At 39.0% G+C, this 144,179-nt stretch overlaps 1 protein-coding gene across 4 annotated transcripts; it reads right to left on the reverse strand.

Moving 5' to 3' along the window:
• Positions 1–26,484: 26,484 nt before the first annotated feature.
• Positions 26,485–116,410, reverse strand: pcdh19 (protocadherin 19). Of its 4 annotated transcripts, none has more exons than XM_066649877.1 (5): positions 112,939–116,410; positions 108,926–109,040; positions 63,624–63,682; positions 58,197–58,369; positions 26,485–27,993 (listed from the first exon to the last, which is right to left on the reverse strand). In XM_066649877.1, the coding sequence occupies exons 1-5, from the start codon at positions 115,068–115,070 to the stop codon at positions 27,425–27,427; spliced, it is 3,048 nt and encodes a 1,015-aa protein (XP_066505974.1). In that variant the 5' UTR covers positions 115,071–116,410; the 3' UTR covers positions 26,485–27,424. The 4 variants fall into 4 exon arrangements, with proteins under 4 accessions (XP_066505974.1, XP_066505972.1, XP_066505973.1 ...); XM_066649875.1 differs by having other exon boundaries at positions 108,713–109,040; XM_066649876.1 differs by having other exon boundaries at positions 108,926–109,058.
• Positions 116,411–144,179: the final 27,769 nt, after the last annotated feature.

Below are 144,179 nucleotides of genomic sequence, written 5' to 3' on the forward strand. Positions count from 1 at the left end.
TTTGTGCTTATGCACCGAACAGCAGTTCAGAGTACCAAGCCTTCTTGGGGACCCTAGATGGGGTGCTGGCGAGTATTCATTCAGGGGACTCCATTGTTCTGCTGGGGGACTTCAATGCTCATGTGGGCAATGACAGCGAGACCTGGAGGGGCGTGATTGGGAGGAATGACCCCGCTGATCTGAACCCAAGTGGTGTTCAGTTATTGGATTTCTGTGCCCATCACAGTTTATCCATTACGAACACCATGTTTGAGCATAAGGGTGTCCACAAGTACACCTGGCATCCGGATACCCTAGGCCACACTTCGATGATCGACTTTATAGTGGTTCTGGATACACGGGTGAAGAGAGGTGCTGAGCTGTCAACTGATCACCATCTAGTGGTGAGTTGAATCAGATGGCGGGGGAGGATGGCGACAGACCTGGCCTAAACGTATGTTGAGGGTTTGCTGGGAACGTTTAGCAGAGGAACCTGTCAGAAAGATACTGAAGTCCCACATCTGGCAGAGCTTTGACTGCATCCCAGGGGAGACCGGTGACATTGAGTCCGAATAGGCCATGTTCTGGACCTCCATTGTTGAGGCAGCTGAACGGAGCTGTGGCTACAAGATTGTCGGTGCTTGTCATGGTGGCAGTCCATGCACTTGGTGAATTTACTGTGCATCAGGCAACTCAGGAGGGGAAATCAGTTTTCCACCAACACTGTATATGGTGGGGGTGGGGAGTTGTTGACCTCGACAGGGAATGTCAATAGGCGGTGGAAGGAATACTTTGAGGATCTTCTCAATCCCACCAGCATGTCTTCCACAGAGGAAGTAGAGTTTGGGGAAGTAGAGGTGGCAGAGGTAGTAGGAAATCTCCTTGGCGGTAGGGCCCCGGGGGTGGATGAGGTCCTAGAAGGTGCGTGGGAGTTTGCTCAACAAGTCTACATTTGTTATGTGGATCTGAAGAAGGCATTCGAGCGTTTCCCTCTGGATATTCTGTACGGGGTGCTCTGGGAGTATGGGGTACTGGGCTCTTTGCTACGAGCTATCCCTGCATAAACAGAGCAGGAGTGTGGTTCGACTGGTTTCCAGTCAGAGTTGCACTCCATTAGGGCTGCTCATTGTTACTGGTTCTGTTCATAATTTTTATGGACAGAATTTGTCTTTGTAGTCTTGTGGCGGAAGGTGTATGGTTTGATGGTTTCAGGAGTCCAGGTCTGCTTTTTGTGGATGATGTGTTCTTGTTGGCTTCGTCGAGCCTGGACCTCCAACCCTTCTGGACACAGCCAAGTGTGAAGCAGCATGGATGAGGATCAGGACCTCCAAGTCCAAGTCCATGGTACTCAGTTGGAAAAGGGTGGAGTGCTCTCTCCAGGTTGGAAGTGAGATCCCGCCTCAAGTGAGTTTAATTACCTCGGGGTCTTGTTCACATGTGAGGGAAAGATTGTGTGTGAGAAACAGAGTGGGAGATTGACAGGCAGATCAGTGCAGCGTCAGCAGTAATGTGGGCTCTGTACTGGTCCGTTGTGTTGAAGAGAGAGCTGAGCACAAAAGCAAAGCTCTTGATTTACCGTTCAATCTATGTCCCAGCCCTCACCTATGGTCACAAGCTTTGGGCAGTGACCAAAAGAATGGGATCGCGGCTGAAATGAGTTTTCTACACAGGGTGTCTGGACTCTCTGTTAGGAACTAGGACACCCGAGAGAGACTCAGAGTGGAGATGCTGCTCCTCCACGTCGAGAGAAGCCAGTTGAGGTGTTTCGGGCATCTGGTCCTGATGCCTCCTGGACACCTTCCTGGTGAGGTGTTCCGGGCATATCCAACAAGGAGGAGGCCCCGGGGAAGATCAAGAACAGGCTGGAGAGACTACATGCCTTGACTGGCCTGGGAACGCCTCGGAATACCCCTGGATGAGCTGGAATCAGTGGCTGGGGCGAGGGAGGTCTGGGTTTCTTTCCTCTGACTGCTTCCCCTGCGAACCGGACTCAGATAAGCGGTGGAAAATGGATGGATGGATGGATGGATGGTATTCTATTAAGAGCAATGAAGTTTGTGATTGCATAAAGAGGTAAGCAATTGAAAAGGTAAGCCAAGACAATGTTTCATCTTTGTCTAATTAAATAAGTCTGTTTTACTGCCATGTAGATAGTGAATATAAACCAAAGAGAGCTTTTTGTCTTTTTGGTTGGAATTATTGGCATGATTTTTATCCTTCTCTTTGGCAGTGCATTATTTCATTTAGCAACATCAGTAATGTCCTTTGTACCATCAAAGACCTACACAACACAACTTTAACTGAGCATCAAAGCCACCATTTCTGTTTGGAAGCCAGCTGTTTCTTTGTAGCCAAAGCGAACCAGGATTCAACACAACAGAAGAAAAAAGAAAAGGAAAAAGAATCTAGACATAGCACAAATGCTGTGTGACCAAGGCTAAAATATCATCTTTCAGCAGCTTAAACAGTGATTTTTCTTTTTTGCTGGCATACTTCTTCATACTAGGTTTTCTCTCTTTTGCTCTATTCTACTAGGTGTAATTCTACACCCTTCTTACACATCAAAAAAGATATCTCATATCAAGTGAAATCATCTTAAATTGAATATGTAAAATTCTTTGAGAATACTTTGAGAACATCATATATGTGAACATCATATATACAGGTGCATGTCATAAATTAGAATACAAAAAGTTAAACTTTTATATTACAATCATTCATCACACACAGCCTGATATATTTCAAGTGTTTATTTCTTTTAATTTGATGATTATAACTGACAACTAATGAAAAACCCAAACTCAGTGTCTCAGAAAATTAGAATATTGTGAAAAGGTTCAATATTGAAGAAACCTGGTGCCACACTCTAATCAGCAAATTAAATCTCAACACCTGGAAATGCCTTTAAATGATCTCTCAGTCTAGTTCTGTAGGCTCCACAATCATGGGGAAGACTGTCCCATGGACTGACAGTTGTCAAAAGAGGACTATTGACAAGCTCATTAATAGTGAAAAGAAGGGAAGGAAGAGATGTGGTAGTAAAAAGTGTACAAACAATAGGGATAACCCTGGAGAGGATTGTGAAACAAAACCCATTCAAAAATGTGGGGGAGTTTCACAAAGACCGGACTGCAGCTGGAGTCAGTGCTTCAAGAACCACCACCACACAGACGTATGCAAGACATGGGTTTCAGCATCGCATTCCTTGTGTGGAGCCACTCTTGAACAAGAGACAGTGTCAGAAGCGTCTCGCCCCTGAGCTAAAGACAAAAAGCACTGGATTGCTGCTGAGTGGTCCACAGTTACGTCTCTGATGAAAGTAAATTTTACATTTCCTTTGGAAATCAAGGTCCCAGAGTCTGAAGGAAGAGAGGAGAGGCACAGAATCCATGCTGCTTGAGGTCCAGTGTAAAGTTTTAACAGTCAGTGATGGTTTGGGGTGCCATGTCATCTTCTGGTGTTGGTCCACTGTGTTTTCTAAGGTTCAAAGTCAACACAGCCGTCTACCAGGAAGTTTTAGAGCACTTCATGCTTTCTGTTGCTGTCCAACTTCATGGAGATGCAGATTTCATCTACAGGTACATGCTCTTACTCTTCATGTTCATACTTTTCAGTTGGCCAGCGTTTCTAAAATCCTTTTTTTATTGGTCTTAAGTAATATTCTAATTTTCTGAGATACTGAATAAGAGGTTTTCATTAGTTGTCAGTTATAATCATCAAATTGAAAGAAATAAATACTTGAAATATATCAGTCTGTGTGTAATGAATGAGTATAATATACAGTTTCACTTTTTGAATGGAATTACTGAAATAAATCAACTTTTTCTTGATATTCTAGTTTATTAATTTTTATACCTGTGTATACATTCATTTATCATTCATTGTCTGAAATTCTACCCGGAATCACTGGGAAGGAACACACCCTGGAGGGGGCGACAGTCCTCGCAGGGTGACAGACACTCACACATTCACTCACACATTCACACCTATGGACACGTTTGAGTCTCAAATCCACCTACCAACATGTGTTTTTGGACCATGTGGACATAGAGAGAACACACCAAACTCCTCACAGACAGTCACCCGGAGGAAACCCACACAGCCACACGGAGAACACACCACACTACTCACAGACAGTCACCTGGAGGAAACCCACACAGACACAGGCAGAACACACCACACTCCTCACAGACAGTCACCCGGAGCAGGGCTTGAACCCACAACCTCCAGGTTCCTGGGCTGTGTGACTGTGACACTACCTGCTATGCCCCCGTGCTGCCATATTTGTATGTGTGTGTTTGTGTGTGTGTGTGTTTTTTATTTTTTCTCATTGAGGGGTATTAGGGATAACAGATTTTTGCTGTTTTAATATACAAGTGCATTGAAAATACCATTTTACACTCTATAATCCATTCTCTTTTTCAGCAGGTGATCACACACTACATGGTGGTAAAATCTTCATTTTTTGGAACATTTCTCTGAGGCCTGGATGGCATTAAGCCACATAAACTCCATCACTTCAGAGAACAAACAGTCGAGGGCTTTTACCCCTCTTGCCAACATTTTGTATTAGGCATGGTGAACTTAGGCTCATGTGCAGCTTGATCAGTGAGTCATACTTTAATATGGTTCGAGTTAATGTAATAATTAAAAATGCAGGAGTTCTGAGTCATCTAATGTTCATTTCCAAATATATTTGTAAACATATTCCAAATGCAGATATTTTATGTTTGTCTCTGAACTTTTTCTGAACTCTGTAGGACTACATTGCTCATACCATGTTTTTTTTTTTTCCTTATTGCATCTGCTTCACCAGAACCTTGTATTTTCCCATCCAGTCCTGCACATGATGTAAACCCCCAGTCCTGAATTAATCCTGACCTCGGACAGCACTCTGGTAACGAGCATTATAATTAATGGGGACAGAGCAGCTCACTGTGAGTTGTGTCTGTACACGGATGTGTAATAAAGCTCATCTGAAACCAGACCTCTCACTCGAACCCAGAGACAAGACTATTAATACCAGCCCTTGCTCAATAACGACTCATTAAGAGTGAAAAACAGGCAGAGGAAAAAGAGATCAGACAAACTCAATCATCACCAAACTACAGCCCAACAATTAACTTGCAAATTGCTATGTGACCACCTCTTTGTTTCTTCACCCACTGTCCATTCTATCAGTTCCACTGACCTTACAGGAGCACTTTGTAGTTCTACACTTACAAATTGTAGTCCTTCTGTTGCTCTGCATACTTGTTTTTCTTCTGTTGTTCAATGGTAATTTCCCCCAGAGAATGATTTTAGTAGTTGATCGCTCTCAGCACTGCAATAACAAAGACCTGGTAATATTGTGTGAGTGTGTTGCACTTGTACAGTGCTGCTTAAGTTTGTAAACCCCTCAGTGCTGCTGCTGGACTGAGAATAGTCCTCCAACCAAAAATATTCAGTCAACATCCTGTGGGCTACGTCCACCAGATGAGCACCAGATGAGCTACTGTCTTTAACTTTACAGCTGGACCAATATGTTAAGTGTTTTTAAAAGTCTAGCAGCACTGTATCTGGTGTTAATGGGTTTTCTTTTAGTGCGGATGTCAACATAAAATTAAATATAATTGTATAAATATAAACAAAGTAGGGCGGCACGGTGGCGCAGCAGGTAGTGTCGCAGTCACACAGCTCCAGGGGCCTGATTCCCGCTCTGGGTGACTCTCTGTGAGAAGTGTGGTGTGTTCTCCCCGTGTCCGTGTGGGTTTCCTCCGGGTGACTGTCTGTGAGGAGTGTGGTGTGTTCTCTCTGTGTCTGTGTGGGTTTCCTCCGGGTGACTGTCTGTGAGGAGTGTGGTGTGTTCTCCCTGTGTCTGCATGGGTTTCCTCCAGGTGACTGTCTGTGAGGAGTGTGGTGTGTTCTCTCTGTGTCTGCGTGGGTTTCCTCCGGGTGACTGTCTGTGAGGAGTGTGGTGTGTTCTCCCTGTGTCTGCGTGGGTTTCCTCCGGGTGCTCCGGTTTCCTCCCACAGTCCAAAAACACACGTTGGTAGGTGGATTGGTGACTCAAAAGTGTCCGTAGGGGTGAGTGAATGTGTGAGTGTGTGTGTTGTCCTGTGAAGGACTGGCGCCCCCTCCAGGATGTATTCCCGCCTCGCGCCCAATGATTCCAGGTAGGCTCTGGACACACCCCGACCCTGAACTGGATACGCGGTTACAGATAATGAATGAATGAATGAATGAATAAACAAAGTACAAATTAAACATAGACAAATTAAATATAAAACAGACAGTACATGGACAAACTAGCAATTACAGAATTTGAAAATGAGGATAAGTACGCAACAACCAATTATAAACATAGATGTAAACTTTTTTATAAATCAGAGATTGTTCTTTTTTCTTCATATATGTTTTCCCCTACTTCTGTTTGTGTAGGTGTGTGTATGTTTGTGTATAAATAAAGTGTACACCATCAACAAGTATCAGTTTGAAGCAGCTGGATGTGACAAGGGTCCTTGTTTGGTAGGATGTGAGAAGGGTCAGTTTTTTGAAGGGTGATGACCTGGGGAAAAAGCTGTGGAGGTGACTGTTAGTCCAAAATTTAAGAGCTCTCAGTCTTGGTCTCCACCGAGATGGGAGCAGCTGCAACAAAGAGTTACTGGAGTGCGAGGTGTCAGCCATGATCTCCCCTGCCATTCTTCATCATCCTAGACAAGTAAAGATCTTCAAGGGAGGGGAGGCAACAGCTGATGATTTTCTCTGCACCATCGCACCATTTTGCTGCAGCTTACACTTGGTGTATTGTATGCTCAGCCAAACCGGACAGAAATAGAGGGTGTGATGGTGGCCAAATTTCTTGGGTTGCCACAGGAAGTACTTCTGGGCTTTCTTCAGAACTGCAGTGCTGTGCCTGTCCCAACCAAGGTCCTACTGAACGGAGGTGCCCAAGACTGTGTAGTACTGAGGACTCTGCTCTACTAATTGTGGAGCCATGTATCATCTCAGTGATCATGAGACTGATCAGTGTTATGTCATCTGTAAATATAATGGGTTTAACCAAGTTACTGTCAGAAGTTCAAATACTGTAAGAAATAGTAGCATCAACAGTTAAGTTTTTTTTTTTTTTTTTTTTCCTGACAACAAATATCATTTTGCATATGTCACGGCAGATAGTGAAGGTCCTGGACACACTGGTGCTTATAGAGACAGCACCCAGCATGCACTGAAGCTCCCCCTGGATATTTCCAAATACATATCTCTGCAGGCTGGAGACCAGCATGTGGGAGAGATGTATGCAGCAAGTAGGCGAATAACAGCAAGTAGGAGGTTAAGGTTAGGGTTAGGGATGGGTTTAGTGTTAAGTTGTACCTCCCACTTGGAGCTGCCTCCAGTTTGCAGGGATACCTCTATATACTCTCTATTGTGTTGGCTTATTTGGGGATGTTCGGGGCATGTTTCATGTATTTGTGTGCACTTGGGGATAGATGTGTATGTTTTGGGAGACATATGTGTGTAAGTGGGTGGCTAGTGTGTAGTGAGTGGTGTTTGTGAGCCTGCTTACCCTTTTCAAGGGGTGTGAGGTACTAGTTAAAGCTCACCTTGTTCTTGCTGCACACCAGCGCATATATCTCCTCACTTCTTTTGTTCACTATGCCCTTTTAAAGGGGATGTCTATGCTTGTAGGGAAATGCTGTTCTTCCTGGTGTGTTTATGTTCAGAAGCTCTGCATCTTTTAAAGAGGAACGATATATTTGAGGAAAACTGTTGTTTGTACAAGCTGAAGTTTAACATGTCAGATTTTTTATTTATTGTTGGAATTACCACAGAAACTCATTTGTGATTTGGGTTATTTAGTATTTAGTTGGTAATGCAGTTTGCTGTCTTCAGAATTTGGAGACATTTCCACCTTAAATCATTTGAAAAGTCTGAAGTAATGAAGTAATATCCTCATCTGGGTTCATGCTGTTCTCTCCATTTTCCAAAGAACCCATATGCCATTTCTCTGCCATGCACAGAAAAAGAGATAAAGCCTAGCATTTTTTTACTCGTTTACAGACACTGGAACTTCATAAACACATTAGACCAATTTCAAGAAAAAAAAATATACTGGAGAGCTAGCAAATACTGATGAAACATCTTCATAATTTTATAAAAAAGTGTTTTTTGATTAAAATTCTGAACATTGCCTTACAGGGCATAATAAAGAAGTAATTTGAGCAGAATTATTGTGTCTCCTGACCTCCTTTCTGACACCGCAATATACAGTCCCACATTAAATGACACTTGATTTTAGCTGGAAAGTTCTTGGAAACATGGTTATCCATCTCATGAATGATTATAATTATTTTACTCTTCTAATCGCTTTTTGGATTTCATAGAAAAAGCCTGAGCCTGGAGGAAAAAAAACTGAATAGCTTAGATTCATGAAAATGAAAAGCTTAGATTGAGAGAGAGAGAGAGAGAGAGAGAGAGAGAGAGAGAGAGAGATTACTGATAGGTATCTTACACGATCATTCAATCTCTGTCCATGATAAAGCCGAAGTTCTCCTTTCCTTTCCTCTTTCTGTCTCTCTCTCTTGTTCTCTCTCTAATTTAGTCTTTGTGCTCATTGCAGCTTATTGGATGCCGGAACACTGCAGAATCTCAAGGAGGAGTAAATTATTGGTGGTGCTGAAAGTTTGGGTCAACTAATCAACCCTGGGATAATGCATGTCCACTGGGCAATCAAGAGAGATTCATCGGCTGATCGGAGCGAGGGATAATGGAGGCTGTGAAAGGCCATGGTCTTTAATTTCTGGCCCTCAGTATCAGCTCCTTTATTCCCAGAGGAGTGGGTCAACTGCAGTTGTTTTCCAGAAGCTTCTGGTCTGAGTGGGGTGACTAGGGTCAGGATCTTATTGCTCAAAGAGTCACGTAGTTTCTCCTCAAAACATTCCCCTCCAACAAAGAGGCCTCTGAGACATTGTGAGATGGACAAGTGAGAGAACCTGACCTCGTTATGAGATAATCTGTCTGCATTCAGCCCAAGTACAGTATTTCACTGTCGCTCACCATGAGACAGATCCACCACACATGAAAACACCACACTTTTAATAGTCCCCATTTGAATGGGATGATTAGGACTGGATATTTCGACAAAATCTCCACAAATTAGAATTTGCCATAAAAGTTTTCTTTCATCAAAAGTCACAATTATTATACATTCACTAAGCACACACCCGTCCACTAGTGGCACTGTTTCATTAAATCCTCTCAAAATCTCTGAGCTGCAGCCATGGTAGAGTGACGAAATTGGAACAGTAATCAGGGTGCCACAAAGAGCCTCTCAACTCCTGTCCCAATACTCGCACTTTAATACTTTACATACTTATCATTTAAGCATTTACATGTGCAAGGCTGTAGTGTCCTAGATCTTTAACTTTACCCCAAAACAGTGCTTATTAGTGAGCACTATGCACAAATGATTCACCCCTCTCATAAGTCTATATCATATAACTTCTGTGAAGGGAATTACCAATGTTCCACTAAGAGCCTTTGATTTTCCACACATAAACAAAGGTGCCTCAAGACAGGGAAATATCTCAGAGGAAAATAAAATAAATAAATAAATAAATAAAATTCTTAGAAGAAAAAGAATGAGACAAAAAGGAGAAAAGTGAGACATGAGAAAGATAAACGAGATACGAAGAGATAAAGGAGCAGGTAGGTTTAGTTCATCTGCCATATCTGAGCACATTTTGTGACTTTCTGAGATCTCCACTACAACTCAAGAGAAGATACATGAGATAACAGGTCTTTATCTCAGGAGCCACATTTGAGCAGAAGGAGATTTATGGTCTTTTTTTTCTTTCCATCTGATCTCATTGTCTAGGAAAAACTACAGAGATATTATGGAGATCTCATTTTTTATTTTCTTTTTTCTGACAGTGTGGCCAATGAATAGTGGCCCAGGTTTAATTGAGTACAATGTTTTTAAAAAGCTGAAGTTAGGAAAACAGCGTTGCTTAACTTGTTGTATTTATTTAAACATATAAACCTCAGACAATTACTGACAGTATATTCATCGAAAACCTGTTATCATCTGTTCATATCAAACCAAATAACTGAATCACTGTGATGAAGTGACATTCAAACCACAAATTTTATTCACAGGAGAAAAATTGTGTGATCATGACAAAAATTGACAAGATTACATTTTAACGATAATGTTTTTAACTATACTAAACACATTTACACTTTGTCAACCAGATATATTATGTATTTGATAAAGGAATATGGCATTGCTAGTAATCATTAATTTATTACATTACACTATAGAAATATTTACATTTCTATATATACGTGCAACAATTGATTAAATTGTGTGCTGTATACTATACAGGTGCCGTCACGTATATGTTTGATATATTCTCACTTGAGGCTGGTCTTCCTCTGCTGGCCATCAGACCCCTTTAGCTGATCCAGAATGCAGCTGCACAGCCTGTCTTCCATCTTCCGAAGTTCACCCACGTCACTCCACTGCTGTGCTCTCTTCACTGGCTTCCTGTAGATGTCCGCATCATGTTTAATACTCTCATGCTTGCCTATAAAGTCAAGAACAGACCAGCCCCTCCCTATTGGACTTGACCTGCCATCCTTAAAGACTCTTCTCAGTCCTGGTGCCCAGATGGTGAAATGAATTTCCACTGGCTTCCAAGAGTGGAGTCTCTCATGGTCTTCAAACGCAGACTAAATACCCATCTCTTTGTGACCCACTTAAGTGAGTACTAATCTAGTGCTCACTGTATAAGACTTTTTTCACTTATACTGCGCTTAACTCCTTTCTTCTAGGTATGAGCACTGACTGGTTTTCTTTCTAGGATTGAACATTGACTAGATGCTGTGCATTGCATTGTTCTGGCAGCATCTGAGGTCAGAGGAATTTGGACTCTAACCTATTTTTAAGTACTAGCTTGGATACACTTTCTGTCTGTCTGTATAAGAGTGTCTGCTTAATGCTGTAAACGTAAATGTAAATATATATTTAATAAGTGCAGAGATTCTGCCTATATTGGTGTCATGTTAAAGTTAAAAAGAAAAGCGATGTAGGTGTACTTGTCAGAATAACATTAAATAGCAGATTTATCCAGTGCACTTGTGTGGTGTTATAAAAGATAAAGCAGAAAATGAATAGCTTGTGTATTGTATATATGATATTGTATCTTAAGTGTGCTATATTGCACATTTTAAATATTAATTTAGCATTACACAACTAATCTCACTGTAACAATATGGAGAGCAAATGTTTCCTGACCAGAGAAGGAAGGCAAACACCATCTGTGGCTGCTGTTCTCTGCTCTTTGTTTTCATAGCTAGGTCCCAACATACAAGACAGACATGTGTTTTCAAATGAAAGTGCCTGTCCAAATATTCCTCCACCAACGAAACACATTATTTAGCTAAAAAGGCTTCTGATTAGGAATTATAAGCACTTCATTGTGCTTGTCTGTGTTTAGTGGTTGTTCTCTCAGAGCACCATGCTAAAAATTTATACAGGGAAGGGAGTGCTGTACCAAACAGGTGAAAGCGACCATCCAAATATTCCTCTGCGGAAAAAAACCCAAATAAATTAACAAATAAAAACTTTCTTCAGCTAAAAACACCTCTGAAAAAGAATTATAACTGCTCCTTTGCAAATTGAATGATGTATGTCATGTGCCTCCCTATTTTTCTCTCAACTCAGAATCCCGGTAGGCACAGATTTTGGTAGGATAAAGCTGTTACAGAGAATGATTGAATAGATTACGTTTTTATTTAAATAGGTGATCATTTGTGCAGTGTGTTGATGTGTATGTGAGTGTGTGTATGTATGTGTTTGTGTCTGTGACAGGTATATATTTGGAGGTGTGTAATACAGAGGTTAATTGCCCTTGTGACTGATGATAACAATGGACCTCACTGTGACAATGTGTTAAATGATGTGTTTGGACAGCTGGGAACCCTTTTCTGATTTATTTATATTACCTTGATATCTGTAAAAAGAATGTCTATATTTCTTAAATCTTGATCACTTTATTCAGAAATAGCCTGTACTCCTCTGGGAAGGCTTTGCAGTGGATGTTGGAACATTGCAACAACATTGGCATCCAGCCACATAAACTTTTGTGGGGTCACGTATTGTTGTTGGATGAAATAGGATTATTGAATGATATTGGATGGAACACACTCCATTTCTTTACAGTTTGATGCTGTGAAACTTTATAACCCTCTAGCCCACACTTGGCATTGTGCATGGTGACTTCAGGCTGATTTCCTTCTGTATATTTCAGTGAAGATAATACAACCAAGATAATACAGTCTTATATATATATGTCAGATCTAAATAAATACAAAACAAAACAAAACCTAGAAAGTTCCGGCAAGCAAAACTTCAATTTGTCACATGCTGAGCACTACTCTGAATGCACAAAATTTAAGTGATATTTAGTCATACCTACTGTATGTTTATATTTATAAAGTTGCTTTAAAAGGCCTAAGTTCACAAGCAGATAATCACCTACTTAATTAATGTCCTGCAAGTTCTCTGTTGTGTTACATGTAAAATAACCAAGGATCCTGTCAGATTTATCCATGGAACAATAGGAGAATTGAGATTCATTAAAGAAAATAACCCACTTAACCTTTTATTTTAGAGATTTTAGAGAGTCTAGGAAATGCCGGATTTTTTAAATTCTTTGTGAATAATTTCAATTTCCCTTTGCTATATGTACTGATACCAATAACAATTTTTAATTACTCATATGTTTAGGAGATATAATAATGACTCTTCATAAGTTATTTAGAGGAAATAGCAACAGACAGAAATGAAAGACCATACAATTATGACTATTATACAACTATAAACTAAAAAAAGTGATGAGCTTTTGAAAAAAAAACTTTATTACTTAAAAACTGAGAAGGCCCTTAACCATTGGAATGTAGTCCAAAACAAGTAACACTGTCTGTAAAAGGAACCCTGAGCTTTGAAATCCACAAAAAAAATTAAATAAATCAACGCAACAATATAGTTAACCATTGTTATGATTGTTGTCATTTTTTGGGACTGAATACAGTCCAGCTGCACATCAATTCAGACAAATCAGTAGGGCTTTCCATTCTTGGTGAACCATTCAACTCTCGATGGAATTTATCATTGCCCATCACTCTAAGGCAGATTTGTTCCTCTTTAAAAAATACTGTTGTGAGTTGGGTAAAAAGAAATGTGATCGCTAGATGGAGATTTCACAAGTGAAGTCTCTCTGGCCAATCCGTGCTCTGCAATGTTCACATGAACTAGCAGGTACTAAAAAAGTACATGGTTCTAAATGCCAAAACCAAATTGCCATAATGGTAAAAGCAAAAGGGCAGAGTCAAAGTTGAGTTGAGAAGGTACCATGCGGTCAGAAACCGCCATATGTTTCTCCTAGACAGCTATGAGATTAGACAGGGTAAAAGTGTAATGTTTTTATTTCGGCACATCTAAGCATTCTGAGACTTTCCTAAGGCCTCAACTAAAACTCCAGAGGACACACATAAACCTCTTTTAATTTTTTTCTCAGGAGAAATGTCTCAGCAGAAAAAGCCTTTTGTCTTCCCATCTGATCTCACTGTTGTCTAGAACCTTTCAGACCAAGTATCACCCATTATCAAACCAAAACCTCCAAGTAACACCTGTGTTCCAGGGGCATGAGGCTAAATCTTGCCTGAATTTTTGCATGATTTTGTTGCATTTTATTTACTTGAAATTAGCCTGCTTAACACAAAATTGGGGCAGTTGCTCACAGCGGCTCTCTGCGCTTGTAGCAGTAGATGAAGGAGGGGCGGCGCTGTGTTAAACCTTGTTTTATTTCAGCCGAGTGTTAACTTCTATTTTGTCTTGATGTGTACAGAATTCTCAGTTTTTCTCTATTTTTGCCTCTGGATTTAGTTCTTCTGGGCTTCGGCGTATCTATCGAGCTTGGTCTCTGCTTGTTTTCCTCTGTTTTGCTTTGCCTTTTTTTATAATAAAATCCAAATTGCTCACGTCTGTCTCTAGCCTTTGCTTACTGGAGGATGCTGTGTCTCCCCACTCGCCGTTCCCTTACAGACATGATCGACTACAGTTTATGCGTAGCACATGTTATTTTTCTACAACACAAATTATTTTTATTGGGGCATAATTATGAAAACTGCAAAACATTACGTAATTTATATATAAAAAGTTTAGATTTTCAGTTATGAATAAATTCCTTAATTAAGTAGTACATTTTTCGAGGTCATTTGGTGTACCGGTTTGAGAACCACTGTTCTAGAATAACTGCAGAGTAATTGTAAGGAGAAACTACATTCATAGTAAGAAGGTATATGAAAGAACTTTTTTTTCTTTTTTTTATACTGTAAGTAGTTGTGGAACTTTCCAAGGCCAAGGCCAGTACCTGCCTCAGTGAATGAGACAATAGATCTCAAAAGATATCACCTCTGTCTCAGAAGGCTTTTGATTTGGATTCTCATTCACATCACATGCAGGCACCGCGGAACTTGGCTAATATCGAAATTCCTAGTTTTCTCCACTCTCAAATGAGTCTGACCTTCCGTTAAAGCATTTCTCTCTTTCTCTTTCTCTCTCTCTCTCCTACTGTTCTCTCCAGGCCTCTCTCACCCCCATGTAGATAGACTGGCTCTGTGCTGGCTCTAGGTCGATCCGATTACTCTCCCACAGTGACGATAATGGCCTCACCTAAAAGTGTGGATCTGTAGGAGATGCCATTATCTGCCTCAGATTCCATCCCTGTTCCTCAGAGCTCAGAAATGCACAGCCTAAGCTCTCAGAACCCTAACACTATGTGGTCATATAAAACCAGTTCAGGAGAAATAAATAATCATATACAGGTATAGACTAAAGTATGATGATCATGAATATCGGTGGTTTTGTCTAAGTTCATCCTCTACTTCCATTTATAGTGAATCAGTGCACAGCAAATACTGTTTGAGCACATGCTCACTAATTCTAATAAGACTTGATTATGTGCAAAAGATAATCTTTCTAAATAAATCCTTAGTGAAGAAAACAGATCTCTTTAATATCTATCCCTTAGAGAGATCAGATTTTCAGACAAAGCAGACATCTTCTGTATTGATAATTCTTCAGAGAAACAGAGGATTCTTAAGATTTACTGGAGATCTCAGTAAAGTCTCACAGTGTGTTTAGGTTTGTGAGATATTAACACTCTAAAGACAGGAACTCAACCGTTTCTCATCAATACTAAGAACATTCTCAATTTTGATGCTGTAATCATAAAACCTGTCTTTGTTTTTTTTGGAACTGAGGATAATTAGTAAGTTTCCTCTGCCAACAATGAGCAAATTTTGGGAATGACAGCTTCTCTCTGAACAAAATAGATTCAGATTTGTAATTAGGTCATCACAATCCATCAAATTATCATGTAATATTTATACTGCAAGCACAGAATGAGTAATATAAGATATAATGACTGGACAGACCTAAAATAATCTCCTAAAGAAATTAGAGCACTCTTTCTTTATTTTTTCTTTGACCACATCTTACTCAATAGTGATACTATATGTGCTAACTCTGTGAGATGTTGTTGCAAAGCAGACTCAATAACAGATGTCATTCAGAATTTTTTCCAAAATGTGGAAGAGCATAGCAAAAATACCCAGGAAACTGTGTGTTTACCTCCACTTTGGACCACAGCACTAATGAAGGAGTCCTCTCTGCATCCAGCTTGTAAACACTACAGTATTGTACCAGAATTTTACACCAAAACATGGACATCTGAAGGCCACTGTGTAATGGAGTCCATCAAGTGGAAAAATGAAGGAATGAAAGGAAGGGCAGAGAAAGACGTGCTGAAAAAAATTCTGAAATGATACTCAACACATCGATAGTGTCTGATGGAAGAGAATAAGACTGCTGCAATCGACTGGTAATAAAATGCAATGTAAAATGTCAGAGGAAGGCATATTTTTTAATATGTTTTGTTGTGCTATGCAGACTTTTGTAAATAAATAAATAAATAAATAAATACCTGTGTCCATGAAGCATTTTTTAAAATGTTTTTCATTCATTATTGTTCTAAAGTTCTGTATTAGTTTATTAAATGCCACAGGAAATTATGTAACTCCTCTTTGTATTCAACAGTTAAAACATCAACAGCAACAACAACGTCCTTAATCTAACTTTTTTTTTCATATTTTTCACCTTCAAATATAAGCTTTGTAACCTTTATACTATATTTATATATTATAATTACAAATAATTTTGATATATAGATATATAAATCTGATTTTTAAAATCAATTTAAATTTAAACTTAAAAAGACTGCACCTAATACAATGTAGTTTTTAACAGCGTACATGGCAAAAAGATAGATTAGCCTTTTAATAGTGTCCAACAGGCAGCATCAGTTTTCACAAACACTGGGACACCACCCAGTCACCCTGCCATTTCATGGTGATCTTTTCTGGAAGCAGACTGCAAATCTTAGGACTAATGTTCTCTTCTCTTTTACACCCCTCATTCTGTCACTAATTGCCAAACACATCATGACATAGACATGCAAATGAGGGGAGGGACTAAAGCTCAGTGGGAGTTTTTGTACAGCTCCTTTTTAATTCCTCAGCCTGATCTCAGCTGGGGACAGAGGAGCAAACTGGAGTCCAGCAGAGAAACAAGCTAAGGGCTGTGAGCAGAAAAAGAGAAAAGGCCATTCCTTTCATCTGTTTCCTGGCAACTCTGACCCCTCAGGAACACAGCCACCATATCTATAGGACACATCACAGAGCCACAGTTTATAGAAATTTTATTTATCAAGAGTTTTGTATATTTCTGTTGGCTAAATTAATCATTAGAAAGTATCAGAGAAGAAATTGTGTTAGCAAGTGCAAAATCACCTTAAATTAAATCAATATATCTAATGTTTCATATTATGTGATTCATTTAAAAATACTGCAAGACAATTGAAAACTTTCTAGATGTTTTTTTTTTTTTTTTTTTTTTTTTTTTATGCTCGTTGGTTTGTTTTAAATCTAGTTGAATTTTAGTATTGTCACAGCCACAGCCATTATCAGCCACATTTATCATACAGGTGCTGGTCATAAAATCAGAATATTATCAAAAAGTTGATTTATTTCAGTAATTCCATTCAAAAACAGAAACTTGTATATTATACTTATTCATTACACACAGACTGATATATTTTAAGTGTTTATTTCTTTTAATTTGATGATTATAACTGACAACTACTGAAAACCCCAAATTCAGTATCTGGTTACAATGAGAATTCTCCAGGGCCTTCAGGAAATATGAGCTGTCTGAGCTGTCCCTGATAGTAGGTAGAAAGGACATGTGCGTTTGTAAATCTTACTGTTTGTGTAGCGATAGTTGGAAATTTATTCCAGTCAAATCCAGGTTTCAGTAAGGCATATCAAATTGAAATCATTATGTAACCACTTCATCCCATTCAAGGTCACAGTGGGTCTAGAGCCTACCCAGAATCACAGAGCATGATTCATGAGACAGGAACATATCCTGGGCATGGTATCAGTCCATCACAGTCCATCACACTATGTGAAAATCATGACCATCAATAAGTTCATTTACAAAACAAATATTTTTTTTTTTACATAAATGACTTTATGTTAAAAAGCCCTAATGTTGGGACAAAAATTATTGCTACAAGCTAGCAAAACATTCTGAATTATCTTGTGGAAAAGACACTGTTTCAGTAGGTTAGATTCAGCAAGCCCATAAGGTGTAGTGCAGGACAATGCAAACAGCACCCTCACATATGGGGTGATGATAGCCATTCTTTAAAAGCCCAGACCTGACCTCAAAAGTAGGCCAGATGTCTATAAATGTTATTTTAGTTTCAGAATACAATAGCTTAGCAACTCTAACCTGCTTTGTATTTTGGCAGCTTTGTAAAATTGGATGTGGCTAGAGAATATATGTAGTTTTACATCAATTTTGCCTGTTTACACATTTTTAATATCCCTTCATGGTAATTCCCTAAACGAATAACTAAACATAGAAACCTGAAGTTGGTAGGCCCAAGGACACATGAACAGAAAGTTGGGGTAGACTTAGCATTAGCAGACTATGCCTCTGAGTTACGTAATCCAATTAGGCTCATTTATATTGTGAGCTCATGAAATGATGTTCACATATAGTTTTGTTTTGTGTGCATGTTTCAAAAATTGCATTCATCTATCTGAATGTGTGAACTTGGATTCAAGCTTGTGAATGTGTAATACAAGTTTGCATTTGTAGAAATATTTTGTGCATGTATGAAAATAATAACAATTGTTCACACAGACATAATTGCATTTAATATTATGTGGCTTTCATGAGTTTCATGTGCATACAAAATGTCACACCCTGGCCCTGTCCTGTGTCTGTGTCCTGTGTCACCATGTACTCATGTAGCACATGGCTCTTTGTTGTTGTTGTTGTCTCCGCCCTAGTCCCACCTTCGCTCCACCCTCCCGTCAGTGTCTCCATCTGTGTCCCCTTTGTAATCCTGCCCCCTTGTTATTTGTTTCAGGTGTTCTTGTGTGTATTTAATTAAGTTCCTTTGTGTCTGTTCTTCTTTGTTGGACATTTTCCCTTTTCTCGCCTTTGCTTTGCCCTGTTTGGTTGGTCTGTTTCTCTCTCGTCTGTTTCTCCTTACTTTCGTGTGCTTTTTTTGGTCTGTCTGGTTATTATTATTATTATTATTATACACCTTGTGCTTCATGTGTTCATTTGGTTTGTTTTTGTCTCTCTTTGTTTAGTCTATTAGTGTCTCTTCTTAGTCTGTTAGTTCCTTTGTCTTCGATTGTCAGTCCTAAGTCTGTTGTGTACATGTCTCTCAGTCTAGGTCTGTTATGTACATGTCTCTCAGTCTAGGTCTGTTATGTATCTCATTATCCTTATCTAGTTCTCTCTTTGTTTCAGGATCTCATATCTCTTAAATGTCTCAGTTCATTGTCTTTGTCTAAATAAAGTGCTGTGTTATAGCGTTTGTCAATGTGCCTGGTCCTTACTAATTACTAATGTGTGTCATGTTATAGTGTGTGTACATTTTTTTTTCTTTTCGAAGCTTACTTGATACATACAGTCTATGAAAATAAATGGCAGGGTGACTGAGTAGTGTCCCAATATCTGTGGAACCTGATGGTGTTGGTTGGACTTCATTAAAAGGCTAATGAGTCTGTTTTGCCATGTACAACAGTTGGTTTGGAAAGAGCATGCAAAAGAACAGCCAAAAACTGGATTTTTTTTTTAATTCTAGTTTTTAACATCAAGTAATTAGGCATCTTTGTCCCACACTGTAGTCAAGCTTTATCTGATCAAAAAACACTATTTTTGGCTTTGCAAATAAAATAGTCTTAGGTCTTTTATGAAGGAGTATATATATTTTAGCATAACTCAATATTTAACTAATTGTAGGCATTTTTCCAGTAAACACATACACTATGGCCAGAAGTTGTAGCTCACACTTGTTTTTTTCCTTGAAATATGAACCATAAATTAAGGTCATTCAGCTTTACTGCACTACTACACTAGATTTGATGGCACTGAGCTAGATAATTAGTTAGAATGTTGGATGATTTGATCATTAACAAAAACTCCCAAAGTTATTGGCAGATCCTCTGACTAGTTTCAGTCATTTCTTAAAATTGATATAATTTTATGTATTGTTTTGCATATATGGAAATACTACTTGCCCAAAGAAAAAGAAATGTCATGGGATAAACCATATTTAAAAAGAAAAAGAAAATGTGCACAATAATCTCTTAATGAGGAAGGTTTAAATACATTTAAGAATTTAGGATTTGACTTTAAACCATATTATTTGCAGTGCTCCTACTTCTGTGACTCTTTGCTGTTGGTTTGTTAGAAAAATCATTTTAATTGTTCTCTGATATTTTACACTTTTTTCACACAAATAACTGGCCCAGCAACAATAGAATTATAAATAAACAAAGGTTGAAACATAACACTTTATAAAGTAAAAGCATATGGCTTCATTTTGTCATGTTTCATAAAATATTATCTTTCCATAAGAACACTGAAAACAATGTGCTACAGGAAGTTTCTTTCTGAGGTACAATCATTGTTCTTATGAACACGTTGTATTTTGTTACATATTATGGAACTTAGTGAAATGCACTCTTGGTTTAAGTCCTTTGTATGTAAATATGTCAGGCATCATCGCGTACTGTAATGTGTGCCACATAACATTTTACTAATGCCTTTATAAAGTCTCATAAAAGTAGATTATATTCGAAGTGAGCCAAATTTTCATAAAATAATTAAAATTCCCAAACAAAATTTACAAGTCAAAACAATTTCTTATTAAGTAAAAAATCTAGTTAGTACTGTATATGTAATATTTCCCATAATGTGATAATTAGAAAGAAAATTCCAAGATTATTTAACCCATTTCCTGACTGTATTGCTTGTTTTAAATGAATTTATATGGAATTTTATTCATTTACAAATTTATCAATTCCCTGGAATTTCCTGCCTTGGGCCACTGTCTGTGAAGAGTTTGGGGTGTTGTTCCTGTATCTGAGTAGGTTTCCTCCAGGTGCTCTGGTTGGTAGGTGAACTGGTTAAGTGTCCATAGAGCCATGTTTAAAGACAATTAAACAGCTTCAGCTGATTCAAAATGCAGCTGCCAGAGTCTCACTCAGAGCAAAAGAAGAAATTAACCCCCCCCCCCCCCCATCCTCAGATCCTTAGACTGGATACCAGTCTGTTACAGAGTACATTTTAAGGTGTTATTACTGGTCTATAAATGTCTAAATGGTGTAGCACCAGTGTATTTATCAGATCTGCTACATAGATATGAGCCGAGCAGAGCTCTCGGATCTTTAGGAACTAGAGTTAGTCCTGACTCAGGTCAAAACTAAACATGGAGAGGCAGCTTTTAGCTCCGGCACCGCTCACAAATGGAAGCAGCTGACTGAGAACATTAGAAGAGCTCTGACTTTAGACACTTTTAAATCAAGACTTAAAACATTTCTGTTTGAGCAGCTACAGCTCGGTTTAAAACACTCTGCACTTTTTATTCTGTAACGGCACTTTAGTTCTTTTCATTTTAAATTGTTTTAATCATTTTTATGGGCGGCACAGTGGCGCACCAGGTTAGTGTCGCAGTCACACAGCTCCAGGAGCCTGGAGGTTGTGGGTTCGGTTCCCGGGTGACTGTCTGTGAGGAGTGTGGTGTGTTCTCCCTGTGTCTGCGTGGGTTTCCTCCGGGTGACTGTCTGTGAGGAGTGTGGTGTGTTCTCCCTGTGTCTGCGTGGGTATCCTCCGGGTGACTGTCTGTGAGGAGTGTAGTGTGTTCTCCCTGTGTCTGCGTGGGTTTCCTCCGGGTGACTGTCTGTGAGGATTGTGGTGTGTTCTCCCTGTGTCTGCGTGGGTTTCCTCCCACAGTCCAAAAACACACGTTGGTAGGTGGATTGGCGACTCAAAAGTGTCCGTGTGTGTGAGTGAATGTGTGTGTCTGTGTTGCCCTGTGAAGGACTGGCGCCCCCTCCAGGGTGTATTCCCGCCTTGCGCCCAGTGATTCCAGGTAGGCTCTGGACCCACCGCGACCCTGAACTGGATAAGGGTTACAGACAATGAATGAATGAATGAATTAATCATTTTTATGATGTTTCCTTTTACTCTTTTTATGTATTTCCTTTTATTGCAATATTTTAAATGTTTTAATGGAATTGTATTATTTTTACTCTTGATTTTAATTTAACTGTTTTTTTTTCTGTAAAGCACTTTGAATTGCTTCTGTATGAAAGGTGGTCTATAAATAAACTTGCATTACTTGCTTTGCCATAGGGTCGAGTGTGTGAGAGGCTTTGTGTGTTGTTCCCTGTGATGGATGGGCAACAAGTGAGTGTTCCTGCTTTTTACTCACAGTTATTCTGTGTAGGCTCTAAGATGCATCATGACAGAAAAAAAAGTGTTTACAGGAAATGAAAGAATGAGTGAATTATTTTATTTTATTAAATAAACATTTTCTTAAGATTCAATTGCATGAAACAAGCAAAAATGTCTAGATATAGGCAAATATTTGTTATATTATTCTTATTAAATCACATTGAGAAATATTATTATATATTGACTAGATGATTTCACACAATATGTTTTTCTGTAGTGTGTTCCAAAATGGTTGGAAATAGGGCTTATTGAATAAATTCAACACAGAGCAGTTAGTTCATTACTACATCTTCCTGCTAAGGAAGCCTCATTAAAAAAATAACAATATTTGGTTGAGAACTTTGATCAATATAGTAACCTAACAGTTTAAGGGTTGCAGCTAAGTCTACACAGATTTCAGAATAGATTTCTAAGGTTTTCACTGACCAACTTGATGGTATTATTATAAACTTTGTTGTGGAATTAGGGACATTATGTCTTTAAAAATATATTATACATAATTTTTGAAAGTGACATTTAGCAGTCAGAAGAACTGAATGAGAAACTTTTATGCTACTTTGCCACTTGGGCTCAGGAGTATTTTGGAGAAAGCATTGTCACTTAACATATTCCAATTCTATAAATACAAAAATAAATAAATAAATAAATAAATAAATAAATAAATAAAGCCATTGCCAGGATGATCATCTAGATTGTTATCAGTGAAATGTGTAAAATCAAGCATTTCTCAGTGTATGGAGGTTAGGGGTGTGGGGTGGTGCTCAAGTCCATAATGTGAGTGACTTGCATATGTCTGATTTTACCAATGATCTGAAGTATTTTAGAATAAAAAGAAAAAAAAACAAAACATGTTGCCATCAAAGTAATGTCTTCTCTCAGGATGTGTATATCATTTCAGCAAACCAATGCCAGACCATCTTTCTGCACAAGCTACAACATGTCTGACTAGCTTGCCTGCAGTCCAGATAGTGCCTCATGAAGAAGAGAATCAGACAACAGTGACCACAGAATGATAAACAGCTGTTATCAAACAAAAATAGGCCAGCATTCAGCATGCATAGCTTCAAAAATTTTTTATTTGTTCCCCAATGATTAAAAAGTATAATTAAAAGGAAAGCTGATGTAACACAGTAGTAAAGATGCCTCTTTTTTAGTGTGTTGCAGACATCAAATTCTGAATTTGTTTATATTTTACAACATACAATCAAGATGGCCATGTATCACAGTTTAATATTTTCATGGCCTAAAAAATCACAAAATTCGGCCGTGTCCTGTGCGCATCACAATGTTCCTTATTTTCCAGTGAAATTATTGCTAAAACGTTTGCATTATTAATTTTGGTCGCCCTCATTAAGAGCAGCTCTCATGTTTGCAGAACTATGGGCCAAACACAAAGGGAAATTAATCAGATGAATGTAAGAGTCCCTCAGCTTCAGCTCAAGGCTAACTGTGTGACAGCTGCTTATCTTTCCTGCTGAGAGTTCTCTCTTTTACTCTTTTTCTTCACAGCATGGCATCTTTCCAGCTGCATTTTCTTACTTGTGCAATGTCTTCCACTTACAGAGAACAGGTTGGAATTGTCTGTTCAAAGAATTCACAAAGGAGTGCTTGATTTTTTTGCCCTTTTTGCCGAATTGATGTTCATTTAATAAGAAGTAAAAATAACTATTGGCCTATAATAAGGCAGTTCAGTTTCTTTAAGGTTCAGCCTGGGTTCCGTCAGGCCGCCAGCACTGAGGTACGTGTGGAGTAGTTTTCTATGAGTTTCAGAGATATCTGTGATCTAGTACTAATCAGTTATCATCAGCACCTGACCTCACTAACGCTTATGTGGCTGAACGTTAACAAATAATCAACGATTTTTCTAAAATCAAGTGTAAATCCTTCCAGAAAAGTAGAGATGTTTACTACAGCAAACAGACACAACTCCTAATTAACGTCATTTGTTTCAGAAGTCTTTTGGTTGAGGGTTTAAATACCATTGACCATAAAAATGTCTTTTTTAATAGTCTCAATCTTACAGTATTGTTGCATCGGTTTCTAACTCTAGGTTTAAGATCATTTCATTTCTGAAAGCACTTTTTTAAAGATATTGCAAAATGTATTATGTTTAGTTAAAAGCTTGACTACAGTCTGGAACAAAGATATTAAAACACACACACACACACACACACACACACACACACACACACACACACACACAAATTTGGCTGTTCTCTTGCAGACTCTTTCCAAACCAAATGTTGTACATGGCAAAACAGATGCATTAGCCTTTAATAGCATTGGCAGAGTACATATTTTTTGTCAAATAGCATATAAACTCTATTGCTATAATTCTTCAGATATTGATTATTCATAGCCCATTTTAATAACATCTTTGGGTGCCTTGTGGCTCACATATATTTAGAGATCTGCAGCATCACATTTCATTGGGTGAAGATCCAAGGAATAATGGCTTTGACAAAAAATTGAACGATATCATCACCCACTTTTGCTAATTAAAAAACACCCAGCCATCTGAAATAGACACTCCTCAACTGGACGCTTCCCAAATGACAGCTTTCTTTTGGCAGCATTTTAGTGGCATTTATTTATTTACCACCCAACAGTTCAGCTTTTAATTGCTAAAATTTGACAATCAGGAGATCTAAGAATGATGAAATCTCTCTCTCTCTCTCTCTCTCACTCACACACGTACACACACGTACACACACACACACACACATACAGAGAGAGAGAGAGAGAGAGAGAGAGAGTCAGGCGTCTGCACAGGATCTTTAATGACAGGCTCCAGTCGAGATGTTCTTTTCTCATTTGATCCTGATAGCCATAATAGTCTCACATTATCATATCACTCTCGAGAAAAGTTTTCCCACAGATATTCAGATCACATTATAGCTTTTAATGAATTATGGCAAGACAAAAGATCATTTAAGAAAAGGATAATTGCAATATGCCATGCTCATTACTTTTCCACAAAGTGCTTTCTCTCTCTCTCTCTTTCTCTCTCTCTCTCTCTCTCTCTCTCTCTTCCCCTCTCAGTCAAAGTGGATCTGTTCCATTATGATTCCATTTGATGGCAAATTAAAAAAGAGAATTAAAGAAGAGTGTGACGAAAGCATGAGATGCTGATACAATCAATGAGACAAAGGAGACGAGATGGAGAACATTTAATAGTTTAATAATAAGCTGCAGTATACATTCAGTGATAATTCCGTTTTTCATGTTTGCCAGAAGCTGTTGGTGAGACCAGCAAAAAACATTCAGCTACAAGGTCTATATTTGTTCATTTTGCATTTGAGCCTGTTTTTTTTTTTTAACCCATTCATACTTTCCACATTTTAAAACATGTATTTTAAAGCAGTTGGAATGTCCCAGGATGCGGAACTGAGTTTGCAAAATGTTTCTCTAAACCTTCTGTACCTTTGTTTCTATGAATCCCAACTAATTTGTGAAAGTTCTAAAATTCAAAACTAAGAGCTTTATATGAAGGTTTTAAACCTTTATCACATCAAGAGCCTTCACAAAAAATTGGAGCCACCTTAAAATCCACGTATAATCCAGTGTAACCCTTAATCACTCTTAAATATTAAGATTAGTTGACAATCTCTGAATGTTTAATGTCTTTTTTTCTTTCCTTTTCTATGGTTTTTTTGCTATCTCACTCTAAGCTCTTTGTACTGACACACTACTGTTGGTGCTGATTTATTTTTTAATTTTTTTGTCTTTTTTAAGTCTTTTTTTTTTTTTTTTTTTTTTGTTTGTTTGTTTTTTGCCCACACAAAAACTTGATGGCACAAGAACTGACCAATAAGAAACTCTTTTACAACAAGGTAGACTGCAATCAACAGTTGCCAGGGGTAACACAGTGAACGAAAAAAAATAAAATAAAATAAAAACAAGAAAAATTTCAAGATCAGTTAAAAAAAAAAAAGCAACCATAGTCGATAAAAAAGTGAAAAAAAAAAAAACAAAACAAAACAAAACAGGAAACAAATGTCAGTTATTTTCAAGTATAACTTACTGATAAAATAACTACACAGCATTAAATATTCTCATTGTACATTTTTAAATTATTTATAAAATATATTTTGGCATATTGTTTTTTTTTTCTTTTTGTGTTTGTGTAACAAACGCTACTGTAGCTTTAGTTGAACACCAATGTTTATTTATTTATTTATTTTTTTATATTTTTTTATTTTTTTTATTTTACTGTTGCAACAAAACATTAAAGGGATTGTCACATAACAACAGGTTATTAAAAATGATAATAGTAAACCCTATACAGAGTTTCACATAGCAAGACGTAAGTGACGACCCCTTCTATCCTAGCCCCATAATCAAAATCCAAGTACAAGACCAGAGCACAAAGTTCTATTAAACTGTGCTCCACTGGCTACAATCAAGAATGGGCACAGCAGAGTTCAAAAGCAATGAATTTGTGTTTTCCTGTTTTTTTTTCTTTTTCTTGTTCCCCCTCTCCATTATATATATATATATATATATATATATATATATATATATATATATATATATATATATATATATATATATATATATATATGGGTTGAAGTATCTGTTTGTCAGAGAAGAGAATATTTCATTGACAGTTCCTTTCAGCATCATCAGTGAGAGCAATAGCAAATTAGGACTGACTTCAGTTCTTAGTTTTTTTGATGTATGTTTTTCAGATGTTGGAATGTCTTAAGAGAAACAGAGGAGTGTTCTCTCTCTCTCGTATCAAACAAGTGAGTGAATGTATGAGTCAGTGAGTGAGTGAGACGTGAAGAGGTGCAGAAATGCAATGAGATCCTTTTTTTGCTTCCATTTCCTATTTTCCCATTGGGAAAGTTCTCCAGTGTGAGGAAAGAAAACAGGAGTCAACGTTCCCGGCATCCGGTGTGGGACGTGATGTGAAGAAGGCATAATAAGAGTCCTGTTTTTGAGTCTTAAAGGCAATGTACTGTACTTACACAACATAGATTTCTCCTAGAGGTCACACGGGTCTTTTTAGTCCTCTTAACATTTAAAAAAATGGTAAAACAAGGAAAAATTTTGAGAGTTTTGGCATCTCCTAGGTGTGTCCAACAGTAACCAGCTTTTTCACTTGTTGCCATAGTGTGAGGTGGAAAAAAGAAAAGAAGAAAGGAGAAAACAATGGCAAAAACGGACTAGAAAAGCTGTGGTGGAGACAGCGTATTTTGCAGTCTTGTCTTGTTGTAGTTGTGTATCCCAGACTTTGTGACACCTTAAAACCTTAAAAGCAACACACACACACACGCGCGCGCACACACACACACACACACACACACAGACCCACATACCCCTAGGAATGTGTGTTCTAAATGCAAGGATGAACTTTTTAAAGCAAAATATCCTTCAGTTTCTCTCTCTCTCTCTCTCACTCCCTCTCTCTCTCTCTCTCTCTCTCTCTCTCTCATACACACACACACACACACACACACACACACATACTGTGAATGAAGTGTGTATTCTAAATGGATAAGCTTGTTAAAGCACAATATCCTTCAGCCGCTTGCTTCCAGGGGACTCTTTCTCTCGAGCGTCCTGCAAGAGAGTGTTGATCTCCCTCATGGCTGGCTCACTGTCTTTCCCCTCAGGTTGCCTCAGCAGGCTGTGGTTGGCGATCCTCTCTGCATCCCGACATTTCATGGTGCCATAGTTTCCAGCTGGAGGTTTGGACTGTGGACTCTTGAGGTGGACGGGCGAGGTGATGGGGCTCACAGCCTCGCGGCCATTTCCTGCTTCCCTCACGGCACCGTTGGCCTTTGGGCTGCACACTGCTGGATCGCCAGTCCTCTTGGCTTTGGCCTCACTTGCCCGCTCCCTCTCCTCCTCCGGCCCGTCCTTGCCAAAGGTGGCAAACGTCCGTTTGGCGGTGCCACAGTCCTCGTAGTGGGGCAGGTCCACGTTGGTGGCCTCGATAGAAAGAGCAATAACATCCCGACCATGCTCTGGAGACTTGGCACGCGCTGGCATAGGCACCCGGGGCATCCAACAGCGATCCGAGTGTCCCAGGATACGACACTCATCCTGGCAGTGGAAACCCTCAGATGGGTCTGGAGGAGAGGGAGAAAGAGGGAAGAAAGTGTTAAACAAGTCATTTGGAGCACTTCCGCTGGTCCATTCTTCATGGAAATGTCGCACAGTGTGAAGGAGATCTGCTGTGTTCAAACGATTCAAATTAAAAATAGACAAAAAAAGTATGTTTTTCGCAATTCATTTGTCTGTTGTTTTGTTGAAGAAATAAATGAGAATGCTCAAAATTAATGTGTGGGTCTGTGTCCACGATGCTTTGTTACAAATAAAATGAAAGGAAATGTTGCCAATATTAGACCTACGCTCACTGTATGTATATATATTAATTTACTCCTTCTTTTCTCATTCATTTTCTCCCTCTTCACACATGCCACAGCAGTAAAAATGAAAAAAGGCAAAGAATGTGTCAAGCTGAGCAGCTCCACTCCAGAGCGCCATTGTGTGTAATTTCCTTTTCATGTACACTGCCTCAGCACTGGAACTTTCTTCCTCCCTTTCTGCCTCTCTGTGACTTCACCAGCACTAAGCTGGGAGTCTGATGGTCCTCTGATGTACCAATTAAAGGGTGCATTGTTAAATCAAAAGTCCATTTCCAACGAGTGAGTAATTGTTCCTCTCTGTATCCGGGGCTTGATGAAAAGACAGTTTAAACAGTGCAATCAGATATTTCAGTGTGAGGGACAGTGCAGAAAAGTAGAGCCATTGTTACTACAGGGAGCACTGTGCTGTGTCTCTGTCATCTAACTGGCAGTTATAAATATGTAATGATGTTTTAAAGCTGTTGTGGTGGTGTAGAAAAAAAAAGAGATTTGTCGGAGCCCGTTTTACTACAGTCGTGCTTTGTTGTGTTGCAGGGAAGAGCTTTCAAGCTGATTTTTGTATCATTACAGCAACAAAAAAGGCCTGGCATCCTCGCTCAAGTTGAGAAGCTGTCACACGTTTTTTTTTAGCTTTTTATTTAAAAGAGAGAGAGAGAGAGAGAGAGAGAGAGAGAGAGAAAGGGAAGTGTGGCTAATATTCAAGGCGGCACTCTTTTGCATTAACAGGCGGCTAAAAACAGCTTTTTCATGCACTCCATACATATTTTATTATTGGCCATCTGGACAGATCACCCAATAAGGCCAATCTATGCTTTAATGTTTACTGATACGGACAAATGGTGTTTGCATAACTAAAGCATATGCTTTTCCTCACAGGGCATCCTCTGAGAGGGGAGTGTATTAATGCTCAAGTGAATAAAAACTCATTGAAAAGGTGAAAAGCCCTCTAATGCTTCCTAACAGCACATACTGAGAAGAAAAAGAAGGGAATATGACACTTTATAAATGTACTATTTACTGCAGCAAGCATACACACCGTGAGCCAGAAAAAACCAAACACAGTGCCACACAGATATCAATGGCCGGATTTCTTAGGACTTTCTATTGGAGAATCTGACAAAAAAGGTCAGAGCCTTGCCCAAGGTGACAGACACGGACTTGTGGGAAGGATTTTCATCGACCCTGGCTCTGCGTTTATATTTGGATCTCCCAGCTTGACAGATCACCCAATTAAAATCACTAATTATCTGTTTTTCCTGCTCTTTCTGGACGCAGAGGGGCTCCTCGCTGCTTTGGGCCTCAGATCAATACAAAAACGCGAGGAACTGCCTGCAAAAGCTGTTCCCTCTTTCTTTTTTTTTTTTTTTTTTTTTTTAAGTATGATCTGATGAGATTGACTGATGGATTGATAGATGCATGATTGATGTTTGAAGGCCATCTGAACTCTCCAGAGGTTAGTCAGAAGAGAGTGAGACACAGAGAGGGAGACAGAGAGCCTGTGTGTGTGAGAGAGTGAGAGAGAGATGGAGAGAGAGGCAGAATGATAGAAATTAAAATGGAATGGAAAGTAAAGTTCCAGATCGACCAAGGTTGGCTCAAGTGGCTCAAATTTAGCTCATAATTACTCACACACACACGCTCTCTCTCTCTCTCTCTCACACACACACACACACACAAAGTCCGCAGCTTGAAAGGGCTTTTCATCACCAAAAGTCAATGTTATCACCATAGCAACAAGGGTTAGCCTCAGCATTATCTATACATACAGTGGCAGAGAGTGGCTAGCACACCTGCCACAGCTCTGTTACTTGCCAACATGTTTCTGTCAAATGAAAGCTCTCCATTCTGAGCTAAAACGTGGATTTATCAGCATCCGGTGCATGGAACTTTGAAAAAGATTCACATCGCTTTTTACCTCTTGAATAATGAAGGCTTTTTCCCATTTCTTTTCCTTCACCCTTTCCAATCGGAGAAGGACAAGCTCTGCTCGTACTGAAGTCATTTTTTTGTTGTGTATTTCCTTTCTGTCTTTTATTTTCAGAGCTCTCCCGGGGAGACGATTCGTTTGGAAATGAGCGGAACTTCATTAACAGGCCTCTCACATCCTGCCCCTTCTTCATCCTAACATGTCACAGATGTTTCTCTCAAAGGTTCTGAACCAAAACCTCATAACAAACACCAATGAAACACAACAAGCCGCCGACCCCTGACTCTAAAACCCAAGCTCTCCTTTTCTCGGTCTAGAAATATAAAGCCAACAAATTAAGCAATTTAATGTTCAATGTGGCTGATCTCCCAGCCTCGTCAGGGAAAAGAGAGGTCTCCTTCCTGCTGAGAAAGGCTACTGAAAGTCATCAAGAAAATAAATGAGCTCACCAATCAGTTCCAGGCAAAGATTTAAAAACACAGTCCAGAGCCGTTTTCTAACTAGAATTTAAATTCGTATCATTTACCACCTGGGCTAATTCTGGAACGAGAGGCAGAAATCCATGAGCTTTTTCACTCCCAAAAAGCTCAAATGTTTCTCTTTAAGGGGCTCCTGAGACAAAAACTAAAAAACAAAATTTTCTTTTAATTTTTACAGTGATTGATTGATTGAGCTGTCATCCCTGAACGAAGGAGATGGTACGGTTTAGAATAAACGCTCTCACACCTCCAGGCCACTAGGTGGCAGTATTATGGCTGTGTTATAATGTGAAGAAGAATCATTACAGGAAATGTTTTTAATAATTATTCCCCCAAAATGCAGGACAAAATACCATAAGACAATGAGAAAATATGGGAGAGATGAGGCTTTAGTTCATTGCAGCAAAACTGAGCACACAATGAGACATTACTGAGATTTCTATTAAAACTCAAGGGGAGACACATGAGATTTGAGGCTCCTTGTCTCAGTTGAAAAATCAGAACAGAAGAAGTCTTTGTCTTTCCATCTGATCCCATTGCTGTCTACTAAAGACTATAGAGATATTAAGAAGACCTTTCTTTCCTTTGGGATGTTCCAGATTTGAAACTGAAGTGAAATAGAATTTGACTTGCAAAAACAGAAGAGAATGAAACAAAAAAAGAAAAAAAAAAAAGAGTCCCACAGCTCTGTGCTGACAAATGGGAAATGTTGCGGTTTAATTCCGAGCCGGGAGGATGAAAGGATGCCCTGGCTGTTTTGGGAACGCTTTAAATATGTATACGAAGATACGCATATCTGCCGAGGCTGAGGAATAATAAATATTTGCCACTTCAAATGCTAAATAAATAAATAAATAAATAAAAAAAACTGAGCTGGATCCTGAGCCATGTTTTGGGCTTGTAGTTACCTGGAATAACATCAGTTTTCTTCGGCAGGGGAGAGTATCCCACCTGTTCCCCATCACATCAGCCCCCTCTCCTGGATTCATGGAGAGCCCAAAATAAACCTTGGGCAATGGATTCAGCCTCGAAAACTCCATCAAACTGAAGTGTGAGGACCTCGGGCCACAGCAGAGAGAAGCGAGAGAAGGAGAACTGCCCTCCTTTCTCTCTTTGGCCATTTTTATCTGTCCTTTCTCAGGTTTACATTGCAAAACATGATACCTTATCAAATTAAAACCTCTTTTATTCTAATTGATATATCTCCAGAGTTAATATATTTAGACTAGAAACTATTTCCAGACATTTTATATCTTGTTTTCAGTAATTTTGTTCAGAGAAAAGGTCTTGAGACAAGGATGAATAAGCCATATTTTTCGTAAATGGCATCCCTTAAAGTAAATGAAACTGTCTAGACCAGAGGTCACGAACAGTCCCGCCCTTTAGCAATAAAAGCCAATCAGATCGCTGGTTATGGAAAAACAGTAAAGTCAACGGCAACTACAAAAGTCATCAGGGACTTTATCTAAAGTATGCATGTTTTTTTATGTTTTATTTGTAAATTTTACTAGAAACAAGAAAAGGACATTTTAATTAGATTATTTTTTATTTATAATTATTTATATACCTTGTTGAAAAGTGTTGAAATGTAATACAAAGTGTCATTTGATAAAATGTAGCTATAATTATAAGGTCATTTTAATGTACAAGATATAGCATTTAATCATAATTCAAGTTACTCATTATGTTCCAGACCTTGACTTGGAAAAATTTTCTCTAACTGGATCTTAATGAATTTTAATTAATTACCCCTGGTCTAGACATAGGTTGAATAATCTTAGAATATTCTTGCAGCGATCTCAGAATGAGAAATATTAGCTTTGTTAACTAAATATGAGATGAATTCTCTAAATAAGAGACCCTTACTTTGCAGTGTAGTGCCTCTGAGAGATATTTGTTTCACCACTGACATTGTTATTTGTTGCTATAAATGTGGTTAAATGCAATAAATCATGAGGAGGCTGGATGTAGTATCCCTGAACATGAACGCAATGGGTTTCCATTTGATGAAGAAAAAAAAACAAACAAACTAAAAAAAAAAATAAACCTCTAAAAAAAATCAGTCCACCATCCAACCCTCTTTGAGACGCTGCCAGACTTTTCATCTTGTTTGGCAGCTAATGCGTTCCTGCTTGGAGAACATGTTTTGTTTCTCCTCCAAAAATATGAGGTGAGAGCTGGAGGTCGCGGCGCTGATGTAATCCCGAAAGAGAAACGAGGAGATTCTGGTGAAATTTTGGACTGGGCCACTGAGGATGAAGGGACCAGACACATGTTACTGTAGCTGGGGAGGTAATTACAACCAGAAATACACTCCCTATCCTTGCTCACAAACTATATCTTTACGAACATGGGATAAAGCTACATTTTTCAGGGGTGAGCCAAGAGAAAATGGCACACAGGGTCTAAATAAAAACAAACAGAAAACATACACTGCTGCTTCCAACACTAAATACATAAACTGTAATATCATATTGAATACAAAATACTCTCCGTATTTAATATATCCAGCAGTTTTACTGCATGGACTGCTAGTTAATGCACTATGTACTGCTAAATGTTTAATAGAACTGAATTTACCTGAGGATTGTCTACACAACTACTTTAGTGAGTTAACAACTTTTCCCTTTTTATTCTTTATTCTATATTTATTCTCAGTCTCTTCTATAGGTCATTATTCATGAGGCAGCAGGACACACAACGTAGACTTCATCATAAAACTGTGAAAAACATAAATATGACATAAAACCACATAAACCTCTATAAAAGCTTATTTCAACAAGTGTCAGACGTTAAAGTTTACTATGGTGATACAGACTAAAGCCAATTTTATGACTCTTTTAAAGTATTTATGTCAGCTGTCATAAGTTTTCATATCTAATAGCAATTACAGCAGAAGGCTGAAACAGTATATATGAAAATGTAAACTATATTTTAGCTGTTGAAGCTGCCTTGCAATGAACTGAATATCTGTTTAATGCTTTTATAATAAGTTAATAACTTTTAATTTAATAGTAAGTTTTGACGGATGTGGTCTCAGACTTTTGCACAGTACTGTATATAGATTGTTGCAATGATTCCAAATGTGCTGCAACATGATCTATGTTCCAAGTATTTATTGGTTGATTGTTCCTAATCTGACGCCTAATGTACGTTTGACTGTCCACTGAGCATTACGAGGGACACAGGTATCAACGTTTTGAGATTATACGGCGATAAATGCTCTTGTATCTGTTTTCCCGGCCATGTCTCTGCCCTTTAGCTGCTCTCCTCGATCTCAGGGGTAGCTTGATGAAACAATACATCTGCAGCCGGCCCCTGTGAGAAATAATCAGCTGCGGGAGCTGAGCAGCAGACATCAGGAATGGCATTTGGCTTTATTTCTTTTCTCCAAGCAGCAGGACTCCAGCTGACAAGTGAGAAACTGACGGAGCATTAATCCCCGTGACCTCTTTTAAGGACAGTAGCCTCAAAAATGGATTACTGAAAAAGAAAATAAAACATTTAATATTAAAACTCCATATAAAGTGAAAAATTCTCAAACGTAGTCAATATAATATGACGTTTGTGTGAGGTTTTTATGGTAATTCACCCATTTTGAGTTGTTTCCTGTTGTTCTATGCAGTGAAAATGTCTTGTTTTATTGGCAGAACTATTTTAATAATCCAGAACCCTTTCCAAGAATTTTGAGACATTATGAGAAATGCAATAAAACTTTGTGATTTATGTATTCTCCTCAAACCTTATTTAACTGACAAAGGTAAAAGTAAAGATGTTCAATTTGTAATTTAGACACTAATGCTCAATGTGCATGACCTTCAAACTTTCAGACAGAACTGCATGAGAAAATATTAGTGAATAATATAACCACATGGGCTCAGGAGTACTTTGGAAAAACGGTTGTCCGCCAGCCGCTGCATGATAAAATACAACCCAAAACTCTGTTATGTGAAGTGAAGCTAATAACCAGTTCTGTGCTGAAACACTGCTGAGTTCTCTGAACCCAAGCTCATCTCAGATGTTAATGTGGAATAAATGTGGAAATATGTGCTGTGTTCAGATGTGTCCACATTTCAGCTTTTTTTGGGGCGAAAAAGAGATGCTGAGTTCTCTGTGAGAAAGACTAAAGGGATTGTCCAGAATCTTATCAGCAAATGAAGCAAAAGCCTCCATTTATCAAAGTATGGGGATGCGTCTATGTGGAGGTAGCACTGATATGAAGATGCATGCTGGGATTTTAAGAGAGGAGATTCCAGAGTCTTTTCCTGGAATGTCCATATAATTTCAGAAGGAAAACACCATGTCTCATTCTGCATGTGCTAAACAGCATGACCTTAGATACAGATAGAGTATGTGTATGTGTGTGTATGGCCTTTCTGAGGTTCTGATCTGTCTCCTGTGGTGTGTCATGAAGAGAAGAATCAGATAACACTGACCATCTACTGTTGAGAAGCTGAAGTCTTTTATCAAGTAAGAAAAGGAAAAATGTCCTCTGGCAAAACTGCAATCATTTTTATTCACGTCCTCAAATGGTTAAATAATCTGACGTAACACAATGCCTCTTACCCACATTTTCTGCAGGCATCAAAATATAAATGTGCTTAAATTTACAAAATAAAGTTGTTAATGTTGAAAAGAATTATATAATGACAATGGGTTTGTAGAGACACTAAGACACTTTATATGAAATCACTAAAAATAAGTATGGATTTGTTATTAATATTAATCTTAAAATATTCAGCCATCCTAAAATGACACCTATTACATATAATCTAGATTATATATATATATAAAATATAAAATAACCTTATATATATATAGATTTTTGCTGTCTGTTTCTCTGAAACCTGGAGTTTTGAGATTTTTGTGATGCCCTGTGATGGACTGCCTCTTTGTCCAATATATGTACCTGCCTTCAATGAATCAGTGAATGAATGAATATATGAATGAACGAGTGATCATAATGTGAATGATCTAGATTACATCAGAACAACTCAAGAGCCATCAATTTAATGGCACTTCTGTAATTAACGGCAAGCAGAAAGGTAGTAGGGAAAGAATGATTAGACAACAAAATGAATAATTATACATTCATTAATTCATTGTCTGTAACCGCTTATTCAGTTCAAGGTAGAGGTGGGCCTACACTGGGCACAAGGTGGGAACACACCCTGGAGTGGGTGCCCGTCCTTGTGCAACACACATTCACTCACACATTGACACACACTATATCACACACTCACACCTACGGACACTTTTGGGTCACCAGTCCACCTACCAACCTGTGTTTTTGGACTGCGGGAGGAAATCGAGGCTCCCGGAGGAAACCCACGCAGCCACAGGGAGAACACACCACACTCCTCACAGACAGTCACCTGGAGGAAACCCACGCAGACACAGAGAGAACACACCACACTCCTCACAGACAGTCACCCGGAGGAAACCCACGCAGACACAGAGAGAACACACCACACTCCTCACAGACAGTCACCCGGAGGAAACCCACACAGACACAGGGAGAACACACCACACTCCTCACAGACAGTCACCTGGAGGAAACCCACGCAGACACAGGGAGAACACACCACACTCCTCACAGACAGTCACCCGGTGCAGAGTTTTGCAGTAAACTCCAAAAAGTGGTGGTGACAACATAAGCATTACTCTTTTGGCAATAAAATGCAAAATGTAATCAATGATGAACCTTTATTTAACCAGTGTTTGTTAGAACCCATCATCTGCTTGTTTCTGCCTCTGTAACTGAGTAAAGAAAGAAAGCAGTCATCAGGTTAACAGACTGCGGAAGTGAGTTAGCTGTAGCTCTAGTGAGAAGCTGCTGAGTGTCTGAGTTCATGATCGTGACTCGGGGGTGAGACCAAGGGCCAAAGGCTCTGTCTCCACTCTTACATTAACACTATTGCGAGCTGCCAAGCAGGGTCTGAGAAGGCTGGGCGAGGGGGGCAATGAATGTGGGGGCAAGCAGGGGGGTTTCCCTCGAGGGAGAGGCGAAGTGCCGTTGTCGTCTTCGACTCGCAGCTCAGTCGCAGCGCAATAAATCAGCCGCAAGCCCTCAGCCCAGCGGGAGCACAAGATGGAGTGTGATGGTCTTGTTTTTACAAACAGTGGGGGGGGGTATGCTTGTGTATGGGGGTAGGGGTGGGGGGCGTCACCGAGCAACAGAACCCTGTTCTCCCCGTCCAGTCCTCTTTCCCTCCAACACTCCACCTGCCCCTCTCTCTCTCTACCCTCTCTCTGCTACTCAATGCTCCACTGTTCCTTTCAATGTCCCAATGCATCTGTCTGTTGCTCTCTCTCTCTCTCTCTCTCTCTCTGTTTACCACTTCTTTCTTCCTCTTTTCTCTTTTTTTTCATATTACCCCTTTCTTTCTCCCTCTGTCCAATATATACCAAGATGTATATATATATGTGTGTGTGTGTGTGTGTGTGTGTGTGTGTGTGTGTGTGTGTGTGTGTATGATTCACAGCCCTGATTTTCCCTTCATTCTGCAGTTTGTATTACAATAGCAGTTGGGACAGCATGTTGGGTTTGTAATTATTGAGGTTATTATGCTCCCCCCTTCATTCTGTTAGGACATGACTCCATGTCTGTGCATTACCACTAGTCAATTTATCAGGCAGTGAATCAGTGTCTAGTTCAGCGAGAGCTGGAGAGTGTTTCTGACAGTTGTCTCCTCTACGAAGCAAATACAGCAGCTTTTTAAAACTTAATACACACTGACAGTTTAACTTAGAACTGTGCTCCTTAATTATTTATTTATATAATATTCCCATCCATCCAATATTACTTTCATAAATTCATTTAAAAGCTACAGTACATGGCAAAAAAATCAGCAGAGTCGAAGCTTATTAATTGGGGGTTTGTTCTCCCCTTACAGCCTTTACTATTAGCAAGATGTTGGATGACTAGCATCATAGGTAATGGAATGGAGCTTCATCACTCCAAACAAAATACAATTCAAGCCACTGCTGGGAGGCTTAATAGCCCTCCAGTGGACTCTTGGCATTGAGCAAGGTAAGATTATACAAAGAGACAGTGTATGCAATTGAATGCTTTTGTCAGCTTTGTAAAAGAGCTGAATTCACGTGTCATCATAATGTGTACCAGCAAATCACGCCATTGAGAGCACCTCCTGGTTCCTGGCTGGATGAATCCTTAAAGTGCTGTTGAAACACAATACAGCTGCTTTTAAACTGGTGCAAATAGCATCTGCTTAACAGCATGGTAACTTTACAGACTTTTATAACTTTTATATATATATATATATATATATATATATAAACTGCATTTTCATTCTCAAAGCTATTTTATAAATAATTTGGTTGATGCTGTGGTTATGAATGTGGCTAGTTGTAATGGCAGCTATGTGGGTGGGTGAAACTAATTTTGTTTCACAGCAAGGCACATTTCCACTCCACAGCTTGATGACCTCTCCTCTATACACTACAAGTTCAGCCTCCAGCAAGATTTTACAGACTACAGTTTGTACACATGCCAGTATTTAAGACATTTTGAATACAAACGAACAAAAATCTTCTAGTAGGCACACAAGAATTTGATAAATAAATCTTGTCTTCCACTTTTTTATGTTTATAGAATCCAGTTCCTTTCACACTTTAACAATAAATATATATACACCAAGTCATTATTCTGAGTCTTCAAATCTGTATTTTTTTTTACAATAACAGGCCCATATGTAAATATTCCTGGCCAATCAGGGGCATTAGAATTTGATGCTATAATGTCAAACCAGCCAGCCATTTTAAAATCCTGCCCTGGAACCTGGATCCAAGTTCCGAATTTGACAAACTCTCCACTAAACCATTATTTTGAGAAACTCTCAATAGTTTAAGATAGTGTCTAGTATTTTATTGTAGAGAGAAGGAACAGCAACAGACAAAGAGGAAATGGATACACTCATCAAGTACCACATCAGACGCTGATTCACAACTCAAGAAATTGTAGTGCTTTTAGAAGAAACACACAGTATCAAAATAAGCCTCTTGCCTACAGTGAAGAAACTACTAAAGTATCATCTTTAGCAAAGACACAAAAAGAAAGATGTAGTTGAAATAGTATCTTGGACCGATCAGCTACAATCATTACATGGTTAAAGATGGATGCATCAGAACTGTTGGATGGATGAGATAATTACAGACAATGAAACTGACTTAGTATCTCATACTATCTCAAATAATAAGATTGCAATTTAATTAACAGTTAATAAAATAATAGCTGCTGATTTATTCACATATTTATTTTAATATAGTCGAAATGAGCTTCTATAATTACCTGTCCAAAGACAGGCACCCCGTCACATAATCCCCAATGTCACCCTGTCCAAAAGTCCACCAGAGTTATAACTGCATCGTAAATTTGGTTCGGTATACATGTTGCATAAAATAAATACAATGACTTTCTTGCCATTGAACAGCAGCACAATAAAATTATGTAAAATGTGTAATGTGTAAATAAATCTTGTTTCATTTAAAACATCCCTTTGAAGGACTCACCATCACCAAAGCCAAGAGTCCACCAAAATGGTATAAAAGATTGTGATAAGCACAACAACAAAAACAATAATAATTAGTTACATTTACATAGCGCCTTTCACAAACCCAAGGACACTTTACAATCATAAGTGGGGACACAAATAAATAAATAAAATAAAATAAAAAAATAAAATAAACAAATAAAAAAATACATTAATAAAATAAAATAAAAATTTTTCTCTGAAGAAGTCAGAGGAGCTTCATGCTTCAGCGGCACTGTGAGCATTTGAGGTGAGCCATGAGGAGATTTCCCCTGAGAAGAGCTACTGTGAGACATCACCGAGAGGTCAGCAAGCCTTCAGAATACCCCACAACATGGACGGAGGAATGGCAAGCACGTTAACACAAGGTCAAGCCAAGCTCTTGGAGACAGAGAAAAGGACGACAAAAAAAGGACACTGACACAAAACAGGATTTATCTGGCTGCTCCCTTCTTGAGTCGTGGAAATTGCAGTCTCCTCCATTAGGCCAGGACAAGCACAGAAGGAGCCATTGTGGAGCCATTGTGGCAGTACTCGAGACCCAAGTCCTCTCGCTGATGGAAGCCCTCAAATTAACCTGACTCACACAAAGCCAGCAGCCTCTACATCACATCACACAGTGAGACAGGCAGTCTGTTTAGATGATGCCCTCTCTCGCTCTCTTTCTCTCTCTCTCTCTCTCTCTCTCTCTCTCGCTCTCTTTCTCTCTCTCTATCTCTCTATATTTGGGGAGGGGAAATTTTCATACACACACCAAACACAGTTCAACCACCACCTTCTTATTTTATTATCTTATTATCAGACTGTAATCCATTTGTTGTTCTGCATACTTTCCCACTAATGCCCTCATTCACCCTTTGTTTTCAAGGGTCAGGAACCCCACAGGACCCCGATAGAGTGGATAAAATTCAGGTTGTTTATCACACCTAATTTGTTAGTCCACCTGTAAATGTAGATGTCCTCTAGGCCTTCACCATAATCCTTTATTGGTGGTCAATGAACACTCCTCCCGGGACATTATTGAATTGATATTTATGGTTGATGGGCAATTCTCAGTTTCAGTGACATTGAGGGGTTTAAAATCTTCAGCAGCTCTGCTGTGTCTGATCCACTCACCCTGAGGAACAGAGTGAAATGGGGCAAAAAAGAAAAAAATCTGCAGAGAAATATATGGGCTACTGTCTGCAATTTTAGAAATTTGAATTGCTCCTTTATTTTCAGGATGTACGTAAGTTGCAAAGTTATTTACAGCATGGAAACTGAGAAAGTTATCAGTGTTCATGAGAAATGGAAGAGTTCCTGAGCACAGTGTGAGATGTTACTGAGATCTCCACTAAAACTCAAGAGGAAACACACAAGAATCCAGGGCTTTCTTTCTCTTCTTCCCTGGACAGGTATCTGAGCAGAAAGCACCTAGTTTCTTACTGTTGTGGAAAAATTAAAGAGATATTAAGGATTTATTCTTCTTGATATTTATTTACACTGGTCTCTACTCAGAGGATTTATTTATTGCTGTAAATCTCCTGCCTCAGGTGATTTCTTCTAAAATTCCTCAAATTAAACAACATCAAATAAGAAGAAGAGCTCTTAGTCTTTAGATGAGAATTAGTCGAGTTTTTGTCTTTAATCTAAAGAGATCTCTTCTAAGGTTTTTTGTGATTGTGGGTCTCTCTTTCTCTTGGTTTCTCTCTCTCTCTCTCTCTCGATCTCAATCTCCCTCTCTCATGTTATTATATTCAGATGGATTGGTTGTGGAGGACATCTTTAAATACAGTGTAACAAATGATGCCTTCTGTGTTTAAGCCTGACTGAGCGATCTTACTTAATTTGTTCAGAAACCCTTGAGTCTAAGAGGAGCGAGAGGGACAAAAGCAGTCAGTAAATTACATCTGCGAGGGGACGAGCTGGGCTTTGGGGGTTGGATGGGGAGAGGAAGGGTCGGGGGAGGGGGACGGTTGGGGGTGGACTGGATGACACTGACTCATTGGCTGGAGAGGATGAAATGATCTGTAAAAGAAGCACATTGCAGGACTCACTGAATCTCTGGAAAATCTTGGAAATCTCCCGGGTGGTGGTCTCAGCTAAAGCATGCCTTTGTCAAATATTTCACTATGAGATATTTATCACTTATTATATTATATTTACTATTTTTTACTACTATTCCTAGTACTATTTAAGTAAAGAAAATAAAAGTATGATAAGTATAGTAAATCTTTGTGCTAGTGTGTATTTGGTTCTATCCTTACATAAACATATATTATACTTAATATAATTTACTTATTGTAGTAAAAGATAATTTACTTTATTAAAAAACGTGATGTCGATACTTTAGCTTTTTTTCCTGTAATGACTGAAATGAGCAAAATAATCTACCAATGCAACAAGACACTTCCCTGGATTAAATTACTATAGATATTATTAAATATTAAACATAAATTGAACATAGTGGTGGGTGATATGAGCGCAAATCAATATCATAATAAATAGTACAATTTACCACGATTTTGATTAATGAATGATCATGTTGTTTTTTTTTGGACCCTCATACTTCAGTGATGAGGCTTGTGTTGTAAATATGCTCCTGTATTAAAGTTGGTATATTTTTTCTAATGTTGCTGGGAGCATTGTTTATATTTGGTGTGTGATTGTGTTTTTTCTCAGCGTTTACATTTGACTTCGTTTTGTTCAGTGTCGTCTTAATTAAAGTCAAAACACAGCACGTCCAAACCACAGATGCTGTGTTTATCTTTGGTACGAGCTCGAGTCGCTCGGTCTGTCTCTGCGTTTAGGTTCTCCTCCATGTGGCAGATAGGGGGCAGAATCACGTGACTACAGCTTGGTAGCGTGGTTTTAAAGGGACAGTACATGAACACACAGTGGGGACCTAACAGATAAATAATAATAATCAATATAATCGATATAGACAAGATTATGTTGATTAAAAGTTCTGAATGTTGATTTCGATTCATTTTCGATTAACTGCCCTGCCCTAACTGAACAAATTATCTTAACGCCCTGTGATGGACTGGTGCCCCCCAGGGTGTGCTCCAGTCTTGTACCCAGTGATTCAGTGTAGCGCCAGACCCACCGCGACCCAGAACTTCAGAGGTTACAGGCAATGAATGAACGTATATTATCTTATTATTACTTTTTTTAAATAATAACCTAACAATGACTATTATCTGTAATATTGATTAGATGTTGATCATTGGACTTGGTAAGATCTCTTTTGTTGCAGTGCGTTTTCTCTTTTTTTTTTTTCTCCACATAATATTTTTTGTGTTCTATTTTCAATCCTGTTATTGTTTGGGTCTTTATTATATCGGCTTAAAAATGCACTGTACATCAATCACGCTGGTGATGACAGGTTTAATCGAGTGAGAAGAATGGCCTTAACTGTCTCCACATCCTTTCACATGGCTCTCTGTCACTTCCTCTCCTCTCTCCCCATTGTGTGCTTTCTATTTTTTGTCTTCTTTCTTTTAATGCCTTGTTTTATTTGGTGGGAATCAAGTCGATGGCTTACACAGATCATGTTTATTTTAAGAAATGATGCTTGAAACAAGGCAAATGATCAGCCAATAGAATAAGACAAATTCACTGGATAAAAAGTAAAATTCCTCTTTTATCCTATTCTGAATATTATCTATAAATGCATCTGTATTTCCCTACTCAATAAATACATTTTATTATTGTTCATTCATTCATTTATCCATTCATTTATCCATTCACTTCTTCTCATATTCATTCATCTTCTGTAATTAATTTCCCTGATCATGGTCAAGGTGGGTCCTTCTCCTACCTGGAATAATTGGGAGCAGGGCCACATCCTGGATAGAGCACTCTCCATTACAGGGCCACACATATTCTCATTCAATCAGTCATGCACTCACACCAGTAGGGAATTTCAGCCAGTCAACCTACAAACATGTTTTTGAATTGAGGGAATATATCCGAGCACCCGAAGGAACCCAAGCGGACATGGATCGAACACACCGAACGCCTCTAAGACAGGGCCCAGATGCAAGGATCGAACCCAGAAAACCAAGACCCTGAAGCTATGTGGCAGCAAAACACTACCCACAGTGCGAACGCCAAGTCTTATCATTATTATTATAATTAATTGTTATTATTTTTGTTGTTGTTGCTATAACAATGGCTTGGTGTGAATAAAATCAGTGGTTGAGCTCCTGTTGAGTTGAGACATATATAATCTACTTGGACACGCTGTAACCTCCTCATCTAAAATCAATGCACCTCTCTCTCTCTAATATTCTCTCTCCCTTTCTCTCCAACCACCAAGCCTCAAATGCTTTAGTGGAATGCTAACGTCTCCAGACTGCCGCTCCCAGCGAGAAGCAGCGAGAAAGAGCCCTTCCTGAGAAGACTGTCTTACATAATTAATGCGATGTACCTTCTCATTCAGCTATGTTCTCTCTCTCTCTCACACACACACACACACACACACACACACACACACACACACTCAGCCACATCTTTTATATTCTGTTTTATCTGCTTACTCCAGCTAGCCTATTATGTCTCTCTCTTACCACTCTTTCTGTCTTTTCTCTTTTCTTTCTCGTTTCCGATACTGCTTCCCTCATGTTCTCTACTTATTTATTTATTTACTTACATACTTAAGCCTTCAAACTTCCTTCAACAAACCAAGCAATGTAGGGAAACAGGACAATGCCCACTGTATTTTTTTTTTATTGTTTTCTTCACAACAACATCTGAAGGCGGACATGGCCACCAGTCTCCTCACCCCCCACCCTCCACATCTCCCTGAATGTCACTGAATATATGAAATAGTTTTAATATCTGAATAGTTTCTCCTGGATAATCTTGTGATTTTTCCTTTCTGGTATTTCATATAAAAAGCAAAAAAAGAGCCCAGGAATCTCACATAGCTTTTTTTGGGTTTAATAAAAATCTCAGTAGTGTCTCACACTGTGCTCAGATTTGCTGAGACAATAACAGTTTGAACTAAAGACAAGCATTTCTCATAAATGCAATGAACCATCTGAGATTTGATGTTGTAATTAAATTATTCTGTTTTTAAATAGGTTCTCTTTATTTTCTGATGCTATTTCTCTTAAGAAACATCAGGACACGATTAAGACTCTTTTCTTATGAACAAACAACAAGAAGAAAAAAAAAATTAATTAGAGCCACACACTTGTTAAAAGGTCACTTTTTCTGAAGGGGGCTTCAGGTATTATTCACTAGTGAAAAGCCACCCTACAACCCCACTAATACCTCCCCCACAACCAAACCTTCACCATCGATGTCAAAAACGTTTCTCCCCACAACAAAACTGTTGCTCAAAGCTGCTTGTTTATGGATCATCTGATTTAATGGTGATCCTTCAAAAACTGAAATAGCATCAGAGATAGGGCTGATAGGCAATTAATCAAAAATCGACATTCAGAACTTCAACATAATCTTGTCTATATCGATTATATCGATTATTTTTATTCTCTTATGTCCCCATCTAAACGCCAAGGTCGACCGAGCAACTTGAGCAGCTCGTACCAAAGAAAAACACAGCGTCTGTGGTTTGGACGTGCTGTGTTTTGACTATAAATAAGACGACAATGAACCAAAAGAAGCACAATCACACACCAAATATAAGCAGTGCTCAAAAATCAGGAGAGGAACAAGCTCCCGGCGACATAAGAAAAACTATCCCATATTTAATACTGGAGCATATTTACAACACAAGCCTCGTCACTGAACTGTGAGGGTCATAAACACACACCAAATAATCGCTCATTAATCGTAATCGTGATAAATGTACAATTTATCGTGATATTGATTTGCGCTCATATCGCCCAGCACTAATCAGAGACATGAGAAATATATTTCCAGAGAAAGTTATTAATTTATTTTCAGCCTCAAACCTGAGAAAATTCTTAGTGATGGTGAGAAATGGGTGAGATCATGTCTTTAGTTCAGAATGTTTTCTTAGCAAATCTGAGCAGTGTGAGCATTTACTAAGACCTCAAATAAACTCAAGAGGAGACATAAACGATTCATATTCAGAACAACTGTAATAGTATTATTCTCTTCTACAATTGTTGATGTCTGATAACAAGGAGATATCTGTGATTATTCTTTGCTATGAGTTTAAATCACAGACACTCGGTTTGCTGAAGAAAAGCTACTCTAAAACCAACCTCCCAAACTCCACAACCCCCCCTCCCCCCTTCAACCAAACCTCCCAAAAACCTTCCCACCCACATGAGAGACAGCAAAGCTTCTGTGTCTCTCAGGACATAAAGGACTGTTCTTGCGTGAGTCTGGCTCTAATTTGATGGCTTCAGGAAAGCAGCAGCGGCTGGTATCAGCTGCCACAGACACGAGTTGAGACTAATGAAGTTAGAGAGTGAGCCGGCTAGCTGTATTTGGCGTGGAGACAAACGTGAGACTGCCAGAGCACTAGGTGGGCTTACACGCCACACAATATGGGTCGGTCTAGGAGTAATTGGATTTCCCTGAAGCTTGTGCCTACTCCTGACCACACGCTGGGCCATGACATTAAAAGCCCTTATCTGTGGCAGAAGAGTAAGACAGAAGCATGGAGAAAAAGTCACTGGACAATTTGGAGTCATGTTTACCAGCCAATGTCCTACTGTCACCACCAAAACACCTTTTTATTTTACAAAAAAACAAAGGAAGAATAGTCATTGGGTCACAAAAATATTAACAAACACCTGCTTGCAAAGGTCCTGCTGCTTGATTGATGACAATTACACAAAAAAAATACTCAATAACTACTCTTTCTGCTTTGAGTTTTAGTGGAGACACCTGGAATGCTGATGTACTTGCATGGCGAGAGTAAGGAATGTGTGTGTGTGTGTGTGTGTATGTGTGCTAGCATTTGTGAGAGGAGTCCTAAAGTAGAAGAACTAGAGCAATCATTAAGGACACTCATGTCAGAAGAGCTAATAATCTCATATGGGCAGGAAATTAAATTAGACGTCCATTGTCGATGTTAAATTGTATCAGTGTCAGCAGAGATTGAGATGGGGACTTATTAGGATTTGCTGCTTTAGATCTTTTCTGATGTTAATGTGAGTGGAATAACGACCGAGCACGGCTGAATTTTCATTATTGTGATTCGTGTTCTTTGGCTTGAGGAGACCAACGTCCGAAGGTCTCCTGCTGAGATGTTTTTGATGTTCAGTTTGGTAAATTGTGTTGATCCCTCAGACCATCTTTCCTCCTCTGCTTTCCCCTCAGACTGATGCAGTCCATTGCAATCTCTTCTTTAATAGATAGAGAGCATTAAAATTGAGGTATCTCTCCTCACCAGGACACATAACAACCTGTCTCCCCCATCCATCAACAACAAAAACAACAACAACAACAACAACAAACCTCAGCAAACAACATATTAAATCAAGTTAAGATCAATTAATATGACTCTGTTGTCAGAATACTGTATAACTATTCTACATATATCTAGGTAGTTTAAGTGCTTATATCTAGAGAAAGTGTTCTATGCCATTGGCAGAAAGCTTTGCTGCTTTCAAGAATATTACCTTCAAAGCATACAACAATCTACATTATTTAATCCATCTTTTTTTCAAGGACAGTGGTATATTTCACTGATTAAACTCAAATTCAAATCTAACAATTTAATGCATAACCTTATACTATTTTTACAACAATCCTAGAATGAGGAGTATTACTCTTTGCTGAAAGACTCTTTTTCCCCTTTAGATCTCTCTTCATAAAAGGCTTGGGGCTAAGGGCCTGAAACCATCAACCCCCAAGGAAACAACTTGAATTCAATCTTTGTACAGAGACTAAAATCAGAAAAAAGAGAGCTATTGTGAAATAGCTAAACGATCTTACACTTTCTCATGATCTCAGAATAAGAAACACAGCCAGCACAGTTGAGATGATCTCATATGTTAAGACATCATTTTATGCAGTGTTTTGATGGAGAAAAGAGGGACTTCTGCGGTCAGATACCGGCTTCTCTCCTTTTCTTTAATCTTTCATCAACAGCTTTTAATCTGCTCTGACTCAGACCTAGTTTATATCTGTTTCTGTGGAGGGAGAATGTCCGGTTGAAAAACTGCTTTTAACCTGCTGAGCCAATCCAAAACCTGGTGAGAGATGGAGTAAAGGAAAAGAGGAAATCAGCTGGAACATGTCTGTACAAGGTACCACTTCACTGCATCTTTTAAAGGTGATGCACTGATGCTTTGGAAATGTTACTGTATTCAGTGATAACTCTATTCAGTACGGGTCCAGCTGCTAGACTTCTTCTAATGAGCATTCGGCTGTACACACACAGTACATACAACGATCACAGAAAAGCCTAGCATTATATTGAAAGCTCTGGGGCAGCTGCAGAACACACATTACCCCCTGGCACCCATCCAATATGTTTGGGATGCGTTGGATTGGTGTTTATGATGCAGAACTTAGAACTCAACATCAGGGCCTACCCTCACCAACGTTTCTGTGTCAGAATGTCATCAAATCCTCATAGCAATGTTCAAGCTTAAATTCCTTTGCAGATGAGGACAGACTTGTAGACCATATTAGAAATGGTGGATGAGAGAATATATATATGTATATATATATGAAAGACAGAATTCCATATTTAGCACACGACTGGCTTCTTTGTTATTGTTTATCTATATTCAGGCTTTGTTTAGCACCAGCTTGGCCACTTTAAACTTCAGAACTGCATAAAGGTAATACATAAATAAACAACCCTATATCCTTTTTTCCACAATTGTGGCTGACCTACAATAGAGCGCCGACTCACTCTCTAATCTAACATTTTGTAAGGTTTCCGTATGTAACTGTTTCAGGAAGGAAACATTTGCAGTTCAGTGTTTTTTTTTTTTTTTTTTTATGTGACTCAACACTTTAAATCATGAAACATGAATATTAATGAACTCAGCAGGACACTGGAAAGACCAGAAGCTCAAGGCTGTAAACTTTAGTTTATGGCTGTAATTATCTTGGACATGAAGAAGCAAATATTTTATATATTTTACAGGAAGGGGTTCAGGTGAATCAGGAAATGAATGGAAAGGAGACTTCAGAAAGGGTGAGGAATGGAAGGGATTTGATAAATTATGACAAAAGATGCATTTTCTCTCTTTTTTCTGAGAAGAGAGCCATATAATGAGCTGGAAAGGGGTTAAAAAGAGAACCACACACATTGCCGCAGTGATAGAGCAGCCTCTCTCTCTCTCTCTCTCTCTCTCCCTCCCCATTCTCTCCTCTCTACCCACCTCTTCCCCCCTCCTCATTCCAGTCTCTCTCTCTCTTTCTCCCTCTTTCTTCCCCAGCTGCAATGATAAATGTCTCTTTGTATTCCAGACAGAAAACTGCAGTCTACAATGTACTTGTCAGGAGATGGCTGATTTTATTTTATTTTTTCTCCTGTGTTCCTTTTAAACAGTGCAGAGCATATGTAAAATCATCTTCTGCCTTGAAAGAGTAAGCTTGGATGGTTAAAAAAACAAAAAAAAAACAAAAACAAAAAAAAAAACAATGCTATAAACAGACATCTTTCACCCAAGAACATAAAGTGCGCAGCGGCTCAGAGTGTCTTGGCGAAGGCGTAGGTGTTTGTTTGAAGGTTTTTCATGTTTTTAATGCACACACTTTGCTGTGGTCTCTTTTTTGTCTAGTTTTTTTTTGGTTGTTTTTTTGGCCCATGAGCTGGGGATGAGAAGCTGGAGGTTTAGAGCAGGGAGTTGAATCGTTCTGATGGGAGTTAATGGACTCGAGTGAAGCTTGCTGTTGGTGCTGTGGGCCATCTGCCAGCAGGGATCTCATCCCCCCGTCTATTACACTGCTTTCCCACTGATAGAGGCTCAGTCCAATCCAATTGCTGTCAAATGGCGAGAACAGGCGAGCGAGGGTCTGTTCAAGGCTCTGATTGGATACTTCATCTCTCAAAAATACCCAATATGTAAAACTTCTTCCAAGTAATTAGAGATTTCAGGCACTTTAACGCGCACAGGTTTTCTACTGCTCACACAGAGCTTGTTAAAACTTCATAGAAAAAAAAAAAAAAAAACCTCTGGAGCAGTCAAGAGTCAGGAGACTCTTGCAATACCCAATTTCACCTGTAGGCTAGAGGGTTATAAATGGCCCTGGAGTGATGTAGCTCCTTGTAATACCTTTGGGATGAGTTAAAATGCTCGAACTAATCATCTAGCATCAGTACCTTATCGCACTGGTGCTTAAGGCGTTGACTGTCATCAAACCCTCACAGCAGCGTTCCACATCTAGTCTAAATAAGTCCCAGAACAGTAGAGTCTTTCACTGGAGTGAAAAATGATGTGTCACAAGTGAAATCAATTGGCATGTGTAATAACACACTTCCACTGGATTGAATCAAGTAAAACTAGCCAAACAAAGTTTAGAAATAACTTGAATCATCTTAAAATTATTCACGAAACAACTAATAAGACGCGCTTTGCTGTTTTCTAGAACTCTCTCGATCAGATGAAAGAAAAAACTAAATCTAGAATGTAAAACAGCAGGTTGCTCTTAAGAATGCTTAATCTAAGGTATGTTCTGAAGAGTAGGGGGAGGTCTGGTTACAAAGAGCCCATTACACACATGGATAGCGTCCAAGAGTTCTCCACTGGGACACACTTTGGTTCACCTTTCTATTAGTTATGTTCTGGTTAAAGTCCAGCTGTGGCCTTATTCTACTGCCCCACAGAACCCCCAGTGAGAGTTAGTTATCTGCCCCTGGGCCTCATTACCTGTGGGTTTCTGACTGTAAAATTGTATCTTATTACGTTTGGTCAGTATATCTTGCATTTCTCGTTATGAGATTGAGATAACGTGCAAAGAGAGAGAAGAATGTGAAAATGTTACTGAACCTATTTTTTCCCCTCATTTTAAAGTAGAAATACATGGTTTTTGCCAAGAAAAAGCAGTAAACCACTTCTGAAAATGATGATTTATATTAAGTATCAAATTACTAAGGAGTCCTAGAACAGTTCATGCTCCATAGAGTAGACATATAAATGTTGCTGCCGTATTTACAACAGATTTGGTACAGAATTTCTGATGCATGAAAACAACTGGTTGTCAGTACTGCTGATTTCTAAAGTGAAACAGTAACACAGGACAAAATGACTGACCGATGCTTTAAGTACTTTTCTCTGGCTAAAGTGTCCATTCCATGGGAGAATAATTTGTCGTCGATACGTGATGCTCGAAACGCGCTAAAGCCGGTGGAATAAAAGGAATTAGACACTTTCACTGGATCATAAACTGAGCTCAAACTGAGAAACCCATTCTCTTTCTCCTTCTGCTGAAGACAATCAACAGAGCAACATTACTCTCTCTGTGTAATCTCATCAAAATGAGCCTGAGACCAAATCTGTGTCAAATTGCACTCAGTTTACAAGGTTTGGTTTCTGGGTGCAACCACATCTTATGTCAGTGGTTTTAAAACTGAGAATTATATTCATCCTGATGTTGATGACATTTGTAAAATCATGTATTATTACTCAATACATATCCAAATAAGTAATAACATTTTACCGTGACAACACACTACCTGTACAAGCCTGTTAAACTGACACCTCATTATGAACACATACCATTCCAGAAGCCTGCACCATCAATAAGAAATAGGTTCCACAGCCTTTTCTCTTCCTAATTTATATTTGCTCTTAGTCTCTCTTTTTCACTGACCCTCTCTCTGTCTCTTGCCTTCCCTCCCCTTTTCACTCTATTTTCATGTCTTTATTCCCCCTGCTTTTCTTCTTTTGCTTTCCCTCACTCCACAAACTTCCTCCCTCTCCCACCACCATCACCACGACCTCCCACTTATCTCTGTCTCTCGCTCTTTGTCTCTCTGTCTCTCTGAAAAGAAGCTGAGGATTGTGTGGAAAATGAGGTGTCAGTTGAGAATTTGCCATGAGATACATCGGTCTTATTGTTGACCCTGGGAAATAATGAACTGCTCCTATTTTGTATTTTTCTTTCTCTATTTCCACCACTTCTTCCATCCCTCCCTCTGTCAGACATGTTCAATACACTCTCCATAACAAGTGTGGACAAGATAAGAAGCCCAGTCCTGAGCTGATTAGACCTGTTGTAATAATACAATTCTGATAACACAAGATACGATGAGAGAGAGGGAGAGAGAGAGAGAGAGAGAGAGAGAAAGAGAGAGAGAGAGAGAGAGAGAGAGAGAGAGAATTAGAGCATGGTAATTTGAGGTCAAGCATGAGAGGACTCAGTCTATAAAGAAAAAGTTGATTCCAAGAATATCTGCTTGAATCACTTACATTTTTTTATTTTATTTATTTATTATTATTTTTAAATGTAACCAGCGCATATCTAAGTCTCTGCTCCTTTAAGTGTCATCCACCAGAGCCTGGTGAAATATGTGGGTTTGCATTTAAAATGACTAGTAACCCTAATTCTGGAAAATATGGGCATGCAGCCGGTTGTAGCATGTGTAGAATGAAGCCTGGCACTGACTTGCTGAAATAACCATGGACTTCCAAGAAAAAAAGAGGTCACATTGATGGCAGGCCATGCTTCTAAAATAAATCGCAGTATACACCTCCACATCAATAGGACCTACTTATACATGCAAGTCACCCACACCACAAAACACACCATATCGGGACACGCCATGGCCACTGCACCTTTCGCTGATAACAGACTGGAGCGTCACTATCATCTTGGGACAGAGAACTTGATGTCAATAATACGCAAAAACAAGCTGAAACGTGGACTCATCTGACCACAGCACTTGTTTCCACTGTCTTCCCGACCATCTGAGATGTGTTTAGACCCAGAGAACTTGGCAGGGATTCTGCATAGATTTGATGTAAAGCTTTCTCCTTGCATAACAGGTTTTATTTCTTGATGCAGAAGCAGACTGTGTTGACAAAGGTTTTCAGAATGGCTCCCAACCCATGTGACTACATTTATCATAGCAGCATGACAGTTTCTCATGCAATGTCTTCCGAGGGCTTGAAGGTCACTCACATTCAGCGTTATTTTATAGCCTTGTCTTAACCATCCCTGAATGTTTTCTCAATAATATATACAGCAGATGGTGAAAAGCCTAAATTCTTTGCGATTTTGCATTAAGAAATGTTCTTTTTGAACTGATGGACAATCCTCCAGCAAAGTTTGACCTAAAGAGGTGAGCCATGGCCCTTCTTTGCTAGCTGAGCTATTGGTGGACATGGTTATAGCAGTGCAAATGAGTATTCTATAACATTTCTCTTTTTAATGCTAAAAAATTGTGAACATCATTGTGAGTAGTTCATAGAGATGTTATTCCCATTTTCACAAATGAAAAATTTTCTGTGCTTTTAATGAAACACAGCAAACTTCACAAAACCTTCCCCAAACAGCCCTGTTCCGAATTGGTTTCAGTGACTGTTCTTCTGAATGGAAGTAAGCCAAAATGTGAGAGCTCAGGAGTAAGGAGTGAGGAGCAGAAGTTCTGGGGTTTTACTCATTTCCACTCAGTTCTCAGTTCTCTGTGTGCTCTACGTAAATAGCAGCACGAATTTGGGATGACTGGTTTTATTCCATGTTTACTGATGGTGTTGTTTTATTGCATAGTTTGTGGATCGGTAGACACTCCAGATCACCGAGTTTTACATTGTGAAAATGCAGTAAAATAGTTTTTTTTCATAATATATCACCTTTCATTAGAAAAGATTTCAATATATCAGAGATGCTCTCTCTCTTGCTCACATACATTTTCTCTCTCTCATTCACTTAACTCTCTCTCACTCACACACACATACATTCTCTCTCTCTCTCTCTCTCATTCACACACATTCTATCTCTCTCTCTCTCTCTCTCTCTCTCTCTCACACACACACACATACATTCTCTCTCTCTCTCACTCACTCTCTCTTGCTGTCTCACTCTCACTCATACATTCTCTCTCTCCCTCTCACATATACATTCTCTCTCTCTCTCTCTCTCTCTCTCTCCTGAGGTGTTAAATCAGCTCAATTTGCAGCTGCCAGGTTCTAGCATGTTCCATGTCCCTTTGTCCCTAGAGTCTTTTACTCCTTTATTCATCTGCACCCCCCTCATTCTCTCTCCCTTCTTTTCCCCATCTTTCTCTCTCTTTCCTACTGTAGATATTCTCCACTCCAGGACCCAACACCAACATCAGCAGGGTTTCTGGACTTATAATTGATTTGAAGACTCTCTCTCTCTCTCTCTCTCTCTCCCTCATTTGGTTAATGAGGTGTATGTTGGTGGTGCAGTAATTAGAATCATGTAAAATTAACATATGTGCACATATGTTTAAAAGACTTTAAGTCATTTTGGCATTTCTAGATGCCTTCTTAATTATTGTTGATTTAAAAAAAAATCTCTTTGTAAGAATTGTAATATTGTGCATATTTTTAAAACGTGACTCTGTCGAAGGTAAAACGAGGAATCATACAACGCACTCATAATTAGAAATATTAGATAAATCAACTAGATTTAAGATCACTTCTCTCACCAAGAATTCTTTTACAGTGTGCATCAGTCTTGTATTACAGCAGCATCCCTCAAGGGAGTGTCTTATGGTTGGGGTGATGTATAATTCAACACAAAACCAACTTTAAACACACAGCGTCCAGATCAAATCTTCTCCTTTATCCTTGCTGTCAACCATTCATCACATTTTATCTCCTCACCCTCCAAATGGGCAGCACTGAAAACCATCAGCTCAGTTTCATCACCTCTGGAGCTCTGACAGAGCCTTGGATGAGCATTCAATGAAAAATACAACAATGGGTCCCTTCTGAGAAATACAGGAGGCATTCTACAAAAAAAAAATACATCTTACTAAACGAGAACATTTTGAGTGTATATATATATATATAATTCTACTGACAGATAATTATTCGCTGCATAAAGTCACTTAAAAATGCTAGGACTGGTGTGTGTATGCCACTGGAGCAGAAATAGAAAGATATCAAACAGAAAGGAATAGACAGAGATGGTAGTAATAGAATCAAAGTGAATAACGGAAGCTTTTGAAAGGAAGTGTGTGTTGTGTGTGGAGATTACAGCCCGGAGAGGGCTTTTTCCCTCGTTCCCACACTCTTCTCTGAGAATGCATGAAGCGAAAGAGAAGAGAAGAGAGGAGAAGGAGGAGGAGAGAGAGAATGTGTCTTAACTCTGAGTCCCAAATGCCAACGGTACCTTTCTCAGAGAGTTGTGAGAACAGTAAACATTTACACTGCACAGAAAACCCCAGGATGCGAGAGGAGTTTACAACCCTCTGTTTCCTGCCTCTGTTTCCCCGAAAGAATGGAGATAAAACCACACACACACACACACACACTCACAAAATAAAAGGGAGGTTCTGCATCTTTGTATCCACTCCCTCTCTCTTTCGCACTGTGTTTGTGTCCTTTGGCAATTGCTGTTTAAAGCTTGTATTAAATAAAATAAAAAATAAAATAAAACAAATAAAACAAAATAAAATAAAATAAAATAAAATAAAATAAAATAAAATACAAGAAAAGTAAATACAGATCAGAGTCCCCTCAGAGCTCTGGTTCTGTTTGTATTCCTGACTAGGAATGCTGCCTGTTGTTTGTTTCCTTTGAATCCATTAGACTTGATTGTCTAAATTTATTACAGCAATAGTGTCAAACCCTTGGCTCGCCAACTCTCGACTTTACACACTTCTATTCTAATGTGGTGAAACGGCCGATAAGTACAAGAGGAACACTGCTCCTAAGCAAATCGTTCCGCCGAGACCTGGGCAGGGACTTTATCCTCATCCCTCATTTCTCTTAGATTTAATTGTTGTCCAAAACCTCAGCGATGTAATAAGTCTACTGCGATTGTAATGGAGTGATAATTGCATTTCCAGTGTTATTACATTTCTGCATATATAAAAAGGCATTGGTCAATTCATTTCATAATTATTACACTACATTCTTACAGACGATACAAAATTCTGGCTGGAATAAAGGCATTTCACAGATATTCATTAGGACAAATTGGCCGTTCTTCTGCTATTAAAGAAGAGAGTGATAGAACATAAGGGTCAGAATTCCATTAGGATGCATTTTTCTTCAGAGTATTAATGCTAAGGTCTAAAACTGGATGAGAATTGCTTGGAAATGGTCTTTATTTTTCATTTTATACTCATCCAAATATTGAAACCGAGGTGATGTCAAAAGCTGCCAGTACAATCCTCTTAAATATAGTCAGTATTTCTAACAGTTCTTCTCAAATGAATATTGTAAAACATATAAAATGTATTTCTAAGTAACAAATCACATTCTACTGGCAGAGGTTTTTTACTTATTTTAAGGAGTAATTACTTACTTGTTACTTATTTTTAGCCCAAGAACATTTGTATTTGTACATTTGTTAACACAGCTATAATAACCACTTCTACAAATAAACAAAAGCCCCTCCCCTTTATCCTTTCCTTGAAAATTATAAAATCGTACTAAATTTAAGTTGATTTCAGTGGCCACGACACTATCATTTATAGTGAGAATATGGCTAAATGCTGAGTTAAGTGTTAAACTGAACACACATTTAACGAAGTTTGAGAAATATATTTCTTTGGGCTTGAGAAATATACTTGATACGATCATACGTCTTCATTTTCTAATTTGCTCAATTACATAAGCAAGGGCCTAGAGGGGTGTGTCATTGTGTGTTTAATAGAAGCCAGAGGTTGGTTTTTTTTTGAAAAATAATTAAGGCCGGCAACCAATAGCCTTTGGACTGGAGTAATTAAGCTTCATTACTGTGTGACGATGATGGAAACCACCGTGGAAACCAAGTGCTCAACAATTTCTACTCACTCAGAGGACCACACTCAGCAAAGTCTAATAACATTCAACTCAAAAGGCACACGCACAACAACAAACCAAATCTTAGCAAAGCAAAGCATCCGAAATCAATGCAATATATTCATTATATTTTATGAAATAGTTGTAAGTATATTACAATTCTCTCATCAACCTATGTCTAAATGCCCACTGGAATATCATTTGACTTTATCGAATAATGTGGAAAATTTGACATTTTTTCAAAACATAATGCTCTGCCAACATTTCTTCTTCTGAGAAATGGTAGATATATTGGCTGGATTTAAGATGTTGTCAATTAATAAGACATCATATTTTTGGCAGTGTACAGCTCAGCAAGTCTAATGACATTCGAACAAATCTGCTGATCCATCCTCCACATGTACATACAGCTCGGTTGCCAGGTAGCTACCCATCCTAAGATTCATCTGGAGGAAAAAGACTGGTTAATTAGCTGGAAAAAGCCAGAGGGCACCTGATCTGGTGCAAACAGAATCTAATTAGTCCTTCTGCCAGCTCCACAGTTTCATACGAGCAGAGGATCTGGCTGGATGGCAGGAAAAAAAAAGCTGAATACAATGTGTAAATACTTCCGAAGCCATTCTGTTTTGCGTACTTCTCTCTATTCTTCATTTCTCTCTCATTAGCCTATTCTTCTGCAGGCAGTAAGAGTCAGTGCAGATGAGAGAAATGAAAGCACAAGGCAGGAGTCAGGACTTCTGTGTGGCTATTTCAATTTTAATGATCTCAACTGGCTCTAAACGTTTTGTTTTTAATGTTTTTTTCCTCTTAACTGAATGTCAAGTTACACTCTTTACTTATTTCTCTCAGTATTCCCTATTGACTTGCATATATCTGGATGAAAAAAGGAAACTGTTCTCTTAGCAAAGTGAAGTCATCGTACATCTAATGCATATCAACATATCTAATATTTCTCATTGTGATACTGCTGTAAGAAAATTATAAGCTTATTCAACCTTTTCACAGACATTTGCTTGACTGTCATTCCAGGTTATCTGCGTTGTTTCAAAAACCATGACGTTCTTTGTCTAGACATTTAAAAGCTCTAAAAATATTATTCATAAACTCACAAAGAGAAATATTAGCTAAATCGCCTAGATTTTATACGTTTTCTCTGACACAGTCAGTTCGAAGCATGTACTGCTTCAGCTCCGTATCGTTCTTCTTTTTTTCCTTAAACCTTTTCTAAAACCTTTTGAATTCTCGACAGTGCCGCTCCTCATTGCTCTTAAAGCTGAGGATCAGTGAGTGGCAGCAGCTGAGAGTGAACACGACCTCCTGCCGACGGCTGTCAGGGAACCGGATGTCTTCGTAAATGGGAGTCAAAAAAGACACATCAACATTAATTTCCCGCTAAATGAACCGCGTGAATAATGCATGAGGGCACCAGATATGTAGATCCTCCACCTTCCACCTCTGTCGGCCTAATTGCTGTCGCTCAGACGAGTCCAGAGACGACCTGGAGACGTGTTTCCTGTCCGTCAGCAATGTTCCCGAGGTCTCAGTATCAAAGCCTGACCGCAGGAGCAACACCTCCTACCGCATTAACACGGGAAACTTCAAAGCAGGGGTGGGATTGAGTCGGCGAAACATCTGAGGCCAGATCTACCTTCAGTTTAATGGACTGGTAATGGTGCTGTGCTCAACCTGGAGAGCATCCTTCTTACTCTATTCTCTCTCTCTCTCTCTCTCTCTCTCTCTCTCTCTCGCACACGCACACACATGTGCAGTACTGTACAGGTACAAGCAGTATAAATGCACCTTTAAAAGGGCAACAGAGCTCTTAAAGTCTTAAGGTCCAATTATTCAGGTCCATGTCCCTTAAAATCCCAATATATCTATGATTAAGATTTGTCATGCTGTTTCTAGAAAACAATTCTACTTTCATCCAGAGACAGTGCCATATTCCATTGGCAGATGAAACATGAAACACGTCACATCACTTCAGCAAATCAAAACATCTAGAAATCTCATAATGTGAAATATTCTAAATGTTGACAAAAGCTAAGGTGATTTCACTAGATAAGATCATTAGTTGCAGTGCTGAACGGACCACATCAGCGTATAGGTAAATTAGTTTCTTCTCTCATACCTTGATCAGGTATCTGGCAGCTGTTTGGAGGCAAGGTCATATTGAGGACGTCGTTGACAGCTGTGTCAGGGTAGTGACCCCTCTGGACGTCATGTTCACTGTCCGTTTGGTCACTTTCTTCGTGTCCACTGTCCTTCAGACTGTTCCCCTCCATGTCCTTAAATGTCGATGTGCTGCAAAGAGATGAAAGGAAACTTATTGATTCACCTTCTACGGTCACATCACATCGAGTACCTCCATCTGCACTGAGCTCCTTTAATGTGTCTGTCCCATAGCAAGGAAAATGCCAAAAGAAGCGCTACTTAATATCTCAGTAGTGTCTCTTTAATATCTCTGTAGGGCCCCTGAATAAAGAGATGGGAAGTAAAAAAGCAATTGCTCAGATATATTTCCTGAGGCAATAAAAGAGCCAAAGAATCTCCCGTGTCTCATCTTGAGCTCAATAATGTTGCACAGTGTTCTCAGATTTGTCTGAGATAATAACACTCTGAACCACAGAAGGAACCCAGCCATTTCTCTTGAACACTTAGAACCTTCTCAGTTTGCATGCTGTAAATATATTTAGAATTTTTATCCGGACAGAAATGTCTCATGTCTCCTTTTTTATCTGATGCTATTTTTCCTGAAGAATTTTTTGAGAATCAGCGTTGAGTCTCCTAAGTCATCAACCAGCAACTTTTGAGCAATAAGATTCTCCACTGAGGCACCACTGCTGCTGATGGATTGGGCTTTGGGGAAAGAAAGAGGTCAGGATTTGCACTTTGCCTTTTTGCTGAAAGTATTGAAGGCTGTGAGGATGACGGGTCCATTTCATAAAGAGCTTTCTCGGGCATCTGTCAGCTTAGGCTGCTTTTGAGGCAGTCAGTATTAGTCACAAAAACATCCAAGAAAGCGATGAGAACATACTTTTGTTGTACACTTCATGTCCAACTGATCATGGACACACTTTCTAATCTAGAGGCTGTTCAGCTACCTAAATGTGGTGGCAAAATTGCTTCATGTGATTATGGAATAGCACAGTCTAGAGCTGCTCTACATGAGCCTAACATCACCATACCCACTGTCAGCTGTGAGCTAGAGAGGTAAAACTACCACCCTTCTGCGTGCTCCAGAATGGTGGATCTCCAGCCTATAATTTTGGGATGAGTTTCAGTGCCAGAACTTGTTATCCAACATCAGGATCTGACCTCACTTAAGTTTTTGTGGTTGCCATCAAATCCTCACAATAAATCATATAAGTATTCATTAATTCATTGTCTGTAACCGCTTATCCAATGGGTTCGGAGCCTACCTGAAATAATTGGGCACAAGACAGGAACCCACCCTGGAGGGGGCTAAAATTTAAAAGTCAGTGTTGTATAAAATTCATATAAATATAAAGAAAAAGAGGAAAAAAAGAAAAATATACAACACACTTACAAAATACAAAGATGTATTTAGAGGCAGCGTTCATGAATTTAATCCAAAAGCACATTTTATGAAATTCTAAGGATGGTTCTTTACCATTTATTAGCTCTCCAGCCTTTTTGCGTGCTCCAACTGTTTTTACAAAGCCCTGGTGTATGTAAATGGCTAAAAAATAAACTGTCTCAGTCCTGTATGTTAGGCTTCCGCTCTGTTTGCTCATGGCAGAGCAAAGGCATCTGTTTTTTTAAACAATGGAGAGGACTACAAATGTTGAAAAGCACAAACCAAGATGAGGATTTTGCTCTACTCCTGCTCCATAGGTGGGCAAAATGCAGCAACTTATTTTTGCTGTTTCAGATCTCTGCATTATATCTCTGCAGTTATTTCTCGGATAAATGCATTACCGAAAGTGCTACAAAACCAAGCAACTCGATTTACAAACAATTGTCTGTGGTTATTTAGAAGTTCACCTTCAGCCACCTACAAACAACAGCCTTTATTTCTCCCCTCAAACATACCTTTCTCCACCTTAATATACACTGAGCTTCTGAACAGCGTTTCCCCACAATTGCAGACATACCCTTTAAATCTAGGCTTAAAAAATGCAACATGTTTCAGCTATTTATTGCATCTAGTGTAAAGTCTCACTAGAAGAGTGAAGAAAAACAAGCTCCAGGTTTATTCCACTCCACTTTCAAAGAACTACTGTGTGAGCAGTTGTCCAAAAACTTTTAGCCCTATAGTGTATGTTCTCAAACAACTGAGAAGAATAAAGCAAGATGAAGGGATGAAATAAGTAGAAGAATCTGGCCATCGACAGCTGCAGTGCACAAGCCTGATTTCCCTTTAATTTGATCGCCCGCCCAATGGAACATATTCTGATTCAGATGCAGAGCACAGGAATGGAAATGAATGTGTACACATACACACACACACACACACAGGAAACAGACAAACACACTAACCTACACATACACACATAAAGAGAGAGAGGGTGGATGAATAAGTGGAGGAGAGTGAGAAAGAGAGAATGTGAGAGGAATAAGAGAGGGAGAGAGAGAGAGAGAGAGGGGAGAGAGAGAGAGAGAGAGAGAGAGAGAGAGAGAGAGGGGAGAGAGAGAGAGAGAGAGGGGAGAGAGAGACTGCAGCAGTTGTTCTCCAGACTGTGTGATTGTATCAGTTTAATTGCACCTGTCCCAGTCCACGGCACCCGGAGGGGATTTTTCTTTTTTCTTTGTAGAGAGCTGCAGAGCTGCACTTGAATAGTCTTTATTTATGTAAACACTGGAGGTATTTTTTCTCTTTAGAAGACAAAATTGCTGTAATGGCTTTTAAAAATGTGGCACTGCATCTTTCTGTGTTTACTAGAGTGTTCTCTCACTACAGGTGAGAAAACTGCTGGTAAATGTGGCCCAAATAGAACATTTTTCATTATAAATGACAGATTTCTTGGTAAAGCTTTACAATAGCTGCTCATATATCAGGCTACATTCGTCTTACATAAGGCCACTTCTAAACCTTACAGAGGTCACTTCCAAATGGTGCCATTAGTCATAAAGACAAAGCTTTAGGATATTTAAGAATTTAAGAGGAAAAATATATATGTAAGCTGATACTTTTTGGAGTAAGTCTTTATATTGATGTGTGTCTATGGAGTATTATGTTAGTTATCACACACGTCCTGTTTTGGGCATGTTATAGAAATAAGAGCTATTCATAAAAAACATCCTTTTCCATTTGTCTCTGGATAAAAATAACTTAAAACCAGTTTAAACAATAATTAGAATTATATTATTAAATGTGAACGACTGTCTCTTATGGAGGAATATGAGCAATATTGACTAGGTTAAAGATGCTTTCACTTTTACTAGAAAAAAGAATGTAATGTGCTTTTTGGGGCTCTCATGAGACTTTTGATCACTTTACACACACAGGTGCATCTCAATAAATTAGAATATTGTCAAAAAGGTGATATATTTCAGTAATTCAATTCAAAATGTGAAACTCATGTAGAGTCATTACAAACAGAGTGATTTATTTCAAGTGTTTATTTCTTTAAATGTGGATGATTATGGCTTACAGCCAGTGAAAACCCAAAGTCATTATCTCAGAAAATTAGAATAATCAACACAAAACACCTACAAAGGTTTCCCTTTTAAAATGGTCCCTTCGTCTGGTTCAGTAGGCTCCACAATCATGGGGAAGACTGCTGACTTCACAGAGGACCAGAATTCACCTGGGCCCAGGAGAAAAAGGACTGGGCTGTTACTCAGTGTCCGAAGTCTTGTTTTCAGATGACAGTAAATGTTGCATTTCATTTGGAAATCAAGGTCCCAGAGTCTGGAGGAAGGGTGGAGAGACACAGTCCAAGCTGCTGGAGTCTAGTGTGAAGTTTCCACAGTCAGTGATGATTTGAAGAGCCGTGTCTCCTGCTGGTGTTGGTCCACTGTGTTGTATCAAGCCCAAAGTCAGCGCAGCCATTAACCAGGAAATGTTAAAGCACCCCACCACTGCTGAAAAGCTTTATGGAGATGTGGACTTCATTTTCCAACAGGACTTAGCACCTGTCCACACTGCCAAAGGTACCAGTACCTGGTTTAATAACCATAGCTATCACTGTGTTTGATTGGCTGGTAAACTCACCTGACCTAGACCCAATAGAGAATCTGAGGGGTGCTGTCAAGAGGAAGACGAGAGACACCAGGCCCAACAACGCAGACGAACTGAAGGCCGCTATCAAAACACCCTGGGCTTCCATAACACCTCAGCAGTGCCACAGGCTGATCACCTCCACGCCACGCAAAAAGGAGCCCTGACCAAGTACTGAGTTCATACACTGTACAGACTTCTCAGACCAACATTTCTGTATTAAATGTCATTTTATAAACTGCTCTTGTATAATAACATTTTCTGAGATAATGACTTTTGGGTTTTTATTGGCTGTAAGCCATAATCATCAACATTTAAAGATATAAACACTTGAAATAGATCACTCTGTTTGTAATGAATCTATATGAGTTTCACTTTTTGAATTGAATTACTGAAATAAATGTCCTTTTTGGTGATTCTAATTCATTGAGATGCACCTGTATCTGGATTCAAAGTCCCTCTTTATTCCCACAGTCTGCTTAAAGTGGGACCCATTGTATTATCCTCCTGATTAAAGAAGAAATAGTATTACTTTTTTTCACTTTCTTATACCAATGCCCATAGAATGCCATAAGTGTGTGCACTCAAGCAAGAGCTTAACATTCCCTTAAACATCTCAGAAAATTCCCGTAAATTAATCAGAACATTCTGTTTAATACCTAGCAAAAATTGCTTTTAAATTATACACAAATTTCCTTAGATTCCCAAAAACATGTGAAGTATTTAAACTGCATAGAACAGGCCCAATGAGAGAATTCAGCAAAGAATATGAAAACAGAAGCAGAGAAATAAGACAACTAAGCAAAACTAACAAATAACTTAAGCTTCTGCACACCTATGTTTGCTGTTTTAAAGCTCTGGGGTGAGGCGACCACTGGTTCTTTATCACTTAAATGCAGATTTTTGACACAGGGTGCTGTGCTGCATAATCCTTGTGGTACTTTGACCAAAACAAGCAACAGACATTTAACAGAGACCCCAGGGACCTGTGTTAACTTGTGAGAAATGGGCATGATCAGTCAACTTTTACATTTCTCTGAATTTTCACTTGGATTCCTCAGACTGATTATTTTAGGCATACCCAGCATTTAAGGATCAGGATTTAATATTCTCTAAAATGCACCCATGTTCCATCTGGGGGTTTCAGGGAATTATTTATAATGGTATAAAAACCTGAAACACTTGATGCAACCTTCTTTAAGTGTTGAGGGATACTGAATTATTAACGCATAAACAAATCTACATATGTTATGCAAATAGTTGCTGATGTATGGTAAACATGTGATAATGTCAGCAAGCTTGTGTAAAAGCAAATATAAAGTAAACAGAATGTACATGACTTTAAATATGTAACAATGAAACAATACATACCTTTTAATAAGGTGTGCTCGGCTGTTTACATAACTGGAGTCGATGGAATAATTCTCCGTCTGTAGAGAGAGAGAGAGAGGGAGAGAGAGAGAGAGAGAGAGAGAGAGAGAGAGAGAGAGAGAGAGAGAGAGAGAGAGAGAGAGAGAGAGAGAGAGAGATGCATTTAATTATACAGGAACCCAAAAATAACGTTACCACTAATTGCCTTTCAATAGAAATGTTATTTTACACAAAGACCCTTGTGAGCTGCCTTGGCTTTCTAAGGCACACTGCCATTCTCTCAGATCAGAAAGATTTACACACACACACACACACACACACACACGTACACACACACAGGCAGGCACACACTTCTTCCCTCCACTCTCTTCTCCTTATTCAGTTTGACCACACTGTTCAAAATGGAATCATTAGGGAGGACAGTACATCTTACAGAGAGAGAGAGAGAGAGAGAGAGAGAGAGGGAGAAGGGGGGGGGGGGGGTTGGGAAGTAGAAAAGGAAGAAGGGCACAAACAAAAAATGGAAAGGAAGGTTTCTCTTCTTTGTGTGTGTTCTTTTATAAAAAGGTATTAAACAATTGTTAAAAAGGTTTTAAACATTTTCACCAATGCTTTTCCAGAAGAGATGCTAATGTACGAATATTAAATAAATAAATGTGAAGGGGGAGAAATTAAGAGAGCGCCGGGGGGATTCTTTTTTAAAAATCTTGGCAATTGCAGATGAAAAGGCCTTGAAGATCTGCATACGATGGATCTCTGACCCATATTGAGCAACCCCAGTTCAAAGGCATCTGGCAGTCAACAGTGGGGTTTTTTGGAGGGCTTCTCTTTTGGAATATATGGAATTTATTAGGGGTGTGCGATGTTGGGATTGCAATAGCAAATCATAAGAAAAAGGGGGAAAAAAGCAAGAAAAGATATGAGAAGAAAAGCACAACACACAGGTATTCAATTCAAAGTGGATGTTCATCTAGAGTCACCCTTCAGTGTCATGGCTGAAGCTGAGAAGTAGAGAAAAGAAAAGAATGAAAGCCCTTCGTGTTTGAAAGACATTCCTGATGGCTCTCTCTCAGTGTGTTGATAAGATGCAGGTGTTCTCCATGGGGAAAAAAACAGTCCTTTAATGTCTCATATTTCGAGATGAAGATAAAAGGGAGAGAATGGCCTCTCCCAAGGGGAGTCTAGGCATCAACCCTTTCTGACAAAAAACACTCAACCAAGGGATAAACCAGAACTACTTTCAGTGCAGCTTGCCAACATGGCTATTAACACAAAGTCTCAGCAGACAAATACAAGCCACTTTATTTGAATGTTCCATTCCTGAAAGTCAGTTCATTACACACTAACACATTTCAGTCTAATATCACACAGCTATTTGCAACATTTAGTCAAAAAATCATTGCACTCTATTAAGGCTCAGAGTGGTTTTGTTTTACGGTCCAATTTGACAAACGAATCCTGAATAACAGATGGGTGTTTAAGTGCACATTCCCCATTTTCAGAAAACTTTGCAAAATGTAAATAAAAACAGAATGCAATTATGTGCAAATCATTTAAACCTTATATTTTTTTGTTTTATTGTTTTTCGATCCCAGAAATATGTTCCGCAAAAGTTGGGATGGGGCAACAAACAGAGAATTCTTTTGGAAGTAAAGATGGGGAGGGGTTTCACCCTTCTGTGAAAAACTGCATGGACAAATACTGCAGAAATTCAAAAATCAAGTTTCTTAATGTAAAATAGTAAAGAAATGGGTGATTTCCTAATCTGTGGTATACATTATTAAAGGTTTCAGAGAAACTGGACATTTCTAGATGCAAGGGACAATGCCCAAACCCAGAATGGACTGTCTGTGACCTTCAGGTGCTCAGGTGGCACTGCATTAAAATCAGAAACATTTCACTGGCTCAGAAACGTGTCGGAAACCACTGTCTGTGAACAGCTGCTAAACACAATTTATAAGTTTGGAGGCAACTTGCTGCCGTGCAATCAGTCTCTAACAGCTTAGTAAAAGAGTAAAAGTAATTCAGACCTATCATTTACTAAAAAAATAATTCCATTACACCACTATAACAGAGAACCCAAACTGTTGAGGAAATTAAATTCTATAACAAGCAAAGAATGGAAAAGAATATCACTTTCAAAACTACAGCAACTGGACCCTCAGTTCCTGAATATTTACAGAGTGTGGTTAAGAGGTGATAAAATACAGTGGTGAACACGCCCCAGTCCCAAATTGTTTGGAAAGATCTGAATGCATCAAATTCAGATTGGACAAATATTTTTTTCGTGAAAACAATAAACATTCTCAGTTTTCAACATTTAAAATGCTGCATCTGTATTATTTTCAATCAAATGTAGGGTTTAAATGGTTTATATTGTAGATGTTGCTCAGTGTCCCACACATTTGGAAATGGGGTTTGAACATAGAGCTGAAAGTCTTTTTTTGGTATTTAGTTCTTATAGTTGTTCATCAATAGATTGCTAAATAAATGCTACGCTTGCTGTAGAAAAGAAAGAATATATGTGAAAACTGTTGTAAATATGTAGTTATCATTCATCTGATGATAACTATAATGACATTTACAGGACAATGTCACAGCTAACTGCTGCATTATAGTCAATTTATTGTGAAAAAAACACACAAAAAAGTAAAGCATTACTGATATTTAATAATGCACAGTCCGTTATATTCTCCCTAGCACCCACACACTCTTTGTTTTTTGATAGTGGTCTGGAATATACCACCAAACATGTTGCTTGAGTCAATGTGACATGTTCTCTCTAAGCCATGCCAGAGTCAACTGCCAATGAGCCCAAATGTAGAGCTATATTTAAGATGTTTTAAAACCATTTGATAAAAAATAAATAAAAAATACTAAATAATACTGAGAATACTAAATATGTCACATCAAAATAATATGCTAAATCCCCCCCACCACACACACACCACACACACACACATACATTTTTGTTGCAGAGACCACTGAAGTTCCTGGATTTCTTTATGACAGAAATCGATAGGAAAATTAGCCTCCTCGAATCCTGATAATGATCATTTTGATCATAACTGTGTGGATCCATTCCTTATAACTGCATGATCCCGCGACAGAATAATGACAGAGCCTGAGTGGTCTCATGGATGGTATATTTTCCCTCTTAGAAAAGTGAGAGAAGCACAGAGAGTTCACCACCTCTTTCACACAGATTTCATGATGTATCTGTAACCCACTTTAAGCTGCTATTGGAGATTTAAACACAATCTGTCATTTATTAAACATTCTTGTTGCTGGGACACAGATGATAAGTCATCTTAGTGATTGCCATGGTAACGCCAGAGATGACAGTGATCTGTGGGTAAGTTCATGTCACCTGCGAAGCTTTCAAAAATTAAATAATGGTGAATTTTCTGCTAGAAGTACACTTCAGATACAACAAACACTAAATGCACAATTTTTGTCCAAGGTTTATAGACACATTCCCTAATTGAGTAATTTCTCCTGCTTTAATGTTCACCCTCATTGATAGTGTATCAATAGATGTACATAGGATTGAACTACTTCACTGATGTCTGAATGAATTCCCTTCCAAATCTCCAGCAAACTCCACACGTAATGATTCTCACTGACTACCCATAGCTGTGGTGCTTTGAGACCAAAATATCTTCAATCAGCAGTAAATACGTTTCTGTGTACTGTCTCAGCTCCTAGCTTTGTAATTACCTTCATGACCAGATACATTTTTAATTACTGGTGATGGCTAGTCCTGCTTCTGATTGAGATCTGCCACAGGATGATGTTGTAGGTGAAGGTTAGCGCTGAACTTCTCTCTCTCTATCTATCTATATATCTATCAATATCTCACTTCCTTTCTGGTTCTAATTAAATCTTAACTCATTATTATCAAAGAGATAATTTGTAAAAAGCCACTCTAATTAGCATTATATTAGGGAGACATTCAGGAGAATACACTGTGTTTGTTCTTGCTGCGATGCTGTTTTACACCTGCTATCACTCCCACCCTCCTCCACCCCCATGGATATTAAACATCAGGGTGACTGACAATAGCGACTATTCCAACGATTGTTCTAGCAGGGCATGTCAGAGTGTACATAAATATATATATATTTCAGTATGTATTTGTGAAGGATTTATTTTAAGTTGTACATGCCACCTGTACTCCATTTTGGTCCCTGTGAGAACTCATTAAACCCATCTACATCTCCACAGCTATTCGCACAGAGACTAATTGAACGACTATGGAGCGAGTAACAAGGGGAAAACTTCATTAAAGGGACAGTATACAAATTTCCCAATAACTCCCTCCACGAGGCCGAGCCGTAATTGGTTTGGATGAGGATCGTTCACATTAACATGGCCTCCGCAGGGAACCTCTAAATTCTCTGAAAGCCCCATCCACACCAGATCATCCCACAGTGTTCAGCACAAGCTTCGTATCTCCCGCTGAGCCTCTCTGACTCCCCGAGATGACGACTGTCTCGTTGAGATGCAGTCGAGTGCAGACTGCTGATCCTGTTGTACGAGGAGATGCTAAAATGTCTTGATCTTTCTGTTTGTGTCAGAATGAGCTCCTCAGGAGCAATTACATGGAAATTATAGAGGTACTATGCAAATGTTACAAGTTCAAATATAACAGCTTTGAAAAAAGGCAAGAAACTAGATACAAATATCTTCTTAAACTATGTGGAAAAGTTTTAGAAATTAAGACTTGCTCCAAAACATGAATACAATCCCTTTACCTTTAACTTACAGTGAAGGACAGTTTTACCTTTGACAGCTAAGTTACCATTGTGTCCTTAAGTCAATTATTAAAACTTTCAAACATTTCACATTTCATTAGCTTACACCATTCTTACAACAAATCTCATAACAAGCGATATGAAATACATCAGATTTATGCTGATTTCACCTGCTAAGGATTATTTTTTTGTATTGAGACCAGTCTCTGCTCGCTCACTGAAGTAGAATAGTAATAAATTCGGTGGTTATCTCTACAGGGCTTAACCATGTGCCTTTAGGAACTGCCCTGAGCAGCCCACTCGCTGGAAGAGAAAGAAGGAATTCTATGCATTACAGGCAGCGTCCTGCAACCAACTGTAGTGCTGACCACTGTCCAATTCCTGGGACAGAGAGAGAGAGAAGGAAGAGGCGGGGTGGCATAACAACATTTTTTTCCCGAGGTTGAGTTTCAGGCCATAGGAAAAAGGCCACTCAAAATACGGTGAACCGGCCACAAATGGCTCCTTAATCAGGTTCTACGACATGTTTTTATGATCCGAAAGGCCCCAGTTCGCCAAGCCAGGATCATTCTATCCCCATAATTATTGCCTGGTTTTACCCAGCGTGGAGCCGAGCCCCCGAAGAGGTTATAATACTCTCTCAGAGTAAAGTGACAGTTGGAAGATTGAGAGGTGGGTGACAGGTGACGTGAGAGAGAAACTTTCCCCTACATGTAGAATTTCTAGTAGGAGACTGAAGTACAGGGGTTGGACAATGAAAGTGAAACACCTGGTTTTAGACCACAGTAATTTATTAGTGTGGTGTAGGGCCTCCTTTTGCGGCCGATACAGCGTCAGTTGGTCTTGGGAATGACATACACAAGTCCTGCACAGTGGTCAGAGGGATTTGAAGCCATTCTTCTTGCAGGATAGTGGCCAGGTCTCTACGTGATGCTGGTGGAGGAAAACGTTTCCTGACTCGCTCCTCCACAACACCCCAAAGTGGCTCAATAATATTTAGATCTGGTGACTGTGCAGGCCATGGGAGATGTTCAACTTCACTTTCATGTTCATCAAACCAGTCTTTCACCAGTCTCGCTGTGTGTATTGGTGCATTGTCGTCCTGATACACGGCACCGCCTTCAGGACACAGTGTTTGAACCATTGGATGCACATGGTCTTACTGGTGCAGTGTGGAGTTAATGAAGATTGTCCACCAGGCTGCTCCAATTTAGCCATGGAACCTCCCACACTACAATGACAGGTGTGTTTCAGTTTAATTGTCTAACCCCTGTATAACTTGGATACATAATCCATCTCAATAATTAAAGTGGTAAAATTGTACTGGAGGATTTCATTCATGAAGCTACTAAAGCCACTGACTGAACTGCCATGCATAAACTACTGTCATGTCTAACAAAGGGCAACTATCATAATGGAATTTCCAAAAGGAGATTAGGGGTTACAATCATGTCAATAATATAATGTTTGTTAACGAGAGCAAAAATTATTATATTTAGAATTAGGCTGATTATATCAGTAAAATCATGTATCATTATTCATTACTAAAAGATGTTATAATGTTTGGTTATAACAGTTTATAAGACTACATGATTGCCTAGATAGTAATAATGCTTACTGTGACATGCATCCGTTGTCACAATACTTCCAGACTGTCACTGACTACAAGCTGTTTTTATGAAAACCGACATGTAGATGTTTATATATGTGTGTCATTTGTCATAAAAAGCTTAACGCAGGTGTCATGTAGCCTTATGAACAAACACCTACAGTACAGTGTGAACCATCAATACACAGCTATTGCATTGGGATATACAATGTTTGTTGCTGACAGGTTTGAAGGTCCTGTCTGTCCTTCAAAGTTTTGCAACTGCTTTTCTTTTTTAATTTTTCCTCCTTGCAAACAGTCTGTCTACTCTCCTGGCTCTCTCTCTCTCTCTCTCTCTCTCTCTCTTCCTGTTTCTCTTGCCCTGAGCAGCAGAGAGGAACAGCAATCTTCTCGCTCAGTCTTTGGCGTGAGATTTGATTTGCCTTTGTCTCGCCGTGACAATTGGTTCCATCGTTCGGATGCAAGTGTGGTCCTTGTGTGGAGGCATGAGCCAAGAGCGAGAAACAGCAAGACAACAACAATGCCCCAAGTTCCTCAGATGACAAACAAAAAATTTATATAAAAAATAAAAATCTCTGTCTCACTACAACTTTACTTTCATTTACTTGATCCATAAAATTAGGAACTCGTTGAAGCAGCAGGTTAAAGCAGCCTCTTGTTAATAATCAGTCTGTGGCCAAGAGAGAAAACATTGTATCTTTGGTAACACTTTCTTTATACACTGTATTTGTGATGCTTTATAAATGCCTTCATAAGGCGTCACATGACCTACACAATGCAAACAATTATTCACTATATTCACTATATATTGTGTTTTTGCAAATTCATGATATCTGTTTATTTGATCATTGTAAATATTATAATGAACTGATCTACAGTGTTCTAAGGAGCAAATCTAGTATAAGTTTCGCCAGGTGGTGTAAGGCATAATTCACGCCATATATAACCTTATGAATGCATTTATTAAATCTTATAAGTCATTTCACCAAATATTCTGTTAAATTAAGTTCAGGGAGCTTAAAAGTGACATTCATGATATTAACCAAATAACATTTCTAGAATTCTTAGGACATTTCCTCACCATTTGCTCGCTCCATGGTCTGGTTGCATGTTCAAAGCCAGTTTAATATGTTTACGAAGCCCCAGTGTCTATAAATGGGTAAAAAAAAAGAGATTTGCTCCGCTATGCTAGGCTTGAACTGTAGTGCTGGTTCATTTTTGTAGATGGAACTGACTCGAAATTCAGGAGAGTGCTAACTTCATGAAAGTAAACACAGACCGTGCTACAAAACTAAACAAATCCAGTTACAAATGAGTTTCTGTGGTAGTAAAAACAAGACTAAAACTTACAGCAACATACAAAAAAAAAACGTTTCCACCCCCCAAACATAACAATGGAGCTTCTGAATGTAAACAAACCAGAAAAGAGTGCTTCCCGACACCCAACAATAAGTGTCCCCTTTAAACATTATTTTTCATTTGTAAAAATCTGCAGTAGTTGAGGGCGGCACGGAGGACCTGGAGGTTGTGGGTTCGATTCCCGCTCCAGGTGACTGTCTGTGAGGAGTTGATGTGTTCTCCCCGTGGCCGCGTGGGTTTCTTCCGGGTGCTCCGGTTTCCTCCCACAGTCCAAAAACACACGTTGCAGGTGGATTGGCGACTCAAAAGTGTCCGTAGGTGTGAGTGTGTGAGTGAATGTGTGTGTGTCTGTGTTGCCCAGTCAAGGACTGGCGCCCCTCCAGGGTGTGTTCCCGCCTTGCGCCCAATGATTCCAGGTAGGCTCTGGACCCACCGCGACCCTGAATTGGATAAGGGTTACAGATAATGAATGAATGAATGCAGTAGTTGAGATTATTCATATTTGAAGGTGTATGAAAATAAAACAGCATCATGGGAATAAAAAAAAAAAAAAAACATACAAACAAAGCCTCGCCAAGGCCTTCTTCCTGTTCTCAGAAGAGATGGAGACAAGTGAGTGTCATTGGAATACAAATGATGCAGTGGCGCAACGTATTAACCAAAACAGAGAAGAAAAAATTGAAGGTCCTCAATTAAAGCAAAGCCGTTCGGTTTCCTAATTTTAATGGCTGATTGGTGTTCACCGCTTCATTTGGAGCCTCATTCTGGACTCATCTCAGAGCTTTATTCACACAGTTCTCCGGAGATTTGCCAGGGAAATGGTACACATAATGAGGCCTGTTGTTTAGACTCTCATTCACAGGGAGAGCATAGCAAGTAGGACTTGGAAAAGAAGGGAAAATGTGAGGACTTTTAATTTATAAATAACCACAAATGCCATATAAGAGAGCCAGGTTGAGGTTATGCTGCTGTGCGAGACAAACCAAGTGGAGGATTCTCTCCTGATGCAATGCCGCAGTAGAGCTGCAGAGGAGTGTGTGCAGCATGTGTGCATGTGTGTGTGTTGTTTGACTATCTGAATGGGGCTGGGGAGTCTCACAGCCTTTGGCATCTAACACCCCTCACACAGAGAAGCAGCATTTCAACATTGATTCACTCCTCCCAGACATTGCAATGCTCTCTCTCCACATCTCTCTCTCCCTCGTCCCTTCTCTCTTCCACTTTCTCTCCTCCTCTTTTCTTCTCTCCTCACTCCCGTGCCCACTCTCAAAAACCCGACAAGCGTTTTCTTGTCACTCCAGCACCTCTAAGCTGCTCTCTCTCCATCTCTCTCTCTCGCCTGGCTTGGCAAAGACCTCGACAGACCACAGCACACTCGTTTTCCTGCCTCTTCCTCAAGTGGCAGGTTTATCTGTCTCTCAGAATGGTGAGAGCTCCCAGAGGAAAAACTAAATTGCTCCAAAGTTGCTTATGGAGTGTCCTAAAAACACTCAAGAGAAATAAAATCACACGAGACTGTTCTGTCCAGATAACAATTATAAAATTACAACATTATCAAGAGAATCAACACTGAGAAAGGTCTTCGTGTTGTTGAGACACGTTAGATTCCTGCAGGTTTTAATTTTATAATTATTATATTTTAATTCTGAAGTATTTTGATCAGATCTTGCTATTGTCTAAAAGAAACGACAAAGGTTTAATGGGAAATGACAGAGAAAATAAGGAGATTCATTCACTCCTCCACTGTCTGTTACCACTTTTCCGGTTCAGGGTCGCTGTGGGTCCGGAGCCTACCCCAAATATAACGAGGAGATGTCTTTCTTAATTTTTTGTTACTATAAATATGTTTGATTTTGCCGCTCCAACCCCCAACACCACTACTCCTCACTACAGAATTCCACACAGATACACTGCCATCTGCTAGATTACAGACTTCCTCATCCTTTAGCAGTGTGCCATACCTGGGGTGAAGAAGGTAAAGAAGTGCCAGAAGCTCATCTCGACTCCTGAGTGAGATTGACGCTCCTTTATTTTCTCCCACTTTGCTCCCGGAGCCATAAAGAATGAAGCGACTTGTTTGCATGTTACAGCCACTGGCCGCTGAGAATGTAAATCTGCATCCAGTTCTAGCCTGAGAAGCAGAGAGAAATAAACTAATGCTTCTCCAATGTCCTGAGAGCAGTGAGCCAACTGCAGTGAGAGATAAACTCTTGAGTCTCTGCCATCCTGAGAGCATCATGAGACACAGAGAGAAACACACCCTTGGGTTTCAACTCTCTGCTCCCACCATAAATGTGATTGGCTGAAACAGAATTCAGCTTATTAAAAGGCTTTTTAGCTGGATATGTAGAACACCATGTAAAAAGAACATTCATCCATTCATTGATGGTCTGTAACCCTTATCCAGTTCAGGGTCACGCTGGGCCACAAGGCAGGAACACACCCTGGAGGGGGCGCCAGTCCTTCACAGGGTAACACCCCCCCACACACACACAATAAAATAAAAAGGATTCATAATTCATTTTCCATAACTGCTTCTTCCTGATCCATCATTCGATGCAGTGAACTCTACCCAAAACCATTGGGTGCAAGGCATGAACACACCCTAGACATGGGGCCAATCCATTGTAGGCATTCACACGCTCACCCAGGCACTCACACACTGTGATAGACAGATGGTGAACACACCAAAGTCCAAAGACAGACTGTGATCCAGGGCCCTGGAGTTATGTGGCAGCAACTCTACCTATATAACTACATTTTGACACAAAAAAGCAGGTGGCAGGAAATAGTTATTGTTCTGCAATATAGTGTATTGTGTATTGTGTTCTGTGACATCTGTTTATTCCATTGACATTGTTCTGATAAATGGAGTTGGGATCTTTTGGGACAAAGGAAACAAACTGTCACAAATCTACAAAAACAAATAACACACAATACCCCTCTTTTCCTGTTTCATTCTATTAATCTTTCTCTCCCAGCGGAGTGTGAAACTATATTTTTTCTCTCCACAAGACAATCACACACACACAAACACAAATGAAGGAAGTTTGTATGAGAATTTCCCTGAGACAACAGCTGAGAGAGAGAGAGAGAGAGAGAGAGAGAGGGGGAGAGAAAGAGAGAGAGAGAGAGAGAGGGAGGGAGAGAGAGAGAGAGAGAGAGACAGAGAGAGAGAGAGAGGAGAGAGAGAGAGGGAGGGAGGGAGAGGGAGAGAGAGAGAGAGAGAGCATGCCCTTGTATTTGATCCTGTAATAGACTCCATCTACATAAGGCTAAGGGTTATAGTCTCCATTTGCCTGCAGTCAGTTAAGATGTGATTAATTATACATACATTAATAGCAACAATATTAATAATTCATAAATCCATCCTACGTCAAAGCCCTTTCTCTTTCAGCGCACGATGAAAGGAATTTGAATCGTGAAGCTTATCACACACATCTGCACTTCAGCAGGAAGTGGGATATTGTTGTGTTAGTTGTTGTCAAATTGATGAATTTATCAGAGACTTGATGCAAAGCATGTAATTTATGTTGATATTTCAATCTCTATTTTGCTGTTTTTCTAAGCTTTTATCAATGAGTCAAATCACATTTATATATCGCACATTGACACCAACAGGATGTTGTCAAAGAGCTGTACAATAACCCAAAAGAAAATGCTAAAATAATCATGAATGAACAACGACACAAATTTAAACGATGATGAACATATTTAGCGTAAAACAATATACACATTTAAATGGCTTTAGCTTTTTGGTTTTGTTATAGTTTTACTTTTCTAAACTTAATTCATATTTCATTGACAGAAGAGTGGAAAATAATGCACAGCGTTTTGATTTTCAGAAAGCTGTAAATTACAAACCCAAGTCTTCATGGCAACATGGATGAACATATATTGTCTGTAACCCTTATCCAATTCAGGGTCGCGGTGGGTCCCTGAATTGCCAAATTCATCCATAATTCCACAAAGATGAAGCTAGCTTTTTTCTTTTTTGCTGAAAATATCTATAAAGTAATGCTGTAGCTTCTGCACCATTTGGGTAAACTTCTAGAAATAGCCTTCCCTGACAGCAGTATGCAACTTATAGCATTAAAATGATTTAAAACAACAGTTTATCCAGTTTTGATCTTCTCTGTTACACAGTTAAATACAGAGGGAAAGAAAGAGAAAACTCACAGTGTTAAACGCAGAGAGAGAGAGAGACAGAGAGAAAGATATATATATATATATATATATATATATATATATATATATATATATTATATATATATATATATGTATATATATATATATATATACATATATATATATATATATATATATATATATATATATATATATATAGAGAGAGAGAGAGAGAGAGAGAGAGAGAGAGAGAGAGAGAGAGAGAGAGAGAGAGAGTTTGATTGTGTGTGGTTGGAGTAATTTGATATTACCTGTTTTGTTTTCTTGTGGGTTTTTGTGGTAATCCTGTGTCAAGTGGATAGACCGGTCTCTGTTTTCAGTAGATTAGATCAAATCTAACATACAAAATCTTGCATCTTTTCTTTTGTAATTTCTCCTGTATTAGTCTGACTGGCCTCTATATTGTGTAAGTTTTCATTGAACTTGTTTGGTTTAAGTCTCACAAATTATATACTGGGTAATATGGGGTTAAGAGCGAAATTCACTAAACTCACTAAATATGATTTGTATATGATATAAAACCATTTGTAAGAATTCTAAAGCATGTCAAACTCTACGTATTTACTGGGAAAAGTTTTTGTGTCTGTTTACATTTACAAACACGGGCTCTTCCAGAGAGAACGTGAATAAAGCAATGCGATTAAGATTTGGGGTTTTTGACGTTGCTAAAAAAGTGTGTGGGTGGGGTGGAGGTTTGGGGGTGGGAGGACTTGGCAATTGCTTCGTTTTTTTCAGCGAGTAAATCGGCTTAGTTTTCTTTAAACCCGTGGAACCTAATCAAACCCAAATGGTGGCGGCTTCCTGGAGGCAGGTCTCGGGGATTTCTCGCTAATTTGGACACGAGGACAAGAAATTCTTCATGCTCTCCTCATCCCAGGACTTTTGGCACATCCTATTCATGTCACCTGGGACAGGTAGACTGAGCTAAGCCACACCCCTTTTTCCGTTTGCTCTACGGGAAGCTCTAGCATCATTAATCCCAGCTTTCCAGCAGAATTAGTGGCAGATTTTTTTAAAAGACAGTTTTTTTCCACTGCTTTTTTTGCAGTTCCTGTCACTCAACCAATTCAACTGTAGGACAGGGTCCAGTGTAATTTAATGTCCAAATAATTCCACAGACTTTAGTGAATATTTTCCCCTTAATCCAAAGCTGTTAAAATGCCCAACTAGTGACATCCCGGGAATTTTTATTTTTAGGTCCTGACTTAATCCCTGTACTTGTCCTTGCCAAATGACCAGAGGAGTGAAGTAGAACACAGAAAAGAGACATTACTTCACTCAGAGTGGACATTTGTTCATCGCAGAGTTGTTTATTCTGGGGCACAGACGGAAATTAGAGGCTGTTTGCCAATTAGTTGTAGGGCACAAAGTAATTTAACATAACATTGTAAAGAAGCAATCTATTCAGAAACGACAGATTTTATATGAACTATATGTTTGCTTTAGTGTTGTATTATGTATTTTTCATAGATTATATGGTTATAATAAGTTGCTATAACCAAAATAATATTGCTTTGAGCAATACTTATCTTGTCGGTCGTGTAGCTGAATACTTATTTTTACATATTTTAAATATCCCTTACTCCGTGAAAAACAACAAAATAAACCAGCTCAAAACCAAAAGCGTTAGCATTAGCCGATCAAGCTTTTGGAAAGATGCTGAGGCATTACAGGAAATGTAGTGTCTAGTGAATTTGAGTGACCTGTTCTGTAGTTCCAGGATAAAACGGAAATTTTACTGATTTTAGTGGAGCATAGGCTAGTTTACATGACTCTTTTAATTGATTTATTTTTTTTATCCACTCTTTCAGCTGAATTGTATTGCATTAAAGTAGCTTCATTCATTTATTATCAGGCTGAGTTGAGTCTATCCATTTGTTTTGGCCTTATACGCCTATGACAATGGTCATGAAAGGCTTATGCATATGTTATGTAACCTCATGAACCATATGCATACATTTATATCCCTCTCTCAGACTTCCTGAACCTTTGGGCATGTTGACCTTAAACTCATATGTAGTTGCTTAAGAGCATCCTGATTCATTTTATTATTTTTCTGAGAAGATTGTGCATGATGAATTCTTTAATTATGAGGGGCGTCTAAATAAATCAATGTACTGTTTCAAAAAAGTGCAAAAATATGAGCTCTTTCACTCCTGAGTAAGCTGCATTAGTGATCAGTGGAATATCTTAAAATGTCCATCTAACAGCACAGGAAACGATGTGTGCACTACTCCATTGTTCTCTAAAAGTCAGCACTGTAATGGAAACACAAAGCAACACAGCAACAACATGCAACTATAATTAAACACAGAAAACAGAATTAGGAATTAAATACGAACAAGCGATTATTTGTCTCACTAATATCTTTGATGTGAATTACGTGTTCCTTGAAAATACTTAAGAAAATATTTAAGAAAATAATGTATTTGAATACGCCTAACTAGTCAATATCGACCTGCAATACAGTACAGTTACACCAGACATTTCTTTTACTCTCTCTCTGTTTCTCTCTCTCTCTCTGTCGGATGAGTGATGTGAACACCTTTACATCAGTGTAATATCCCCGCGCTGAGGCTCCTAGGGCTAGCAAAGGCTCATCCGTTTTGGATACTGCTTTTGTTATGAGAGTAAATCAAATACTTGGCTGATGCTCTGATCTAAAATAATGATACGACACCTCAGGGCCACTCCACCCAAATATCTGTCAGCACTGCTGAGATATCTAGGAGATCCTCCCCTTCCCTACCTCCTTTCCTCCCTCTCTCCTTCTCCTCCCTCTGTCTCTTACTCTCTCCTGCCCCTCCCTCCTCAAAAAGCTCCAGTGCTTCCCATCTCCCTGACAAGACATCTCTCAGTCTATTTTATTTATTTATTTATTTATTTTTCCGACACATGGAGATTTGCAGGAGCTCATTACAGACTCTCAGGCACCTCTCAAATGCAGTATACTTATTCCTCTCTCTCTCTCTCTCGCTCCATCTCTTGGTACTTCACTCTCTGCTCTTTCCTTTTCTCCGTATCTCATTTTCTCTTTGTGCTGTTTATCTCCCTCTCTCTCTGTCTATCTGCTATTTACTTTTCTCCACATTTCTCTCATATTCAGTTTCTATTTTCTCTCTCTCTCTTTCTGCTATTCTCTCTCTCTCTGTATCTCTCTCTGTTTCTCTGATTCGTTCTATCTCTCTCTCATTTGTTTCCTTTCCTCTCCTTGTCATGCTCTCTTTCTGCTGCTTCCCTGTCTCTCCCTTTCTTCCCTTTCATTTCTGTTGTTTTCTTCTACCCCCGTCTCAGCTGTTTACCTCTCTCTCTCTCTCTCTCTCTCTCTCTCTCTCTCTAAGATGAATTGAGTCAGTCTGGTTATTGACATGCCTTAATCTGTCGCTTGCTCGTGGATGAGTCAGAGCTCCTGAACAGGAAGCAGAACAGAGGGACAGAGAAATGAAGGGATAGACAATGAAAAGATTCACAACAGAGGGATAGAGAAACGGAAAAATAAAGAACAGAGGGATGTTGAAATGGAGCTACAGAATAAAAGAACAGGGAATGAATATAGAACAGAACCCATAGGGAAGGTATAGAAAGGGGGAAAGCAGAACAGAGAGCTATTGAATGGAGTACAGGTGGAAGTTCATCATTTTGCATTAATTCCTCCATTCTTGGCCTATTTGCTCAGGCAAACAAAGTATGTTTATCTCATACACAGATTTGGCAGCGTGGCCTCTTGGCTGGAACACACACACACACACACACACACACACACACACATTGACAGTAGGGTTAAATGATTTGTGGGAAAATATCTAATTGTGATTTTTTTGGCCCATAATGCAACTGTGATTAAACTGCTTTAATATGTGCTCATTCACTTCCATTCATTTCAGAGCATTTTTGAGGAATAAAAAATGCACCTCTATGTGGCTTTATTTATTTACATATTTATTCTCCTCAGATATTTCCAGTTTAGTTATAGCCAGCTCCACACAGCTCCACAGTCACACAATGCGACCTAAAGAGACACCCATGTTGCATTCAGAATGGTTCAAATAGTAACTCATTCACTATTCACTTCATAAAAAAAGGCAATACATATTTGTGTTACCTATTCATATTCTATTACATAAACAAATCAAAAACGACAGCTAAATAACTTAATAAGTAGGCACTGTCAATTCACTGAAATAAGCATTGTTGTTTATTTAAATAAAAATGACATTGATTTATTAATGTGTGCTCATCTGAAGTGTTGTTTATAGCAAGTGTTTAACCAATGATTATAGCTTCGCTCCGTTTGGGTGCTTGGCTGAGGACCAGTCCACTGTACAAAACATGTTCCACAAAATTAACTATCATTAAATAACAACTAAGTGCGTTTTAAGTAATAACATATATGCTCATAATATCATATTTTTATCAACAAAAACTCATACATGCCCTGTGAAGGACTGGCGCCCCCTCCAGGGTGTGTTCCTGCCTTGCACTCAATGATTCCAGGTAGGCTCTGGACCCACCGCGACCCTGAACTGGATAAGGGTTACAGATAATGAATGAATGAAAGAATGAAACTCATACACGTGAGTCAACTCACAGACAAATCTGCCATTTTCTCCAGGGGAAGAGTATATACATCACTAAATACATCTCATAACATAAACTTGTGTATCATCTACTATCCCAAGGATAACAGTGGTAATAATGACATTTTCAGTCTTTCAGACACAGTTTACACGTGGGAAACTTGGTATTTCCAAGACGCCAATGTCAGCTGAATGCAGCATAAGACACCACTGCTGTACACTACATTTTGTGATAATATGAGCATATAATAATGAAGTATATAGAGTAAAAATGTGTACCTTTGCACTACAATTTGCTACAATTTGCTGGAAAAAAAAAAAAATATATATATATATATATATACAGTTATACTACTCAGAAATAGCCAGTCTGTTACAGTGTGTTTTAATGTTCACACGTTTCTACTCTAAAATAATGTATATTTTTTGGAAATGCGTTAAAGGTGTCAGTTTCTGAATATAATTATCCTTATTGTGCAGCTATATTTGAAAATTGTCTAAAATATATATATATATATATATATATATATATATATATATATATATATATATATATATATATATATATATATATATATATATATATATATATTATACTCCACTGACCTGGTAAACACTCTCCCTATCAAACAGATGGTGGAGTCTAAGAATCTCACTCTAACCACAGCCAGGTTGAGCCAATCAGTGAGGCTCATGATCCAGTAATGGAAGTGTAGTTAGCATTGGGACACTCATTTTAGGCAGCTGTCAGCAGCGGGATTGTGAGGACAGTATTACCTCTCAACACGTCAGACGGACATCTGTAGACTGAGGAAAACATCTGCAGTTTTGATGAGCAGATTGCAATCAGTGGCGACAAACTGCTATCGACAGTAATGTGCTCTTAAGCCATTATAAACAGAACCAGAGAATAGAGAGAACAAACACTACGGAGCTAATTCCAGCACGTATTCCCAGACTTTTCCTCCTGAATGAAGATTTGAATCCCATTTTCTTACCACACTCTTCCCCTCTACTACAGTGCATAATGTGCTGTACCACACGGCTCACTTACACACTCCCTCACACTCTCTTTCACTCCCTTACACTGAACAAACACATGCAAATGAACAGACACACACACACACTTTACATATAGCACTGACACACAGATTGGAGATTTGTATTATCTGCTTTACAGGGTATGCAGTAGAGTACAATGCTTTTCTAAGTTGAACCTGGGATTCAGTTGTTACTTAGAGCTAGCAAGCATTAAGGTGCAGAGCCTCCATTTTAAAGGTAGGGGGACAACCAAAAAAACTGTTAAATTACAGTTAAAACATTAAAAACACATGTTCATCTCACAATTAACGACAAATGACAGTAAATCAAGGCTGAATAACTTTTGTAAATGTATAAGGTGACAGTTTCTTTGTCACTTTCTCACAGTTTTAGGCTTTATTTTTGTGCCACATTAATGTTGAGGATTTCATATTAAAATCCCAGGGTACCTACTAATTCACCGCTCCCAAACTTGGCGTTACCAGTCTACAAATAATCCACTCCAAATTCATTGTGTTTCCCATATGTTTATTAAATGTTTTGCTTGTTTTTGACATTGTTCACTGACTGTGAGCTTTAAACTGCTTTTTTTTTTTGTCTCTGTGTCTGGAACTGGGGAAAAAAAAAATGTCCGTAATGGCCTCCAGTCTCTCCACCATTTCTGACATGGAACAGTGAAAGAACCTAATGTTTACATATTACAGCATTTGTCCCTTATTATGCAGCTGACAATGGCATGCAGCTGTGTCAACATTACCCTGGTGAAAACAAACATTTATCATGATATACGTTTTTATCAGTCTGTTTTCTTTATTTAAAACCATTGCCGAATATTTTATGCAATCTCTATAGAAAATCTTAGACACTGAGCACTGGACATCAGGGCATTCTGGAGCCTCAGGTCACCAGGTAAAAACCCTAAGCATTGCACTCTGAGGTTATATAGCTCCATCCAATATCACTCATGGATGAATGAGGTGAATCCTTGAGATGAATGAATCATCAATTCTTTAGAGTAATATTCTACTACAAGTGTCACATTTTCCCAGAATAGTAGACTGTACAAGCTACTTATAAAGACCCTTCAGCTCTAGTTAAAAAAAAAAAAAAGTACAAGCAATTGTCCATAAACCTATGGCCTCGGTATGCCAAAGCAGTAGAGGAGCAGCTTGTGGTGAAAGGAGGCCAGATGCTGTGGGCTTGACCCCTCGCGGCTACAGCAGCCCAAACACACAGGGATTATCTGTACGGCCTTGCTTTAATTTAATTTGTATTAGATCTTCTTTGGGGACAAACGGGTTTCTAAGTGGGGGGTAGGGGTGGTTGCAGGGGAAAATGGAGGGATAGGCGAGTGGAGGAGTAAACAACAACAAATGACTGAAGGTCCTGCCAAACCAACTGTATATGGATCTGTATAAACTGATCATATATCGTCACAGTCAATGACAAAAGTACGTATCTCCCAAAATAGTAACTTTACAGGAGAAAGAAAAAACCTTCTTAATATTCAATGAAAGTCAATGTAAAAAAGATTTTATTCCATTTTTGAGCATTTCTAGTGGTCCATTCATTGAGGAATGTTCACACAACAGCTGCTGCTTTATTCAATTGATGTAGTAAACTAAAAATCCACAAAAACGACACAGCATTGATATAAAACATTCATCACTTAAATATTCTTCTTATTTCGATATGTTTTTATCTATTTACGTGGATTTATGATGTGAGGAGATGAAGCTTTAACCCATTGGAATCAGATATTTTCTCTTCGTACAAAATCTCTTAAATATAAAAGCTTGGCAATACGCTGAATTAAGCCTATAATATTATTACAGCAATCTTATCAGGAGAATTTTAATGTATCGACATATTTTTAAGATCTTTTCACTTTAAAAAGATGTTAGGAAAGACCTTATAAGGCTGCATCTTCTGAAGTTCCCTCTTTCATTTGAAACTAATAACACACCTAACACCACCATCACTTTTCCCTGAAACAAGGAGCAGAAATCCTTTTGTTCTGCTGCCGTAAACAACTTGTTCATAATTGTCTCTTATCAAAGTGTGTGTGTGTGTGTGTGTGTGTGTTTGTTTCACATATGCTTAACACTTTATCAGCTGCAAACACATCTCCAGGCTCTAGATTTTATCGGTTTAGATGCAGATTGGCATCAGAGCTGCTTCTCTTTGTCTCGACTCAACAGAGGATAACGTTATTCTTCCTCTTTTTATTCACTAGATCCTGAGCTACAGCCAATTCCAGGCTCTATTCCTTTCAAAGCTTCCAGATAACGGAGGGATTTTTCTATTTTTTTTTTCCTTTCAGAATGTCTTAAGGACCACTTTGGGGGACCTATGTTGAAATTCCTCCCATTTTAAGAAGATATAAGTCATTTTTACAACTAAACATTCAAATCAGTTTTTCTAAAAGTAATGATGCATTATTTATACAGTCCTTTGTAGAGGAATAACAAAGCATTCTCTAAATAAATCACGTTTTTCCCATAGATTGGACCACCCACACGGCCATGTTTAAAATAGGTTTAGTACAAATGCTTTATATGTTCGGACAATTATTAATTAAATTTGAAAGACCAGGTAGACTTTAGAAATTAACAGGGCCCTGAATATTCAGATATTTTGATATTCATTCGTTGGGTTGGTATAATTTTGAGATTCGGATATTCATCCACTCAACATGCATTCAGACTCGGCGACATAAAAGACTTGAACGAAGCCTAAAACACCCTACAGCAACCTACTTACAATGAAGCATGGCAAAGCTACAGTTCATTTTGTCAGCTTTACACCTCAAAGAAGCTCTGGTTTATTTGTGTACGCTCTGTGCCCTTAGTGGCACCACATAGCGCATGAGAGCCATATTGGGAGAAGAAGTGTGGCTTTCATTTTTACAGCCGGCACTGAGAGCTGATTTTGTGAACAATAGCACTGACCCCAAATTTTTGGGTATTCCGATATCTGTTCATTGGGTTTGTATTTGGTTTCTAATTTTGAGATTCAGGAGATTCATGAGATTCTGATTCAGGCTCCTGCAGTAAAAACACTGCTCTTCCCTCTCCATCCGTATTCAGACTCATCAACATAAAAGTCTGTGCAAATGAAGCCTAAAACTCATTCATATAAAACAGCCTAACACGCTAAAACAACACACTTACAATGAAGCGAGGCGACGCCACAGTTCATTCTGTCAGCTTTGTGCCTGAAATTAGAGCACTTCCACTCAATGTGGTTAAATTGTGTATACTCTGTGCCCTTAGGTAGTGAGCTAGTTAGCAGGTTAGAGAGCGAAGCGAGCAAAGCCGCATTTGAGCCACAGCGCAACCTGGAGAGTGGGATATTAAAGCAGAATATTCGCTAAATATCCCGGCTGAAGCTCCAAAGCGAAAAATGGTGTTTGGGACAGCCCTAGAAATGAGATACTTCTTATCAGAAGAAAGTATAAAAGAAGCTCAGGAATCTCATGTGTCTCCCTTGATTTTTAGTGGAGATCTCAGTAAAGTCTCATAAATCTTTTAGATTTTTTTTTATTAAAATCTGAACTACAGAGAGCAACACAATCATTTCTCATCAACACTAAGAGCATTCTCAGTTGTAACGCTGTAAATAACTGTATCGTTTTTATCTGGACAGAAGTGTGTCAGGTCTCATTTTTGTCGAATGCTATTTCTCCTGGTGATTCAAGTCTCCTGTGCCATCAATGAGCAACTTTTGAGTGCTTGGTATATTTTTAGCTAAAAATATACCCAGCGCTGGAGAAAAGCAGTGGTGTTCTTGGAAAAGGAACAGTGTTCCGTGTGACAGCAATGCCTCCCTCCCGTGGAGTAATTTGCTGTGAGTCTCAGAGGAAATATGGAGGAGTAGCCACAGTAGTGAAGAGTATCCTCAACATTTACTTCAGGTGACAAGCTCAATGTAGCATTCAAGAAAAGGATGTACTGCAAGAGTCCGAACCAAACACACACATACACACACACACACAAATATTTATGTGTGTATGTTTTGGAATATATATATATATATATATATATATATATATATATATATATATATATATATATATATATATATATTATAAAGTGCACCATATCAAATCATATCATATCATTATACGCTTAACAACAGTGTACATCTGAATCTTCAGTCAAAAAAAAAAAAGTCAGAAAGCAAAGAGAAGCGAGTATGATCTTCCCCTTGTTTTGAAGGTAAGTGGAATAATTGGGCCTCACTTAAACTCATTAGACGAGAAGCACACAAGCCAAGAGAGAGTTTTCCCCATGCCCTGGTTCATCTCCGTTTGAGCTCAGGAACACATCACATTCTTTGGAGTATTTCTCTAGAGCGGCACACTTCTGACACCTGGGTCCTGAGCGCCAGCTTTAACAAGCCTTTTACAGAATGTCTGAAAATCATCTCCGAGATGAGCTTGTCATACATCTATGGAAGGGAAATTAATATTGTCTGCACTCAGATAATTACTGGCACGAAACACATCTCCCCTGCTTTGATTAGTGTTCTCTCTATTAAGAGTGCTCTCCCACTTATCTGGCAACAAAGCTATGGTAATTTACCATTCGCCATGTGGTAATCATACATACTGGGGGTTTGATTATTCTCATTTAAAAATATTGTACTCAACTGTATTAAAAAAAGAAGAGTTGTAAAATTATGGTAATGTAATTTTTTTGGGTTTCCTAAAGGCATCAAGCAAGAGAGAGAGAGAGAGAGAGAGAGAGAGAGAGAGAGAGAGAGAAAAAAGAGAAAGAAGAGAGAGAGAGAGAGAGAGAGAGAGAGAGAGAGAAGAGAAAGAAAGAGAGAGAGAGAGAGAGTGAGAGAGAGAAAAGAGAAAGAAAGAGAGAGAGAGAGAGAGAGAGAGAGAGAGAGAGAGGATATTAAGAATGACCCCAAATTCAGATAATAAAATACATATTTATTAACATTTTGTGGGGAACTGCAGTTCTCTCTGGTTTGTTTACGCTCGGAAGCTCAGTGTCTTTTATGTTGAAACGGTATGTTTAAGGAGAAAAACAGCTGTTGCTCGTACATGGCTGAACGTTAACTTATTTGTAAGTTTTTATTCACTGTTTGGATTACCACAGCATCTGATTTGAACTAGAATTGTTTAGTTTACTAGCACTTTGCTTTCATGCAGACAGTAGTCTCCAGAATTCAGTGTTTTCCTTGCTAAATAATCTGAAACAGCAAAAATAAGTAAACATTACCCACATATGGAGAAGGAATAATCCAATATCCTCATTTCTCATCACTATTTTCCATGTTTAGAGATCATTTTGCCATTTTTCGCCATGAGCAGAGAAAGAGTTAGCCTAGCATGTCTCAAATGTGCAGAACAGCAAATAGTGAGGAAACATCTTCTGAATTTTGATTACAATCATCAAAGTTGCCTTTATGAATTTCTAAGAATTATTCCAACGAACAGTAGGTGCCTTGAAAATGTAACAGTTAGGATATTATGTTTTTTTACTTTTTAAATGTCACTCATCATGGCAGGCTTGATTGACAGAGAATAATACAGAAAATAAGAAAAAAATAGTAAAGAATACAGTAAAGTCTTACAGAGTCTTGAATTATTATAATAAGAACAGGATAGTTATCATTATTATTCTCATTATCATTAGTGAAGGCAGCTGTCTAAATTTGGAGAATGCGGAGTGACTGAGGGTTTGAATAGACTGCCAAGACTAGTGAATACAACCCTTTATATAAATGTGATATAATTACTGTCCTGGTTAACAGCCTCTCAATAATGAGAGATAATTAGAGGAACTGAAGCAAAGGTCAGTCCAAACAATAAAGTGAAGTACAAGAGCTGAGAGACATTAAAGAAATTGTCCACTGTGTTCCTGCAAAATGAATGCTAATGTCACATGCTATCTTCCTTTTATATTTGTTCCAATGAGTGATTGATCACCTTTAAAGTCACCTATTATGGAAAGAAACATGGAACTGTCCACAAACATTTTACGTAATCTCCACAGAAAAGCATGGAATAGATTCATAAAGTTTACCATCAACGCTCAATGCCAAGTGTCGGCTAGGGTGGTGTAGAGCCTTTGGAATAAACTCCCAACCAATATATTTAGTTTCAAAAGAGCAGGGGTCCTTTGGTCACACACTTTTATGAACAGAATTGTTTTTTATCTAAAGTTGATTTTTTGACATTGTCAGAGCAGATGAATCGGACAGACTTTTGTGTCACATTTTGAACCACAGCAATGATTTACAACAGAAACATGACACTTTTTCTTTTTCTAATTACTGAGTCTGCGTTCGTTTTTCTGACCTGTCTGTATCAAATGTAACTTCAGTGTTTTGTATTATTCTCTTGTTTATTGTGGCGGGTTTCTGAGGGAGAAAACTGGCAGAAAGCATCTCTTCTCTCAGTGGAAAAGACACTGATCTCAGGGGCATTGCGGGTTAATGAGAGGGAGTTAATAAAAGATCTCACCTCGTAAACAAGTACAGACAATGCTATTTCTAGATCTCGATCTCTCTCTCTCTCTCTCTCACTCTCATGCTCCTCCCCTCTGGTATAAATGACAGCCTCTTTTTTCATGTGATTTTTAATCAGTGTGTTGTGTGATGAGTGTGAGATTGGTTTGTGTTCCGCAGTCACTCAGGCAATGGGGAAAAAAAAACAAAAAAAAAACAAAAACAAAGACGACGAACAGTAACACTTCATTAACGATGTCTTAGACAGACAGGGCTAAACTGGAGGGTGTATCATGTTCCTCTTTTTAGAACAAAACTGACAAGAACGAAATGACAGAAAAATAGCAAGGATTTGAGGATATGTGGTGTATTTCCTCTCAGATCTAACAGAAACATATTCTCGCAAAACAGTAAAAAACTTTTTAATGCAATGTATTTGCTGATATATTGACAAACAAACAAATAAACAAACAATGCCTTAAATGTGATGATTTTATTGTAAGAAATGAGAACTGAGGAAACTAGAAGACTAAAGCAATGAAACATTCAATGTTCGAATAATCTCTAAAATTAGAGAAAGAATGGGATAGAGATTACACTTTTCACAGTAACGTTTACTGCAGGTCATCTCTAGTAAAGCACCATTGAAACTGATACAAACCTACATTAACGTTGTAAATACGTATTCTAAAAATGAACATTAGTCTTTTACAATGTCAGCTCTGGGAGTTTGTTGATGAACTCATATATCTTTGCAGTGTGTATTTGTTCATATGTCGTGAGGTGTTTTGATCTAAATTTTAGCTTCACAGTATTTGTGGTATAGCTTCTTAACCCAGAAACGTAGCTGTGCTGTTATATTGAAAATGGACATCATCCGTAAATATATGTATATATTATTCATTCATTTATTCATTTTCTGTATCATTATTTGTTTTTTTTTTTTTTATCCTGTTCAGGGTTACACTGGGCCTGGAGACTACCTGGAGTAAATGGATGCAAGGCAGGAAAACATCCTGGAAGGAGCATTTGTCCATCGCTGGGCATCACACACTCACACTAATGGACACTTAATGTCCCAAACAGAGCCAGCTGAAACAACCCAATTTTTTTTTTTTCTTTGCTTATTTCTGATTGGCTCTTTGAGACATATAAAGTCAACAGACTGTCACATGCAGCTCAGCAGAGGAGACAGGTTCTGCTGCTGTAAACAGGAGAGGTAGTGATTGAATGGGACAATTATCCGACTTTAAGCTCAAACCTCCATGGTAAAGTTGGCTTAATTTTTGGTGACATTTTTGCTTGATATTTCATTTAATATCATTTTGGCTCCTAGTGGCAGTTACTCTCTATGCACATATTTTACATTTAATAAACTTAGAACAATAGGAAAATGTATCACACGTAACCCCTGTTCTACTAAGCACCCTATTTCTGAGCCTCTGCGTGCATCTAACGTTAAAGTATTTCCTTCTCTCACACTCACTGGGCCTCACTCATGGAATCAGAAAAAGCATGAGCAAACTGCACGTAGTTTACGAAAAAGTGAACTTTCCACCAGATTCCCACTCAGCTAATAAACCATGACCCTGAATCATCTTCACACACAATAATGTTCTCTGTGCTGAGCTGTCTATTAAATCCAGCAGAGGTGTAACATTAGCTATTAACACGGGTTACAGACTGTAAACTTTTATGTTGCAATGATACACATTAAGTAACTGTCTGACTACATGAGTAACACAATAATTTAGCCAACTATTGATGTTAGCTACTGGAAGTTGCTCTGAAAAACAGGTTGTATTAGGAAGAGGACAGTTTTGTGAAATTTCATTTAATTATTCATTATTTTTTTATTTTTATGTTTTGCATTTTAATTATGTTTAATAACTTTTATTTAGGAACGGGATCTGGAGTTTGTGGGTTCAAGTCCCACTCTGTTGACTGTCCGTTAGGAGTTTGGTGTGTTCTCTCTGTGTCTGCGTGGGTTTCCTCCGGTTGCTCTGGTTTCCTCCGACGGTCCAAAAAAAAAGTTGGTTGGTGGGTTGGTGACTCAAAAGTGTCTCTAGGTGTGAGTGTGTGAGTGAATATGTCGTCCTGTGAAGGACTGGCGCCTTGCACCCAGTGATTCTGTGTAGGCTCAGGTGTACATTTTGTTCGTACCTATGAACATTTTGATGAATTTGGATATTTACGAAAAAAATGATTTACACAAAAAACAGTTTACACACAAATTCATTCTGCTCGCATTTCATGAATGAGGCCCACCGTGTGCTGTCTCAGGATCTCATGTTGAGTCTCTGCTTTTATTAGGATCCTTTCTGTTTCCAAAACTGTCCAAACAGTTTAATAAAAATATTATGTTGCCTTATTCTTTAGAGTATTTTCAAGAATTGGTCATTTTGTGAAGGAAATCTAGTAAAGGTATTGAAAAAATATTCGATTCAGTTGTTAGCTTGTTGCTAGCGGGGCTAAGTGTCTTTGCCCAGATTAGCATTGTGGCCAAGAATGCTAATATATCAATTTAAGGCTTAAATACTGTCATGTATTGATTCATGTTTTATTTTGAGTTAAAAATGAAGTATATCATTACTAAACAAAACGCTGCGTCATGTATGTCTTTTTGTTTCTTTGTTAGTTTTTGTTTTTTTGTTTTTTTACAGAAAATTAACAGACTCCATGAATCCAAGAAGCAGATAACTACAACTCCCAGTGAGCTGTGTGTGTGCAGCGGAGAGAGAGACAGATAAAACAGACGCTCAAAACAATGGGGAATATTTCTATTACAAATGTTTATGCATATTATATTTATTGCTTGTTGTGACATCTAATCACGTATACACTGTTTGCAAGGTCTGAATGGATTTTGTAGAGATACGTCGGTTTACACCCTCTATAAATCTCTTTCCTGATGACTTTTTTCAGAATTACAAACAACAGTGGAGGGTCATATAATTCTGTTAATAAATACACACTCATCTGTAACACTCTGCATCCTGGTCTTTCATTTGTGTCTAAGCTCTCGTCACTGAACATAGTGTAGTATTGATACCGGTCAATTCAAACCTTATAAAAATAGTCCTAATCTTAAGGTTCTGCTTAAATGTAACCTATTCGGGATGCATTTGTCGGCCACATACGAAGAATTCCTGGAAATGGGACCCGTATAATTGCACTGCTGTGACATAATTAACTAATAAATGCGTCCCTGAAATCAAGCAGCATCCCTGCTCAAATTAAACCCAGAATAAAGTTTAAAAAACTGACCACCACCCCACAGACATAGCAGTCTAGAACAAGCCTGGTAGCCAACCCACATATCAACATGTATTTTGGAACTCTAGAAAGAAAAAGAAGCACCCAAAGGAAACCAATACAGACACCAGGAGAACACAACAACACGTGGGGTTTGAATGCACAAACCTAGGGCTCACCACTGTGTCGCTCTGTATGTATGTTTGTACACCAATCAACCATAACATAATAAACTTATCCTTGTTTCCACACTCACTGTTTACTTATTCAGCTTCGCTGCCCAAACAGAAGTACCTCTAGCAGTTCTATAATTATAGACTAGTCGATCTGTTGCCCTGCATTTTTCTTGCCCATTTTCCCCATTCTTCATTGGTCAGGACACCCATATAATTTGACTAGTGGACCATTCTCCAGCGCAGCACACATTAACCTATTATCACCACTTCAGTGTCACTGCAGTCTGCGGCACTGAGAACGATCTACCACCCAAATCATGCCCAATCATATCTGCTCTGTGGCTGTCCTTTGGGAGCACTGGGCAACAGGAGATAATTATAGAACAAAGAAAAAATGAATTGCTTACTATTATATGTGTACCCTGAATGATCACTGGATTCCAAACACCTACCTCGTATCTACACTCAATGCAATCTACTTTCATTTGATCAGCTCCACTGACCACACAGAAACGCTCTGCAGTTCTGTAAATACAGACTGTTTCTCTGAATACTTACTTTTTCACACTCCTCTTCAATGGTCAGAACCCCCACAGGACATTTACAGAGCAGGTATGGGCTACGATCTGTACATATATATATATATTTTGTGTGTGTGTGTGTGAAGTTGGTAAGAAGTGTTGAGGGACTCAGTGATAAGCAGCTCTTATCCTTTTAAACACAGTGCTCTAATCCGACAGAGGGGAAGCTGCAGCTTTAAGAGACTTAGTCTGGATTATTGCTAGTCGTCCAAATTAAACCAAAAGTCAGCTTTCTACAGTTGCTCATGCAAACTGGAGCCCAACACAAACAGAGGGACTGGAGGGTTATAATTAGAATCTCTCTCTCTCTCTCTCTCTCTCTCTCTCTCTCTCTAAGCAGAGCCCAGGGCATTTACGTACAACAGCCTTCAAAATACCCTTCTCCTCATTTCACCTTTGTTCTTCTTTCCTGTATCATCTTCTACACTCTCTTCTGTGTTCTAATCCCTTTTTTTTCTTCTGGTATTTTTGCCTTTATTGTTCACCTATTTCAGATAAATATATCAGATAAATTAAAATATGAAAATACGCATCTGGAATTAAACAGTGCCTATAACATTTTCAGATGATGATTATGAGATGATTATAGATATATTAATAATTGTCTGTAAGCTCTTATCCAGTTCAGGGCGGTGGTGGGTCCGGAGCCTACCCGGAGTCACTGGGTGAAAGGAGGGAACACACCCTAGAGGGGGTGCCAGTCCTTCACAGGGCAACACACACACACATATTCACTCACACAATCACACCTATGGACACTTTTGAGTCTCCAATCCACCTACCAACGTGTGTTTTTGGAGCGTGGGAGGAAACCGGACTAAACCCACACAGACACAGGGAGAACACACCACACTCCTCACAGACAGTCACCAGAAGGAAACCCACGCAGACACAGGGAGAACACACCACACTCCTCACAGACAGTCACCCGGAGGAAACCCACGCAGACACAGGAAGAACACACCACACTCCTCACAGACAGTCACCCGGAGGAAACCCCTGCAGACACAGGGAGAACACAACAAACACACCCAGAGCAGGGCTCCAAACAACAGTCCCAGGACCCTGGAGCTGTGTGAAGGAGACACTTCCTGTTGCACCACCATGCTGCCCACAATTAAATCAACATCTCTTTAATACCATGTGAAATATTCGAATTCATTTAAATAAACAAAATATATACATTCAGTGTCATATATATATTCTGAATATAAATTGTATAGCAAAGGGTATACATCGGGAGAATGCTGTAATGTTCCATTTTATCAAGTGCCCGGTTCAAGAGCCCCTGCGGTGAACAAAACAATAGTAAAACACAATCCAAGCCCCCCACCTGAATAAATAAATAAATAAATCTCTGTGTATGTGAAGGTTGTTGGTGTTTAAACTCCACCATTCCACCAGAGAAAGCAGAAAGAGAGAGCACCAGTATCTAATGTCTAATGGCAAACAGTGTTGTGTAGTAGCTAAATCAGCAGGGGCCATAAAATATGAAAATATCATAAAGCAAACACTGTCAGAGCGCCTGGGGCATGTTGTCAGCCTCCTGCACCTATGTATTTCAGGAGTCGCAACATAAAAATAGAGCAAAATAACAATTAATCACCTTCTTTAGGGAGCAGCAGAGAACCCCAGAGAGAAAACTGTCTCCCCTCATTTGTTATATGACACAAGCAAGACACAATAAACAAGAAACCAACTGGGAATGGTGGTCCTCCCCCAGTGTTCCCTCTGCTTTCTTTCTTTACAGCCAATCACTGCGTGCTGGTCTGGGCACATTTGTGTGTGTTTATTCTAATGAAGTCTCAGAAAAGTCAACTTCTCCCATAGACACTTAGAACTCATTAAGGCATATTTTTTAAATAGTCAATCTATTTAATATTTCAGCAGTTTCTCTATAGTTTCTCTCAGATTCCTCAGTAGTGTCTTTAGATTCTGCTAGAGAGGGGAGATCATGAGCCTGTCCTCTCTCATGTGTGTCTCATGTGTTTTAGTGGAGATCTCAGTAAAGTCTCACACTGTGCTCAGACTGAGACTGCAGTAACTCGATAGAGGGAAGATTCAACAGCTTCTTATCTGATATTAAATTGGAAATACATATTATATTTAGCCAGTCACTGTGCAGGCTCTGTGTGTGTGTGTGTGTGTGTGTGTGTGTGTGTGTGTGTTTTATTACTTTAATTGCCCGCTGTCAAACTGCTTTAGGCTAATGGAGCCTCAAAATGGTGACCTGCTCTCACAGACCCTTAGGACATATTAAGACCACTGTCATTAAAGCTGAGAGACAAGGCGTAGTAAAGGACAATAAAAATGGATATCACTTTTATATCGCTCTACTTTCTCTTAGAAATCTTTAAGATCAGATTAAAACAGACAAAAGAGAGAGAGACATTTTCTGCTCACGTACTCCTCCTGAGTGAAAACAATAAGGAATGTACAGGAAGATCCTGTGTCATCACTCGAGTTCTAGTGAAGATCTCAGTAAAGTCTTATATTATGCTCAGATCAGTTGAGGCAATAAATCTCTGAAGTAAATAATCGAATCATTTTTATCATGACTCTATTTGCTATGGAACTTTAGAATGAGTTACATCAGTCCAAGCAGCTTTATATCATCTAATATCACCTTGTACACCAGACCTGGAATAGATCAAGTGGAAACGAAGATGATGGTGATGATGAGAAAAATCATCTTGTGAAGGTGACATAAGCTTTTTACAAATAGTCAGTTATTCATTGTTGATTGTTGTGTCTAATGACAGTCCTCTACTTTTGTAGGTTGATGTAAAAGAGTTTTACCAAGCTGACATAGTGTCAGGTTCTCTCTCTCTCTCTCTCTCTCTCTCTCTCCATCTCTCTCTCTCTCACTCACTCCTTTCTCTCTCTCTCTCTCTCTCTCTTGTTTCTCTCTCTCCTTTCTCTCTCTCCATCTCTCTCTCTCACACACTCCTTTCTCTCTCTCTCTAACTCACACATACACATGTGCACACACACACTCCCCTTCAGTAAGTATTTAAGAAGGACAGCGCTCCAGCCGAAAGCCCAGTGTCCAGGAATGGAGCAGTGATCAGAGCACACCAAACTCATTCATTAACTCCAGCTCTGGACGTGCACAGAGTGACAAGGCCCTGCTACATTCTGCCAAAAAAAATGCACTCAATAAATGTCTTTCTGACCATTTTTTAAACTCTTTTAACTCTTTCTGCAGCACTGTATTGACCTACACTTCTCTTTGTTGCAAACTCTAACGAATTAAACAGATTCAACCATAACAGCTCCACTCAGCATGGAGACCCAGCAGCAATGCCATGTCTAATGATCCACTCGTACCGACCCGACACAGACCGCCACATCACTGTCACTGCAGCACTGAGAATGGTCCAACACATACTTTATACACCTGCTCTGTGGTGGTCCTGACCGTTGAAGAACAGGTTGAAAGTGAGCAAAGACAGATGTGGAGACGGTCTGTAATTGTGCTTCTGTATGTTCAGCTGAGCTAAGCGCGTGTGTGTGTGTGTGTGTGAATCAATATTGGTTTGTGGTTGCATTTCAAGCCCCTGGGTGAAGACTATCCCAGCCTACCGCCTGTGTTTTACGAAAAAGCAGGCACCCTGAGAGTCACAAGGAAAAGAAATCAGAGAAGGAGGCGAACTACTCAAATCACTTTCAAGGGAACTGGAGTAATCAAAATGCAAAACAGGATCACTGGGAAAAAAATAAATAAAGCAAACAGAAACAGCTTCTCAACGTCTCCACACAAACATTAGCACATTTTATTCCCTCCCTAAACTTCAGATATTTCATCCCCAAAGAAAAGATAAAGCAAAGCAAATATCTCCTTGACATCTCTGTACTTTCTCCTTTTTCTTTGTATTTTCTCGTTAAAGGTCCTGAGATTACATGGAGATCTCAGTCACACACTGAGTGCTGAGTGTTGAGACAATAACGCTGATCCAAAGACAGGGACTCATTCCTCATTGACGCTAAAAACATTTCCAGTTTTGAAACTCTAAATAACTTCATATCTCCTTTCTGTCAGATGCTCTTTCTCTTGAACTGCTCCAGGAGGTTTCCATGTGAGAAATATTTTAGAAACAAGGCCTTTCTGTTTTTCAGATTCTGTTATTTGATATAAAACAACTGAACTATGGAATAAAGAGAGTAGCTCCAGGGCAAAGTGTGTGAGAGAGAAACATACGGATCCGCTCACTGAGATGATGGTGAGACTAAGACCCGTGGAAGTGGACTGGTGCTGGTCACACTCCATTAGGTGAGACGTGAGCTAGCGCTACAGCTCATTACAAGCTCAGCCTCCTGTTCTGTGGATGAACAAAGCACAATTACATCGTCCTGCTGTTTTCTCAGCCAACAATCTCTCTGTTCACTGATCTTCTTCAAAAACGCAGAGACGGTCGTACAAACGTGACGCTGCCCAGGTTTACGTTAAGTAAACGTTTTCAATCTAATCAATGTAATGTATGTCTCATTATAAGAATATTAAAGGAATAATCAACCGATTTATAAACATTGTTTTGTCTGACGTCATCCAGTAAAAGATGGAACTACAATCTTACGTAAGTGGATCACGCAGGAGAAAAGAAAATCCTGGTTATACTTTGCTTGAGTGATATACCTCTTCAGTATTAACGTTATTAATATTTGAGAAACTTTATTGTTATTATTTTTAAAAGATGTGTCATCTACATTTGGTCTGATGCTGTTTTCCAGATGATTTATTTTTTTTTCATTAAAGTCATCATTAACTCTCAGAAGCCATTAATGAGCAACTTCTGAGAAACAGCATGATTCCAGAGAAACCATAAACAATGAGATAAGTGGAGGACTGTGTGGTGTTAATAAAGTAAACACAGGGGAAAAAGGAACTGAAAGGAAATTGAGTCTAATTGGTGTTTGATTAGGTCTGTAGACATTTCTATTTCTCTGTACTTTTATACATCCATAAATATCCCAACAGTAGAGGCCAGGAATAACAAGCTGTTCTTTATCTTTAATTGACTCAATACATCACATCTTTCTTTTATTTGTTTGTTTCTATTTATCAAGCCTGGAGTCAGTCAGCAATCAATACACCAAGATTTACACCAGTGATATTAATCTGTGCAAAAGGAGGAGAGAGAAACGCCGCATTCCTATCTTCGGTTTCTAAACATGCGGTGATGCGGCGGGCTGCTGTTTGTCAGAGAAGTGTGTCTTCATGCATATTCCTCTCAGCTGCGGTTTATGATAACACATGCAGGGGCTGGCATTTCAGAGAGGAATGAATAAAAAAAGAAGCATTGGCTTTCCTTTTAGTTTTGGGCAAAAGAAACAGGGCAATTTGAAAGGTCACTGCTTTCTGTTCAAACTTTACTGTAGGTGTTTGTTCATGAGGCTACGGAACACCTACATAAGCCTTACATGACGACTGACACAAACCTACAGACATATCTGTAAAGCTTATTCCAAAAAAGCACCAGTCGTAACACTTTCTAGAGTAAAGCTGCTTAAAGCGGCTTGTGTCAGTCGTCATGGAAAACTAACGTAGGTGTCATGTAGCCTACAGTGCAGTATCTATTTTCTTTGCGTTTTTTTTTCTTAAATCCCTTGAAAGTCCTGTATTTGCAGTAAGCTTCACAACACAAAGACCTGACACTTCTGTAACACTTGACTGTAGGTGTTTGTTCATGAGGTTAAATGACACCTACATAAGCCTGTCATGACCGGTAGAAGCCTACATAAACGTTTTATTCCAACAAGCATTTCAGGTTTGCATCAGTGATCAGGAAAGTCTTTTAATGTAGCGGTTATGCAGTCTTATGAACACACCTACAGCACAGCTTTATAGATATTTATAAAGGCTAGTGTTCAGTCAGACGTTGTGAAAGGCTTATTTAAGGTGTTACGCGACTTGTGTATGTTTCTACCCTTGAAAAGCTAAATATATATATATATATATATTTATTTTAGCGGTGAACTACACAACGCCGAGGCCTTGCCTGTTCTCTGAATGAAGCAGGGTCAGAGAGCATGTTGTCACAGGGTGACGTGAACACAGATGAATGGGAACACAACAAATTAATTCATAATCTGTTTTTTTTTTTTTTTTTTTTATTTAATGTCGACAAGTACCTTTCCACCTCTGCATCGGAGAAAAATCCCAGCGTGACACTTCATCATGAAGAGCTCTTATCACGCACTGAAAAAAGGACATAATGAATACCGTGTGGCTCTGTTTGTGTTTGCTTTTGATCTCAATAAATATTTTCAAGGTTGTTTACAGCGACACAATCTATGAATGGTACTTATTACCATCACTAGTCAACTGTGGCCTATAGGGAAGGATGTATACTATACACTGAACATTTCTGCAAAGACTTGATGCCACTGAGTCAAGCGAAGTGAAGGCAGGTGCTGATATGGGATCATTAGATCCGGATCCCTATTCTTTTCCGAAGGCACTGGATGGAGCTCCATCAGAGAACACAGTTCTACTGCTCCACAGCCCGCTGCTGGGAGAATTTATACCCCTCTAGTTGACTCCTGGCATAGGGCACTGTGTAGCTGGTCTCATTGTGAGGAAAAACTAAAATAAGTAAACATTTCCAAAGCCTCTGAGGCTCACTGTTTACAATTCAGCGACACAGTCTGAGAATGACACTTATTACCACCTCCAGTCAACTGTGGCCTTTAGGGATCATCCACTGTGCATCACGTTGCTTTATTATGTTCCATGAGCTCACACGTGATGTGGCCAAAAGTTTAGGGACGCTTTTTGTCTTTCATCTACTCGGGTGTTCGCTCCTTTACTTCAGTAACAGCCTCTACTCTGAATAAGATGCTGGAACATTGTTGTGATCATTTCATTGAACTCAGCATGGATAAGATTAGTAGATTTTGGATGATTACTTCTCAATCGCCTGCACTACTTCGACTTGTCCTGAAGGTATTGCTCTCCAGAGAATTGTGTAGCTCGAAGCTAATAGGATTTATACCCCTCTGGTGAGACCTTGGCATTGAGCACACAAGCTGCATGTTCAAACCTGAACCTCGGTTTTTTCTTTAAAAGGTACCTTAAAGGATGTTTACTAAAACATCTCTATTCAGAACGCCCTGTTTCAGTGCCTGTTCCTTTAAATGTGAATGAGCCACAGCTCATTTCAGCGCGAGAGCCCAGGAGTGAGGAGCACGGAGCAGTAATGCTGGTTTTTACCATATTCCACCACATTTATTCATTCATTCATCCATTATCTGTAACCCTTATCCAGTTCAGGGTCGCGGTGGGTCCAGAGCCTACCTGGAATCATTGGGCGCAAGGTGGGAATACACCCTGGAGGGGGCGCCAGTCCTTCACAGGGCAACACACACACACATTCACTCATACACTCACACCTACGGACACCTTTGAGTCGCCAATCCACCTACCAACGTGTGTTGGACTGTGGGAGGAAACCGGAGCACCCTGAGGAAACCCACACAGACACAGGGAGAGCACACCACACTCCTCACAGACAGTCACCCGGAGCGGGAATCGAACCCACAACCTCCAGGCTCCTGGAGCTGTGTGACTGCAACACACTACCTGCTGCGCCACCGTGCCGCCCACCACATTTATTCATTACTCTTATTTCTCCACACTCATTTTGTGTGTTTTGCTCCATTTAATCTCATCCCTGCTGTGAACAGAAAGGTGTCTGGACAATTCTGAAATGCTTACCATCTACGTAAGATGCTGGACAGTATCAGAACGGCTCGTTTTATCCCATTCTCAGACTTCTCAGTTCCGTGTCTCAGGGCACGGAACACAAAAGTGTGTGATGTTTTATATCACAGTTTGAGTTGCTGCAGAAGCTCCTGGTCCTCAAATTAATGTGTGTGTGTGTGTTTTCATATTTCATATATCATGTATTTTAAAATAGCTGAATTCACACCTTGTTTCCAATTGTATTTGAATTATTTTATTATTTATTTTTATTCATAGTGGAGGTTGATGAAATATAGGATTAAAAAAACATTGCCGTTTAACACACTCCCTGTGGTAAAAACAACTGCTGGGGGATGTAGGCCGACCTTTTCTGTCCTATTAATTTATCCGCAGGCTTTTTCAGTGCTGGCAGCTAAATCTGTGTTAATGAGAGATGAGGCTGACTGAGAGATAGAAAGAAAAAGAGAGAAAGAGTGAGAGAAAGAATAATTTAATGAAGTTATTTTCCTCAACTGTATGTTTCCACGGCCAGCGAGATCTCCATCAGGAACGCTTTCACAGGTTCCATCTTCCCACTGAAATCTCAGCTCTCTCACACATTAAGTGTTGCTTTGGGAAAGTGTGAAAAATATTCTGTTGTGCTTGATCCAAATGTACACTTTTTTAATGAAAAGAATTTCATAGCAAGCCAGAGAGTGAGCCAAATGGATTTATCATTTAACACGAGGCGCAGCAGGAGGTTTGTAAACCCTAAATATACAATAGTTAACAATACGCCGTCAAAGCCAAAAAGATTTTGGACACCTGTTTTTTCTTTTTCCTCCGAAATGAAAGGTATTAATTGGGAGTTTGTTCCACTTTTGTTGCAGTCTCTTCTTTAGATGTTCAAACAATGCTGTGAGGATTTCATTGCACTCTGCCACACAAGCATTCATATATGTGAGTGATTTCATCTGGTGGAAGGATCTGGATCAAACCAGAAAAATTCCATAAAAATCATATAATTTTAAAAACTACATACATTGAATTATATAAAACAATTTCACCAGATAAACCCCTAATATACTACAATCTACTTTCAGCCATTACAGATTACGGAGAGATGCATGTTTGTAACAGGTAAATATTACATATTTGTCTTGAATCTCATCCAAGTCTTTGCAAGTGGACAAAACTCTCAAAGACCTTTCGATGAAATAGCTCAAGAAAGAATTCATGGCTTTCAAAGCTCACGTCTTCAGGAACTCAATATCAAATAACCCCTGTGCTTATCTCTGAGAGATCTGAGTGAGGAGAGAACCCAAAATTAAAAAGCTAATGACTGTAGTTAGTACAAAGAGGAGTTCTTAACCAGAAAGTGGCAACATCCTCGATCAAATCGATTTGGTCCCACAGGAGTCTACATTCACGGGGATTCTACATAAAATATACCAAGGTGTTGCACGTATATTCAGCCACAAAGTGAGGTACTGATGTTAGAAGATTAGTTTTGGACCACACATGCCACGTGTCCCTTGGGATGGAGCTCAATCACTCCAGAGAACACAGCTGCACTGCTCTTCAGGTCAAGGCTGGGGGGCTTTATACCCCTCTAGACAATGCTTGACATTGGGCAAGGTGACCCTAAGCTTGTGTGCAGATGACCCATTTTGTTTTATACTCTTCTATGGTGATTATACAAGCTGAGTGTACACAGTTGAATAAAACATATCACAGATCTCTCCGTGGTTTTGACATTTACATATGCTTATGTAGGTTTTTGTCAGTTGACAAGCAAGTCTCATGTAGGATTTGCGCATCCTCATGAGCAAAGATTTAGAGTAAAGTGTTACAGACAACATTATAACATCTGTCTCTTAAGCAAAGGCCTAAATTCACATTTCAGGAGCAGTGCGCAACTTAACAGAGGAGCTGCAGTGAACCGAGAATTCTATGTATCAGGAAAAAGAGCAATAGAAATGTAGGAAAAATGAAGGTGGGGAGCCAGAAAAATAAAGGGTAGGAAACAGGAGAATATAATGTTGGGGGGGGGGTACAAGGGCAAGCAAAAAGAGAATGAGATCAGTGAGTCTCAGTTCTGTTTTAAGGGGGGAGAAAACACCCTGCAAGATATGAGGGTCTTGCTTCATTTTCATTCCCAAATAGTCAAGGTTATTGAAATGGGGAAAAAGAAGACAGCAGGGCTAAAAATAGACCAGAATATATCATGCGTATCTTTTCCTTTTCTCTCTCTGCCATGCACCCATAGGAAAGAAAACACAGGGAAAAAATATCTCATTAACATCTTAATACCTCATTTGTATCTCTGTAGTTTCTCTCAGAGAAAAACAGAATGAGAAGTAATGACGGGTTTTTCAAGTAAAGGAAGTACTTTTCAGTTCCGATATCTCTTCTAAGAAAAAAGAGGAAAAAATACCCCGGGATCACTCGTGTCCTCTCTGGAGTTTTAGTGGAGATCTCACACTGTGCTCAGATTTGCTGAGTCAGTAGCACTCTGAACTAAAGACAGGAACTCAACCAGTCCTCATCAACACTAAGAAATTACTTAGTATTTATGCTCTATGATCATATTTATTGGGGGAGATGTGCCTTATTTGAGGGCCCTGAGCCATCAACGAGCAACAGCTGAAGTGTTCACATCTGAGCTTATGTTTATAACACAGCCTCTCTCTTATACAAAGACAACTTGTATATAATGTAAATCTCATCTGACTCTCTTTACCACACAGTTTTCTTCCTTGCTCATCTTCTTTCAGAGATGGAAGGTATTTCAAAGCGAAAGAGCAGATATAGAGACCCTACTTGACGGTGCCTGACCTTTACCTTATTTTGTATGGGATTTAGGGTGAATGACTGGCTCAGTGAGATGAAAGAATATATCCCACTGACTTCAGGAGTCAAAACACCCAACATTTACAAGGAAATAAACTGAAAACTTTTACTAATATTAAGATATTGAAGTTCATTTTTATAATAAACACTCCAAAAGCATGGACTGTTAAAGAGGTTTAGATTTATTTCAATGTTCTTCCTAATAATCATTTCGATATATGTATAAATGTAAATAAATAAACATTCTCCCACAGTTAATATGTCAAAATGAGAGGGAAAAAGCATCTGTGCTCTTTCAGAAACATAAAAATATCTACAGAAAACTAATGAGTTGAAGCAAAAACAAAGCCAACTGCAATTTACAGTAGAACACAGTACACACTGCTGATCTATTAATAAACTAACAGAATATCTTTGACTGGAAAATCTGTTCTCTTTTTTGTTGGTGGTGGCGTTTTTTTCCTCTTTTTTTTAAAAACCATGTACAGTAGGAATGCTCAGAAATGTGGCCATTAGTATATTACATACAGAGAGAGAGAGAGAGAGAGAGAATTGTAAACCATGTCTACGATTATCATGCTCGATGCCAGAGGCCTGCTGTATTGGGCTGTGAGTTCTCTGAAGTCAGCTCCATCTAATAATTGGGGATGAGTTAGAGTGGCGTCTGGGATCCAGAACTATTCATCCAATATTAGCACCTGACTTCATTCATTTTCTAAGGCTGCGTGCCATCCAATCTTTAATGGAATGTTCCAGCATCTAGTGTAAAGCCTACAAGTGCTGGAAAAGAGGGGTCCTGATTACTACCCTTCATTTGGAAGACAGTTATAGAGTATAGTTGATATCATCTTCATCATTTGTCCCACATGAAAAAAAAAAAGGTCATTTAAACTTTCAAGCATTTTTTACTTGTTAAAGGGATTTCATGTCTTAAATTCTCTAAAACCCACTCATCCACTCATCCACTGGCTGATGATGATTTCACTTGTTTCAAGAATGAATGCTAATTAATACTAGAATATACTTTCTTCAGATTATATCAGTAAAACAAGTAAATAACATGCAGAAACATTGAGAATCATTTTAAATTAATGTCAGAACAACCTCATAATGAGAAATGTTCGATACATGTGGTAGATTGTATGCGTTTTATACTAGATTTAGACTTTATGCAGTGAGTACGAACTGTAAATATCAGACTTTGCCATGAAGCTTAGTTTGTTCTTCTTGAGCAGATAAACCCAGATTATCTGATGCCCATATGCCAAGTGTGGCATTTACGCAGTCCTTTCTCAGCATCTGGTGAAGAGTTCTTCAATTAGCATTGAGTAAAACAAGACTTCCTCTTCACAAAAAAATGCCAGGTACCGTAAAAAAATAGAAAGGGGCGATAGAAGGAGAAGAGGACAAGAATGAGAGGCTTCTGTTTTTCAGCTCCATTTATCGCTCTAATGAAATCAGTGGAAAAGATTCTGCCACATATCTATTGTTCATTCAGTTAATTCAATGCAGATCAATATCCTGCAGTATTTTTATCTTATTAATGATATCACAGGTGGCATGAAGCACTATATATCTATTATTTCCAATTATAAGACTGCTGTAAGAATAGTGTAAGAATATTTAACCCAATCTGTGCTGGTTTTAAGTGATTTTATCAAGCTAAAGTGTTGAATTCCACTGGAATTGCTTCAGTTTTGCCTTTTCCAAGAAATTATGCCAGAGATGTTTAAAACTTTTGGAACCATTGGACTTTTAAATTTTAACTGGATATAATCACTTAAACCAAGCCAATAACATAAGAATAAATAATCATCAAATATTTCTTCTCATAATGAGAAATATTAGATATATTTGCCATCTCTTAATATAAGATACCGTTTGGCTATTTGTTTTTCTTACTGAGAGAGAGAGAGAGAGAGAGAGAGACAGAGAGAAAAAGAGAGAGAGAGAGAGAGGGACAGAGAGAGAGAGAGAGAGAGAGAGAGAGAATGAGAGAGAGAGAGAGAGAGAGAGAGACAGAGAGAGAGAGAGAGAGAGTGATGCTCTGTTAATCAGAAGTGTGTCCTGGATGGACCTCAGGGAAAACCTGACTGGTGTAGTTAAGGGGTATTTTTTTTTTTTTTTCGAGCCCAGGCTTGCGAGGCATGACGAAGCTATTATCGGCCGTTTCACAGCTGTGGTGTTTGTTTGTGCTCCACAATTTATGGCCGTGTAATTACGCAGACAACATTTTTCTTAGACAACAATATCGGGAAACTAAACCCCTGTCTTTTATAAATGTCAGGAGGACAGATCAGTTTGAGCTTTATTTTCAGCTACAGGAAAGAAGAGGAGGTACAAAATCACATGAAAATACAAACACAGGCCAAAAAAAGATTAGATCTAATGCCACTGTCTCTCCATTTTGGTTTGGGAGGAGAAATATATTAATATATATATAAAGAGATAACCATATTTGTTTATGCAAAATTTGGCCATGTCAAAAAGTCAGCCATATTTATGTTAATGTTATTAACAACAACTATTGAATACTGCACGACAGACGTTGTTGTACAGGACAATATTACAGAATGATCTGCTGCGTACAATTTAAAAGTTGTTTCTAAAGAGATAAGACCTGGACAGACTAAATTACAAGACACTTACAAGTCCATAAATAATGAATTTCTGGAGTAGAATCATGTTCTGCTAAGAGTCCAGATTTAATTCTATCAAGAGTCTTTGGCAGTGGTTGTAAAATAGTATAATATTTATATTAGAAATATATTTAAATCAATTGTTAAACGTCATCAACTCTGAATGAACAAGATGATATTGTTTCTGTAAACAATAAAGTCTATACAAACCCCGTTTCCAAAAAAGCAGGGACACATTCTAAAACTTCAAGAAAAACTAAAATCTGTAATTTGTTGATTTATTTGTAACTTTATTTAACTGATAAACGTTCAAAGAAAAGATTTTCAGTTTTTTCCAGTTGAACGTCACTTTTATTCCGTTTTGTTAATTATAAACAAATCTAGAAACGGATACCTGCAACATACTGCAACAAAAAAGGGCGGGGCATGTTGACCACTGGGTCACATCACTCTGTCTGTTATCTGTACATTTTAATAATTTGTAAATTTAACATATTAACTTTCGATCTATAAAGCCGCACTATTGTAACTTGTGCAGACCTGGAACTGTCCTGCAGCAATAGACACAGAGTTCCTTGGAAAATATGTCATCATGATGGCAGCATATGTCTCTCCAAAACACCAATGTATGCGGATAACCCAGGACACACGGCTTCCTCCCCTTGCTGTCACAGATGCTGGCTTTTGCACTTTAATTTGGTAGCTGTCTGGATGGTCTTCTTCATCTTGTCACATAGAATCCCAAAAAAAAAAATAAAGCTGAAACCTAGACTTGTCTGACCACAGAACAAGGTTCCACTGTGTTTTAATCCATCTCAGATGACTTCATGCCCAGAGAATGCATCCCTGTGCACAACAAATATATGGCATTCTCTTTGCATAATACAGTTTCAGGTTGCAATTCCTGATGCAAAGTCACACTGTGTTAAGTGACAAAGATTTTCCATAGTACTCCCAAGCCCTCGTGACCATGTCCATCACAGTAGCCTGATGATTTTGCCAACAATACAGGGGCTTGATAGTCACGCGCCTTCAGCAGCGGTTTCCTCCTTTGGCCTTTTACGAACTGAGAATCTTTTCAGGATATTATGAACTATAGATCGTGAAAGGCTCAAATTCTTTGATCTGACTGACAACTGTCTCTGTACGAAGTAGTGACCTCTCCTTTCTTGCAAAGACAAACCATGTGATGGAAGCCCCTCGTGTACTCAGGCTTGAAGACCCCTTTATTTTAGTGTTATTATTTATTAGTTATTTAAGTGTCACGTTTTAATATTTACCAAGTACAATTGTGTTTGTCAGTGAAAAGACTTAAAATGGTTTAATGGGTTTTTTTCAGTTAAATAAATGTTCAGGCGCTTGAACAAATTACAGTTTTTAGTTTTCACTTTTAGTATTGTATTTTTTATAATGTGTCCCAGATTTTCTGTTTCAATATTCTCAAACACATGGAAATAACGATGTCTTACAAAGGGGAAAAACAAAAGAGATGTCATCAATAAATCAAATAATTCTTGTGATTTCATTTAAGAACAAAATTAACATATATAATAATTTGATGTTTTACACACACACACACACACACACACACTATAGGTCTATGTACAAGGTTAAATGGAGTATTTCTGTCAATGTTGTGTTTCTTATAAATCTATAAACTAAAGATCAGGACACTGCTCACTTCCTGAGAACTGATGTCTTTCTCTGTTCTTTATAGTCTGGTGAGCATGTTCATTACAAAAATCCTACAAAAACTACATTAAATCATCAATCATATCTAATCAATATGTCTAATATTTTGTTCATTATAAGAATGTTGCAAAAATATTATACTATACACTTTTTCATATTTACACTAATCTTACACTCCTCCATTTCAGTGATTTTACCTGTAGAACATGTCACAGTCAATCAAACAAAACACACATTCCTCGTATCGATCTCACATCAAGAATAGACATACTGACTAAATTCCAGATGATATGACTTTCTACAAAAAACAACAAAACCAAAGTCGACCATTTTTCGACTAACGCTGAGAACCTTCTGTTATTAATATTTTTTGTAAAATGTGTCTTTGGCAGATTGCTTCTTTCAAAAATTAATGCTTGAAACCAATAAAATAATCTGCTAATGGAATAATACGTTTTCTCTCTTAAAACAAGTGCAATTTTTTAGAAATGAATTAAATACCCTTATGATGTCCTCACAACAAACATATAATGGGAATATCATACCTATACATAATGGCCAACCTGATTTTATTTAATGAGAAATAAATTTATGTAGTGAACACGTTGGTAGAATACTAACAGAGGCTCAACACACAAACCCCAGCCCACCTGCAAAGAGAGTCCTGACACACATCAGGCATTTAAGCAGTGATTATTCTTAATGTTTGCACCTGAAATGACACACAGTGGTGCCCATTAGCCGGGTCAACGCTTTGGCAGATGTTCTGACTCTCGCTTTTGCGCAATAGCTCAAAAAAAGAAAAAAATGTGGAAACAGCTGAAACAGAGGTGGCCAGATAATCCACTGTTGGAAACACTCCAACATTTGCTTGCCAACAGCACTGTCATAGAACACAGGGTATAAACCAGATTTACATCAGAGTTTACAGCAGAGAAGACATAATTTATGTTACAACTAACATGTGACAAAAAAGGAAAGAAGAATATACTTCTGTTCTAGTTTCTTTGATATCAGACAAAATAAGACCATTACGTCAAAATAAAAGCATCCAGGACTGATTTTGACCATTATTACCAAAGGCTAGTTTCAACAGATTGGTAAATAAAGTAAGAAACACATGTCTCCTTTATGTCTAAGGCTGTTTCTCATGAGACAATTCAAGTTTCCTGTGCCATAAAGGATTAGCTTTTGTACAATTGGGGTAAGGCCTGTCACAACAGCAATTTTTTGTGCCAGAAATAACTGCAATATTATTGTCATTTGAAGACCATTGTATGCTACAGATATTACAACAGCTTTTAAAAGCTATTATATGATAGCAAAAAACTGTTTTAGAAATTTAAATATAAAAATGCTAAAATATTATAAATAAATAAAGTAAATGTAATAAAAACACTGTTTTAAAATGAATTCACATAATGGCTTTAGACACCACAGAAAAGAAGAGTGCAACTGGCTTAAATATTGGTGAAATACATTCTTATGCAAAAAACATAAAAATAAAGACAATGGGCAACATTGGGGTAGGACAAATTATAATATTTATATTGTACAATAAGCCGATAATATAATTATTGTGACAGGCCTAACTGGGCTAAAATAAACCCATGGCGTCCAAAGTCTAGTCAAACCAGACTGGATACTAAACAAGTCTGATAACCTCTCGCCTTGATTTAATGAACAATGCCTGGACAATAACACTTTTCCTTCCCAATGAGACGGGAATAAGCCCGACAAAACTCAATCACTGTCAAAGGATCTGTCTTGGAACTGGTCGAAGCTTCCCAAGGCTGGTTTAGTCAGATGGGACATTACAGCAGTAAACACCTCTGATTACATTTTGTCCTTGGCCCTGGTCAACTGAAGGAATCCCAAACTCCCCTATCCCTCCATAAATGCCAAATTTCGAGAGCCAATGCAGAAAATAAAACAGATTAGCAACACAATAACTAATTCTCACTTCTTCCAAAGGCTAGTTGGTCAGAGGGCCCTTTACAGCACTAAACAACTCTAAACAAGTACTGGGGACAGAATAAGCAAGACAAAGCCAATACTTCCAAAATCTAGTTTAGTCAGATGGGACCCAGTAGACCCAGTCGACCCATGGTCTTTCCCTTTCCTCCCTGCCCCTCCCCAAATGCCAAATGCCAACTTTCCAAATGTCCGTCAGGCATGGCAGGCTGTAAGAGGATTAGAGCGGCTCTCACCTCTGGCAGGGGCATGCCGTTGATGATGAGGTCGGGCTGCTGAGGGCCCTGGCCGGTGAAGGTGTGGTGGTAGGCGTGGTTGGGTGCTGCGTTCCTGGAGTTCTGGTTCTCCACGCTGAGGAAAGTGCTGTCGGAGCGCCGGCAGCCTAGCGGCAGAGTCTGCTGGTGGTAGTCGAAGTAGTTGAGCGAGGAGGTGAGAGACGAGCAACTCACCACGTTCATCTTGTCTGTCTCCTCCACGTCTCGCGGAACCAGCCGGATGTCGTTCTTGCTCAGCTTCTTTTTCTTGCTCGACTTCTTCTGGTTTCCGTATGAGTACTCCGCCACCCTGCGCAGGTAAAAGAAACTGAACAGACTCAATACAGCAGTGCTCTGCCTTTAAAACCACAAGCCAATTACACTACAAATGAAGGGAATCTTGGTAAATGAAATCATAAATATAGGCGTATATAGTTTCAAAATGCTTACAAGAACAGGAGATGATTTTAGTCTTTTCAAGGTATCTGGTACTTGGTACTGCAGATCATTTTGCTCATTTTAAGCTGTGCTCAAAACAACCAAAAGTATCTGCCAATATATAATGGATGCATATATGTTAAACAAGACACAACATCTAGAAAAGCTTAAAGATCTTAAGAAATACAAAATGTGACAATACATTCAAGATGATTTCACTTGCCAAAACCTTATATTCAATGGAAGGCACAGATAATACTGGATACATCTGGCTTTGACTGAGGCCTGGTTACTCCACTGTCCCCATCTCACTTCACAAAAACCTTTTGTCAGCATCTACAATTCTTATTGATTCACTCAATAACATATATTAGTGATCTGCTCTAAAATGAATCAGGCTTCATTATCCTGCCAGACATTATAGAAGACGAAATGAATAATTGAAGAAGTAATCATAGAGAGATAATGATATATTTACATCATAACACACACAAAATGGCTAACTGTATTCCAAACTTTTATTCTAACATACTTGTTTCACTTTAATATGGTATATTATAATACAATAATATGATACATTAGTTATAAGCTCTAAATCTGTCTTCGATTGACGGTGGTGGCAAACAGACGCTAAGAGAAGTGAGATGAGAACTGAGTAGATTGAGAAAAAGCTCCAAAACCGACGACAAGCTGCAGAGTAGCAACCTCCGGCCTCCGATGGAGCCGATTCCTGATTTGTTTACATTTGCATGCTCGGCGGCTCGACTTGTCACAAACAAGAACATGATGCAAACATGCCAAACCACAACAGCACACACATAGCAACAACAACACTCAGCTCCATCAGGAGAGCGAGCAATATTATTCAAATCTCTCCAGAGAAAGAAAAAAAACAAGAAGCAGATCTCCAACAATGGGATCAGACATAAACACGAAGGAGACTTTTTTCTGTGTCCAGGACTCCACATGGGTCTTAGTGGATATCTCAGTAAAGTCTCAAGCTGTGCTCAGACTAACTCAATCATTTCTCAGCTTAGATGCTGTAAATGACTTCATCATTTTTATCTGCGCTGAGGTGTTTCATGTCTCCCTTTTGTTTGATGCTGTTTTGTTTTTTTCTGAAGAATTTGAGGAGACTCCTGAGCGGTCATTGAGCAACTTCTGAGCAATGAGATTTTGCTTGGGGTCAATCCCACGCTCCTTTCCTCTTTCCTTCTGCTTTTGATAAAAGCAAGCCCCACTGGCTGGATTTTTTTTTACCAGCTTCGTGCAAACTTGAACTTTTTTTTTTTTTTTGAGCAAAGGATTTTGATTCTAATCACAGTAAATGAGAGACATTGAGATTCCCGCTGGAAGGTTGCTTCGCCTGCACTATTCTCACCCCAGACACAAACCTGGGAGCTCATAAGCAAGGTTTGTGTTGTAAGCAGCTTCTGCCTCGGCCCATTTCTCCAAACTGACCTCCCTCATTTCCCCGAGAGCATCGTTATTAGCCTGAAACACTATCACAGTTGCTTCTCTTCACGTTCCTCTGGAAGGCAGACATTCGTTTCTTAAGCTTGTGCTGAAATTTAATTAAAGGCTTCCTCTCTTTCTGCTTCTGCTTTCCCTCTTCCCATTCGTTTTTTTTTTCCCTCTTCATTCAGATTCTGGCTGCATCTCTCCAAGTCCCTCACTTTTTTTTCTATCTGGAAAAAAATGATAATGCTAAAGGACCTTATCTGTTGGAGGGCATCTAAAAGCAGTTTTCTTCCTCTGATTCAAAGCAGGCGAAGGGAGTGCAGTAAATGTGAAATTTTCCTAACAGAAAAAGAAACTGTATCAGTCTGTTGCCGTTTCAGATGTGGTTCCTGAATGGCAAGTAGACAGAAAACAAGCAGTGAAAAATGCCAGAAACAAATAAGTTGAGAAGAGACCACTGAATGCAATTGAATATTTATATAATATTTATTTTTAAATGTAAATCTGAAAGAGCAAGAGCAGTAATATAGCGACTATAAACCTTCTTAATAAACAACTCAAAGCATGAAATACACTCTCCGCCTTTCTTCAAAGATACAACAAGTCGGAATACTGATTATCCCTATATTCAATGTTATACAATAAACATTGTTCTAAAAAGCAAAATTCCTTCATATAGACACGTTTAACTTCATATCCATTCAAACAGATCATGGTTCTAAAAATACCAAGATCATTTATATATGCAAATGAATGCAAATATAACGTGATACATTCAATATCTTCTCTGACAGCTGCTCTACAGACCTCCAATGTTGTGACATTTTATTGAATAAAAGCAGCTGGTAGTATCTGGCTGCCCTCATTGCAAAAACGATCCGAAGAATCTTTGGATGAGCCAGAAAAAAAAAAGAAGAAGTAGAGAACGAGAAAAGCATATCAAGCGCTCTCACTAGCCTCCTCCTGGGAGAGCTGAAAGCCTCCATCAGGTTTATATCTGAAGACAAAAAAATAAATGTGAAACACAGCAATCTACACACAGATCCCTCCAGCAGTTCCACAGTCTCACTCAATATCAGCTTTCTCCCTCGCAAAAATATAGAAAATCTCAAACCCAAAACCATCGTAATCTCTTGTGCACGATGGTGTTGCCTCGTCCAAAAAAAGGAAAAAGAACGAAAATCTGCGTAAATACGCCCTGTAACATGTTGTGTTGCATCCCATGACAGGAATGTCAACAAAAATTATGCTTGGTGCGAGGAAATATGGCGATGGCTTCAGGTTAAATTTGCAAAAAGCAATTTATATGGAAATGCTGAGTGGTAATGTAGCGATGGGAAATCAACTTAGAGCCCTGTGTAACAGATTAATAAGTATTCCGAGTACGCTAAGATGAACAAAATCATATTTTTTGGTCTGCATACCACAAGTCAAAGATTATTACCATCCCAGAGATTTTCATGCATTTTCCTGATTTACTTTTCAGGTGCGCAACTGAAGTCCTGCCTCCCAAGATGCTGTACTTACAATATAAATATATGAAAATCGTTTATTTCATATATTGGCTGATTACCTGTTGACTTATGCACAGTCAATACACATTACAAGAGCTGTGGAAAAGACAGCACTGAAATCACTGAACTCTATTGACTCTAAATTGATGGAAAGTGGCAGTTTAAGAGCAAGCGCCTTTGTAAACCCCTCCTCTCTCCCTCCCTTTCTCTTTCTCTCTCTCTCTCTCACTCTCGCGCTCTCTCTCGGTTGATAGACATCATAGTCTAGATACAGGAGAAGTACAAAATCCCTTTCATAAGAGTCTTATGAAGTACAACAGCTGACATTTTTGAGAGATTACAGATCATTTTAACTTGTTGCCCCTTTTTTAAAGTAAGGATTATCCAAGGCCTAACAAGTGAGAAGCCGGATAGATTTGGGCTGTGTGAACATGACAGGACGATGTTAGAGTTATCTGTAATAATTTCTTTGTTTTTTGACTTGAGTAACACTGGCTTTTTCAGTGATGTCAATCACTTCTGAAAGAGGAACACAACGCCTTGTGCCTTTTGCTCTTTTTTTTTCTGAGTACAGCTTTCCACGGCAGAAATCTCAGTGAGGCCTAGCAGCATGCAAACACTAACAGACTAACAGCAGCAAAACCAGAGCCAAAGTCAATCGTAGATCAAGCATCAAACATGCAGGGCATTCAATTTCCATTCCTCAGCGTTCACACGCAACAGCAACAACAAAAGCAGTATTCACAGAAGCATTAGTAAAATCAGTGAGGCCTTGTCATAAATTGCTCATGTTACCTGCAGTTGTACGTCCGTATTTCCTTGTTATCCCGCTTGCACTTCACCGCCACAAAGATCATTGTGACAAACAGGATAGCAGCAATGGAGCCCAAGGCGATGATGAAGATGAGGGATAAATTGACGGCTCCCATTTGCTCATGGGGGTTGAGGTCAGCGTTGAGGTAGATGACGATGTAGGCCGAGGCTGATAAGGACGTCTGGCCGTGGTCACGGGCCACCACCGTGATCTGGTATGAAGGCTTTGCGTTCTCTCCAAAAGTCTTGGTAGTGCGCACTTCTCCATTGATCTGATCAATCTCAAAGTAGGCCATGTCCCCCTCGGAGATGGAGTAGGTGAGGCGTCCATTTTCGCCTTCGTCATAGTCATCTGCTTTGATCTGCGTGACCAGGAATCCCACCCTTGCGTTCTTAGGGATGTAAACGTCAGCTGTACCATTAACAAGGGGAGGAGTGGTCATGACAGGAGTGTTATCATTGACATCGAGGACTACGATGCGAACCGTGGCATTGCTACTAAGTGACGGATCGCCTCCATCACGTGCTGAGACCTTGAACTCGAAGGTCCGAGTGTCCTCGTGGTTAAAGGCACGAACTCCATAGATCTCCCCATTGGCATTGACCGTGACGTAAGACTCCACAGACATACCACGAACCTCAGACTTTACTATTTCATATGAAACCGTCCCATTCATTCCTAGGTCTGGGTCACGTGCCGAAACAGCAAGAAGAAAGGCACCAGGTACATTGTTCTCCAGCACCATGGCCTGGTAATGTGGCTTTGTAAAATATGGAGGGTTGTCATTCTCATCAGTCACCTTGACTGCAAAAGATTTGGAACTCCTCAAAGGTGGGTACCCACTGTCTTCAGCCACAATAGTTAGATTGTAAGTGTCCCTTTGCTCTCGGTCCAAACGGCCATCCACAAGCAAAGTTGAGAAGCTCTCAAACTCATTAAGGCGAAAGGGCACATTCCCCTGGAGTCTGCACTGCACTTTTCCGTTGGCGCCCGAGTCACTGTCGGACACACGGACAAGTGCAATGACGTAACCTGGCGGCGCATTCTCGCTGACCTCCACCATCTCGCTGTTCTCAGACAGCAGCTTGATCTCAGGTGCATTGTCATTCACGTCCACGACGTTCACAATTACTTTACAGTGCGCTGGGATGGAGTTAGGCCCCAGATCCTTGGCCTGGACATCGATCTCATGTACACGAAGCTCTTCGTGATCCAGAACACCATTGACGGTGATGACTCCCGTCTTTGGGTCTATCTTGAACATCTGCTTGGTGAGGTTGGAGACAAAGTTAATGAAGGAGTAGACCACTTCTCCATTGGTCCCCTCGTCTGGGTCTGTGGCATTCAGGTCAATGACAAGTGTGTTCATGGGGGCGTTCTCCATCACATTCACCGTGTACACGGGCTCATCAAACACTGGGTTGTTGTCGTTGGAGTCAAGGACTTTGACGTTGAGCTGAACCGTGCCAGTTTTGGGTGGATCCCCGCCATCTTCTGCTGTGATCTCGAAAGTGTAATGGGACTGGCTCTCTCGGTCGAGTGTCTTCTCCACAACAAGCTCTGCAATTTTTGAGCCATCTCCTCTCGTCTTGATCTCCAGGCCGAAGATATCATTGGGTGTGATTGTATAAGTTTGTACGCCATTGCTACCAGCATCTGGGTCACTGGCGCCCTCCAGGGGGTAACGAGTCCCAGGTGCTGCATTCTCAGAGATCTCCAGGTCAATCCGTGGGGCAGGGAAACGTGGAGCATTATCGTTTACGTCAATGATCTCAATCTTGATCACACAGATCTCCATGGAGTTGGACATGACCTCAAGTGAAACAACGCACTTTGGCGTCTGCCGACACACAGCGTCTCGGTCAATTTTCTGCTTGGTAATTAAGAGCCCTGCTGGACTCAGGTTGACCCAGCGAGGCTCTGAGTTGGAAATCACGCGAAGGTACGGCTGCCGAGTTCCCAAAGCAAAGCCTGCCACTTTTGCGTCCGCTGTGACGTTGGCAATTTTGGTGCCGGCTCTCAGCTCTTCCTCTATTGAATACTTCAGGTTGAAGACTGCACTGGCACCCATGCAGCACAGGAGAAGGCGCAGGAGAACGTGCATGAAATCCATGGTGAAAAAATGAGGAGAAAAAAATAATAAAACCTGTTGATGCTCTGGGTTACTGTAGGTGACAAGCGTCCCAACAAACTGCGCTCATTCCGTCTTTAGGGCTGAACGATATTTTTAAGGGAAAATGTATTAACTGGGATTGCAATTATTTAATTGCAAGTCTTTTTTGAAAAAAAAAAAGAGATTAAGCCTTTCTGGGCCTTTTATGCACCAGGAAGACTAGCAGCGTGTCCATTTTTTTGGCTCGTGGTCTGAATACTCAATGCAGTGAACCAGACTGCAAGCTCACTGTTTGTATTAAGTTAATCTACAACTCTTTAAATAATGTAACATGTACATTGTTTCACTGTAAGACAGCTGCACTCATTCACGTCGCGTTTTTATTATAAAAACGACATCGTTCAACCCTATATACAGTCCCTAAAAATATCGTAAAAAAAAGAAACCCACAAAAATAAGACGAGCTTGTGGCTGATGGATGGGAATAAACTTCCACTCACTTCATTGCAAAATGTTTAACGCTGTTGTCATTCAAAAACGAATGAATAGCTTGTTACAGCAAAAAAAAGAAAGAAAAAAGAAATGAAAAAATATCGCCAAAAAACGCAAACGTGCAAACACATCACAAACGAAAACCACACACGCACGAGGCGCATGGGAGATGACAGCTCTGATTCACAGCCCCACAGTGAGCACCGACCATTTTTGTTTTTGGAGAGATTAATTTAAAAACGAAAGTGACAACAGCTGAAAACAAGGAAAAACCGTTCAAATGTTCCAGTCTCATGAGCATGATCCTCTCAGCGTTTTTAGAAGCGCAGCACGAGCCCAATCCACAGGAGGATGATGCTCTTCTTCATCCTCATCTTAATCTTCATCAAATCAAATCCACTGTAGCGATGAAAACGAATCCCAGGAAAACAGCAACACAAAAAAAACAACGACGCAAGGAATAAATCAATCTCAGAAAAGTGGAACGACGACGATGATGACGCTGTTGAATGGGTCCGGTCCGGTCTGGTCCAGTCCACCTGATGACGATCCGGTTAAATCCCCAAAACCAGAGAAGCACTGTCAGGTCCACAGTCTATCCGAATGAATCTGGACGAATAAATAAATCTATCCGAATTAATCGAAATCAGGTGTGCACTTTGGAGTCCATTGGTGGCGGCGGTTGTCTTCAGAAGTCAGGGAGAGAGAGAGAGACAGAGAGAGAGAGAGAAAGAGAGACAGAAAGAGAGAGACAGAGAGTTGTAGATATTCCAGTGCAGTAGTTTGTCGTTGCTCTGTATCGGTATCTCATGCACACGGAGCGCACGCGCCTGTGGACTTTATCTCGCGACTCGAGCGCGCGGACTGGCTGAGGTGAAGCTACGCGGCTCGCGCTCAGTCTCGAGACCCGCAGTCCCGCTCAGCCAATCACAGCACGAGTCTGAGCTTGGGCTGCTGGTGGGTGGGGCCAAAGGCGCGGCTATGAAGGGTTGCCAGATGAGTGATTTATACCTCTCTTCAAATTAGGCTATGTTTTTTTTTTGTCTTGTGAAACACTGTAACGGTAATTGTGGTCCGTAATTGTGTGTAAATGTTCACTACTTAACGTATGTCAACATATGCAAAGTGCCTTGTAGTTTACGGTACTTAATTTAATATCTTGATTCTGCTTTTTATCTGATGTAACTTTGAAATGCACAAATAATTCTTTTTACCATTAGTACCTTCATTTTTCCCCCTCTACGCTGTTCTGAACAGTGTTACCAACTTGTTGCTGTGCAAACACAGCCCAGTGCCTCTTCTAATGTTTGTTTATTTGCTTTTGTTACCTTCATTTTGGCTGTTAAGCTGCATCATCTTTAAATTAAAAAGACTCATACTAATAAGGAGATTAATCATTTTAAAAAATCAATATATATATATATAAACAGCAACAGCAACTGAGAATAGAACTTAAATAATGATTTTCCACACAAACACACCGAATCAGTTTATTTTTTTTCTTTATGCTACTTGTATTAATTATATCTAGCTCAATCCCAGCTTGAATATAGGAATATCTTTGTTAGATCTGGCAACCTTCCGAGTGGAAAAAAGCGGCCAGTGTTGGCACGCGGAGAGAAGGGAGCAGAAGCTTCTGATATTTATAAATAAATAGGTTAGAAACACATTCTGCTTATTTTAGATTCCAGACATTTTACTTATAAACTGAGAGAAAATATGAGTTATTACCCCAAATAAATGAATGTTTATAAATATCTCTCTATACTGGTAGAGGCTCATTTACTGAATAAATATTATTCAGTAAAATATTCTAACTCTAAAACGTTTTCTTTACATTCGTTCCTTTTTATTTTCCATTGCTCTCCTTTAATGAAGAATATGATCTAATATATTCCAGATATTTTATTTATTTATGTACTTGTTTGCGTTGCGATTCATACAAGTTGGGCTACATGTTGCTCTCTCTGTTTTGTGAGTGTGTGTGTGTGTGTGTGTGTGTGTGTGTGATACTAGATCACACAGCTGTTATCTATCTAGATATATATCAAACAAATAAACTAGTAACAATATTAACAAAATAATACAAAAACTGCCTCTGAATATTTTGCATAATTGTATGCAAATTTTAAAAGGATTTTGGATATTCATCATTATGACATCATAGTCACGTCACCTCGAATGAACGAATGAATGAATGAATGAATGAATGAATGTCTCCCTGCGTCTGCGCGTGTTTCCTCCGGATGTTCCGGTTTCTCTCCGCAGTCCAAAGATGCGTTAATGCATTTTTAAATGATCTCTATAGGCGTGAATGTGTGATGGCCTGCGATGGCCTGGCGCCCCGTTCAGTGTGTGTTGCTGCCTTGTGCTTGGGCTCCGGATCCACCACGATATTTATTTACGATATTTATAAAGCAGCTACAGGAAATGGATGGAAATTAAGCTGATTTTATGCATTGATTTTCTTAGGGACTCGTTTTAAAAGCAAAAATTCTAGACATGTTTTCTTTACTCACGTTACATACATAGTTCATTTTGAGCACACATTAAAACTAACAATTCTGTACAGGCTATTTCAAGTTTCTATATCTTTATATATCTGTACTCTCTTATAGATATAAAGGAAGGCTGTGTGATCACTGTGTTGTGGAAGTACGCAGTGTGTGTGTGTGTGTGTGAGAGAGAGAGAGAGAGAGAGAGAGAGAGAGAGAGAGAGAGTAATATGGCGCCCACAGCAGAGATCATTTCGAGGGCAAACCGTGTTAGAAGCCACAAGGGTGACACCTAGCGTCCCTTCCCTCTTTCTCCTGCATCAACAAAGCGCATTACAAAGAACAAAGACAAAAGTATGTGGACAAATCCAGCGTTGTTTCAGAACTGACTGGTATTAATCAAGAGTTCTTTTCATTTTTACTGAAGACGCACTGCTGAACCAGATTTGCACACAATTAGACTAACTTCCAATGAGTTAAAAAGCCACGTGACGCTGAAAAGCCCAGATAAGACCTACAACATATGTCAGTCACCCGAAGGAAACATTTTACATTTTGGGAAGGATTATATACACACGTCTTGGTGCGTATTGCTTTGTTATGAATGGATCAGACCCAATGCTGCTGCGCCCACCATAAGATTATTATTGACCTGTGTGGTAGATCTATCTTTACCTGGCCGATGTAAAGTCACAGAAAGTAACTCCTAGCATGGCTATGTTTGGTTGGGAAACTCTTCTCAGCTCAGCATTGACACTAAGGTTTAAAAAGCAGCACTGCTGTGTCTGACCCCCCCACACCAGCACAACCAACATTAACACCTCACCACCACGTCAGTGCCACTGCAGCCCTGAGAATGATCCACCACACAATTAAGACCTGCTCTGTCACCTATATATAGGAGGAGGTGGCTTTTAACATTATGCTTGATCTGTGTCTATATGAGGTCATTTGTACTTGTTGATGCTTCACCTCTCCTTGATAATCCTGTGATGGAGAGAGAGAGAGAGAGAGAGAAAGAGAGAGAGAGAGAATGCTGCTCTTTGTTGACATGTGGATCATGGGGTTTGTAAATGAACCCTTTTCTGACTTTGTGGTGCCTGGAAACAGAGCTATACTGTAATGAGTGTGGTTTCAATCAGGAAAAGACTGCTATTTTGTTAGACTCCCATCTGATACACACCTGAATAAATTTGTTAAAGCTAGGAGGAATAATAAAAATGTTAAACAATCAAAGGCACTGTCTTTGGTTGTGTTTTCAGAGCTTTTGTGCAGATTTCCATCACAAACAAACACAGATGTCATTCTTGAGTTGTTTTTTTTTTCCCCGAATCCAAAAGAACTCAAGACTCTGCAGCTTTTCCCATTTTTCCTAGCCTTTTCTCTTCCTTTAAGCCTTTCGTTCATGTGTAAAACACTAGGAGGATGCTTTAGGTGTGCTTTTGCAGCTAGTTTTATCCCATTAATAAATTGTTAATGGGGAGGTAAGATTAAACTGTGGGGGAGACGTTTCCTTTTTTATAATTCATGTTTAAAATATAGCGTGTGGTAAGAGCCATCAATAAAGCTCTGAAAGATAGATTTTAAAAGAGAGATTTTAATGGAAGTGCTGCCAGACGAGATATACTTGTTATCTCCTTTCCTTTTATATCGACACGTCCATTAAACCTCTCTCTCACATCAGAGTATTGGTAAAAAAAAAAATATGTTTATAATTCAGAAGCATTTCTCTATGGATGTCTCCACATTTATATATGCAATAGTGTCCTATAATAAGTAACAACTTAATACCACATGAAACCCTATCTCATTATTAGCCTGTTATAATTATGACTTGCTATCTCATAACTTTGTCTTTCACCCCAGCTCTGGTTTCTGAAGGACACAGCGTAAACATTACTTCTGTCTAAAAGCGGAGCTGTGCAATCCAAGTGTTTCAGTGCTGACCTGCTGCTCTTAGGGCCACAGAGGAATCCCCTGTAGGAGGGACTTAGATGCCATTTGCTGCAGCACTGAATGATGGACAACTACGGAGAGAGATCAGGCTCAAAATATTGACAAATGCGTAAATGTTAATCCACAAATTAAACACAAATCACAAATATGTTTCACTGTTTACAAATAAATATATCCCTGTGTCTCACGGTCTGAAGTTTGTACAAATACAGTTACATTCATTTGGTTTTCATAAATATAACATCATTTTATGTGAAAATAAAACCATTTGTTTACATTTACACCGACAAAGGCACAGTCTCGGATTTAAAACATATTTATAAAGTGTCGAATCTGCGTTTGTGGATCGAGTCACTCACCTGTTTTCCGCGACGTATTTTTTGCTCATTTCCTCTCGCGGGTTTTTGGATTTTGAGACTTTCCTTTCGCGTTTCACTCGATCCACACTCAAATGCCTCAACATCCACAAATGTGGTCAACGTTGCTTTGCTTTGCATTTTAGTGAGACTCTACCAACATGTCAAACTTACTATAAGGTCTCATAATAATTACTTAGGGTATGTTTATTATGCCTTTTATTCTGTAACTACGACACAAATTAAGTCTTATCTCGAAAATATTGACATAGTATCTCAAATGAATCGTTCTGTTTATTATGACATAAACAAATCATTATGTTTTGAGTTATGAGTTGCTAAGAAATGTGATCTTAAGAAGAATTATGAGATTGAACGACATTTTGTTGAGATCTTAACTCATTGTTATGAGGTTCTAATTCATTGTGAGATAGAAAGTCATAATTATGAGATAATAAATAATTAATATGGTTTGAAGGCCATTTTTTATGAGATAACCAATGAGATAGAAAGTCGTTGTAAGTAATCCCTATTCTCATTATAATGCCTTAGCTTTTCATTCATTCACACTGAATATATTTTTTGTGTTTACAACCTGAACTAAATGTATATTTTAATATTCATTAGCCAAAATAAATAAATAATAATACTTGCTGAGTGTATTGTGATTTGTGTTTTAAAAATACCAGCGTCATATGTGCTTTATTATAATTCTACATGCTTAATTAATTAGTGCATTTCTATGTTTTAAACAACAAATTTCCCTCTGACAATCAACAAAACAGCGGCTTTGCTTCATTTGTTTCTCCATCCCATAGTGGCAGGGTTTTGATCTCAGTGATCTCCGTGATGCACATGAGCTCTCTGTGTTTTAATGGAAGAGAAATGATCATCAAAGGCAAAGTGAAACTAGTGCAATGTAGAGGCACATGTCACAAACCCACAAACACAGGATGGCACTGAAAGGCTTTGAAGTTCATTGAATTGAATAAAAAAAACGGAAAGAAGAGAACAGGAGGGAACCCTATTCAAAACCCAATACCTGGCCAAAGATTCTGGTGTGTATATATCTCTCTATATATCCCTCTGCCACCTTTCCTCCTGTTATTCAGTAGTCAGGTCCCTTACAAGACCTCCAGAATCCTGGTGTGATTTGGGTGGTTGATCATTCTAAGCACACCTGTGACAGGACTGACTGACATGGTGGTGTATTAGTGAGTGTTGTTCTGGTATGAGTGGATCAGACACAGCAAGGCTGCTGGAGTTTTTAAACCCATCAGTGTCATTGCTGGACTGAGAAAATATCCAGCCGATGTCCTGTGTCCCCGATGAAGGATTAGAGGTTGACCGACTCAGACAGTGCAGCAACAGATGAGCTACTCTCTCTGACTTTACATTAGCAAGATGGAGCACAAAGTAGGAGTGTCTAACAGAAGGACTGTGAATGGACAGCGTGTTTAAAAACTTTAGCAGCACTGCTGTGTCTAATCCAGTCATTCAGAACACGGTAAAACACCACTGAGAAGGATCCACCACCCAAAACATACCTGCTTTTTGGTGGTCTGTGCAAAGAGTGCAAAACATATCTGGGCTACAGTCTGTAATTGTAGAACTACAGATTTCTCCTGTACAGTCAGAGGAACTCAGAGAATGGCCAATGTACAGGGGTTGGACAATGAAAGTGAAACACCTGGTTTTAGACCACAGTAATTTATTAGTGTGGTGTAGGGCCTCCTTTTGCGGCCGATACAGCGTCAGTTCGTCTTGGGAATGACATACACAAGTCCTGCACAGTGGTCAGAGGGATTTGAAGCCATTCTTCTTGCAGGATAGTGGCCAGGTCTCTACGTGATGCTGGTGGAGGAAAACATTTCCTGACTCGCTCCTCCAAAACACCCCAAAGCGGCTCAATAATATTTAGATCTGGTGACTGTGCAGGCCATGGGAGATGTTCAACTTCACTTTCATGTTCATCAAACCAGTCTTTCACCAGTCTCGCTGTGTGTATTGGTGCGTTGTCGTCCTGATACACGGCACCGCCTTCAGGACACAGTGTTTGAACCATTGGATGCACATGGTTTTACTGGTGCAGTGTGGAGTTAATGAAGATTGTCCACCAGGCTGCTCCAATTTAGCCATGAAACCTCCCACACTACAATGACAGGTGTGTTTCACTTTCATTGTCCAACCCCTGTAGATACTAGGACATGGTCATAACGTTATGGCTGATCATGTAAATTGAGGAGCATCTCACCAGACCACTCATAGTAGGTTTAATTAAAATATTTAGTTTATAAGTGAAGTGAAGGCTGAAGACTAACTAGTCAGGTTCCATCTTCATTATTGTTTCTGCTGGTGCTTGTGTATCTGTTCTCTTGAATGAGATGTAACAACCTAAATACAGTCTTATAAAAATATCATGCTTGAACTCTGTGAATATAATCCCTTTAATAAATTGTAAGTCTAGTGACCAATCTAAAAAATGAAGTGTGTTTAAGAGCTCTGTTTGTTTTTGGTTCATTTGAATATTTATGAATATTTCTATATTAATTTATCATTTGCAATTCCGGTCATTGTGGAGAATTTTATCCTTGTAAAGAATTAAATTTGTACGAATTATCAACTGTCCATTACAGTTTGGTACAGAACTCTTGAGACCACAATTCACTTGTGAACACCTCTTCATTTCAATTTCTTTCTTCCTCTTTGCTGAAGTTGCAGCTTCTTTGCTCTGTCTTGAAGCAACAGTGTCTAATCTTCTGGAAAGAATCAACTTGAGAGTTTGCAACATTGCTGTGAGAATTTGATGCCATTCTGCCACTTAAACTTAAATAAAGGTCAGGTACTTATTTTGGATGATTTGTTCTGGATCGCACCACTCCAATTGATCCCAAATGTAATCCAAGGAGCTCCATCACTCTAGAGATCACACAGCCCAGTGTTAGAGGGAGGAGGCAGTCAAACACTTCTAGCATTGGTTATGGAAAATGAGGCCCTTTTGCAGCTGTTCCACAGTTTCCCATTTTTTTTCATGTTTTCACTACAGTGATTACACATATTGTCAGCATTTGGTCCACCTTAAATTAGATTAATTCACTCATTCCCTCGACATCAAAATAACATCAATTAAGGAATGAGGCTTTCATTTCTGTGAACATGAAACCTCTGTTACTTTTCCACCTTAACTGCTATGATTAGAATTCTTTTCATGTTTCCCCTACATTATGGGCAAACGTAAGTTCACTACAGAGCTGTAGAATACTGCTGTCTGATTACCTCTATGCATAAAAAATCAGCTGTGTTTGTCTGGAGGCCAATACAAGCTCCAAAGGAAAAGAAAGAAGAAAAAAAATAACACGGTTCCCACACACAAATCCTGAGCCACATTAAAGCAGCAGAAGGTATCTATGGTGTATGGAAAATAAAAGCTTTTCTACATGTCTAAATATGTACAGAGCTCTACTAAAGTGAATAGTATTAACCAAGAGTTTGCTGTATGTTGTTGCAGAACTGAAAATTGCACTAGATTATGCAGCATTGCTGTGAGGATTCCATGGCATGGCATTCAGCCAAATAAATAACCGTGAGGTCAGGGGCTGATGTTGGTGTTTTGCTCCACATCTCAGTGCTGGGGGGCATTAAACAGTGGGTATAAATATGCAGAACACCATTCTCTGTGATTATTTTTTTCTCAGTCCTGCTGTAACCCGTTTTGCCCTGGATCCAGCGACAATGGCCCAGGGAGACGAGCGAGGATTTGTCCTAATTCTTTGGGCTTATGCTTCGCCAGCCACTCATGCTGTATATATATATTTGGATATTAGGCTGACAGATTTAATTGAGAGGAATAAACACGTTCTTATTGCTTCATCCTTGGGTATTGATACACATCCATAACATCCACGGACACCTGCTCATCCAACATTTTTAACGAAGTGTAATAATCAGGAGTTCATCAACGTTGTGGGAAAGGTTTTAAATAGATGTTGAATCTTTGCCATGAGGATTTGGTGGCAGCCACAGGTCAGAGACAGGTTCTTGATCATAGATCATCCCGGAATATTGAATAGAGTCCCATCACTCCAAAGAACACAGATGTAATGTCCTTATACCCCTGTAGTCCGTATGATGACCTTAAGTCTCATATTTCATTTCATTCTTTTCTCTACAGATTATATAAATTGTGTCAGCAATAGGTGCACCTTAAACTAGCTGAATTTACTGATCTAAGGGGTGTCAATAAACCGCTGGATATGTAGTGCATGCTTACAGCACAAATACAGTAAAAAGCCTGCCTTGCAATAACTCGGTCTTTGGCCTCATTCTTTCTGCTGACATTCGCCTGACGTGGCCCAGATATGGTTTACACACACATAGACAGACACACACACACACACAGAGAGAGAGAGAGAGAGAGAGAGAGTACATGTTTACACAGAGGCTTCCTAATGGCTCCCGTTTTTCTAATTCGTTTTGACTGGAGAACAGCTGTAAACACGCACTCAGCTGTGTGTTACGGAGGAATAAGCACTACCTCGTACAGATCCAATCAGACAGAGGGCTGCCCCACCCATACCTCTGAATTTACAGGTGTTCCAGCCTCAAGATGAGCTCTAAATCTGAGTTAATGCTTAACACACACTGGAGAATTTACATTAATGGTCATTATTTACACTTATTTCCACAGGTTAACACAGTTCCCTGGGGTTTTAATGAAATGTGTGTGGCATGCTTTAGTCAAAATACCACAGGAATCAAACACCAGAGCACCATATTCACCTTCGTCTACACAGTCCTGTTCAAAACAATTCATTTTAGCATCTGTTCCTTTAAATGGTCAGGGGCCAAACACAGAACACATGCAGAATAGTGTGAAGCAGTGAGAGGCAAGGCACAATGAAGCTTCATTTAAGCTTGGATTCTCCTCTCTTATTCTCACCAGTTGTGTATAGTTCTGGTTTCCCTGCTCATTTTTTCATGTCTCTACTCAGCTCATGTCTGTTTTGCACAGTTTCACTCTGCCTTTGCTCACATTTGGGTCTGGCACTGATTGGAGATGCTCAGAAAGGGGAGTGGTATAATCCTAATATACCTGCTCTTGATATATTAGGCAGAGCAAGCGCACAAAAACCTGACTGGTTTGTCTTGTTTCAGTCAGTTTGGGTCCCTTGGTGCTCCAGATCGCCAAATGAATGTGATGCACTGAGAAAGTAAGCATGAATATGATAATAGTGTTGTTAAGATAATATTAATTATTGTTATTGAATTTAGACGGTGGTGCAGCAGGTAGGTGTCGCAGTCGCACAGCTCCAGGGACCTGGAGGTTGTGGGTTCAAGTCCCGCTCCGGGTGACTGTCTGTGAGGAGCTTGGTGTGTTCTCCCCGTGTTGTCGAGTGTTTCTCCTGGGTGCTCTAGTCTCCTCCCAGGAACCAAAAAACACGTGTTGTTAGGTGGACTGGCGAATCACAAGTGTCCGTAGGTGTGAGTGTGTGTGTCGCCCTGTGCAGGACTGGCGCCCCCTCCAGGGTGTGTTCCTGCCTTGTGCTCAGTGATTCCAGGTAGGCTCCAGACCCACTGCATCCCTGAACTAGACAAGCGGTTACAGACAATGGATGAATGAATGAATGAATTTAGATACTTCACATTACTTGCACACATTGAAATCACACCCTGCAATGTAAATGTATTTTGTTGCTCTACTAAATGTCACAGGTGGGGTAGATATGTATAGATGGGTAAAAATCACCCAATCATTAGGTCACACAGTGATTGAGCTCCATTCAATACCTTTGGGCTCCGGATCTAATAATCTAACAGTAGAATGTGACACTAATGCTTTGTGGCTGTTGTCAAATCCTCATAGCAATGTTCTGACCTGCAGTAAAGCCTTCCCAGAAGGGCAGAATAGAGGCTATTACTCTGGCAAAAAAAAAAAAAAAGGGGGGGGGGGGGTGACTCACAATTTATAACCTTTATTAAAAAAAAAAAACAACATCCGAAATGTTATGTGAGTGGGTGTCTACAAACTGTGTATTGCACAAAGACATTAAAATGGTTAAAAAAACACACAGTGGCCAAACTACAATTAGAAAATTGTCCCAAAAAGCCCCTATAATAATATGTGTCACAGCGGTTATATGCACAGCAATTATTGGAGTGTTTAAACCTTGGCCATCTTTCCCTCCCATATGGCCCATATTAATCATGGCACATCAGAACAGAAAAATGCAGGGTTATTGATTTGGAGAGAGATGTGAAGTCTGAAATGTAGAGCTCTCACTTTCTGTATCCTTTTTCACTTATCTTTCTCCCCTCCCTTCCTCATTCTTTTCTCTATATCTCCCCACCATTCCCAGTTACTTCTCTCTCTCTCTCTCAATGCCACACATCTAGGCATTTACACAGGAAATTCTATATGAAAAGAACATGAGATTGTAAGACTTTGTTCTCTCTTTCCCTTCTTTCCCCAACTCTGCCTCCACCCCCTCCTTTCTGTGATTGCATATGTCTTTGAAATGCTTGAGTGGAGGATAATAAGCAACAATCTTGTTTATTTTTCAGTCCATGAGTTCTCTCCATCATTCCATTGCCAATTCTCTGCAAAGAGGCTATCAGAGATCTAACTAGGGGGTTGACCCCTGTCAAAGCCATAATCCCCAATAGATTGTTGAATGAAGGATGAAATAATGATTTTTATTTTCTAGTTATTTGTCACTTCACCGAGCCTGTGTGCATTATTATGTTTTTTATATTTTGGCAGATACTATTTGCAGTAAATATTGCTTTGCGCACGTGTAAACTGCAGGACTGTCTGTGTTACGTAGGTTTTAATGCTGTTTAAGCTGTTAATTATTGTATGATTATTATTTTACACTATTTTTTTAAAAACTGATTCAAGTTTGCTGAGATAATAATACTCAGAACTGTACAGTTTCCTGGGTTTCCTGATATTTCTTCTGAGAACATATTTATCATGTCTCCTTTTAGTGTAATTGTAGGGCAAGGAGTTTTAGGAGAAGTACGGTCTCCTGTGCCATAAACGAGCAACTTCTGAGCGATGTTTTTTGTGTCGTCTGCGGAGGTGCCTCTGTCAACATTCTGGATTCCGAGCGTGTATCCCACAATGCCGTGTGTCCTCCTGCGATTGGATGTGCTTTGCATCAGGCTGGAATTAAAGGGAAAGGGGGAGAAGAAAGAAATTAGTATGGAAATTAGCCCTGTATAATGCTTGGGGCGATTAGAGGTGCTTTAAGGAGCAACGAGGAGGTGGCAGTTTCCAGCAGCAGATATAGCTGCTTTACAGCAAGAGCAAGGGGGAGAGAGAGAGAGAGAGAGAGAGAGAGAGAGAGAGAGAGAGAGAGAGAGAGAGAGAGAGAGAGAGAGAGAGAGAGAGAGATTTATTCTTCTCCTTGCTGTAAGGATTAAGGAAATAGCTTCTGAGAGGCATGGCATGCTGTTTAGTGAGCGCTAATTGCACATCCAGTATTGAAACGTCTGCACTGAGCAGATTGCACTTTGTATGTCTGTCTCTCTCCCTCTCTCCATCTCTCTCTCTCACTCTCTCCCTTTCCCTCACTCATTCATTCTACTCTCTCTATCTCATCCCACTCTTTCTTCCCCTTCTCACCCATTGTCTTTCTCTCTCTCTCTCTCTCTCTCTCTCTCTCTCTCCCACTTTATAGTTTTCCCCCACATCCCTCACTCACTTTGTCCCTTTTCCCTCTTCTTCACCCTTAACTTTCCTGTCCTACAGCACGTTAAAACCAGAAACAACATTTCAGTGTATGTTTTTTAAATCAATATATCGCTCTCAGAATTAATCTTCATACCTCTAAAGTAAGTTGTTCCTCTTAGAACCTGGAGTCTTTAGAGTGCTATGTGGGACACGTTGGTGTGGTGTTAGTGATCCAGAACCAAACATCCCATGTCTGCAATGTCCGGTATAAGGGTATATAGCATAGTTCTAAATACTCTGTACCATTTCTTGAATACTAATTTAATATTCATTCATTCATTCATTCATTCATTCATTCATTGCCTGTAACCAATTATCCATGTCAGGGTTGTGGTGGGTCCTGAGCCCGGAATAACTGGGCACAAGGCGGAAACACACCCTGGAAAGGGCACCAGTCCTTCACAGGGTGACAATTTAATATACAATTAAAAAGAAAAATTAAATACATTTGAACAAGAGGATTATACTGTTTGACCTGATTATTCTAGGACACACACACACACACACACACACACACACACATATATATATATAAATATATATATTCAAACCCTATTCCTGGATCTGTTTGATTTTTCGCTCTTTCAGTAGGAAAGGAAAAAGACAATATCTTTATGTGACTGACACCGTTCACACCAGGCATTACCATGCGTCCTGGGTGATCATATCAAATTTGACCTGCTCTTAGTACATGTGTGAACAAGGTACGACACATCTTGGAGAGTTTTTATAATACTGTTTCCTTCCAAACTTCAAATGTGGTTTGGACGGGATCACCCTTGACAGGAATTTAAAACTGCCCGTATCAACCATGTAACCACTGTTTTCTCTCCTGTCATTCTTTTGGCATATCACACAACACAACTGGAATAATGATCACAGCTAATACCGAAACACAAGCGAGAAACAAGTGGTCACTCGAGACACATTCAGAATGCCAGGTGTAAATAGCTATCTGTGTGATTGAATCACCCAAGACACACGTTAATTCCAGGTGTGAACAGGGCCTCTGTAGTTTTTCTTGAGCAACAAGTGCAAAGAGTTTATCACCAAAAACAACCTTGCAAAATCACTGAAAGATGATTTATTATTTTACAATGTTCCTATGAACTAAAACGTACATAACAAAAAGAAACAATTTGCTCTGTTGCTCCTGACTGATTTATGCTTCAGAGAGTGTGTCCTCCATCTCCATTCTTTTTAGAAAAAATAAATATATAATGAATAAAAAATAACGTGGAAGCAAGCAAAGGTAACCTCCATTATCTCTCCTGTATCTCATTCCCCCTGGGCTCATTTCTCAGGAGAAATGCTTGAGCTACATGATACTTTAAAAAAAAAACAACAACAACGTGTAATGCTTTTCACTAAGCCCTGATTTGCAGAGATGAACAAAACCCTCAGGTTACTCTTCTATGTTATGTCTGATTTTGATCTATTCCCAATATTTCATAAGGAATTTGAGGAGAAAAGTCTCCTGAACCCCGAATGAGCAACATTTAAGAAATAACAAATTTCCACTGGACTTACGCCCTGCCTTTGTTTTTGTTTTTGTTTTTGTTTTGTTGTGGTTTTCTTTTTTTTTCTTTTTTACCTGGTTTACCCTCCATCTCTCTGTCCTCTGGGCCTTGGTACATTCCAAAAAGCCAGCTCTCCTGGGGTTTTTGTCTCAGGTAATTGCAGAGGAGATAGCTGCTGGCTTCATTATCTGCTTTTGCAGATATCCTGCAACAGAGTGTGTAGGTGGGTGGTAGAGGGATAGAGGGATGGATGAGGGTTGGAGGGAGGGACGGGGGGTGTAATAGTGCCTCGGGTTATAGGAATTCCTCCTTTTGCTGGTGTCAGCTCATGTTTACTTAGCCCTCGGGAACTGGGGAGGATCACAGAGCCGTGGAGAAGAATAAGAATTCCCCTCTGTGTCAACACTGGTTTCATTCATAGGTAATTATCCCAAAGCTAGACCCTCTACACACACACACACGCACCTGTGCACTCGCACACATCCCGCCATCTACTTTTGGGTCCTTTATAACCTCGAAACACTTTAATATTCAGTCCTTTATGAAAAAATAATGTTGTAACATTTCATTAATAATTTAATTTAGGCCAAGACAAAGACATTGCAAGTATTCCTCTAAAACAACTTATTTTATGTTCATTTATCACACCAAAGACAGCTCCAGGGTCTTGGGGTTGTGGGTTCAATCCCCAGCTCAGAGCACTTCCAGTGAGAAGTTGTGTTCTCCCTGTGTCTGCTTGGGTTGCCTCTGGTTATCCCAGTTTTCCACATTCCATAAAATAGATTTTGGTAAGCTCTGTGAATATGCTCATAAGGGTAGGTGAATGCATGATGCTCTGTGATGCACTGTCACTCTGTCCAGAGTGTGTTCTTTCCTTGTACCCAGTGATTCGACATAGACCTTTTTACATGGTTTTGTATGTGATTCATATCAAATCATTAAGCATCTGTTATTCACAACAATATTACAACATTTCCTAAAGTTTCCTCGTAATAGTTGAGAGTTTTACTGGATCACAATATGAAAAAAATAAAATGATTAATGCCCTTAATTTCAGAATAAATATCATATAATTTTATGAATGAGTTTTATTGTAGTGTAATGAACATGATTAAATATCACAGATTTGATATGAAGTGAAGAAGATGCATTTATAATTATCACACTCTTGCACAACTTTGCTCTATGATTACTTTTGAAAAGACAATTTTTCTTAGAACCCACCACAATATAGAGTGGAAGCTTAAATACAAACATTTCAATCTAGGTAAGTCTGGAATAAAATTTCAATTTCAAATTCTCTCTCAAACCTCTCCAGTGCTCTGCGGCTGTGTGCTCCAACCCTACCTCAGGTCACTATCTGTGAGGAATTTAATGTGTTCTCCCCATTTCTGCTTTGCTTTCCTCTGGTTGTTCTCATTTCCTCACAGTCCCAAAACAACTGTTAGGTTAGTTGTGAGGTGGACTAGCTATTCAAAGGTGTCCACAGTGAGTGTATGTTTGCTAGTATGGACAGCTGAACCTGAGAGGTGAACTCAGCTAAAATTTGGCAGTTTTGAGCATTCAATGAAATTCATGAGTTGCCCGTCACTGAGATGACATGAGGTTGGAAGGTATATAAAGACATGAGGGGAGGGGTTTGAGCATGGTCCATCTGACAAAATTCAGTTATTACAGTCCAATCAATGTTTGAATGTGTGGTGACTATGGACTAGCGCCCTGTCAAAAGACGTGTTCCTGTAGTGGTTAGCTGTTAGTTGTAGAATAGATTTTAAGGTTCTAGTAAAGGTTTTTACATGTCTTTATGGTCTTGCACAATACTATGTTCCAGTGAGGGCTCTTGGGTCTGTCCACAGTAATCTGCTTGTAATTCCCAAAACTAAGTTGAAGTCTAGGAAGGCTGTGTTCAGTCACTATGGCCCAAAGCTCTGGAATTCTCTTCCTGTGGAGCTCTGTGCCGTTCCATCTCTGGACACCTTCAGCAAGAGCTTTAAAATATTTTTATATAAATCAGCATTTCCCTAAGGTAACTGCAGTCACAATTATATTGTATAAACGTTATGGTTTCTCATATGTACTTTATACTCCAGCTTTTATACATTTGTTAAACATTTTTTTATTACTATTATTATTATACCCAATGATTTCAGGTGGGCTCTGGACCTGCCGTGACCCTGAACAATATAAAGCAGTTATAGGGAATTAATCAATGAATGAATGTATTAGTGTGATTTCATTAAATTATAAAATATATATATATCGTTCAAGGCCTGATGTGGTTAGTATAGAGGCATTGTTCTTAAATACCTTTGAGTAGTTGTCAAATATTCAATCAGTTTAAAGTGAAAAGATTATTACCTACTTTTAGCAGGTGAGCTGTTGTCCACGAGCTTGTGTGGTCAGAGACCGATGTTCTATGATTAATTCTGGATCACAAAGGAAAATACAAGCCAATGCTGGTGGGGCTTTATTCCCCCTAAAATGTCCTTGACACTGAGCATGATGATTTTAGCTATAAGCAACTGCTCCTGAATGTTCATGCTTCTCTATAGATAATATAAAAATTGTGTGTGTATAGAGGGAGATTTGACAACTCTTTCCCAATCACCGTTATCATAAAACCCTCAATTACAGTAAACAATGGGGAACAAGGATAGTCATCTTCTAAATGGAGAGGACATTTTTAGAGTAGGAGCTTAGAAATGATGAAAAACAATGATATTTGGTTTAACGGATCGAATTTCATGGCAGAACATTCACATTTTGGTTTAATTTAATTTCAGGAATAGGTTGCATACCACACTCTAATTAATAATTTCGACTAGTGCTTCTTTCTGTACATTTATTTCTTCCAGTTTTCAAGGTCCTGAGAATAAAAAAGTTTACTTTTAGACACACACACACACACACACATATTTATTCTGGCTCAGTAAGAAGATTACTGTAAAATAACATCATAACATCTTTTACCAATTTAAAATAATACGTTGTAATTCCAGAATAGTGAAATAGTGACCTTTCCAACTTAAAATCCACCTGACGGGTTTTCTGGCTCAGACAGATTATAGGATAAAAGTCCTGGTAAAACATAAATTCTTAATTTATTTATATACACAAACAATTATTATATATGAACAATAATAGGGCAATACATACAATACAAACAGCTTGAAAAATACATTTTAAATCATGAGAGATGTGTTATTTGGAGAAATGATGATTCATCTAGTATCTTTGGGCTGACTTTTGGTATCTGTACTTGATCGGGCTAATCCCACCATGGCCAAGGCTGAATGCTATCAAATCCTCACTGTAATTTTGCAAAACCTATTTTGAACCCTTCCCAGTAGAGACTGTGAGTTTGGCAAAAGTGAAACAAAATAATAAACTATTTACTCATTTCTTTTACTTTACTATTTATTTATTCACACATATTTTCATCCATTCATTCATTTATTTATTTAAGAAGACCTAGAAATATTGGATGAAGAAGTGTCCATTAACGTATGATCACACACAAGCTTTTGGCTGACATGTTGTAAACAAGAGAGCAGGAGATCTTAATCCAGCCGTAAATCCCAGGATGATAAACAAATCTTCTATTTTAGAGATTAACTCTCATAACCATATAAAACCATTTAAAAATTGCATGGAAAAGGAAATGAGAGATTAACATATTGATGATCTCCCTGTTGTTGCTGTTGTTATTGGGTTGTTCTTCAGCAATAGAGGTTTTCTGAATGACCTCACCCTATAAACCCCCAACCCCTTACCCCAAAGACACACATTTACACACACATACACATGTAGACACGCACGCACACACACACTTATGCTTTATTTCTCTCAGTGTTAGATAAGAATGTAATATGATATAGTGAAAGCCAGGCAACTAATCTGATATTTCACCTCGATGAGAGATAGCAAAGATATAAAAACGTATTAGGAGTGGGCACTAAGAGGATTAGGGCATGGAAACGGATGTGTGTGTGTGTTTCTGTGTGTGTGTGTTTCTGTGTGTGTGTGTTTGTGTGTATGTGACTGTGTGTGTGTGTTTCTGTGTGTGTGTGTGAGCTTTTTTTTTAATCCACTGGCTCTTAACCCTTTCAAGCTGCCTAATTTGCCTCATGCAAATAACAAACAGCAAATATTATTTGTCTGCACTTTGATGCTGAAACTTGCTGTTTTTGATTTAAAGCCATGTGCCAATAAATCGCTTCCTCCTCCTTTTCTCCAGGAAAAAAGCCGATATGAGAGAAAGAGAGAGAGAGAGAGAGAGAGAGAGAGAGAGAGATAGAGAGAGATAGGCTTTGATTAAGGCCCTCTGGCTGGTGACAGTGCAGCACTAGGCCTGGCTGAGCAGCATTTTAATCTGGCTTTGAGACTGTCATTAAGTGTTTAGAGTGTGTGTGTGTTTGTGGTAGTTTTGTGCCAAACACTGTACTGGGATTGGTGGATAAATCCAAAATATTGAATTACTGATACTTAACATATTGATCTTAATTTTTTGTTTCTGAGAATAAATACTTACTAAGTATTTTTCTTTAAAGAGCTGAATGATTATATATCGTTTATGGTGAATATTTATGATAATCCTTTCATGGAATGAAGGGTATAATGTGGGAAACCCCCTGGAAGAACTGAGCATTTTTATGCCTGTCTTTATTAATGCCTTTCTGTTTTGCCAATAATGCCTAATAAAGCTCAGTAAAAAGCATATACTCACAATAGATTCATTAATAGCCCTTAAACATACTAAAATAACTTTAGATAGGAGACCAGAAATATGTAGCTTGCCTCTAACCAAAATATGTTAGCAAACTTTTATTTTGAAAATGCACCACTAAGATTAACGTGTTTTGGCAAACTTACATGTGTATATTATTACAGAATTCAGGTGAAATGGTAAAGGTGGGCTGTGGAAATTCTAAGGTGGGAATGATATAACATTTGAAAACCATTGCATTACATTTTGCCTTCCCACCTTATTGCTTTTCTGTTTAATAATTATAATTAAATATTTTTTTAAAGTGTAGGATACCAGGTTTGATATTACTTGATAAGTAAATTATATTATTGAATTTTAAACAGAAATCAGCCTTTTTCTCTTTCTCTTTTCTTTAAATTGCCACCAGCAATCGGTTTAACCCTGAGAGGGCAGATATTTCTTCTGAACTCAAGCATTTTCCCTCAGGACACTCACTTTGAATGACCTTTAATTGAAAACACATGCAATTTTTTGACAGTGTAGAGGGTTAGAGACTTCTATTAACAAAAAGCAGCTGTCAGTCTTCATTATGGAGAGTATGCCTCCTCTCAAAACTTCATATCCTTCAGCAATTAAGGGAAATGAGACGCTGGATGCTAGTAGTAGGTGACATTCTGATTAATTGCTGCTTAAATGAGGCTCTGAGTCTGTCTCTATTACCTTGGGCTGCTCCACTGTTGCAGTAATTATATTAAAAAAAAAGTTTTAACATCACTATTAGGTCTTGACACACTGAATAAGAACCTATCAGACACTTCTGTATTATAAGATGTTCTTATTTAGAAAGTTCATCACAAACCTACAAATCACATTTCTGCAAATGTTGGTATTTATTTATTATTTAAAACGAAAAAACACAAGAATCATTGAATTGTTCTCATCTGTGACCCTTTGCTGAGACAGTATGCAAAGAAAAAGGTTCCACTGACTGACTTGATTGTATTGTGTAAATATAAACATATTTAGAATGTATTGCTTGCAACATATTTAAAACAAAACAAAACAAAACAAAACAAAAAAAGCATTTTTACCACTGAATTCCCACACACATTTTTGTTTATAATCATTTGGGAGCCTAGGATACAACATATTAATTTTTTGCCTGTTCTTGCTTGGTACAAGGCTTTATCTGCTCAGACGGCCATTTTGGCCGTTACTGGATTCTCTTGGACTGCAGGCACGTCAGTCAAGCTCATGCAAAATAAGACCTGGATTTGTCTTTGTCTTGTTGAAATAGCCATTGATTTCCCAGGAAAATACATCACCTTGATGGTAGCATACATCTTTCTAAAATCACATACACCTCCACATCTATGTTACTTTCACATATATAAAAGACACACATGGCATTGATTCACTGTAAGACCTAGGAATTGGATATTTCACTGATAACCAGTGAATCTGAATCAAAACAATTTGGTTGATCTAAGGCATAGAGAATTCAAACTGTTTTTTTTTTATGCTGAAAGCAAGCTGAAATGTCTAACCACAGCCTAAGTGTCTTTCAGACACATCAAGGGATGTGCATAAGTTCAGTGAACCCTGCTGCTTTCCTTCATAGATTTGATGTATGGCTTTTTCATTGTGTAAGAAAGCTCAAAAGTCAGATATTCTGCAGTGTTTCAAGGGCTTGCCATACACTGACTAAGATTTCTCTCAATTTCCTGAATCTTTTAAAAATATCACAGATGTTATATACAGTGCACTGTAAAAAAATTCACCAGATTCAACTCAAAAACGTGAGTTCAAAAGCTGACTTAAAAAGTTAAATCCATTTAGAATTACTGTTTGTTTCAACTCATGACTTTAAGTCAAGTTTGGCTTTGAATTACTTTCTGCAAGTTGATTTGACTTTAAACTGCTTGTTTCAACTTAACTAAGTACACATGACTCCTTCCAACATAGGTATTTAAGTTAATAGAAGTGTTGACATTAAGTTTGTTAATTCAATTATTCGTGACGACAGATAGAACATCCAACACTTTATTAAAACTCTCTGGAAAAAAACATCAGAGATTTAAGAACAAGCGACTGACAGCATTTGGGCATGACTTGTCAAGAGACTCAAACGGAACCTCACCAAAGCTGCTGTGTTTCACTCTGAGGGTGAGGCCACTGACAAAACACAGTTCTCACTACAAAGAAATACCTAGTAGTCCCAAACACCAATAAACAACCTAAAAGCATCTGATATATTATTCCCACCCTCACAGCACACAACAATGAAAATAAAACCTCAAAAAAGTGAAAAAGGTGGGTCTGTGGTTTATGCTGGAATCTCTTCTTGGGTGTACCAAAGCCCCGCCCATAGCCACAACTCACAGTTTTAAGTTCCATCCATCCATCCATTATCTGTAACCATCCATCCATTATCTGTAAACGCTTATCCAATTTAGGGTCGCGGGGGGTCCAGAGCCTACCTGGAATCATTGGGCGCAAGGCGGGAATACACCCTGGAGGGGACGCCAGTCCTTCACAGGGCAACACAGACACACACACATTCACTCACACACTCACACCTACGGACACTTTCGAGTCGCCAATCCACCTGCAACGTGTGTTTTTGGACTGTGGGAGGAAACCGGAGCACCCGGAGGAAACCCACGCGGACACGGGGAGAACACACCAACTCCTCACAGACAGTCACCCGGAGCGGGAATCGAACCCACAACCTCCAGGCCCCTGGAGCTGTGTAACTGCGACACTACCTGCTGCGCCACCGTGCCGCCCAGTTTTAAGTTCATTAATTTTATTTAAAAACTAGAGCTCACATTACATTTATGCATTTGGCAGACGCTTTTATCCAAAGCAACTTACAAAAGAGGATCTAACATTCAAACTACTGCACAATTTATACAAATTACCTTACATTGAGTGCAATATGCCAGGAAGTAATAAGTGCATTAAAAAAAGACTTTTAGTGCAAGAGATAGTCTCGGAAGAGTTGGGTTTTCAAGGATTTCTTGAATGCGGAGAGGGTTCCTGTTGCTCTGATGGTGCTTGGAAGCTCGTTCCACCAGCGTGGTACCAGAGATGAGAACATCCTCGACTGACCTGTACGGGGGGTTGGTCGTGTTAGTTGGTGCTCCTTTGAGGAACGGAGAGGGAGGGCGCTAACGTATGGTTTTAAGGGTCTATTGAGGACGATGGGAGCAGAGCCTGTGAATACTCTGAAGGCCATCATTAGTGATTTAAATTTGATGATTTGATTAGCTAAGGGTTGCCAATGCAGCTCAACTAATAGGGGCATGACATGTGCTCTTTTAGGCCGGTTGAAGACCAGGCGTACTGCAGCATTCTGGATCATCTGTAGCGGTCTCACAGCACAGGTCGGAAGACCTGTCAGGAGGGCGTTGCAATAGTCAAGACGGGAGATTGCTAATGTCTGAACAAGGAGCTGTGTTGCATGTTGAGTTAGGCATGGCCTAATCTTCCTTATGTTGAATAGGGAGAAGCGGCACGATCGAGCTACAGCGGTAACGTGATCTGCGAAAATCAGCTGGTCATCAACCATGACACTGAGGTTTCTTACAACCTGTCAGAGAGACAGTCAGAGATTCGAGTTGCCACATTGTTCTTGAAGCCCATGTCAGTAAGTTTGTTTAGTAAGATGTGATGGTTGACCGTATCAAATGCTGCTGATAGGTCAAGCAGGATGAGAACTGAGGACTGACCTGTCGCTTTGGCATCTTTAAGAGCTTCCATTACTGACAGAAGTGCAGTTTCCGTCGAGTGGCCGCTCTTGAAGCCGGATTGGTTAGAGTCAAGGAGGTTATGTTGGGAGAGGAATTTTGTTGCCTGCGTAAAGACAGCTCTTTCAATGATTTTATACAGGAAGGGGAGGAGAGAGACTGGTCTGTAGTTCTCTACTATAGAAGGAGCAAGAGAAGGTTTTTTGAGTAGAGGTCTTACTTGAGCTTGCTTGAAGGTGTTTGGAAATGTTCCCGAGGTTAGTGAATAATTGATTACATGAGTGGCTGCGGACACAATGGACGGAGCTATGGTTTGCAGTAGGGTGGTAGGAATGGGATCCAGTGGACAGGATGTAGGACGGCCGCCTCTAAGAAGATTTGATACCTCGTCTTCTGTGAGAGGGGTGAAAGAAGGGAAGGAAGCAGTAGGTTTAGGAGGATTCGAAGAGCTGAAAGGCTGAAAACTCGCAAAATGCACTTGAAATCATAAAACTCAATTTGATAAGTTTAGGTAAATGACAATAATATGTTGTCATGACTTATTGTTTAACAATGTTTTTAGTGTGGTGTCAAACTTGTCTTGAGAAATGTCTTGAGAAATGTTTGACAGTACCCTGAAGATAATTAAGACAAAGTGATTAGTATCTCTGCTTGCAATGAATTAGCTTTTGCTGAATGCTCTATTTATACCTGTTATATTCATTGGCTTATAGTGGACTCTTTAAAAATAGCTTGAATATTCTATAACTTTTCACTCTCATGTTGCTTGGCATCCCCACACTGTTAAACAGCTGGAGTCTTGTAGCATGCAAGAAAGCGCTAAGCTTCCACTTGCAAAACTGTAACAATTTGTCTTCCCAAACAAAGTAAAAAGTGTAAATAAACAGAAAGGTGACAAACAGTGGTAAATATACCTCTGTCTCAATTTTTTTTCAAGTATTAAATTTGATTTTTTTATAATTATGGTAACACTAATTGGATTTTTGCTTTAAACCCTCCACAAACAGACAACATGTCATCGACTGACTGTCAACAACCTGTCATTCAACAGTCGAAAAACCAGCTTATCCATTAATTCCCAACAACTTGTGAATAAATCTTCACGTAATTCTTAATTTGAATAGTCCAGTATAATGTTGTAGATGTTATGTATATTTACTATATACTATCAACTTTCATTTAATCTTTCACTTAAATTCACCACAAAATGTTTCATCACCATTTCCTAGCTCTTCAATCTGTTTGCTTGTTCAAACCAATCTAAATCTGGCAAAAATAAATAAATAAATAAAAACAAAACAAAACAAAAAAGACAAAGTGCCTATATGCAGTACTTCTCTCTCGTCTCACAGCAGAGAAAAGGCATCTGGAGTTGTCTAGATGGCTAAGACCGCCAAACATCGAAAAACATTGGACAGAAACGAGGATATTGCTTTATTCTTGCTCCAAGGGTGGGTAAACCTAACTTATATAAGCTAGTTCAGATTACTTAAGGTGGAAATATCTCCAGATTTGGAAGACAGCTAACTGCCTGGAAGCAAATATAGACCAAAAGTGCTACAAAACTAAACATATCTAGTTACAAATGAGTTGTAGATAGTCTATAGAATACCATCATGGTCATTTAATCTTTCACTTTATTTGGATAGATATAGCCTATAGTTGTAGACATTCTATTCTATAGAATATCAAATGGTCTAGTGCTATTGTAGTTTTGCTTGTCCAATTAATAATATGCAAAAATGTCATGTGTGATAATGTGTGAAATTATGCACTACACATGGATAGAAACATGCAATTACTTACGTGTTTGATGACAGTTGATATTAAGTTTATTACCTACTGATAGTTGATAATACAATATAATTGAGTTATTATAAATTAATTGAACAGTGGCTGATACATACCCTATACACACTTTGAAAAAACATGGTTCACAGTCATATTACTGTTTGTTGATAGCAAACATGCTGTCTTTTAAAATCTATTCATGTATTGATTAAAATCTATTCATGTATTGTTGAGAAACTATTGATAATCTGGTTTGTGAATACAGAATGCCAGGATATTGACAGTCCTGATTGCTTGTAGAATGTCTAGAAGAGGACTATTCAAATAAAGTGTTATCAATGTGGTTTGTAGGTTGAATAAATATGCAACCATCATATAACCCTATATAAGTCTCATAATGGTCTCAAATTATATAGTCACTAAACTTTAGAATATTTTACTGCTCAAGACATTTTTTATCAGTGTAAATTGATGCAAAATGTACACGTGTAATAATCTGCGTGAACAGTTTAATTGTAATTCAGGATGTTTTAAACTGTGTGGATTTCTACGCCTGATAATTCGTAAAGATCATTAGACTCCAGCAAAGACATATAATTCACTGGTGCTGTGAAATTAAAAAATGGAGTTTCATTATCAAATCAGTTGTGGTGAATTAAGAGAGGCGTCATTTATCCAATTTAATCGCCTGAATATTTAGCTCTCCGAAATATTCTCGTCTTCCCACTGGAGGAAGGCAGCCCTGTTCTCACAGTCAATTACAGTCTGATTATCAATGTTTCACTAAAAGAAAGAAAAAAAAGGCAGTTGAATTTAAAAAAATTTCCTATGGGATGTTTTACAAAGCTTAAAAAGGTTTTGTGAAAGAACCTAAATCCTAAAGATGGATTTATATTTAAAGCTATAACTGTGTCTTTTGTAGGACAGCCAGCTTACTTAAACCTTGTGTATAATTTTTCTAGATGGAGAGAAATAGTATTAGATTGTTTAACTTATTTCTGAATATTTCTTTTACCTATTTTAACAGGTTTCTTTTCTTTTCTTTTTTCTTTTTTTGCAATGGAATTGTTTTATTCCAATGGCATGCAGTTTGGTCTGTTTCTGAAAATAGTGCCTGAAATTTTCCAATGATTATTAGTAGTACTATTATTAGAACTATATGATAGCAGTTTGGGTGACACAGTGGCGCAACAGGTGGTGTCGGCGTCTCACAGCTCCAGGGACCTGGAGGTTGTGGGTTCAAATCCCGCTCCGGGTGACTGTCTGTGAGGAGTGTGGTGTGTTCTCCCTGTGTCTGCGTGGGTTTCCTCCGGGTGACTGTCTGTGAGGAGTGTGGTGTGTTGTTCTCTCTGTGTCTGCGTGGGTTTCCTCCGGGTGACTGTCTGTGAGGAGTGTGGTGTGTTCTCTCTGTGTCTGTGTGGGTTTCCTCTGGGTGACTGTCTGTGAGGTGTGTGGTGTGTTCTCCCTGTGTCTGCATGGGTTTCCTCCGGGTGACTGTCTGTGAGGAGTGTGGTGTGTTCTCCCTGTGTCTGCGTGGGTTTCCTCCAGGTGACCGTCGGTGAGGAGTGTGGTATTTTCTCCCCGTGTCCGTGTGGGTGCTCCAGTTTCCTCCCGCGGTCCAAAAACACACGCTAGTAGGTGGCTTGGCGACTCAAAAGTGTCCATAAGTGTGAGTCTGTGAGTGTGTGTCACCCTGTGAAGGACTGGTGCCCCCTCCACGGTGTATTTCTGTATTGTGCCCAGAGATGCCGAGTAGACTTTGGACCCAGAATTAGATAAGTGGTTACAGACAATGAATGAATGATTTTGGGGTTTTTAAATTAAAAAATCCTAAAATTTATTTTTTATCCAATTTCTTTAAACATCTTTCTTAAATCATATAATACACTTTGATTAAATCCAGCAGTGAATAAAAGCAAAACTTTTCTAAAGTTTAAAAATACAAAGCAAGGATTAAGTTTATTTTGCCATAGTCCACACAAAACTGGAAACAAGTGAAACTCACAGCAGTAGTCTCCTCACTTCCATTTTCTCTAAATTGATCCAAACCACATCTATCATGTGTTTGAGCTTTACAGCTGGCTGAGTATGACCATGCCGGGAGTGTCTGTGCGGAGTTCTGTGAGATTGGTGTGTCCAGGCAAGAGGTAAAATCAGCAAAAACTCAAGATCTTTGCTGTAGGGGTGTAGTGAGTAATTTCTTGAAGGTGTAGTCAGTCACACTGCAATAGAAAATTACATCTTTGCAAGAGAAATCAATTTAAATATAAGCTTCTGTTTAAATATAAGATCTGTTTGCATGCTCAAACCAGTCTAAACATTAAGTGTACACATTATTCTATGACATCCCACTATATATATATATATATATATATATATATATATATATATATATATATATATATATATATATATATATATATATAATATAGGGTCTCAGGGTCTCATTAATATAGGGTCTCCCATGAATTCCTATATTCATTCCTTGCAGCTTCTGGGAAGTCTTCTTACAACATTTTGGAGTGAATATGTGGGAAAGTTTGCTCATTAACATGAAGAGCATCTGTGAGTTCAGATTCTGGACTATAAGAGGGCCAAGCTCACAGTCTCAATTCTAATTAATAACAAAGCTATTCACTGGGATTGAGGTCAGGGTTCTGTGTTGGCCAGTGAAGTTCTTCCACTCCAAACTTGACCTTGTCTTTATGAACCTTGCTTTGTGCACTGGGGCACAATCATGCTGGAAAATATATATATATAAAAGCCCTCCCCAAACTGTTCCCATGAAGTTAGAAGCATACTATTATCCAAAATGTCTTGTTATGCCATTTCCTTTCACTGAAACTCTGGGGCCTAGGCAACCCCCTGCGAAACAACCCCATAGCATTTATCCAGTCTCCACCTAACTTTACTGTTGGCACAAACATCCACCAGGCTGTCTGATTCATCACTCCAAAGAACAGGTTTCCACTACTCCAAAGTCTAGTGGTGATGTGCTTTACACAACTCCATCCAACTCTTGGCATTGTGCTTGTTGATGTAAAGCAGGGACTGGACCACTTTCCTGAGCTCCAGAAGTCAGCAGCTATTTACAGTTAACTGTCTGACCCATCTTGAAATACAGACCAAGGAGTGTAATAATACCCCCTACTGCCCTTCGAGGGGTACTGGGACTGCACCATTGGCCTGCTTCCCCCGTATCAGGGAAAAGAGGAGCTAGAGCATACACTGTGGTACCACAAAGATGGTGAACTATGCCTGGTCAGGATGAAGCCAGGGGAAAGTCTGGTGGAGGCCCGCAGCGGTCCTGACATGCAAATCAGTTGCCAGACCTGGGTATAGGGGTGAAAGACTAATTGAACCATCTAGTAACTGCTTCCCTCTGAAGTTTCTCTCATTTATAGCTAGCACCTGACACAATTTTATCCTGTAAAGATATGATTGGAGGCCTCAGGGCCGCAACAACCTCACCCTACTTGCATGCAGCTGTTTAGCTATGGACACTCAAAGCCCGAAGCTCGAGACATACTATAATCATGCTGATGTTAAAGCCAGAGAATGTTTGGAACTCTGCAGATACTGAGTCAGCAAAGCATTGGCAACCTTTGCACACTCTGTGCTTCAGCACTCCACTCTGTAACTTTACATGGTCTGTCACTTTGTGCTGTAGTTTGTAAATGCTTGCAATTTTTGGTAATACCACTCACAGTTGATCATGGACTATTTCCCTTTAACTGGCCTTTTACAATCGTGACATGCTATTTCAGTACCATTCTCAAATTCATTGAGCTCTTTAGAACAACCCATTTGCTCATATTCATTTACTCCATATAACATATATTTCCTAATAAGTATGCTGTAAGACGAGTCAAATATTAAGACCTTTTTATTATTTTGCTTGTTATAAGCTCTCTGGTGAATGTGGCTTATTCTTTGTGCAGCTAATTTTCCAAGAAAACAATAGTGAATATATTTTGATTTATTTCTATGCTTTTCACTGGAGAATTTTATTTTAAAAAAATATCTAGAATTAAGTTGAATGATCTAATAATATTGATAAAGTTCAATTTCTGAATGGGAAATATTAAATATATTAATGACATTTTTTATTCTCTCTCTGGGTAAACAAGTGAAGTGTTTTTAGTGAAATTTCTAGTCCAAAGCCTTCTTTTTAAGCCATAGGAACCAGAGCCACAGGGACTTGCTCACTCCATAATTTCTGGAGATTGAGGTGGTGTTTTTCTCGTGAATTATCCCCCGTCTCGTCTCACCATCTCATCTCCCGCACGCCGTGTGACCTTAAA

This window comes from Hoplias malabaricus, chromosome 17 (assembly GCF_029633855.1).
Source record: "Hoplias malabaricus isolate fHopMal1 chromosome 17, fHopMal1.hap1, whole genome shotgun sequence".
In the NCBI taxonomy this organism is placed as follows: domain Eukaryota; kingdom Metazoa; phylum Chordata; class Actinopteri; order Characiformes; family Erythrinidae; genus Hoplias; species Hoplias malabaricus.

What these genes read in the sequence shown, in the direction of transcription:
- pcdh19 (XM_066649874.1), bottom strand. Translation starts at nt 115,070, where the DNA reads ATGGATTTCATGCACGTTCTCCTGCGCCTTCTCCTGTGCTGCATGGGT. An exon ending in CGAGCACACCTTATTAAAAG is followed by an intron (nt 58,370 to 63,623) that starts GTATGTATTGTT and finishes ATCTCTTTGCAG; the next exon opens with CACATCGACATTTAAGGACA. An exon ending in CTGCCAGATACCTGATCAAG is followed by an intron (nt 27,994 to 58,196) that starts GTATGAGAGAAG and finishes CCTCTCCTCCAG; the next exon opens with ACCCATCTGAGGGTTTCCAC.